This window comes from Pan paniscus, chromosome 14 (genome assembly GCF_029289425.2).
Source record: "Pan paniscus chromosome 14, NHGRI_mPanPan1-v2.0_pri, whole genome shotgun sequence".
Lineage (NCBI taxonomy): Eukaryota > Metazoa > Chordata > Mammalia > Primates > Hominidae > Pan > Pan paniscus.
The window spans coordinates 41758077-41902255 of record NC_073263.2 but is presented as its reverse complement, the minus strand read 5'-3'; the positions used below and the strand labels follow the sequence as shown (position 1 = coordinate 41902255).

Sequence of the window (144179 nt, the reverse complement as noted above, 5' to 3'; positions counted from 1 at the left end):
ATACAGAGTACATTTATTCAGAGCCTACTCTCACAAAGATAGGCAAGATTTCTAACTAGAGATAAAACTCATATAACCATTGACACAATCCTAATCCATTAATAATTGCTTTTTTTCATATTGTGAAGAGATGAACCAACAGCATTAATAAGAAATAGTTATCTGGAGTATGAACTGTCCTATTAACTGAGTGACCCTGGGAAAGTCATATAATCTTTCTGGGCTTCAGTTGTATCATAAGTAAAATAAGATTGAACTAGGCCAGGTGCAGTGGCTCACACCTGTAATCCCATCACACAGGGAAGCTGAGGTGGGAGGATCGCTTGAGCCCAGCAGTTCGAGACAAGCCTGGATAAAACAGTGAGACTTTGTCTCTATAAAAATTTTTTTAAAAAATAGTTAGCTGGATGTGGTGATGCATACTTGTGGTCCAGCTACTTGGGAGGCTGGGGAGGGAGGATCACTTGAGCCCAGGAGGTCAAGGCTGCAGTGAGCCGTGATCATGCCACTGCATTCCAGCCTGAGCAACAGAGTGAGACCCTGTCTCAAAAATAAGAATAAAAAAAATTGAACTATATGCTTTCTAAGATTTCTCCCAACCCTGAAGTTCTGTGTCTATAACCGAGGGAACAATGGCTATTGGAAGATTTAACAGAGATATGAAGCATCGGGGGATATGTCTTATAATAGCAAAATAATTCTCTTTCATCATGGACAAGAACACAAATAAATATGACTGTGGTCATAACAGAAGCAGGATTTGAAAAGCTGCAAAGATACAGGAGCTGCAGAGCAGATTCCTAGAACACCATACCCAGGCAGAAAAAATCATCTCTCCAAAGATGCCAAACTATATTTTCTAAACAGTGTCTTACAGAATGGCAACTCTGCTGGGTACTAAAAGGCTTGAGAAATGAACAAAGTTAAATAAGTAATTTTGCTGCAAGAGGTCTCGGAGCCTTTTCTGCACTGTCCAACATAACTTTCTGCAATGATGGAAATGTTCTATGTATGTACTTTCCAATATGGCAGCCATGAGCCACATATGGCTATTAAGCATTCAAAATGTAGCTAGTGTAATGGAGAAATTGAATTTTTTATTTTATTAATTAGTTTGTAGTTAAATAGCCAGATGGGGCTAGTTTCTATATTTCAGAAAGCACAACTTATATCACACATACACATTTATAATGCTAGCTCTAAGAGGGGGCCAGCACATACAGCATTTACCAAACTTGTTGAGCCATAGAATTCTGCTTCCAAAGGACTGGAATTCTTTGCAAAACCATTTGGGAAACACTAGGCTATGAGCTATCTGCTAGGTGGTTGAAGCCCCAGGAGACCACTCTAGCTTTGACATTCTAACTAGCCAGCACCATCATGGGCATCAGTCCCCATCAAGTGATAAAGACTGGGTTGTTTTCTGTTCTCAACATGTGATAATATCATCTCACAATTCAATCACATCAAAATTTCCCAAGTCCCAACAGACACCCTTAGCAGAGGTAGCCCAGTGCAGGTACAGTCAACAGGAATCAAGCAATGTTAAACAACTGGCTGTCCCTTTCCACCAAACGTAAAACAATGATAATCTAGTGCAACTGGGCTTTTAAGTTCACCAGGCAATCTTGGATGCAATGATATATCATTATCTCAACAACCCAATGAGATAGGCAGCATTCCATTTTGTAGGTGATGAAAATGGTGCTTACACAGCTAGTGACTTAGTTGCTCAAGGTCACACAGTTACTGGGACTTAACCTCAATCTTTGAACTACACCTCCTCAGTCATTCTAACAAAACCATTTTGAACTGAATCTTTCCTTACAATGCCTAGGGCCCATAAAAATATTGAATTAATAAATTCTCAAAATACCAAAACATTATAGATCCCTGAGGAAAGTACTTTGTGTTATAAGCTTTGCTCACACATACCTTGAGAAGTATAATAAATGCAAGAAATGTGTAATGATAATGGAATATATAAGAGACTGACATGATTATTCATGAATATGTGTAATTCCTATTCTCCAAGAAATCCTCCACTGGACCTGTAATAATTATGTGCCTCTCAACTGAAAAATCCACATTGGTGTGTAAATAACCAGCTACAAACTTCATTTGCCCAATTATTTCTCCTTTCCTGGGTATGCAATCAATTTAGTGCTTCTGAATGCTATTTATTCAGCCTGCAATAGCACACACAACTCTCCATTTGTGCCTCAAATTCACGCTTGGTTCCTTGAGTGGCAGCTTGTGGGCCAAAGCCCTTGAACTAATTTGTCATCACATCAGATGAGTGCATTTGACTCTGACCTACACAATTGCAGAAATCAAGGTTACTCCATGGAATATTGTTTCTTGAACCATCATTTGGCCTTGTAGGAAATTAGGATTTGCAGCTATGACTCCATGTTCCAAATCCAAGCATTGCTGAAAGAAGACAATACAGGTCTTGAAACAGCATGTCAAAGAGGTGACCCTCTACAAATTACACAGGCATGGCTGACTATTAGCAGGGCTCACTGCACTCACTTTGGCTTTTAGATTAAAATATAATCACTTTCAGTCAAATATATAGCAGTCATTATTTTCTCTTCACTAAAATTATATACACTTAATATAAATAATAGACTTTATTATGTCATACTGTACTCTGAAAATAATTTATACTACAGTTTTCATTACAATGTGGCATACAAAATGCCATCTGCGGTCATCTCAGGGGTTCTGAGAAACCTAAAGAAAAGGAAAAGTGGGAGGTAAAATAGCAATGAAAGAAGAACAAAAGGTCAGCTGGAAGGAAGATACAAGGACATTTAAAGGCGAAGGCTGGGTTGTCAGGCAGCTTGAACAAAGTGATGAGACACATGGAGGGCCTGGAAAATCTGAGAGAGAGATGATTTAAGTAATCAGCACTCTCAAAGGCACAGTGGACAACACAGGAAAAGTTGTGGGGAACGAAAAGGTTGGTTAAGGGGGAAGTTGGAAACACATGAATGGGAAAGGGGAAACAAAACACCTCTGCACACAAATCCACACATCCAGCTAAGAAAGCTCAGGGGCTGGAGAGCTCTGGTACACCACCACCAGATCTTACCACCTGGGACTTTGTTAATATCTCACATTCCTGGTTCACAGGAATCTGTGTTTTTAACAGGCACCTCCAGGTGACTCTCATGATGGGCCAGTTTGGGAGGCAGTGCTAGTGAAGAATGGCACAGATGTGGGGCTGACAGCCTAAAGTTTGAAACCAGACCCATCCACTCACCAGCTCCGTGAACTTGGAAGACACTTGACTTTCTGAGCCTGGGTCTTCTTGTCCATAAAAGTAAGAATATGTTTTGCCCCATAACGATCCTCCAGGTTAGGTCTTATTATCAACATCCCCACTTTACAGATTAGGAAGCCAAAGTAAAGAGTGATGAAGTACTTCGCCCAAAGCCATGCTGCTGACAAGTGGCAAAGTTGGTATCAAAGCAGAAGACACCTGGCTCCAGGTGCTATGCTCTCAGTCAGACACTGTTCTGCCTCTCCTCCCAGAAAGGAACGCTCTACTGAGAAAGGCAGGAGAAAAGCTTTCCAGGCAAAGCGCTTTATGTTAATTCTTATTCACATCAGGTAACAACTGATGTCCCACTTATATAAGTTACTCTGTAAACTAGCAAGTTTACTCAAATTAATTTTTGAATCAAGCGTTTCTTCCCCAAGATTAATCATTTATAGGAATCAAGCCATGACTCCACCTGGGAGATGGCTCGAGCATATTAATGCTTCAACAAAAGTCACAGCTAATAATGGTACCACAAGTAGTAGAAATGAGTATTCAATCAGGCACCCTTAGTCTACGTGCCCAGACTTGAATCTGCCCTAATGGGATTCACTGATGCAAGACCATGTGCCTTGAGTGGATTCACCTCTACACTATTTTACACAGGCTTCTAATCTCCTCAACATATTCCTGAGCTGCAAATTTGCATTCTCTTTGAAATTGGGTCTTACTAGTTCATTTCTGAAGACACTGCAGCATATATCAAAATGAAGATCTAATCACCTGCTGTTCTGACAAAGAATATTTATTTTACCAGGATGTGTGAAATGATTCTTTCTCATTTGTCATCATGCTCTTCACTCCGGGCTGAAAGAAGATGCACATCATGCATCCTGAAAGATAGAACATGATGCCAGAAACTAATTCTGAATGTTCTGTCTTTCAAAATACATATGTATATATAAATATAAATTTTTAAAAATGTATGTATACTGCAGAAGACAGAGTCCATTGGACTCTGAACCAGAAGAATGACTTTTTCTTATTCCTTCCCACTGGCAGATATTCTGCCTTCTGGAGGTTTTACACCATTCCATGTAAAATATTTAAAGGTAGCTGCCATGTTCTGGAGTTCTGGTTAGTGAGCTTTCTGCCATAAGAGGTATTCAGACCAAGTCAGTTGATCATCTGGCAGAAAGGTGTAGTGCTTAAAATCAAACACCAGAAGCGGTATTTAAACTGGATCACCTTTACCTCCTAACCTTCAGCTTCTAGGACCATCCTGGCCTCTTCTGTCAGGCTTCAAAGGTTCAATTCTTCCATCATTACTCCTAGAACACTGTCTTCATATTTCATCAATCTAGTTGTCCCACCCTCATCTGGATATGCCCTCATTGATCAACATCCCTCTTAAAGGGTGCTCCTCAGAACTAAACAAATGTGATCTGACCAATGAAGAACATCCTAGGACTGCCACCTCTTTAATCAACAGTCACTTCTGTAATGTGCTCTGGAAGAGCACTTCCTGTTGTTAAAGCTATGCCTCACCAGTGGCTCTAATTGAGCTTGGGGTAACCTCAAGTGTACAAAGTTGTAGCAACTTGGACACAGATTTTGACAGGAGGCTGGGGAAGGAGGTCATCTGTGCAATGAGCCATCTGTTTAGAGAGACTATCACCATGGGGAAAAGCAGCCAGGAGATGGAAAGGGAGGTGAGAAACTTTCAGAGGTAAATTTCACTTTTTCAGTTTTGCCTCTGATTGGCCCTGGGATTCAGGACCATGGAGACAGTCAATCCAAAATCTCCAAAACAAAATTTATACCTGCCTTTAGTCTAAATTATACCAAGAAACATTCCCCCGACCCTTCTTCATCTCTACATCTCAAGATTTACTGTCTGAGCATACTTGAACTTTGGATAGTCAAATATTTCACTAAGGAAGTATTTTAGGGTTCAAAAATAGAATCAGAGAAAAGGATGCCCCAAAACACAAGAAAGTATCCCAAGATATAGCATAATGGGATGAAGTGATGGAAGCTTCCTCCAAGTTAGGAATCAACTGTGTCCTGCTTCACTGCAATGCAGTGACAAGATCCAATGTAGACTTCCACACATATACACACGCACACACACACACACACACACAAACCCTCATATTACATCTTTGAGCATTAGGGCAGACAAGGATCAGAGGCTCTTGCCTTTGCCCTAATGCTCAAAGATGCAATATCAACTAAATGACTCCCATATTAAGTTCAATCTGTCAACCAGGAATGATTGACCAACTAATTTTCTTGAAAATTATCCACAAAGGTTCTACACTGGTTCCTTCTTCAACTTCATCCTGATCACACCTTTATGTCATGCATGTCCACAGGGCCACATCACAAACAGGCACTCAAAATGTTTACAAAGGAATGCAAAATCCATCTCTGTTCACTCATTCAAAAGTACTCAGCATCTACTAAGTGCTTATCTAAAGAAGTATGAGAAGATTCTTTTCCTCCAAGAACTTACCCTGTAGTCACAAGATGCCTCTATACTAAATATTTCAATCCAGCACACTAGGCAACCACATGACCCCATGTCCAAAGGAGTTGTAAATGCATAATAAACTGGAGGAGTTTAAAGGAGGGGAAGGCTGAGGGATGACCAGCTACAACCTCCTGAAAACAAGGGAATCAGAGCTGCATGGCGTAGGCCCAATCTTACAACCAGGTTACAAGAGCCTGGAGGAGTCCAGCTGCCATTTCCACTGCCAGCCTGGAAGGCTGCAGGGAATCACAATCATTACAAGCCTGAAGAATTATGTCTTGAGTATTCCTGGCAACTCAATTACAGCATGCAAATTTTCCGCGGAGTTGACTTCTCGGCTTCAGAACCACGCACACGCTCCTTTGGGCTTTTTGCACGAGGAAAACATTGTTGGGAAAGGAGTCTGAGGATCAGCCACTGGGAAGTGCACTCAATAGCACTTTGGTTGAGATAATTGCTGCTTTTTTTTTTTAAATTGTAGGCTTTAGAGATGACCACAAGCAAAATTTGTGACAGACATGTGACACTGAGAAACTCTGCTGTGTATGGGTGAAATTTTTCACATCCCCCGCCCCAAAGGCTGGTTTATTGACCAACAAAGGGAAATTATCTAAAACCACTAGAATATGTTAGCCAAGTTTTCTCTTTTGTCACAATGCTTCTTTGCTAGGTACCAATATTTCTCCTTGTGTACAGTCATGTGGATTCCCATCCAGGCAAGCCTGTTCAACTATATTGCTTCGGGTGACGGCACAGCAGCCCAGCTGCATGGGTTTAGTGTTGCTCTGTGAGCACAGACATGCACATTTGCAGCAAGACTCCTCACCCACCATGGACTCAAGGGATTTCACAAGCCCTGTTCAGTGTCTGCAGAGCTGCCTTCCTATCCTCAGGGCCAGCTGTTCTTTGTCCTTTCTGCCTGCAGCAAGCTCTGTCTAGAAGAAAGCTTACAGCGTAACAGTGCACAGGACACAAGTGCATCAAGTGGAAAGAATCCCATGCCAGGGAAAATAAAAGAGCTTTCAGAGGCACGCTCCTTGCCTATGGCCATCAGGACCCTGGATATCAGTTAGCATAACAAGGCTATAGTCAGAAGAACTGAGCAGAGAGTTTAGAGACACTTAAGAGTCTCTAGCCCCCAACAGGGCTGTGGGAGCTTGCCAGCAGCTTGCACAGTCATTCCCTGAGGACACCTCCAACAGGTCCCAGGGCTCCTGAGGAGCTGACTTCCTAAACAGGCTTTCCTACCTGTAAAAGGAAGCATCCCTGCCTCCTGGCCTTCTTGATAATTTTTATTGTGAAGATGGCATTGCAAAAGAAGTATTAGACTGGGAATTATACTGAATTTGGCTCTGCCATTTCCTGGCTTGGGGACATCAGGGAAGCTCTTTGTGGATTAGTTCTGTCACCTAAAAATTATAATAATGCCTATCTCCTAGAGTCCCTAGAAAGATTCAATTAGACAGTGGAGGTGAAAATACCTAACAGAGGGTCTCGCACATGGTTTGCTCTACATGAAAGTTAATGAACACACGAACTACATTAACAAATCATTTCCAGGGTGCCTATTGCGTGTTAGACAGTGACATTTATAAAAATGAGCAAAGCATTTTTTTCCTTTGCTGAACTTGTAGACTAGTTAAGAAGATGGTATGAACACATGCAAGAGAACACATTAAAAAACTGACCAAGCATCCAGAATGGATATACATGACAAGTGCCAAGGGAATCTCAAAGAATAAAGGACAAGCGGAAGAAAGAAAGTCAAGGAAGGAGATATTTTAGCAGAACCACAGAGTTTGAGGAGGATTTTGATGAAACAAGAAAATATCCCAGATGGAGAAAGCCTTTCAGAATAGAGAGACATCCCAGACAGAGACAGGCTTTCAGGAAAATAATTGTCTGTCATGAATTTACATAATAAAAGTTGGTTTTCCAAGGGCCCAGCACAATTGCATTTAATAACTACTAAAACTCAAGACCAATCCCAGCATGTAGAGAAAGAACATCTACTGACCATCTCCTGCATGATGGCATCTTTGATTCAGTACAAGAGAAAGTATATCAATGGTGTTCCAATCTCAGAAAGAGAACAGAAGGCAAGAAAAAGAAAGCATGCAGGCAGATAGCCATCTGTGTGCGCTGGTTTCGGCTTCCTTCAAATGTGTAATTATGATTTCAAGAGCTGAGTTGGCCATTTTGGGAACTGATGGTCCAGGTCAAACAAGTAACCAACAAAGGAGGAAATCAACATACAGACAATATACCATGGTTTTTTGGTATGGTTTTCTCTTAAAGGAGATTTATGTTTGTCAACTAGAAACTAAGTACTCCCTCAATATGTTTTAATTTGGTAGGAAACATCAAATTCACAAGTCTTCAGCAAAGCCTAAAATGGTGCCAACCACCTCATCCCTAGAATAAAACATAAAACTGCATTATTTTCATTTCGTATGAAACACTCAAAGTTCAGGGCTGGAAAATTGTGTGTGGGCTGATGCCTGATGGTGTAGCCGGTTATTATGTGTGACTCACGATAAATTTCCAGAGCTACCACACCTTAAAGTTAAACTCACCCAAGCCAGACAGTAAACTATTAGCAAAGATATTTTGTAACCATAATTTCTAGTCTTTTAACTAGTTTTTTGTTAAACTTGCACATGGCCAATTTCATAAAAGTCATAGAGCTCTCTTTTCTGGCATCCATGTTTTCAAGTATTTATCCTTTCAGAAACAATACAAAATAAAAACAGGCCCCTAGGGTATTTTAAGGAATTTTTCAGCTGACCAACTTGGTCAACCAGCATAATCCTGGAGCACCGGCACACTCATGTCAGCTGGCCTCAGCTCCTCACCACAACTAGCACTCAGCAAAGGACGCCTGCGGTTGTGGCAGCGTCTGCCCCAGGTACCCAAAAGGAAGTCTCTTCATGGCAAGGCCACGCAGGAGATGGCACCACCCAGAAAGGGCTGATGACAAGACACAACAGTTCTGACAGAGGCTACAATATAGAGGAGGAGCTGCCAAGCTTTCTCCTGACACAAAACAAAGCAACTAGTAAAGCACTTGTATCTCAGGGAGAGTCCTCATACCTCAGTCCAAGTCCAGTTTCAGTCACCTGCAGTAACACACTTCACAGGAATCCACAATGAACTCACATCAGCCTGTGCCCAAGAACCTAGAGCTGGAAGCTCCTGTTTAACATAAACGTGGGTTCAAAGAACAAGTCTAGAGATCTCATTAGAGCACCTGAATCAACTGGCTTTTCTTTTCTTTTTTTTTCTTGTCTTAAAAAAAAAAAAATTCATAGGGATTGAGTCTCACTATGTTGACCAGGCTGGTCTTGAACTCCTGACCAGAAGTCATCCTCTGACCTTGGCCTCTCAAACTGCTGGGACTACAGGCATGAGCCCTTGCACCCAGCCTCTTTATTTTTAATTATTTTAATGACATACTAGGGGGTCAGTGATGTAGAGGGTACTTGTGGGCCATGGTGGTCAGTCCTTTGATTCTGATTTTTGAGCTCTGGTTTTCACATGGACGTATCCACTGTTCAGATGGAATAGATGAAATAAACAATTTATAATGTGGGCTTGTTGTCCATTTAGTCCTTCCTCTGACACCACAAGGGTCTCAAATTCGTTCCTAGAGTAATATCCCCCACCCTTTTTACATATCTAATTAATGGAGTGAATAATTATTTTGAGGGTCTCCAAAAACTCTCCCCATTTGGGAGCAGGGCTGGGGGTGGGGAGAGAAGACCTTGATCAGCCAGGGGCAACCAGAAGGCTTCCCATCGGTGCTGGCAAGCCAGCTGAACTGCATTGGGCAGGGCAGAGGCTGGCAACAGGAGACGGGGGAGGATGCTGACGTGCCGCAGACAGAGCACAGAGTTTTTCCTTGGTCAGGAACACAAGCTGTGCACACACCTCAGTCGTTAAGCTCTTAAAAAGGGGAACCTGATGCAATGAATTAAAGGGCATGGAGGAGCCAGAAAGGTGGGAGCAGAAGCCACATCTGTGCCCTGCTTGGCTTTGCCCTGGCCCTGAGCTGACAGGCAGCACGTAGGCGCTGAATCAATCTCCCACAGATGAGTTTTTGGATTAAAAGCCAGCGATGGCTGAGGGAATTGACTGTAGACTAGAGAAGACACACAGAGTGTACTGGCCTCACAGACAAAAGGTGTCTGTCTGCCTCCTACACAGCATGGGTGGGCCACGCTCCTCAGTGTTCTCTGTGTGCTCTTTTCTGTCTAGATGTCAATCGTGGCCAGGTCTGGTCAGGGCAGTGAGACTGCCTTGTGGTAAGAAATCCCACACTTTCTCAGCAGGTTTCCTCTGATCTCAGCCCTCTGGGTTCCACCTGGATCAGGGCCCAAGGTCCAGGATCTTTCTAGAAGCCCAACATTCCATGCCTCGCTTACCCGGCTTGAGGGCAGCTTCTGGTGAAGAAACCATCTTTACTTGCTTCTCTTTTGTTCTCCTACAAAACCACTTCCTCTCCCCATCCCGTCCACCTGGCAACCCCCACCCCAACACTGCCATGCTTCGCTCCTCAATGACAGTTTCAAGGTTCCTATTCCAATCCATATTCAGACTTAGGGGTTCCCTTGGAACACAACACATAGAAGAGAAGAGCAAGATTCTAATCAGCAATCAGTCCCCTCATTCAGCCTTGCCTTCTACTGATTTCTATGTCTTCTCCTCCTGCTGTTCCTCCTGCCCCACACAGTCTTACTGCACCTGCGTACCCTGAGTCAGAACCTCCACAGCTTTTTGGTGGAAAGAGGCAAGCTCAGAGGTTCTCTGTCCTATCTTCCTTCTCTTGAACTTCTGAAAGCCCACCTGTTCTACAGGAGCTCCCAGCTACACAGACCACGCACACTGTGCTGTTTTTCTACAGGATATGTTCTCCTGTTGTTTGTAGAATCTTGTGCCCAATTGTGCTTTCTGACTGCTAGGTTATTTTGTTCTCAAAGCAGGAAGGAAGTGTGATCTGATAAATAGAGCACTTGCCTGGAAATTGGGATACTTGCATTCTCAATTGGTCTCACTGTGGAAAAAGTATGTTGACTCTCTGGGTAAACTGATATCTCGGCAGGCTGGGGTGAATGAGCAGGAAACGTGGCAGGCATCCAGAAGGCACATCCTCAGTCGCTGGCCCTTCCTGTATTTAGGCACACAATAGTTGCAGTTCCTGGATGGCTCCTAGGATCAGTAGGTGCCCTACTTCATGGTCTTCTTCCTCCTCTCCTTTCCCCAGTCTTGACTATTTGGCTCCTCCAGCACTAGTTGATAAAAGAAACTCAAACCTTAGACACCCAAAAAGTCAATTATTGTCCAAAATCCTTCATAAACAGCTACGCTGAGAGTGCCTAAGGGCCAGGCATGCATCATAAGTAGCCTGGGCTTGAAATGAGTGAAGATGTACACAGAGCATGCTCTCAAGAATTCTGTTAAATGATTTCTCACTCCTAACTCCTACACATAAGGGTCAGGACACTTTCAGTCTTGAGTGACAGAAATTCAACTCAAATTAGCTTAAATCAAGAAAGAAATCCATGAGTTTATTCACTGGAATGCATTTGACCTCGGGCAAGGATGATGTAAGGTTTCAGACAATGTCATCATACATGTGCCTCTCTCTGCACCTGCTGGACAGGTGCTCTCCAAAAGGTGAGAAGGTGGTTGCCAGCATAGAATTCCAGTGGAATGAAAGTAGTTTCAAATAGTTCCAACAGAAAGGTCCTGGGAAGCCTCTGCTTGGGTCATGTGCCCATTTCTAAACCACTCCTGGGTCACGTGGCTTCCTCTGTGGCAGGGTGGGTCTGGCTCCAGTTGTGGAATACGTTCTCCACCAGACAGAAACATCCAGTTCCTAGAAGAATGGAAATAGATGCTGGACAGGCAAAACACCCAATGTCTCCCACACCACGCTGAGCCAGCAGTGAAACAGAACTGTAGAAACTCTCAGCAAACTGGGATGCCAAATGCATCCAGGGAACAGTCTTCCAAATCTCACAAGTTTCCAATAAAAGACAAAGAAAGAGCGGAGGCTGGATCTCTGGAACATAACAATGTGGCACTCTATTTCTTTCTATTACTGGATAAAGTGTTTCCAGTGTGGTAGAGCTAAGTAGCCACAGACTTTGCTGCAATCATCAAAATGTTTTTATGACTCATGAGATAAATGAGAAAAACACACGGAAGAGTCAAAGTTACACTGAAGTTAGATTGTAATCACACCCTTTACTTCTAACAACCCGCTGACAAAGTTTCCTGCTGAGAGCACATTACTGACTTATTTTCTCCATAGAGGGCATCTATCAATCCTAAAGCAGATTATCGCCTGGACAGATTATGTGAGACCTGCTTTTCACACAGGTTGGTGTCCTGTCAACAATCAATGCAGCTCCTGTCTCTACCACTGAGGCAGTCTGCTGAAGAGAACACTGACCCACTGGCCCAGGAATCCAAATTTGGGGATATTGAGTCTTCTGATGGGCCACAAATCAGCTTAAATGACAACACTTTCTTTAAACACCACACGAAAGGCTCAGAAGTGGATGAGGATGCTTTTCTGCACTAAAAGGATCAGTCCTCTCTCTAGTAGCGAGGACACTTTAACACCCTGATAGTCCTTCCAGGAAGTAGAGCTTTCTGAGATAGGCCTCCGAGTCACAGAAGAGGGCCTCAGACAGAGCTTTCCCTGACTTTGTGGTAACTGGGGTTTTCTCACCATCAGGCCTCTGTGCCTCCAATAGGCCCATGTCTCAGTAACAGCAAACCACCAAAATTCATCAAGCACCTGCTATGTGACAAGCATGGGAACACAAAGATTAATAGGGAGAGATATTCCCTGGCAAGATGGCATTTTGAGCTCAAGTTGTGGGCCCCCTCATCTCTACTCCAAACACAGCAATAATATGTAAAACATGTATTTCTGCAATAAAAATAAAATCACACTGAAAAATCAGATAAATACTTCCATGAAAAAGAAAGAGTAATAAATAGTGTTGAAACCATGGGCCTCTTGGTCTCTTGGTCAAGAAGGCATAGATGACCAAAGTCTGATTCTTTTGGGGTAACAGGGAGCAAAACCTTCCAGATATGGCAGAGGACCCAAGTCAGGATCACCACCTGAAGCCAGGCATGGTGCTGAGCTCCCCTGTTTGTAAAAGGAGGTGGAAAAGCTAAAACATTGGCCTTTCTATAGGCCAGTGGATGGGCAGGAAGCAGGCACAGCCCTGGAGCCCCGTCCTGGGGGAAGCCACCCACCAGCTGAGTGGCTACATGTAGGTATCCCCAGCACATGAGGTAAGAGCCCATCCACCAACATTCAACCTGGATCCAGAACAGAGTTCCTGGGAACCAGAGAGAGGCAATGTCAAAACCATTAACTGGGGAGGAAAATAACCCAGAGCTATGGGGAGAAGTGAGCTCCTCAGGAAGAGCATACAAACCTAAATTTGAAAGAAAATTTAACAGGAAGAAAGACAACAAGCTCAAAGACCAGCAACATTTACTCCCTCCAAATAGAAACACCTGAGCAATCTCAAAAGCATTTAAAAGAAGCATGCTTAAAACCCTCAGAGATAAAGGAAGTAATTAAATCTATGAGAAACAAACAAAAAAAAGCAGATATGAATAAACAATATATGGTTCTGAAAAGCAACCAAATACTAGTCCTGAAAACAGAATATACTGTCATTGAAATTGGAAGCTCACAGACTGCCCAGAAGATAGCACAGAAGATAAAAAGAAGACATGAAAAGGGTCATCAGAAGCCAAGAGGACAGACTGAGGGACTCCAACAGAAGACTCACAGTGGCCCCAAAATGAAAGAATAGAAGAATTGGTGTAGAAAAAAATATATAGAAGGAACTAACAGTTCATAATTTTCCAGTATTGAAAAAAAATCATAGATTTATAGTGAACACTGGGCACCAAATATATATATTCCTAACTAGATGCATTGTAATGAAACTGCAGAACATTGCTATAGAGAAAAAAATTTAAAATCTAACAGGGAAAAAGACAATCCACAAAAGAATAGCAATAAGACCAACAGCAGACTTCTCATCATTAACAACAAATATCAGAAGACAGAAGAGTGATGTGATCAAAGCTTAAGGAAAAATAAGTATTCTTTACCTATTTGAACTATCATTTAAGAAGAAGGTGAGGTAGATATTTTTAGACATATGAAGTCTAAGAACTTTTAACACCTACGGACACTCACTAAATGAAAAATAGTTCCTCAAGAGGAAAAAGGATCACAAAGAAGGAGTACAAATTTATTTTAAATGGTGAGCAAAGAAACTGGTAAATTATATTGATAATTTAACTACTATCAAAAATAACTCTTTTATTTTAAATTCTAGGTGACAAAAATAAGGAAGATAGAGGAATGAGAGTGACTGAATAATTTCAGATGTTATTAGAAAACTCATGTATGGTAAAGATATAACCTACCAAAAAGTTAAATGTATAGTTTCCAAAGCAATGGAGAGAAAAAAATGTTGGGAAGAAATTAAAATGTATGTATTTTTAAGATGTTAACAATAAGTCCAAATATGGTGATAATCACAATAAATATCAACATATTAAATTCATGTATTAGAAGACAATCTATCAGGTTGAATTTTTTTAAAAGCTCATGTATTTTAGAAAGTGCACGTTGTTGGCAAAGCAGTAGAGGGAGTCGAAGTAGATGTCAGGGTTTCCGCCACAGAGACTTGGCTCTGCCACACATAAGATGAGGAAGACCTTACCTAAGGCAGCTCTGGGATGGGGCTGGAGAGAAGAGGAGGGCCTGAAAGGACATACAGCAGGAAGAACTGATGGACATACCAGCCAACTGGATTGGGCTAAGTTCAAAGAGCCTCCTTACAAAGATAGCACAGTTTTATGCTGGGTAACATCTACAAATGGGTGGTGGTTAAAAGTGAAGATACTGGCCAGGCGAGGGCTCACGCCTGTAATCCCAATACTTTGGGAGGCCAAGGTGGGCAGATCACTTGAGGTCAGGAGTTTGAAATCATCCTGGCCAACATGGTGAAACTCCGTCTCTACTTAAAATACAAAAATTGACTAGGCATGGTGGTGCGTGCCTGTAGTCCCAGTTACTTGGGAGGCTGAGGCAGGAGAATCGCTTGAACCCAGGAGGTAGAGGTTGCAGTAAGCTTCAATCACGCCACTGCACTCCAGCCTGGTGACAGAGCGAGACTCCATCTCAAAAAAAAAGTAAAGATACTGATCAAATTGCCTACACAAACGGGAGAAGACTAAGGCCCAAAGCCTTGGCAACACCAGCTCTTAAAAGCCATACAGAGGAAGATTCAACCAAGAACCCCCAAAACATATAAGATCAAAAGAGAATTTTGTCATATCAGTCACTGATTTAAGGGGTAGAGGGTCACCAACATCAGTTAATTTTAGAGGTCAAGAACCAAGAAGCATATAGTGAGTTTGACAATATGGAGGTCACTGGGGAGCTTTGGCCTCATTGATTAATGAGTCTTGTGTCAGATTGAATCCCAGAAACCTGATCCCATCTACCCACAGATTTTCTCCAGATGACCTTGGTTATTAATTAGACAATTTAATGCCCATAATTAAACATCATCTTCTTGTAGCCAGGATTCTCCTTGACCACTCTTGAGGCTTCTTCAAAATTCTCATGATAGACATATACACAATGCAATATTATTCAGCCTTTTAAAATAAATAAAATCCTGTCATTTGTAACAACATGGATGGAGCTGGAGGTCATTATGCTAAATGAGACATAGAAAGAGAAATACTGAACAATTTTACTTACATGTGGAATTTAAAATAATCAAATTCATAGTAAGATGGTGGTTGCCAAGGGTTGGCAGAAGGGGGAATGGGGCGATGTTGGTCATGAAGTATAAAAACGGTAACTACAGGCCAGGCACAGTGGCTCACACCTGTAGTCCCAGTACTTTGGGAGGCTGAGGTGGGAGGATTGTTTGAAGCCAGGAGTTTGAGACTAGCCTGGGCAACAGAGCAAGACCCTATCTACACACACACACACACACACACACACACACACAAAATTAGCCAGTCAAGGTGGCACACACTTGTAGTCCCAGCTACTCAGGAGGCTGAGGTGGGAAAATTGCTTGAGCCCAGGAGTTCGAGGTTAGAGTGAGCAAGGATTGCACCACTGCATTCCAGCCTGGGCGACACAGCAAAAAAAAAAAAAAAAAAAAAAAGCATAACTTTGTAGAGGCAATATATATGTTAATTATGTGGAAAGCAGTGATTATTTCACAATGTATCCACATATCAAAACATCAAGTTGTATGCCTTAAATATATACAGCCTTCATATGTCAATGATATCTTAAAGCTGTTACCAAAAAATCAAGAGTTCCCAATTCCCATAATATCAACTTCAAAGCAGCTGGCTTCAAGAACAGATGTTTGAGCTCTGTTCCCTGATTTCTCTGCCCCTAGTTTCAGGATTTTCTCACTTTTTCTTTTAAGGAAGGGATGCACCTTCTTTTGTTTTGGAGGGGTAGAAGGAATCAGTCATCTTACGTTTATGTTCACAGTAGCCAATATTTACCAAGCACCTTCCATGTGCCAGGCACTGACCTAGGGATTTTCATATACTGTATTTAATTTTCCCCTTACAAGCTTGTGGTAAGGCAGGAACTGTTGTTCCATTTTACAGAAGAAGGAATCCTCAGACAAAAATTACAAACACTGCTTCTTTTCAGCTAAGAGTGAACAGAAACACTCCAGATGCCATCACTCCAGGGTCCAAGTTCTACTGTAGCCACACTGAACGTAAATAACATGCCATGGGTCCAATAACATGAGCTGAATTGTGGAATTATGAATAATTTTTTAAACATTTTGGGTAGAGTGTGTGAATGGAACTGCCTCAAGAAAGTAGACTTGGGGAGGGAGGCAAAGAGTAAGCAGGGAAGGAGGGGAGAAAGGGAGAAAAGGCAAGAAGAGATTGTGGGAGTAGTGGGGAAGACTAGTGGCACCAGGGACTTGGGCCAGAATGCGCAGCCACCACAGGAAATACTCAACCCAAACAGCCTCCCCGCCAGGAAGAGCAGACAGCTTACACCTGGCTTCAATAAAGAGCCCATCCTGCAAACCCTGCCTTGGTCTTGCAATGGTCATGAAATATTGGGTTTTTTAAAACCCAAAAGGCAACTTGCCTGGTGCTCTGCCACTTCAATCTCTGCATTGTTTTTGGAAGCAATGAATTTATTTATGTTCTGCTCATTAAAACGCTGTTTGGAAAAAAAAAAAAGACTGCTATTTATGATGCCCAAATTGAAAGATCCTTTTCCAAAGAAGAGAATGCAGGTGGAGAAGCTCATTGATAATTAATTGCTCCTTACTACCAAACACATTAATTTTTCAGCGAACCTTCAGGTTAGACAAACTAAAAAACATGTTCCTTGACACCCCCTTTGCTTTCTGCTGACACAGGCATGTGAGAATAATGCTTTAATGGTCTTTCTACAGTCTCCTTTATTGCACCTGCATCATCAACACCATTTCAATGTTCTCCATGTCATTGCCTGGACTTGGACAAAAGCTATTGTCAGTCTGGTCGCTTATGGTTTCTTTAAGTTGATGATTAAGCCAGCAAAATTCTGTTTGAAATTGCATCTAATTTAAGGTTTCAAGATCCAACCGTGTATTTCCACTTGTCTGTGGTCCCAGTATTCTACTTGTCTTAAAGCCTCCCCAAATCAGTAGTTATGAGCTCCTAACTGCCCCACTCAGCAGCCTAAGGACATTGGTGAAGTACTTTCTCCATGTAAGATCACAATTTCTGAAACCATTTCCTCTCCTCACTCTCCTTGACCTCTCTTCAGCATTTGGCTCTATTAGTCACACCCTCCTTGAATCTCACTCACTCTCTCTCTCTGAATGTGTGTGTGTGTGTGTGTGTTAAGGGCAAAGATTCTGGCATCAACAAACCTGAATATGAATTGCAGTCTAACACTTTGCAACTGCAAGACATTGAGGAAATTGCTTGAAAACTCTTGAGTGTCTGTTCCCACATATGTAAAAAATGAATGATAATCCCTTCTTTGTACGAGTTGTAGTGAAGACTGAGTTAGCTGCTTATAAAGTGTTTAATAGATACACAGTCTCCATGAGTGGACAATAGACTGATCTGATCCTCTCTGCTTCACATTTTCATCTCTTTTAAATATTAACATTGTCCAAGATTCAGTCTTAACTTGCTGCAGTCTTCAGCCATCAGCCAATGTACTTCTCTCTCTACTCTTTGCATATGTCTCTCTGTAACCTTCCCCGCATCCCAGACCTCACTTGGAAGCCAGCAGACTAGCCTAGCAGTCTCACACTCACCATATAATCCTTGGAGACATGGCTTCATCCCTAGGTCTTTGTTTCCATGTCTATAAAACAAGACGCTGAGTTGGTGAATGAACAATAGAGCATGATTCCCCATTGCTCCTTCCTACATAAGTGAAGTAATTTTTCCCATCTGTTTCCCAATCTTTCCTTTATCTCTTTGGTAAACTTTGTATGTGTGTCCCTCCAATCTCATGTTGAAATATGATCCCCAATGTTGGAGGTGGGGGCCTAGTAAGAGGTGTTTGGGTTATCAGGGTGGATCCCTCATGGCTTGGTGCTGTCCTCTAGATAGTGAATGAGTTCTCACAAGATCTGTTTGTTTAAAATCTCTCTCTCTTGCACCTGCTCTCGCCATGTGATGCCTGCTCCCCCTTTGCCTTCCACCATGATTGTAAGGTTCCCAAGGCCTTCACCTGATGCGGATGCTGGAGCAATGCTGCAGAACCATGAGCTAATTTCTTTATAAAATGAGTGAACTCCCATTCACAATTGCTTCAAAGAGAATAAAATACCTAGGAATCCAACTTACAAGGGATGTGAAGGACCTCTTCAAGGAGAACTACAAACCACTGCTCAAGGAAATAAAAGAGGATACAAACAAACGGAAGAACATTCCATGCTCATGGGTAGGAAGAATCAATATCGTGAAAATGGCCATACTGCCCAAGGTAATTTACAGATTCAATGCCATCCCCATCAAGCTACCAATGCCTTTCTTCACAGAATTGGAAAAAACTACTTTAAAGTTCATATGGAACCAAAAAAGAGCCCGCATCGCCAAGTCAATCCTAAGCCAAAAGAACAAAGCTGGAGGCATCACACTATCTGACTTCAAACTATACTACAAGTCTACAGTAACCAAAACAGCATGGTACTGGTACCAAAACAGAGATATAGACCAATGGAACAGAACAGAGCCCTCAGAAATAACGCCACATATCTACAACTATCTGATCTTTGACAAACCTGAGAAAAACAAGCAATGGGGAAAGGATTCCCTATTTAATAAATGGTGCTGGGAAAACTGGCTAGCCATATGTAGAAAGTTGAAACTGGATCCCTTCCTTACACCTTGTACAAAAATCAATTCAAGATGGATTAAAGACTTAAATGTTAGACCTAAAACCATAAAAACCCTAGAAGAAAACCTAGGCATTACCATTCAGGACATAGGCATGGGCAAGGACTTCATGTCTAAAACACCAAAAGCAATGGCAACAAAAGCCAAAATTGACAAATGGGATCTAATTAAACTAAAGAGCTTCTGCACAGCAAAAGAAACTACCATCAGAGTGAACAGGCAACCTACAAAATGGGAGAAAATTTTCACAACCTACTCATCTGACAAAGGGCTAATATCCAGACTCTACAATGAACCCAAACAAATTTACAAGAGAAAAACAAACAACCCCATCAAGAAGTGGGCGAAGGACATGAACAAACACTTCTCAAAAGAAGACATTTATGCAGCCAAAAGACACATGAAAAAATGCTCATCATCACTGGCCATCAGAGAAATGCAAATCAAAACCACAATGAGATACCATCTCACACCAGTTAGAATGGCGGTCATTAAAAAGTCAGGAAACAACAGGTGCTGGAGAGGATGTGGAGAAATAGGAACACTTTTACACTGTTGGTGGGACCGTAAACTAGTTCAACCATTGTGGAAGTCAGTGTGGCGATTCCTCAGGGATCTAGAACTAGAAATACCATTTGACCCAGCCATCCCGTTACTGGGTATATACCCAAAGGAGTATAAATCATGCTGCTATAAAGACACATGCACACGTATGTTTATTGAGGCATTATTCACAATAGCAAAGACTTGGAACCAACCCAAATGTCCAACAACGATAGACTGGATTAAGAAAATGTGGCACATATACACCATGGAATACTATGCAGCCATAAAAAATGATGAGTTCATGTCCTTTGTAGGGACATGGATGAAATTGGAAATCATCATTCTCAGTAAACTATCACAAGAACAAAAAACCAAACACCGCATATTCTCACTCATAGGTGGGAACTGAACAATGAGATCACATGGACACAGGAAGGGGAACGTCACACTCTGGGGACTGTTGTGGGGTGGGGGGAGGGGGGAGGGATAGCAGTGGGAGATATACCTAATGCTAGAGGACGAGTTAGTGGGTACAGCACACCAGCATGGCACATGTATACGTATGTAACTAACCTGCACAATGTGCACATGTACCCTAAAACTTAAAGTATAATAATAAAAAAAATAATTAAATAAATAAATAAATAAAATAAAATAAAATAAAATAAAATTACCCAGCCTCAGTTATTTCTTTACAAGTAATGCAAAAACGGCCTAATACATCATACCTTCTTCTTCCCATCTTCCTCTCCCTCATCTCTGAGGCCTGGAATAGAATTTGCATAGTTTACCAGGTTGCAATAGTCGAGGTTGGGATATAATAGTATAAGATTCTGTCTCTTAGCTCTCATCACCCAGCACGGCTGTGGCTTTGGAGATATGGAGTAACTTGGATGCTTCTGATAGGAAACTTTCTTAAGAAATTTAGTTCAGCTTAGTGAAGGGCATAAAATTCATGAAGATACTAAGGTGTTTCCTCCCACCTTAAGCTAAGCTACATATGGTAATAAATCATTTTCATGAGAGAACAGCTTTGTGCAGCCATTCCGGAAAGCAATCTGGCACTACTTAAGCAAATTGACTACTTAGTTTACACTGTATGACTTACCAATTCCACTGCAGGTGTGTGAGTCCATGAGGGAAGCTGTATGAGAATGGTCATCATGGCAGAGACTTGGTGTCCACTGGCTGAGTAGATAGGTGAAAGGGGTTACACGCACCATGAAGACTCTTCAACAAGTAGAAGCTAAGAACCAGATGTACGCACATCATTATGAATAGATCTTTAAAACACAGTACTGAGTTTCTGAAAAGGAAATAAACAGAATACAATATTTAGCACAATAATATTTACATAATTAACAATACCTGCCCATGTAATTGACCACCATTGGAGAAAGCAAGGGAATCAACTTATTAGTTTTTAAAACTGGTAAGTAAAAGGGAAGAATCAAGCATTTATTCTGATTCCTTTCTAAAATATACCATGGATAGTCAAACAATACAAGGAGAAGTTTTTTCTTATAGAAATATTCCAGCTAGTAAACAAACAAGAAATCCCAGAATTACAATATCATCAGTTTGCAAACTCAACTGTGGCAAATAGACTCTAAGACAGCCTGCAATTATCCCTGATACTTACACCATTGTGCAATCCCCTCCCCTTGAGTGTGGATGGGACCTGTGATTTACTTCCAACCAACACAATATGTAAAAGCTATGGGTGTCACTTCCATGATTATGTTACATACAATTGTAGCCTCTCTCTTGCTAGCAGACTTTCTCTATGGATCTCTGTACTGCTGAAGTTGATGAACTAAGCTGCTATATGGGGAGGCTCACAGGGCAAGCAACTAACTTTGGCCTCTGACCAACAGCCAGCAAGGAAATGAGGCCCTTAGTTAGACAACCCCCAAAGAATGAAATCCTGCCAACAGCCACATAAACTTGAAAGGGGATCCTACATTAGTCAAGCCTCAGGTGACACCCCAGCCCTGGTCAACACCTTGTTTGCAGACTTCTGAGACATCTGGAAGCAGAGGAATCAGCTGATTCATGCCTGGATTTTGATCCACAAACACTGAGATAATTAATATGTTTTGCTATAAACCACTAAGTTTGCATCAATAGTGTTACACAGCAATAGATAAGTAATACAAAAATAAACAGTCCTAGGCTTTGATCATCAGTGGCTGCTAATGTCACATAAAAAAGAGACAACCACATGTTATGCACATCCTGACGAAAGAACACAAGACAAACCATGAAACAGTCTTGTTAAAAAAATTAAATACAGATGTGATGAGATCCCTAGATTCAGCTACCAACTCAAAGAAACTACAAAAGAACGGAGGAACTCGTTAAACTACACCACAGGGACGCAATCAGCAAGATCTACACTTTGTTAAATTCTACGGGACAAAACACCTGAGTTTCTCAACAAACAAACTGTAGGGGGAAAAAAAAACAGATTCGGTAAGAAACCTACTAATTAAAAGAGACTTATAGAAATATAAACCAATCACTATGTTTAATCACTATGTTTGGGCCTTATTTAAATCCGGATTCATATAAACAAACTGTGGAAAAAATAACAGTCATTAGAAGATTGGAAATTTGAGGATTAGCTTTTTGATATTAAGAAAACATTGTTCTTTTAAAGCTGTTGATGAGGATTTTGTGGTTGTGTTATTCTGCAGAAAAACACACTCAAATACTTATGGGAGAAATGATCTGATGTGTGGAAGGCAGGCAGTGCATGGGATGTAGATGAAGTAGGACTGGCCATGGCCTGATGGTAGTTAAGGATGAATGATGGGCACACGGGATTTATTATATTCTTCTATGTCTTTTTGGATATGTTCAAAATTCCCCTCCACAATAAAAAGTTTTTAAAATAACACACAAACAAGAAAACAACAAACACTTTGAAAGAACACTCACAAACAAAAAAGCACAAACATTAGACAAGCTGCATATAAGGGGGGAGAATAACAACAGTGCAGAATGGGGATTAGAAAAATGAATGACTAAGCAAATGAATACATAAACTAAGTGAGAGCCCCAGTGAACTAATGATGACGGTGATTATACACAGAAGAGTATGATTAACTCAACCCGCTACTCACTCAGGTCCAAAAGAAAAAAAGTTTCTCGGGGCTTTGTTAGAAGCTCCCCAGCCTGCCCCTTGTCTGAAGCCTGATGCTAGGACCGTACTTCTCTAAACTTCATCCAATTCCCGGAGGCCACATGCTAATCTAGATGTGCATCACCTGTCCTTCAACGGTCTCCCTTCCTCTCTTAGCTCCGTTCTCTCCCCGCAATACTCCCTGGCCCCCACCCCCCACTGATTTACAATTTTCGTGAAATACAACCTTGTCACTGTTCTGCTCAAGATCCAACAACCGTTTCCCAGTAACCTACAAGATACAACACAGTTAAAATCTGTTTTCCAATATTCAAGACCTTCAACAACTGGCCTGCCACTCCTTTCCTACTTCCGCCACTTCTCAACATGAACTCAGCACCCTACCCAACTTCCAGCACCCCACACTCCTGTTCCCCAGCTCAGCCACAGCCAGCCAACCCAATTACACCCTCCTTAGCATGTGCAGTGGTTCTCCCATGATTGCTCCTAATCTTGCCTATAACAGGGACACACCCCTCTTAGCTCTGCCCCAAGAGGAGGGGTTGCTAATCTGATTGGGCTGCATCACCAATGCACCAGCGAGTGTGTCCAGGAGTTTGTTCCTTCCGGTGGGTTCCCGGTCTCACTGGCTTCAAGAATGAAGCCGCGCACCTTTGCGGTGAGTGTTACAGCTCTTAAAAGTGGCAGGAACCCAAAGAGTGAGCAGCAGCAAGATTTATTGTGAAAAGCAAAAGAACAAAGCGTGGAAACGGACCCAAGCAAATTTCTGCTGCTGACTAAGGTGGCCAGCTTTTATTCCCTTATTTGTTCCCTCCCATGTCCTGCTGATTGGTCCATTTTACAGTGTGCTGATTGGTCCATTTTACAGGGTGCTGATTGGTCCATTTTACAAACCTCTAGCTAGCTATAGAGTGCTGAGTGGTGCGTTTTTACAGAGCACTGATTGGTGCATTTTACAAACTTCTAGCTAGCTACAGACCGTCCATTGGTGCATTTTTACAGAGCACTGATTGGAGCATTTTACAAACCTCTAGGAAGCTACAGAGTGCTGATTGGTGCATTTTACAATCCTAGCTACAGAGTGCTGAAGTGGTGCATTTTACAATCCTCTTGTAAGACAGAAAAGTTCTCCAAGTTCCACTGGACCCAGGAAGTCCTGCTGGCTTCACCTCTCACGAGGGGGCGTGGTCCGCAGCCCCACGCTGGGGTGAGGTTATCTGGCACTGTGGACTCCAGTTGGCTGAGGCCATAAGCAGAATGGAGCTGTTTCTCTAGGGCAGCTGAATCAACTCGCTCTCTTTCTAGGGACCTTGTTCATCTCTCATCCCTGAGACAGAATGAGTAAACTGAGGTAGGACTGTCTGGCTCTGAGCTGGCCCAGTCGTCTTGCTCTCTGCCCCCTCCCCTCTGTGCACCCTGCGCTCACGGGCAGGTGAGTAGGAGGAAGTAGCAGCTTCCCTAAAGCTGTGAGCCAGCTGAGAGCCTCAGCCTCCGCTGAGCAGAGAACCCCCGCCGGTTCTCAGGGCGATTTAAGATGACACGAAGTTTGGTTAAAACCTAAACAGTACTCAAGTGAAAATCGTAAAGAGTGGAAAATGCCCTTAAAAATGTCTTAAACTGTTCCTAGAATACTGCCTGGAATAAAAGGCTATACGTATACAATTCTGTGTCTGTTCTCCCAATTCTTTGTTGGTCATTGTTTCTCTATGACTTTCAATTAATTCTTCAGTTGATTCCTCCACTCTTCCACCAGCCTCGGCCAGGCCTCCTGAACAAAGTGCTTCTCTTCTCTGAGGGAGGCTGGAAAATCATTAAAATCGTTTACAAGACGGAAGAAGAGAAACCAGGGCTGGCAGTGAGTGGGACAAGGGAACCTCTGGGGTTATGATGAAGTTCTGTTTCTTGACCTTGGCTGTGGTTAATACAGGTGTGCTCACTGTGTCATAATTCATCAAGCTGAACACTGGTGACTGTGCGCTTTTCTGTATGATCATAATACTTCAATTTTTTAAGGTTTATTTTAAACACATAATTCTTCCCCTAAACTTTCCAGCAAGGCTGGACTGTTTGAGGCTTAATGGTCCAGGACCCATGATATCTGCCCTAAGCCCTCTCTGTTTGTTTTCTTTTACCCAGTAGTTGAATTCCAGTAAGTTAATTGAGGGTAGGATGAAAGTAAATTATAAAGTAGCTCCATTACTAACTTGCTGTGACTTTTGCAGTTACCATGTTGTACAACAGATCTCTTAAGCATATTCCTTCTTTTAGTTTTAGAAAAATTTAAATATTTTTCTTAGTGTGACAGCTCTTACATAATACTCTAAAATGAATTTCTGTGCTGCTTTTTATCTTTCTACCGTTGGCTACCAAGTTATAACCCGAGAGTACTGTTCTGAGCTACAGTGCATCTTCCCCAAATTTATATGTTGAAGTCCTAACCAGCCAGTACCTCAGAATGTGATTGCATTTGGAGATAGGGTATTTAAAAAGGTCATTGCATTAAAACGAGGGCACATAGAGTGGGCCCTAATCCAAAATAACTGGTCTCCTTATAAGAAGAAGAGATAAGGACACAGACAAAGACAGAAGGAAGACCATGTGAAATCACAGAGAGAAGACAGCCACCTACAAGCTAAGGAGGGAGGCCTCAGCAAAAAACAACTCAGCTGACACCTTGATCTTGGACGTACAGCCTCCAGAATTGAAAGAAAATAAATTTCTGTTATTTAAGCCAACTTTATTATGGCAGCCCTAGCCAACCAATATAAGTATCAATCTCCATTGCAAGTGAAGTATTGCTGTAATAAATAACACACAATTTCATTGTGTATGTACCATCTCCAAGTAAACTGGAAACTTTTTGATGTTCGTGAATGTGACTTTTATTCCTTGGACCATCTCATAAAAAAAGCACCATTTATATACATAATAGATGCTCAGTAAATATTTAAAACCCATTTCTTAAACTGCAGGATATATGAAGACCTCTTTGTCTTCCTCTATTTCAGGGTTTCAGCCTTATTGACATTTTGGACTGAATAGTTCTTTGTTGTAGAGGACTGTCCTGCATGTTGTAAGACATTTAGCAGCTTCCTGGGACCTCCCACTAGACGCCGGTAGTACAAACCCCCTTCCCATTGTCGTGAAAACCAAAAATGTCTCCAGACATTGTCAAACCTCCCCTGAGATTCAAGCCACTCCTGGTGGAGAACTGATCTATTGTAGCCATTTCTTTTTCTCCTCTTCTTAGATATTCTGTTTCAAGTATTATACAAATCTGGAGATTCCTTAGAGATATGTATTATGAATCCTGAGCATCATCAGGGTAACAAGAAATAAGGCCAAATTTATTGGGGGAGGGTGGCTGGTGCGCCTCTGATTATGATTTGGTAGGGCTATTTTGTCAAATCTGGCCTGTAGAAAGAAGTCTCTATAGTAGGACAAGACCAAAGAAAAGACTAAAAATGTCAAGACGGTGGTTTCTGCTGAGTCAGAAGCCCAGGCCTCTCTTCCCAAGATTTCACCTCCTGGACACTGGTCACTAGCTAGGATCAACACAGGCAAGGAGTTATTTCTATCTCCAGTAGGATTGACTATTTTAAATGATTTGCGGATTCAGCCATTTCATAGCAAACAAATCCCACATCACAAAAACCACCAGGGAAATTGCCACTAATGAGTATGCTTGTTAACGACCTTAGTAAAGAAGGCAAGAAGGCAGTGGCTGAAACGGCTGGGCCCCAGAACTGTGGTCTCCCCTCTGAAGCTGGCCTCACACCCTGAGGCTGAGGTTAGTGTGAGAAGACAGTGTGACCTCTCACTTCCTACCCACCTCCCTCCTGGAGAACCATCTCAGGACCTCAGGATTGGCCTCTGGATCTCACCAACTAGTGCCCGTGACTTTCATGGGTGTAAAAATAAAATTATGGTGGTGAAGCTCATGGGGTCATCCCATCTACTAAGAATCTGAAAGACTGATGGGTCATGCTTTGTGGCCCAAAACCACAATCTAGTCTGATGGTTCCATTGCCTCTGCCATCTGATATGATATCACACGGAGGGAAGAGGCAGAGCCTAGGAATAAGGCAGCCTGGAGCCAGATTATGGAGGGCTCCATGCCAAAAATAATAAATATAGATTATTTCTGGACTCATAAACTTCCCATGCCAAGAAGTCATTTTCTCTGATGTTTGTGGGGGAAGCATGGACATGGTATTGAAGACACCAGTGATTTAGTTCAATCACAGGAAACTCTTATAATCCCTGTGCTACTAGAATTCCCAGCAATACGTTTATGTAAGTAACTATAACATGAGATAATAAAAAGCTACCTAGAGAGAAGAAGAAGGAGCCCAATACTCTTCAAGTCTCTTTAGAAGCGAAGGAAGCACTTTTCTGATGCAAAGCTTCGTAGCAGATATAGTAACACTTTCCGTTTCCACTTTCTGAATTACTCATCTCACTATTTACCATCCCAGAGGTACCAAGGGTAACAGTGAGACAAAAATGTACCCCCACTGGGACTAAAAAGGAAGTCTGGGTTGTATTTCACACCTGCTCCCTCTCCTTCAGCTCTGCATTGGGTGACAGATGCAAAACTCCTTCGGATTTGACTAAAGGTAACCCACACTCCTGGAGTTTGAGTGAATACCCACAAGCCACAGGCTAAATATGTCAGAGGGAGTTTTATAGGGGTTCCCACAGCTTCCCCATTTCCTTCCAGCTAAGTAACATGGTGCCCAGGGTTCTTTTGGTGCAGTGCAGCTTGGAGATTTGATATACGCAAAGGGGTGCATCTGTTTCCAGAAGGGCATAGTTAGCTGCCATTGGCCATCATGCTCGACACAAACTACTCTGCGTTCACATCATCACAATTTACATTATCTTCTATATCATTTTCTGTGACACATTAAATTCCCCATGCAAAAGCCATTTTCCTATCTCTTTCCTTTGCTAGAAAAAGAAGTCAATAATGACCACATTGCTTAGTGCTTACAATAGTTTTATTGCTTTTGTACTAGGTTATGATAGACACTGCACAGACATTTTAATTCCATTTAACAAAAATAAAACAGAAATACAACTTTCAAAGTGAAATTGAGTACTGGCTAGGCACAGTGACTCACGTGTGTAATCCCAACACTTTGGGAGGTCAAGAGCAGGGAGTTCAAAAGCGGCTTGGGCAACATATTAAGACCCAATTTCTACAAAAATAGAAAATTAGCTTGGCATGGTGGCATGCACCTACAGTCCTAGCTACTCAGGAGACTAAGGCAGGGGTATTCATTGAGCACAGATGTTCGAGGCTGCAGTGAGCAAGGATGGACGTACTGTATTCCAGCCTGGGCAACAGAGCTAGACCCTGTCTCAAGAAAGAAAGACAAAGGGGGTAGGGGGAGGAAGGAAGGAGGGGAAGGAAGGAAAAAAGGAAGGAGGGAAGGAAGGGAGGGAGGGAGGGAACCAAGTACCAGTGCTGAGGACATGTAATATACTAAAAGAGCCTATAATGTGAATTTGAACTTTGTCTGCTACCTTGAAAAAGAGTAATAGAGAAGTCTTTTTTTTTTTTTTTTTTAACATATGCTGTGTCTCACAAGCCCTTCATCCAATGGGAAAACAGCAAGTGTGGAAAATTTAGAACACGTCTAGTATTAGGGCATAGCCCAAGTTGCTGTAGCAAAGTTACACAAAACACAGTGCCTCAAGCAGAATGGAAGCATATTTCCTTTTAACAGAGGAGCACATAGGTTGTGGGTAAGGCAAGGCCAAGAAGCTGACTCTGCTCCTTGAGGTCCTCCAGGGACCCAGGATCATCTTCTTTTTTTAAAAAAATTAAATCTAATTTCTATAGAGCCAAATACACTTTTCCAAGTGTTTCCACTTGTTGCCCTAGCAACATTCCCTAGAATGTTGCTCTCATCTGCAGCACCTCCTCTTTATTCTGCCCCAAAGGAAGGGTAAAAGAGAGTACAGAGCAATCAGTTTCTTTTTAAACGGTATTAGCAAGAAGTTGCAACTCACATCCCATTGGCCAGAATTAAATCACATATCTAGCTTTAGTTACCCCAGGAAAAGGAGTTTGTGTGCCCAATTAGAACTTGGAAGATTATAATACAAAAAGGATAAAGGGGGAAATGAATACGATTACTGTATGCCACAACATCAAAATCTTTACAAAGCTTGGGGATTGGATTCTTTTCTAATATCTTTCAACAAATGAGAATATAGTACTGGAATGCAATTTGCAAACAATCAACACAGCAAAAGTTTCATGCAATGATAGTCACTTCTGGCATCTTTGTTGTTAATTTTTGTCTATTACTTCCTTCCACTTTTTTGCAAAGATTGGAATCAATTAAAAGCATGAAATTGTCTGTCAAATCTGAGAGACTGATGCCAGATAGTATCTTTGTTATTTCCCTTTAGCACAATCCAAAATTTATTTTCAATGACTCTGGCAATCATAAAATGAAGAAGTCTGTGAAGCAAGAACACTTCAGCCCAAAGCATTTCTGCAGTGTTTGGCAAGGGTCTACAGTTCAAGGTTATCTGGTGACCACATCAAATACCTTGTGCTGTTTTTGAACCATATATTTCCTATACTATAAGCTATGACTCTGATCTGATCTTAATTTCCCATGACAATTACAAAAATGCAAGAAGGACATAGTTCTGTAGAATGACAATATTCCTTTAGGTAGTCATTGCTTTTGATGAAAGCATGACTAATTGTTGGCAGAAAAAAAAACTCTGATTGAGTGAAGGAAAATAAAAGATGCTATCAGTGTGTTAATGAAGAGATTTTTATGGTGTGCCTACAAATATATGATGATGTCAGTTCCAAATTATCAAAACAGCAGTTGATACAATGTTTTATCTGTTTAGAAAATGTCAGTGCCTTAGAGCAATAATTGCTATAATCCATTGTCATGATGTATTGTACTGATGGCATAGCAGAAGTAGATATTCTTCCAGCCTCAGTAGTGATAATAATAGTAACAACAACATCAATAATAGTAGTAGTTACATTTTCCTTAATTCTACTCTTTATTGGACACTATGCAAATTACTTTTTATGCAAACTTTCTTATAATTTTCACAATAATATTGCAAGGTAAATAAAATAGGCATCACTCTCAGGAAGCCTCAGTGAACAGGTTGACTAAGCTCATCTGGTAGTTGTGGCAGTGGTGATAATGAAGGTACATGAAGTGCATTCTCTGTTCCAGACCATGTACTAAGCACAGTGAAGCTGGGATTCAGAGCCATGGCATCTTTGCCGTGGTGCCTCATAGACACAGGCAGAAGCCAGGTTTGTCACAAGCCACAGGATTCATCCTGCTGTAGGCAGCCACTCAAGTTGCCTCAGAAAGCATAAGTTCTGAGCATGCCAACAAGACTTGAAGTGATGTGACATTCTAAAATTAATCCAATCTATGGGATGGTTAATACCCATTCCATCACATGAAACACCTACTTCATCCTACAATGTATTACATCTGGTCTAAGGGGGATGGATGATGGCCAGACTATATAGCAAAGAAGTGCTGGAATGGAATTTGGGGCTATCAACAGCTGTGCTTTAAGTCAAATTCTCCAAATTTGTCTGAAGCAGATAAATACAATGGTGATCAGAATACCATACTCGACTGCTATAGTTTGAACATGTCCCCTCCAAAATTTAAAATATTAGAAGGTGGGGCCTTTAAGAAGTGATTAGGCCATGAGAGCACCTCTCTCAAGAATGGGATCAGGCACCCTTACAAAACAACTTGACAAAGGGAGTTTGTTCCTCTTTGCCTTCCGCCTTCCTCCTTCCTCCATGTGAGGACACAGTGCTCCTCCCTCTGAAGGATGCAGTTTTCAAGGAGCTACCTTGGAAGCAGACAGCAGCCCTCATCAGATGCCTGAACCTGCAGTCAACTTGATCTTGAAACTCTAACCTCCAGAACTGTGAGAAGTAAACTTCTATTCTATATAAATTACCCAGTCTCAGTTATTTTCTTATAGCAGCACAAAATGGACTAAGACACCTCAAATACTTTAAAGTGGGGGAAAAAAATTAAAGGAAGCATGAACCAAGTGCCACGGGAAGAGATTCCATGTCATTTTATAATTCTTTCCAGTACCTAGCCCAGTGCCTTTCCAATTGTCAGTGCTCAATAAATAATTGTGATTGTATTTTAAGGGGGAAAAACTGAATTAACTATGCAGGTCACTTTATCTGTTTTCTGAATTTTAAATAATTGGGTTTATGACTAGTAAATTGAACAGGGAGATTTTGGTTAGCTGATTACATTGAGGTGATGCTACCTTGCATGATTAAATGGCAGATTTCTACGTTTTGATTTTCTTCCATTAAATAGATAGAAATAAGGACCCTCTTGTTGACAAAGTGGTTTTTTTTTTTTTTGCAAGCACCTGCATCCACTCATCTAAAATGTAAACTTCCATTTGTAAAACATGTTTTAATAGCTTTTAGAAAGTCATGACAAATGGCTGGAGGAAGGCATAATGAAAGTCAAAAATTGTTATTAACTACTTTGGATATAAGTGAGTTTAAAATAAACTTCCTGAGTTTTATTAATGTCATTATTACTATTAGCAGTTGTATTAATATTTACTTGAATCTAATATCTTTAATAAAAAAAATTTTAAACCCAGAGAAGTTTTTAGTGTTGCAATGGCTATTAGAATTTTGTCTTCTTTCCACAGAAGCTCACAGTGACAAGCTCAACCAAATAATAGAGATTCTGACAGTTTCTAACTCTAAACCTGTATGTCTCAGCATGTGTCTGTCATCATACTTGCCTGGCCACCCACTCGAGGGGACACGGGGTAGGTTCTGTCTGTCTTAGGATTCGTTGTATTTAACCCACTTTACCACAGCCCCTGTAAATTCCCACAAGTTTTTCTAAAAAGAATAATCACCTTAATTTGTAAATTCCTTAAGGGGAAGGATTTTGTATCCTTTTTTCCTTAGTGACTATGAAGTTTCTTCTCTAGGTTTGATGAGTGATCATTAACTTTGATGAAAAGAAAGAGGGACCAAAGTGAACCTGTCAGTCATCACATCAGTTGATAAGCAAACTGAAGATGATTTAAAGTGATAAATCCTGAGGTAAATAGGTAGATGCTTCACATTTTCAGTCACACACAGTTTCCAAGTCACATCTAGAATTGGCGAGCAACGCCTATATATGCAGGGTCCATTGTTGCCAAAAAAGCCACAACCACAGTGATGAAGCTTATAAACTTGATGAAGACATTCACATCAATTCTGTTTATATTTATTGAGTGCATACTAGGCCCAGCACTATTATGGGCACTGTGAGAAATATTAAAAACTCAGCCAGGCGCAGTGACTCATGACTGTAATCCCAGCACTTTGGGAGGCCAAGGCTGGCGGATCACTGAGGTCAGGAGTTCAAGACCACCCTGGCCAACATGGTGAAACCCTATGTCTACTAAAAATACAAAAGATTAGCTGTTGTGGTGGTGTGTGCCTGTAGTCCCAGCTACTCAGGAGGCTGAGGCAGAAGAATCGCTTGAACCCAGGAGTCGGAGGTTGCAGTGAGCCAAGATCCCACCACTGCACTCCAGCCTGAGTGACAGAGTGAGACTTCACCTCAAAAAAAAAAAAATTCAATGAGACTCTATAAAGAAGACATTACTAACAATTCAAGAGAGTCAGCCCAAAAGATAACGGTGTCTGTGGACTTGTTTCTTGTGGTTTCCCAACTTTCTAGTCTTAGGACCCTTTTAAACTCTTAAAAGCTACTGAGAACTCCAAAGATCTCTATTTATGTGGTTACATCTATCAATATTTAGCGGTTAGAAATTAAAACTAAAAGATTCTTTAATATGTAGTAACTTATTTTAAAATAAGAATAAGCCAGGGGTGGTGGCTCACACCTGCAATCCCAGCACTTTGGGAGGCCGAGGCAAGTGGATCACTTGAGGTCAGGAGTTCGAGACCAGCCTGGTCAACATGGTGAAACGCCATGTGTACTAAAAACACACAAAAAATTAGCCGGGTATGATCTCAGCTACTCAGGAGGCTGAGGCAGGAGGATCACTTGCACCCAGGAGGTGGAGGTTGCAGTGAGCCAAGATGGCACCACTGCACTCCAACCTGGGCAACAGAGCAAGATTCCATCTCAAAAAAATAAAACAAAATAAGAATGAACCCATTGCCTGTTAACATAAATAACATATTCTTATAAAAAAAGAACTATATCTTTTAAAACAAAAAAAAATAGTGAGACTGATGTGGAAGCTCAATAAGTTACTCTCATGGAAGTAGAGGATAGAACAGGGGGATCGAGAGGCTGGGGAGGAAGGAGGGAGAGGAGATGACAGATTGGTTAGTGGATACAGGATTACAGCTGGATAGGAGAAATGAGCTCTAGTGTTCTTTAGCGCTGTAAGGTGACTAGTTAACAATAATTTGTTCTATGTGTTCAAATAGCTAGAATGTTTCAGCACAAAGAAATGATCAATGTTTGAGGTGATGGATATGCTAATTACTTTGATTTGATCATTACACATGGCATAAAGGTATTGAAATATCACACTGTACCCCACAGAGATGTACAATTAGTATATGTCAATTAAAAATTAAAAAGAGATTAACATCAACTAATAATAAAATGGAACAATCATAAACAGAAAAAACAACATATCATAGGGAGAAGGATTGGGAGGAGGGAGGTGCATATGGTCATGAAAGGACAACAGGAGGGACCTTTGTAGAGAAGGAACTTCTCAATATCTTTACTGTGGCAGAAGAAACATGAAACCACACATGCATTAAAATTGCACAAAACTAAATATACACATGCATACAAAAAGATAGAGTCACTCTCTCCCCAGGCTAGAATGCAGTGGTGCAATCATAGCTCACTACAGCCTTGAACTCCTGGGCTCAACTGATCTTCCTGCCACAGCTTCCTGAATAGCTGGAATTACAGGCATGAGCCGCAGTGCTCAACACACTGTATTATTTTCTACAATTTTCTGCAAATCTACATGTATCACAAATTTAAATTTTTAATTTAAAAAATCAGTGAGAAAACTGGCATTGTTTTATATTTTTGCAAATTTCCTTAATATCTGGCTTACTAGAGGACAGCTGGACTCTCAAATCCACTTGTGCATTCAATCTGTTACAAGGTATGCTTTTGGTTGAAGTATATGAAGAAAATTCAGCCTCACACAGATATGCAATTGAAAGGAGGGTAAGCAGTATAATAGCCATTTCAGATCATCGGGATATTCTTCTCTGATAGTGCACCAAACCTGAACAAGTGGTAGTTTCTTAAAGATGGGCTGCAACGTGGAATCTAAAACCATTACATTAAAATCCATTAGTCTTCCTTACATTTTGAATTTTGTTTGTGTATTAGCCCATTTTCATGCTGCTGATAAAGACAGACCCAAGACTGGGCAATTTACAAAAGAAAGAGGTTTATTGAACTTACAGTTCCACGTGGCTGAGGAGGCCTCACAATCATGGTGGAAGGTGAAAGGCGTGTTTCACATGGTGGCAGACAAGAGAAGAAAGCTTATGCAGCGAAACTCCCATTTTTAAAACCATCAGATCTCATGAGACTCATTTACTATCACAAGAACAGTGCATTAAAGACCCGCCCCCACACATAATTCAATCACCTCCCACTGGGTTCCTCCCACGACACATGAGAATTGTGGGAGTTACAATTCAAGATGAGATTTGGGTGAGGTCACAGCCAAACCATGTCACTTTGCAACATCATGCATTGGTCTTTGGGAAAATATCAGCAGATCTTTGAAACAGTGACACTTCTAGTATAAATATCAAAACATTACATCCATTCATATGACCACTGTTCTCATTAGAAAAGCCTTTAAGTATTGCAAAGCTGCCAAGCTCATGGTGGCATATGCAAGTATCCCAAAATTCTAATTTTCACTTAAGAGCTCAAATTTTATCGTTGGCTATAAATACTGTCATTTGTTTTCCTTGTGATGTCAGACTCAGATTTCTCATTTTTTACAAAATGCCTGCCAAATATACAAGTCTGAATAGCCACAGCCTGTCTATCAGTTGGCCTTTCAAACAAATATGGTGTTCCATGGAAAAGCAGATAGTTGAGCTCACAGTTCAAACAATCATGAAAGCGGCTTTCCTCAGGATCCTGCATTTATTCATCTAAAATGTAAGTTTCTGCTTGTAAAACATGTTTTAATAGCTGTGAGAAAGTCATGACGGATGAGTTGAAGCAAGACGATACTCACAAATTATATTGCCACTGTCTGGTGGGGAAAAATACAATGATCATTAGTACAGTTTAGTGCCACTGCCTCAACTGGTCCTAAGGCACCAAAAATTGCATCCAATATTGGCAGTCCAACTCCTTGCACACCTGCTCTCTCACAGCTTCTTTCTCAGTCTAGGCCAGCATCACCATGGTAGATGCCTTCCTATGCACCTGGAAGCTCTCAGACAGCAAGAATTTTGATGACTACATGAAGTTAATCGGTGCAAGTTTTGCTATCAGGCAGGTGGCTAGCATGACAAAGCCTACCACAATCATCAAAAAGAATGGGGACATTATCACCTTAAAAACACAGAGCATGTTCAAGAACACAGAGATCAGCTTTAAGCTGGGGATGGGGTTCGATGAGACAACAGCAGATGACAAAAAAGGTCAAGTCCATTGTGACACTGGATGGAAGCAAACTTGTTCACCTGCAGAAGTGTAACGGGCAAGAGAGGACACTTGTGCCAGAGCTAAGTGATGGGAAACTCATCCTGACACTCACCCAGGGCACTGCGGTTTACACTCGCACTTATGAGAAAGAGGTATCGTCTGCCTGCGCTGTCACTGACTGTTCCTCTGTTACCCTTTGACTCAGCACCACATTGCCTCATTTATTTCCCCTGCATTTTGTATAAATCCACCTTGTTGAAGAATTCTTCTGAGGTCACGTGCCTCAGAAGACTTCAGATCCAGTTCTAGTTCCTGTTGTGTATGCGGTTTGCTTTTTAATGGCATTCAAAGTGTGCTCTGAGGTCAACAAAGCAGATCCAAGGCCAAAAAAAGAAAAATTGTCCAATATCAGTGCAAAGTCAACCTCGTGAAATGGGCAAATTGTGTCTTTGAATTATTATGAAAACAGCAAAAACTCTTTTCAGGTATAACTGAAAAGGTTTCAGGACCCCACTTTGAAAACTGCTGAGGCAGAAGAACCTACCACGCTAATTTAAGGATTTAATTTAATCATAATTTAAGGATTTAGGGTTCTTAGTGTCCCTTGACTTCATTAGCAGCACCAGTGACTATTAACTCAAGTATAGAATAATGTATTTAACATCATCTGATTATAGATTAATGCTTCTGTACCATTAAAATCACAGTAGTTTGTAATTGGCCACCACAGATATTGTTAGGTACCAGAATAAAATAAAAACCCCATTACCAATTCTCTTTTATTCTTAAAGGCAAAGCATTTTCTGGCCTTCTTCTTCTAAATTACCCCTGATGGATGGCTAGCAGGACAAGTTAGCTTTTCAGATTTCAGCAAGCTCTGCAGTGGTGATCAAAGAAAGAGAAGAGGCTTAAATGTCCCCAACCCCACTTAATAAGGTCAGAAAGACCGGAGCCCCAGCAGTCAGGATTCTTAAAGCCTTTTATCAAGTATGCTTCTGTGCTTGCCTTAGACTAATTTAAAAGCAAGAGTGTCAGAAAGTGAATCAGCAATTTACAGAAAAAAATGCCAGAAAGCGATTCTAACTTGGTTTTTAGCCCTATAGCCTTTTTCCTTATATTGTAAATATACCCAGTACAATAAGGGCTCTTAGGCATAGTGTATGGGGGAAAAAAGTGCATTCTACTGCTAAATGTTTTATTGCATAGGAACAAAAGAGCTTGAGTATTTTCATTATAAAAACAAACATCTGACAAAAAATATATATATAGGCTAAGAGGTTGATATGGTAGGTTGTGAAAGGGGCCAAGATCTCTTCAGGGTAAAGGAGTTCATTCAGCTTGGTGCTTATTCATCCCAGTCTGCATCTTCCTGCACCTTGTTACATCTATAGAAAAGCAACATCGCATCATAAAAGAGTGAGCTCCTTTAAAAAAAATGCACCTCCTTTTTAAAAACAGTTTATGATTTAAGCAGATAGCTTAGAGAGTTTCCACATACCCCCCCCACACACACACACCCATGCAGTTTCTCCTCCTATTATTACATCTTGCACTAATGTGGTACAGTTGTTACAATCAATGATTCAATATTGATGTATTATATTAACTAAAGTTCACGGTTTACATTAAGATTTACTCCTTATGTCATACAGTTCCATGGGTTTTGATAAATGCAGAATGTCATGTATCTACTCCTATAATATTGTATAAAACAGTTTCACCACTCTCAAATCCCCTGTGTTTCACCTGTATTCATCCTTCTTCTCCCCACCCTCCCAACCCCTGGCAACCACTAATCTTTTTACTGTCTCTTTAGTGTCTTGATGTGATGGATTACATTAACTATATTTCAAATGTTAAACCAACCTCACATGCCTGGAATAAATTCCACTTGGTTGTGGCATATTCTAATTTTTATATATTGTTGGATTCAATTTGCTAATATCTTTTGAGGATTTTTTATCTATTATCTATTTTCATGAGAGATATTGATCTATAGTTTCCTTTCTCATTGTGTCTTTATCTGGTTTTGGTATTAGGGTGATTCTGCACTCAAGAATAAGCCAGAAAGTGCTCCATTTGCTTCTATTATCTACAAGAGATTATAGAAAATTGCTATTGTTTCTTTGGTAAATGTTTGGTAGATGTACCAGGAAAACCATCCAGGGCTGGTGTTTTTTTTTTTTTTTTGGAAGGTTATTAGTTATTGACTTAATTTCTGTAATAGATATATGCCTATTCACAATATCTATTTCCCTTTGTGTGAGTTTCCCATATATTCCATATATTTCCCCTTGTACTGTGTGTCTTTCAAGAAATTGGTCCATTATATTTAAGTGTCAAATTTGGGGGGGTGAGGCAAAGAATTATCTATAATATTCCTTTGTCACCATTTGAATGTCCATGGGATAAGTAGTAATGACACTTTTTTCATTTTTGATATAAGGAATTTGTATCTCCTCTCTTTTTCTTCATTTGTCTGGCTAGCAGTTTTATCAACTTTATTGACTTTTTCAAGAAACCACACAATTTCCCTGTGACAAATGTACCAAACCAATAAAAGATGTTGATCATAGTGCAAACTAGGTAAGGATATATGGGAAACTCTGTACTAACAAGTTCTCTGTAAATCTAAAACTATTCTGAAGTAAAAGGATTGTTTAAATAAATAAAAATAGATACAAGCAAAATTCATATATGTGATGTATACAGTTCATAAGACACATGTAAAACATATCGACATTGACAAGAAAGTTTGAAATTGAGGTATACTTATACTTCAGGAAAAGGCATGGGTAGAAATACAAATATCAGTAGCATAAACAAGATATTGATACCACATACATCAAACCAAATAATATACCTTATTTTCACAGTCCAGTGAGATACTTATTAATTTTCTGACCACAATACAATAAAACTAGAAACTGACAACAAAATAAAATTTAAAAAGTATCTTCCTGGAAATAAAAATTTGATCTATAAATAATTCCTTCATCAAAAGGAAAGTAAAACTTGAATTATACATTCTTTAAGAATTAATGGCAGTAGGAATACTCCATAGAAAACTCAAAAAATATAGCCAGTGTCACTTTCAATAGAAAATCCATTACTTTTAACATTGTTATCACATAAGAAAAATTTCAATTAAATCAAAAAAGCATTCAACTTAAGAAGCTAAAAAAACAAAATTAAAAAGGAGTAAATAATAATCAGAAATAAATTATTTAGAAAAAAATGAAAGCATCAGAATGTATAAGATGTACCATTGAATAGATGTTAAAATAAACTAACCTGTGAGAATAGAAAGCACAACTGCATAATATTGGGAATTTTTTAAAGAGTTTATAACCCTACATAGAGATCAGATTTTTTCATAAAGGAATACTGTGTAAAAAACTTATGACTATAATAATTGTAGGAAATTAAAATTAACAGAATTTGCTCAAGAAGAGATAGAAAAACTATTTTTTAATTGAAAACACAGGTAAAGATTTACACCCTGAAAGTGGATAAGGCCTGATTAATTTTATAGAAAAGTTACAACAAACATTCAAGACATAGATAATCTCTGTGATATTTATGGGTTTTAGACAAAGAAAAAATCTGAAACATTCCCATTTTTTTAAGACTTACATAGCTCTGATCCCAAAACTCGATCATGACAACAAACAGAAATAACTGCCTTATAATTGTGTTCCTGAATATTTATCCAAGAGAAAAATTTAATATTGGCAAATATTTTAGTAGCCAAAAATAAAAAAGCAAATATTCATGTATTATTCATACAATAAAGAGATAATGCATATAATTATGAGTTTTATTTTAAGAATGCCAAGATTGTTCAAACTGAGAAAATCATTTATAAAAGTTACCATGTAAATTGGTCAAGAGAAAAAAAAATTAGCATCTCTGTAAATTCCAAAAATGCTTTTGATAAATATTCCTACTGATCAAAATATTCAGTAAAATAGGAATGGATGGATACCTCCTTATCATGATACTTATTTCTCTCTCTCTCTCTCTCTCTCTCTGTGTGTGTGTGTGTGTGTGTGTGTGTGTGTCTGTGTGTGCATCTATGTGCCTGTAATCAAGAGTCAAACATGCTTCAAATTAATCAAGAACCAGAAAGTTTTCCTCAATCACCATTTACATTTAACATTGAACAATCTAATCAATGCAATTGCACAGAAGGCCACAATGAGTCTATATTGGAAAGAAAGTAGGAGAATTATATTTACAGCTGAAATAATCAGAGCTTAGTAAAGTGGAAGCTTACTAAACCGATATGTGGAAAATCAATTGCTTTCCTATAGACAAATAACAGTTAAAAATTTTAGTACAAGCTGCACATGCCTGTGTCCAATAGCAACAAAATCATGAAATAGCTATTTGGGAAGAGCCAGTTAGCTCCTAGATGCCTTCAGCTGCCCTCCCTCAGGGAGTCAGCAACTCTGGCTCAGCAGAAAGCTCTAAGCCCCTACAGGCAACTTCCCAAGTAATTAGTGGGTGGGCACCAATCACTTCTCACACTAGCAAAGCTGTGATTTCACTTGCAAAACCTAGGTCCTGCTAACTTGATTTCGACTCTGCCCCTTCCAACTCCTCTACAAGCACAGAAGGCAGTAGAAATACCAGGGTTCCTCTCCTGGAGTTAAAACCCCAGTGCATCCTGTTCTTGAGTGAATGATGCCATGCCTCCTGCTGGCCCTGAGTCTGAAGCCTTCCTCACAGATCTGCATCAGCCTGTCCTGTGTGTCATTTTTTCCACCCTTTGTGAACCAGTTAGAATTTGATCAGGGAAGCAGAACTACTGCAAATATTAAGGAATAAGACATTTATTATCTGAATTGCGCCTTAGAAAATTGTGAGAGAAACTAGGAAAGTGGAGCTCTGAAAGGGATCAGAGAAAAGTCACTCCCTATCCCTGAGGTGGGTACATGAGTCAGAGCTTGCAGGATGTGAGGCACACGCAGCTGCTGCAGAGGAACCCAAAGGGGGACTGGTGTGGAAGTCCATGGAAGGCTGGTGCCTCCTCATGGTTGTCACTGTGTGAGCTTCAGGGAAGTATCTGTGGGTGCACCTGGAGTCACTGCCAATGGGGTGAACTGGAGGCACCTGGAGTCACTGCTTGTCAGTGGGGTCAGCAGAGGAAAGAGAAGGAAGATATGGCATTGGGAGAAACAAGGACAAACTGAAACCCATCAGGACCTCTGCATCTGTCCTTCACCACCTCTGACTGACAACTGCTGATTCATTTTTGACTCCCAAAGTCCATGCAAGTTTCTCTTGTAGCCAACCCTAACCTGGGTCAACAGGGGAAAAACCTCTGGAAAAAGTGGTTCCTGAGTAGCTGTCATTACATGGTACAAAACATTACACTTTGCTGAATAACTAAAAATAAACTTCATCAGCAATGCATGGGACTCTATGGAAAAAACATATAAAACATAAAACATTACTGATAGACATAAAAACAATATGAATAAACAAGAAAGGTATTGATCGATAAAAAAATTAATATTATGGAGATCTCCGCTCTCCTAATTAATCTGTAAATTTGGTATGATCCAAAAGTCAATCAGAAATGCTTCTGAAAGATTGCTGGCAGAAAAACATGAAAAAATATCCGTCTTAGAAACAAGAAAAATTGGAGGTGGGGTCAGCAATAGGAAACTTGCCCATCATATATTTAAAATACATAACAATAATAATTTTATAAATGAGTCACTAGTGCAGGAATAGGTCAAATGATAAACTGAATAGAAACAATAAACAATCTCATAATAGGTTCAAACATGTAGAAAATAAAGATCAATTTTAATATCAATGGGGAAAATATGACACATTTAATAAAAGATGTTGTTGGAAAATTAGGTAGATATTTGGAGGGGGGCGAGAAATACAAAAAGATCCATACCCCTTTCTCTGTATTAAAATAAATTCCAGATATCTCAAAGATTTGAAGACTTGAAAAATAAAATTAAGTAAGTACCATAAAATGATATGGTAGAATATTTCCATAGCTGAGGGAATAAAAGTAAGTATCTCTTTCTCTATCTCTCTCTCTCTCTCTTTCTCTCCCTCCCTCTCTCTCTCTCTCTCACACACACACACACACACACCACCACCACCACCAAACCAGAAATTAAGACTGATAAATTTAAGTTTAAATCATCACCACATCATTAGAAAGAATTGAAAAAAAATTAACCTAGAGGAAAATATTTGCAGTATATACAAAAGACAAGGAATTTATAACCCTTATTAGGGTGTGAGGCACAGGCATTCATGTTATCACTTGTGGAAGTATAATTTATATAATATGTATCAAAGCATACATTTATATAATATGTATCAAAATGTTAAATGACCCAATAAACTAACTTTTTAGAAACTTACCTAAAGTGATTATCACCCAAATGGAAAAGAATATGCCCAAGGATATTCATTACAGCATTGCTTCCCATAGCCAATCAAAGGAGACTCTTTAAATAATAACGGGGCCATTAACGATAATGACGAAAACCTTTATCATTTGACCATAGAAATCTGTTAAGATATATGGTTGAGAAAAATGCAAGTTGCATAATCCCATTTATATAAAATTATATGCACATATTTTAAATAAATAAATGCACAGAAAGATGTCTGGAAGGACGTTTATCAATTTGTTAAGAGTCATTACTCCTAAAGGTTTGGATATCAAGTTCCCCTCTATCCTGAATTAAATTTTTACCTTAAGCATGTATAACGTAAAAATATTTAAGCTTGGAACTTTTTTAAAAAAAAAGGCATTTCTTTAACCTCCACAATCGTCCATCTCCAGGACTGCCTCCTCAGTCTCTTGGAGACTCCTCTTGCCAACACACTCAAACTTGTTTCCCTCTAGAGGCACAGGATACTTCTCCCTTCAACTCCTTCTTGGATGAGGCCTTTGTTAGGATCACTTATGAAAGTGTGATTCTGGCCGGGCGCGGTGACTCACGTCTGTAATCCCAGCACTTTGGGAGGCTGAGGCGGGCGGATCACGAGGTCAGCCTAGCCAACATAGTGAAACCCCGTCTCTACTAAAAATACAAAAATTAGCTGGGTGTGGTGGCATGTGCCTGTAGTCCTAGCTATTCAGGAGGCTGAAGCGGGAGAATTGCTTGAACCCGGGAGGTAGAGGTTGCATTGAGCCGAAACCACACAATTTGCACTCCAGCCTGGGTGACAGAGTAAGACTCTGTCTCGAAAAAAAAAAAAAAAAAAAAGGATTCTACTCCTAACATATGTTAATTGGAGACAAAATTTAAGTACAGAAAATCACCAGAAATACTAATAAGAATTGCCTGAATTCAGTGGCTTAACTCCTTATTGCCATGTTTCCACTTCCCATTCCCCATCATTTCTTGCCATTTTTTTTTTAATATTATGTCATTTGAGGAATATATCCAGGAAGTCATGGCGTGCAGTTCAGCAGCCCCTTTCTGGAAAGCTCTGGCTTTTGTTTATGCAGCAGGAGCCTCTGAACAGCTGCCTTGTCAGACAGGCCAGTGGAGGGAAAATCTACAGAAATAAATTAGTTGTTACATACTCTAACTTCCTTTTTTCAGAGCTCTATCTCGGGTCTAGATCTCATCTTATATGTAGGAGGTGATGCCTACAGTCAAAGTGCTTCATTAAGGGCACACTCGTTCTACTCGTACAATAGCCATCTTCTATTTGGAGGCTGCAACAACCGACCACTTATAGGTTTCTTTCCATTCCTGTAACCATTTGCATTAAGAAGGATGAGATGGAACTGAGGGAGAAGTATTAATCAGGATTAGCTACTTCCCCGGAAATTAAATAATAATTCCTTAGATAATCTAAATGTCCGAGGCAAGGATAATTTGCTATCCTTGAAAGGAAGAAAGAAAGGTAAGGGAAAAGGTGAAATAGCAGTAGGGAGCAAAATATTTGGAGTGTTTTCTGTGTGCTAGATGTTTTACTGGTGCATTCAGCCACTCAGAAATACATATACATTTGGGAGGCTGAGATGGACGGATCACTTAAGGTTAGGAGTTCGAGACCAGCCTGGCCAACATGGTGAAACCCTGTCCCTACTAAAAATACAAAAATTAGCCGGCATGGTGGCTTGCATCTGTAGTCTCAGCTACTCAGGAGGCTGAGGTAGGAGAATCACTTGAACCCGGGAAGCAGAGGTTGCAGTGAGCTGAGATCATGCCACTGCACTCCACCCTGGGTGACAGAGCAAGACTCCATCTCAAAAAAAAAAAAAGAAGAAGAAAAATACATATACAACCCTCTTGTGCTACCAATTTTGTTACCCTTGTTTCAAAGAGGAGAAATATGAGGCTTCCAGAGTTAAACAAACAAAAAAACACAGGCTAAGGTCACGCAGCTAGGGATGGCCTAGAAGTTTCCCAAAAACTGGAGAAAATCAAAATGCACACCTATCCCCAGTCATTTCATGAAATTTAATACTAATGAAATCAACTGACTTGTACAGATAAATTTGAGTGAAAGGGCCACTGAGAGAAACTATCTAGTTCTTTGATTTTTGATGGGGCTGGACCACAGCTCTGCAGTGCAGTTGAATTCAATTCAACATATCACTTATTGCCTGCTTCTATGTATGAGGCAATGTGCTTTATAATCTTGGAAAGAATAAAACTGAACACAGTTCATTAAAATATACATCAACATATTATGATGAACTAAATTACCACAATTGAGGGCACCTGGAAATACTATTTCTGAAGTCTACTGTTTGTGAAGAATTTAAGCCTACTTATCAGGCTAGAGAAAAAAAAAAAAAAGTCCTCTTGGCTTATCTCACTCTGAAGAGAGTACCAGCCTTCCATGGTTTTGTGCTTGCATTCCCACACTCATGTGCTAATCTATGTATGTTTTCCTGATTCACTGACTTACACATTCTACTAAACGGCTCTGTTCCCCTCTTCCCACGTGATAGATTTGCGCTCTAGTCAACACTAACCAACCCAAGGCAGCTAGGACAGGAGCGATGTCATTGATCATAACCAGAGGAGGAGCAGGCCTGACAGAAGGGAATGTATTGGATTGTATAATAATCACAGCTCATTACAACGGCGGCAGCAGGCTGTAGTGGGCCCAGCGCCGACACGAGTCCTGATTTTGGCACAAGTGATCACGTGACTTTAGAGAAACCACTGCAATTTTCCTTCATTTATAAATAAGGAAAAACAGAGATCTGAAGAGTCAAGATGTCTAAGACTGCATTCAGCACTAACATGAAAGCTGATAAAATCATGTAATTTTTTAAAACCACTACTTAACATGAATATATATTATATTTATTCAGTGTTTCATTTACCAAGCAATATATTTGGAAAAATACAAAAGCTTTTCCAACAAATCTTCCAGAGGCTGCCCAGCTTCTCCTCCATATTTCTGCATCTTATCTAGCTGGAGCTATTTTCACTCCGTATCAGTCTGCTGGTGCTCATCTTTGGACAAAAATCAGATGGGCTACTGACTTTTATTGCGCTAAGACCTTCTGATAAAGCAGGAAGTTACCGGCCTAAAATTACCCCCATCTTATCTTCCAATTTTCTTCCCACATTGATTATAATTTTTAATTCAGCTCCTCAACCTTTTACTAAATGCCAGCCCATGAGCCAGGCAAGGTGCTAGGCCTTAGAATTCAAAGAATTGACAACCCAGTTTCTGCTCTGAACACTTTTGGTAACAGCAAACAATAGTTCATATGTATTGAATAGTTACCAGGCATTGTTCTAAGGGATTTACATGTATTACTAACTTAATCCTCACCACATTTAAGACATTAGTGTTATTATTCTCATTTTATAGATAATGTGAAAAAAACTAGAGATGACTCAGCAGCCAGGTAGCAGAGCCAGAATTCAAATTCAAGCAGTCTTGCTCCAGAATCCTTGCTCTTCACCACTGTTGAAAGAAACCAACACATAGAAAAGCAATTCCATGTCAGAGGACTTTCTACTCCACAAACTCCTGAACCTAATCCCTAGCAATAAGGTCCAGGGATCATTAAATGTTAAAAGCTGCACACAGACGATGTTGATGCTTAGGTCTAGTTGAAAAGCACCATCATACAAAGACTATGACAGATGTGAGATTCGAGGCGGCACCCAGAATGGTTCAGTAAGGAGAGGTGGGAAAGGCTTGCCAGAGGAATGAACATGAGCTGACTGCTGGTGAGTGAATAGGAATCTGCTGGGAGAACCAGAAGAAGAAGCACAAAGTGAGGCAGGTGTATAAAGGGACGGAGGCATACGATGTTAAAAGATTTCACGGGAGCTGAGTGAGGGCAGAAAGGTGATAGGATCCAGATCACAGGAGGCTTGGAGAGCCCCGGTAAAAGAGTTGACTTTATCCTATTAGCAAAGAGGATTTTAAGCAAGAACCAGTTAGGATCTGATTTGTATTTTTAGAAAAATAATTTCATTATTTACCCATAAGTCATTCAGAAGCATGTTGTTTAATTCCCATGTAATTGCATGGTTTTGAGTGATTTTCTTATTCTTGACTCCTATTTTTATTGTGCTGTGGTCTCAGAGTGTGTTTGGTATAATTTCAGTTCTATTGCATTTGCTGAGAATTGTTTTATGTACGATTATCCGCATAGTTATTCAACATCCAAAGGCTGCTCAAGCATGATCATCTGATGGCTTCAGAGTTCCCAGCAGTACTAGCAGAAGCCATGTGGCATCTTGAGACTTAGTATCAGAACTTCCACAAAGAAACCTGATCAAAGACAGTCATAAGGTGAAATATAAAAAATTGGAAAGTAGACCCCACCTCTTCATAAGAGGAATTGCAAAGTGCTGTGGCCATGTAGGAGATCTATCTTGGGAGAGGATAGGAGGAATAACTGAGTTTCAGTATTCCATGCTACACTCAGATTGTCCTTTCAATCTTTTCTATATCTTTTTATCCCCAGTCCCCACTTCTATTTCTATCACCCTATGCCTAGGCAACCACTCTGACTTGTTCATCATGCCTCTTTTTGTTTGTATAAGTTCCTGCAAAAGGTATATTGGTGTTTTGTGTGCATGTGCTTTTGACTTATGTAAAATGTATTTTGTGAATATCTCACCTATTTCTTACTTTATCTAGGTTTATACCTTTAAAATCTCTTCTTAATGCTATGATCCATTTAATGTTATTCTTGCATTTATCAATATACTCCTATGAGATCATGATGGGTTTATAAAAACATTGTTGGATTTAGTTAGCTAATGTTTTATTTAAGGATTATGCATCTACATCCAACAGTGAAATAGGCCTATATTATTTTATAGTTGTAAAACATAGTCTATACTATGTTCTACGTACTCATCCTTTGGTCTTTATGGTGACTTCCTTTATGGCTTAATAAATAGTCTATTTTCATTGTCTTTGATGTTCTCATATTTCACTGTAATCTATCTAGGTGTGGGGTTCTCATTGTCTTTCTAGGGGTCTTTTAATATGTTTTTGCATCTGTAATTGCATCTGTTAGTCTCCATTATTTCTCCAAATATTTCTTCTTTTCTTTTTTTTTGTATTTTTCTTTCTGGGACTCCTATTAGATGAATAATAGATATTTCCACTAATTCTATCTGTGTCCCTAGCTTTGGCTTTTCTTCTCAATTTCCTATCTCTTGACCCTTTCCTGCAAACTTCTAGGAGAGTCCCTCAATCTGATATCCTTTCCTTTTCTTTCTTTGTTTTTCTTCTTTTTTTTTTTTTTTTTTTTTTGAGACAGAGTTTTACTCGGTCACTTAGGTTGGAGAGCACTAGTATGAACATGACTCACTGCAGGCTCACCCTCCTGGGCTCAAGCGATCCTCCCAACTCAGCCTCTCCAGTTGCTGGGACCACAGGCTCACACCAGCACACCTAATTTTTTAACATTTTTGTAGAGACAAGGTCTCACTATGTTGACCAGGATGGTCTCTAACTCCTGAGCTCAAGAGATCCTGCCACCTTGGCCTCCCAAAATGCTAGGATTACAGGCATAAGCCACCATGCCTGGCCTCAATCTGATATTCTAACTCACAAGCTTACTTTCAGCTGTATTCTTCTGAGTATTAATCACTTCACCACACTATTTATTTCTAAATTTCTCATACATATTTCCATTTTGTTCTTTTTTGCTTCTCAACTTGTTTCATATCACTAATATTGTCCCTTATCCCTCTGGGTATATTAATCATGCTCTAATGTTCAGTGACTGTTTTGAATGCTAAAGCTGTCCAATTTATTGTTTTTAAGGTAGTTATTATCTGGAAGCTCATTTTCCCTAGGAGTATTAGTTCCTGTTTTCTGGAAATGTGTTTTGGGGAAGAACCAAAAGCTAGACCCTGGTCTGTGTCACTGCAGGTGATTTTAAGGAAGAGGGGGATGAGCCCCAAGGTGGGGATCCCAAGGCACCATGAAGCATTGTTGGCTACTCCCAGCAGCTGCATCCTCACCAAGGAACTACTCCAGCCAGAGTGGTTCATTTAAGTCCTAGAGAGGCACAAAGCTGGAAGGCCACAGTACCCCTCGTCCTAAGAGCCAGAAGAAGGCTGCAAGTCAGCAGATCCATCTGTACCTGTTTCCTCCATTCCTCAGTTCAGCATGACTTTTGTACCATCCTGAAGTTGCCCCAGAGCACTGGTACCAGGTGTGCCACTGTACGGCATCCTATTGCTACTGTAACAAATTAACCACAAACTTTGTGGCTTAAAACATTTATTCTCTTATGGGTCTGGAGGTCAGAAATCCAAAATCAGTCTCACTGGGCTCAAGTCAAGGTGTTGGCAGGGCCAGTTCCTTCTGGAGGCTCCAGAGGAGAATCCATTTGCTTGCCTTTTTCGGCTACTAGTGGCCACCTATATTCTTTGGCTTGTGGCCTCTTCCTCCATATTCATCACTCCCACCTAGGCAGCTGTGGCCACATCACCTTCCCCTCTGACTCACTCCTCTTATAAGAACTGCTATGATTACCTCAGGCCCACTCAGATCATCCAAGATAATCTCCCCATCTCAAGATCCTTAGAAAGATGACGTTTTCAGGAAGTGAACATATCTGGGAGCCATTATTCAGCCTATCACAGCCACCCAGGCTCATGTAGGCTGAGGAAACTTCGAGTATACAGACATGTCAGATGCACCTACTATGTGCAGAGTATTGGGCTGCGGGAGAGGAGTGGATGTTAGGAAGTACAAACGCAGCCTGTGAATATAAATGAGACTGTAGCTTCACCTATAAAGAGATGTATAGTACAGAAGCTGTACAAACGACAGACATGGAGATGAAGAGGATGTGGGGTGAATATAAAATTAACCAGATTCACAGTTGTCATGTTCCAACTCTACCCTGCAGCATGGCTGTGCTGAGACGACCTTCCATTGCTGGAGCATAGGCGCTCTCTTGGGCTTGATATGGGGGTGTTCCTCTTGAACCACCAATCTCCGTTCTTAGGCAGGTTCTGTGCTAGGCACTTGGGACTCAGAATTGGTGGAGGTGGTGTAAAGATGGATAAATCCCAGCCTATCCTTAGAGAGGTCAGCCTAGTGGGAGAGTCAGACACACAATGAGTGGTGCAGGATGACCCCATGTGCTACAGCGGGGTACTCACCAAGGCCAAGACACCTGACTCCCCACCAGGCCAATACCAGTGAGAGCTTCACCAGTCCCCAGGTGAGGACAGAGACAAGGGCAGCCCTAGCTCAGAGGACCACAACTGCAGAAGGGCTTGAAGGAGCATGAGACATCCTGGAAGCAGCCAGCATTTGGCAGCTTTAATGCCTCTCTCCTCCTGAGCTCTTAGGAACAGATGCCATCAAAGTCCTCCCCTTCCCTCCCCCTCAAACCTTCCTTCTTTCTCTCCTTTCTTCTTCCCCATTTCCCCAGTGGAGGGATGAGGAAGGAGACCTTACAGGCCATTACAGTACCATGTTCCCCCCCTCAACTTAAGTCTTTACCTGGCAACAAACTGAATGACAAGGGCTTGGTGAGAGAGAGGGGAAAATCAGCTGCAGTGATGGCAGCCCTCCAGAGGCCTCCTGATCACTGTTTCATCTCCGGAAACTTTTATCTCACACTCTTACAGCACCTGCCTTCAAAGGCCTAAAAGCCTCACAGATACTCTCCCACCCCTTGAACGTAGGCAGGGCTCAGCTCTCAGATCTTCACTTCACAGATAAGAAAGGGAAGCCAGCAGGATCTCAGCACTCCTGTGCAGGTCTCTCGGAGAGCTGCAGAGTGCTCAGGCTCAGAAACACCCCTGTCTCTGGACACTGGATCCTTGGGGAAGATAGAGCACACAAAGCCACAGCTCTGTCATTACAGGACAGACTCTGAAAATAATGATTCTCCAAATTGCCTTGGTCCATGACCTTTTTTACACCCTCATCCTGTTGCTAGAAGGGAAAAAAGACTAAAAAAGCACCATCTCCTTGAGTCTTCCTCCATAGTATTTATTTCCACTGCCTCACAGAGGAGAATGCATTAAAATTACCACAGCAATGGAAAATGAGAAACGACTATTGTTTGATACAAATTGGACCAGATATCTTAGACCATTACTAGTGTGTCTCCTTCATAAACACTGAGTCAGGAAATCCACAAAGACCAAACTGACATCATAGTTCCTTTCTGGCTAATAATGACTCCTTAACTAGACAGAAGTGAACAGCACCCAACTGTGGTGCTAAGCCTCTGTATGCATTTCTCCCTAGGAGGAAATTGGGAGACTGCCCACGTGGGCTCTGCCCACAGAGCCTCAGCCCTGCGATTGCTACTACATGTACTGCAGAAGGTTGGAGCAAACATCTGCTGCTTCCTGCACTGATCTTATGAGCAGTACTCACTGCAGAGGTTGTGCTGATGCTGAGAAGGCTGCCCTCGGTCTGTGCATGCATGTAGTGCATCAGACGACCAGGTTTCAGGGTCTACGTGGATTACCATAAACAATGCAGTCAAGTTAGAGCAGTGGCAGTAGGTTGGCTTTGATTCAAGCCCAGTTCAGAAGCACAGATAGAAAGGAGAGGCCTCTGGCAAATCAGTCTCCCAAGGTGGACTGACTGGTGGCATTCAGAAAACCATCATCACCAAGTCATTACGGTAATTGTATTCACAATTTCCATGGCTTGCTTGAATGAATTATGTTTGCTCCATGAATAACACAGAATACACTGCCATGTTTTCACCCCAGATGTGTAATTAAATCATCCTGTTCTCTCAGTCGTGTACTTCCTATGCTTAAAAACAAAAAGATGGTTGTACTTTATAAGATCAGCTTGGGGCTTTCCAAGGAGTCTATAATTTTAAAGCATTTAATCCTTACAAATTCGCAGTATCCAAGGAAATCCCTGAACCAGATAATGTGAGAATCTCTACGAACACCGATGCTCTTGGAAGCATATTTTCCAAATATAAAAGAACAAATTCAATGATGTTCAGTTTATCAGTCTTTAATAAATTTAAAAATAAAGGATTTGAATGAAAACTAATCCGTACTTTCTGTGAGGGCCCAGGAACCATTCCTAGCTTCTTCAATTCCCTTGCATCTCTTAACATAACTTAACACAACAGGTGCAAAGTAAATGTTGCTGCTATGCATTAATTCATTCATTCAAAAATATTTTTTGAGTGCTTATTATAAGCCAGGCACTTTTAGGCACTAGATATATAACAGGGAGCAAAACAGACAAAAAAAAATCCCCACCTTATAGGTTTTATATTTTAAAACTTTCCAAGTCATCATCAGCAGGACAAAGATAAAAAGCAATAAAGTCACTGAGATTCCTGAATAGACTTTTCTCAAAAGAAGACATAAAGACATACAAATGGCCAACAGGTATATGAAAAAATGCTCAATATTACTAATCATAAGGGAAATGCAAATCAAAACCACAATGAGCTATCACCTTGCATCTGTTGGAATGGCTAGTATTCAAAAGACAAAAGATAACAGATGCTGGCGAGAATGTGGAGAAAAGAGAATCCTTACACACTGTTGGTGGGAGTGTAAATTAGGACAGCCACTATGAAAAACAATGTGGAGATTCCTTAAAAAACTGAAAATAGAACTACCATATTATCCAGCAATCCCCTTTCTGGGTATATTTCCAAAGGAAATAAAATCATCATGTCAAAGAGTTGTCTATACTCCCACGTTCACTGCAGCATTATTCACAATAGCCAAGACATGCAATCAACCTTCATCAATGAATACATAGATAAAGAAAACATGCTATATACAAAAGTCTAAAAGCATAGACCTGAGTTCTGAAAGAAGCTTAGAAGCCTTGGGGAAGGGGGATATTTTTACTTTTCACTTTATTTCCTCCTATGTTGTTTGGGTATTTTTTTTTCAATGAGCATATTTTACTATTGTAATAAAAAATATATTTTAAATGTATATACCTCAAAAAAAAAAGGAAATGTACTATATATACACAACAGAATACTATTCAGTTTTAAGAAAGAAGGAAATCCTGTCATTCACAACAATATGGCTGAACCTAGAGGACATTATGTTAAGTGAAATAAGCCAGGTACAGGAAGACAAATACTATGTGAGTGCACTTACATGTGAAATCTAAAAAGGTTGAACTCATAGAAGTAGAGAGTAGAATGCTAGTTACCAGAGACTGGAGAGGTTGGGGGTAGGGGTAGATGGTGGTCAAAGGATACAACATATAAGCAGACAGGAGGGATAAGTTCAATAGTCTATTGTACAACAAGGATATTATAGTTAATAACAATGTATTGTATTTTTGAAAATTGCTGAGTAGATTTTAAGTATTTTCATCACAAAATTAAGTACGTGAGATAATGATTATATTAATTACCTGGATTGAGTCATTCCACAATGTATACATATTTCAAAACATCATGTTATGGCCGGGCGCAGTGGCTCACACCTGTAATCTCAACACTTTGGGAGGGCAAGGTGGGCGGATCACCTGCGGTCAGGAGTTCAAGACCAGCCTGGCCAACATGGTGAAACCCCATCTTTACTAAAAATACAAAAAAATTAGCCAGACGTGGTGGCAGGTGCCTGTAATAATAACAGCTACTTGAGAGGGTGAGGCAGGAGAACAGCTTGAAGCTGGAAGGCAGAGGTTGCAGTGAGCTGAGATTGCACCACTGCTCCCCAGCCTGGGCAATAAAAACAAGACTCCGTCAAAAAAAAAAAAAAAATCTGTGTTCACAATAAATATATACAATTTTTATTTGTCAATTAAAAATAAATAATAATGGAGAAAAAGTCACTGAGATCACAGACCCTGTGCCTTCTTTGTCACCACAACTGAACCCTAGGAATGGGAGGGTGGGGAGGATGGATGAAATGCAACTTAACAGGAGGCAATTGATTTTCTGGGGCCTGGATTTATTGCAGCAATTAACAGGGCTGCTGTAAAATAGGTTGTTTATCCTACTGCCTAATCAAGAATCTCTAAATAATTTCTTTTTCTCTTCCTAGTGCAAATGTAAATTTTTAAAAATCTTATTTCAAATAATGCACAGTAGCTTTGCTAGTTGTATGAATAAAATTCAACTGGTCCAGTGAAAAAGCCAAACTCAAAATATGTAAGAAAAAAGGGGGATCTTATTTGCTCCCATGATTGGGACAGCAAAGAGGTCAGGCTAGCCTCAGGCACACTGGATCCTGGAATTTCAAAAGCCGTCTTCGGGATGTCAGCTCTTTCTCCCGGTCTTCCAGACTCACCTTACTCTGCGTGCTCCATTCCCGGCAAGCTCACTCCATGTAGTGGCTAAAGGGGCTCCTACAACTCCGGGTCTTGTGATCCTTTACCCTTGTGATCTTGGGTAAATCTGGCCTCAGGGACACCAGCAACTCCCAGAATGTAATCAGGGCAGTGTCTCTCTCTATACCCATGCCTGCCAGTCTCAGTCTTCTCTCTGCGTGTCAGCCTTACTCTCTCTGCTGTGGCGCACATCCCCTATGCAGAGGGAGAAGGGAGCACCAGGTCACAGAGGGTTCCAGTCTTTCTAATCCCCAGCTCAGCAAGTCTTGGGGAGAGAGTGGTAGCCCGCCATCCCAGCGGTCATATCAAATCTCTGGAGAGGACCCTGATTGGTCCGGCTCAGGACTAGACCATCAGGCCAATTACTGTGGCCCTAAGGATAGGATATCATGATTGGCCGAACCTGGATCATGCATCCATTACTGAAGCTGCGGCAAGGGAGGGCCCACCAAATGCAAATGCATTGCTCTGCCTTAGACCCAATGGATTTACATGACTCTTTTTTAAATCACCCAAATTTCTTACAGCTTCACCCCAGTTGCCCTAGTTAAAGTGCAGCTTTCGAGTGCTCAGCAGTCCCCTGTGGCCAATGGCTACCTTATTGGGTGGTATTGTTCTAGACCCTTGGTCAGGGCTCTGCTCTTTTACTCTGGGGAGTGCAAAGCATTTGCTCAAACATGAAGTCATTTTACTAGTTTCCGCTGGGGGCTATAACAAATTACCACAAACTTTGTGGGTTAAAACAACAGAAACCTGCTCTCTTACTGGAGGCCAGAAGTCCAAAATGGGTTTCACCGGGCAGAAAGCAAGATATAGGCAGGGCCACATCCACTCAGCAGCTCCTGAGGAAAATCTGTTTCTTTACCTTTTCCAGCTTCTAGAGAACATTCCTTGCCCATGGCCCCTTCCTCCATCTTCAAAGCCAATGTCATGGCATCCTCAAATCTCTCTGTTTCCATTGTCACATTGCCTTCTGCCTTCTGAGTCAGACGTCCCTCTGCTTCCCTCTTATAAGGATGCTTGTGATTACACTCAGGGCCTACCCAGATAATCCAGCACAGTCTCCCCATTTCAGGAGAGTCCCTTGATCCTTATCTGCAAAATCCCTGATATCATTTAAGGTAACATTCATAGGTCTCAGAGATTAGGACCTGGATATCTTTGGGGACCATAATTCAGCCTACCACAGAGGCGTTGGGGTGGAATGAGCATTCCAAACAGAGGGAACAGCCTGTTATGGCTCAACTGCCGGTTGGAGAAGGCACCCCCCAGAGCTGCAAGGCTACTGAGACTGAAGCATAGAGAGCTCAGAGGGGTGGATGAGATGGGGCCAGAGGACTGAGTGAGAACCCGAGCACTCAGCCAATGCCATGTGAGAGATTTGGGTCTTTTCCTGAAGAGAAATGCAAATCTATTGGGAAGGGGAAAAGGGATGCATTTGCATTTTTAAAAGGTCACTCTGCAGAGTGAAAAAGAAACAGAAGGAGGAGAGTCATTGAGGATAGAGGAAGACCAGATTAGGCTGCTAATGCAGGCATCTCAGTGAGAGGTTGTGGTGGCTTGAACTACAGTGGTGGCAGTGGAAATAGAAGGAGACAGATATGAGAACTCATTATTGGTAGCACTGACAGGGGTTGGTAATGAATTTGCTTCTGGAGAAAAGTGAAGGAGAAAGCAGTCCAAAGGATAGCTCCTGGGTTCTGGCTTACATAAATGATGGGGCATTCAGAAAAACTGGAAGAAAACCAGAAGGGGGCATTGGAAAGAGGATGGACAGCATGAATTTAATTGGACCTCAATTTTCAGTGCCCTAGAGACATTCAAGTGGAGATGTCTAGCAGGCATACTAGTCTGGAGCTCAGGGATATGACTTAGGAATCATCAGTACAGAGGTAGTCACCAAAGCCCTTGCCTCAGATGTTGATGCTTGGGAGGGAGAAGGAATGAACAGAGCAGGGAGTCTAGGGCCGAGCTTTAAGAAACATCAATTCTTAATGGCTTTGAAAGAAGAATCTTCAAAAGAGACTGAAAAAGAGTAGCCACAAACAGAAGGATGTGACACAAAAGCCAAGAGAAAAATGTGTTTCAAGGAGGAAGTGGCCAATAGGATCAAACAGTGGGAACAGATTAAATCGCATAAGGGCTAAAAACTACACATTGGGTACAAATGTAGCATCTAAGTATTGTTTTTTACAACTTCCTCACTACCACCAAGCACATACACTGCACCCTGTACATATTATGAATTCATGAAGTGCTGACATATCAATCTAGCAATATACACTGCATAATAGGAGGCAGTGCGGTGTAGTCAGAAAAGCATAAGCTTTGAATGCCAGCCCATCCACTTGTTAACTGGCATGCCTTGAACAAGTCATCTAATACTCTCTGGGACTTGATTTCCTCATCAGTAAAATGGGGATGGTAATAATAGGTTTAGTATGGGTTCAAGAAATTGTGACAATTAGTGACTCTATTCTTCAAGGTGATTTTGGCAAACTGCAGGTTAAATGAGCTGTCCAAGGGCCCATCAGGTGCCAAACCAGTGTCTCTTGACTGCCAGTCCAGTGCTCTGATAAGGAAAAAATCTCTCTCGGGATCTCAGAGTTGTTGCTTTTTATCTCTACTGTTCTAATTCTATTGTTCAACAGTCATTCTTGGATACCTGTGATGTGAGAGATCCTGGGTGTGGGACTGGAGATGGGAAGAGGAGTGAGATACAGTTCCTGCCTTCTAGCAGGTCTTGGTCCCATAAAGGAACAGAAAATATAAACAGATAATTATAATATCAAGTCATAAACTCTCGGGTGGAGTCTTCAAGGGCAAACCACAGTGGGAACCCAGTGGAAGGAATGATGAACCCCAGAGCATGGGGGAGGGAAAAGAGAGAAAGTCTTGGTAAGTGAGAACAATACCTCCTGATTTAAGCTATAGCTAGGAACGTGTGATTGCTTTTCTTTTCCTTCCATTAGAATCAAGAACTTCAGATCCAGAAACGACTTTCTAAAATTTTCGCACTCCTATATCAAAGATGGTGGAATTGAAGACCAGAGAGGTGAGGTATTTCCTAAGGTCAAGAGTTGGCAAAAAATCCAGGAGTCCCAGCCTCCAGTCTATGGCTCATTAAGCTCAGCTGTGTCTCAGTGAGGACCGTAGTCATCCAGTACAGAGGGCTCAACTGACTGCTCAGCTGGGCTGGCCCATCAACTCAGGCAAGAATCACCTGCCCTGATGTCAAAGGCATCAACACCTGGGAGGGATCACTTGAATCACAAGAATCAGAGCCTCAAGAAGTTGTTTGGCATTCACTGGCAGATTGTAAGAAATGTATTTCTATGAGAGATAAAATGTATTTCTATGGTTTTCTTTCCTTCAGTAGCTTATGTATCTGGTTTTAGGAATATGGGGACAAATGGTAGGGTAGGGGAAGGCTAACAGAACCTTCATTAAGACTGGGGATAAAAACAAATTGGCAATAAGGAGAAAAGGATGACATTCTCCTTATAGATCAAAGTAGAAATCATTGTGACAAAATCTCCACATTAAAAAAAAAAGTCCAGCCACTGTGGAGAGCAGTTGGGAGACTTCTCAAAGAACCAGGAGTTGAGCTACCATTTGACCCAGCAATCTCATTACTGGGTATGTACCCGAATGAAAATAAATTGTTCTGCTGAAAGATACATGTACCAATATCTTCATCATAGTGCTAGTCACAATAGCAACGACATGGAATCAATCAAGGTGCCCATCAACTGCAGAATGGATAAAGAAAATGTAGTACCTGTATACTATAGAATACTAAGCAGCCATAAAAAAGAATGAAATCGTGTCCTTTGCAGCAACATGGCTGCAGCTGGAGGCCATTATCCTAAGCAAACTAACACAGAAACAAAACAAAATACCGCATGTTCTCCCTAATAAGTGTGAGCTAAATATTAGGTACTCATGGACATAACGATGGGAACAGTAGGTACTGGAGACTATTAGATGAGGGGAGAGGGAGAAGGGCAAGGGCTGAAAAGCTACCTTTGGGGTATATGCTCACTAGCTGGGTAATGGATTCATTTGTTCTTCAAATCTCAGCATGATGCAATATGTCCATGCAACAAACCTGTCCATGTTCCCCCTAATTCTAAAATAAAAGTTGAAAAAAATGGAAATTCAAGGCCCATAATTTCAAGAATATTCAATACAATAAATTTACAAAATAGGTTAGTAAAATGAGACATTAACCTCGTAATTCAAAGCCATTTAAGGAATGACAGAGGGCTAGGGAGGGAAATCTGACTCAAAAAAACCAAAATGAAATGTATCATTGTTACAAGTAGATTAATAGATTGCTGTCGAGTAAATCTCTTGGAAGTTAAATTTTAAAATGAGGTTGATCAGGAATGTCATATACCACACACCATTTGTTTGTGAGCAGACATCTGCAACAAAACCTGATGATACTTAAGGAGTTTGTTTCCTGAAAGTTAAACATGTTATCTGCTTTGTAAACCCTGTCTTTATAGATGGTTAAAGTATAAGCTTCTATCAGCTCCTTTCCTAACTGCAAATTCCATGTAGACTCCAAATGAATTTATCTGGAAAGTCCCTTGAATTCTTTGGAATGGAATTAGACCTGTGGGTCATTTTTCCAAGTCATGCCACGGCCACTTTCAATATTTTATAGTGACACTTTCTTAAACAACTTGAACAAGGAGGGACTAGTATAATCAAAGATAGCTAACCAAATAATCAGCAAACCGATTTGTCTGAAGATAGCATTTTTAAAAGTAACTATACTTTTAAGAAAAAGAAATGCGGTAAAGGCCTCATTTATCCAGCATTGTTAAGCAATGAGGTTGTCCATACACGTGCATTGTCCAGATAGCAGCTGATTTACCCTTTAAACGACAACACTTCAAAATTATCTTGATGGAGATTAAGATGTACTACATGCGTCCTTGCTAGCTTACTTGAGCCAATATGTTTTTGCTAAGCCTTTCTTGCAATGACTCAAGATCCCCAAATATTAATATCTATCGTGTTAGCTGTAGTATTATCCAAGAGTTGCCTGGAGTCCCTAGGATTTTAGCTGTAGACCCCACTATCGGGGTTTCTTGATTCTTATATGTCCCTTTCCCCTTTTGTCCCTTTTTCTTAAAATTGTCCACAGGTCTTCCTCCAGCAGTCATTTCTCTCTTTTAATTTGATACTCTTAAAAGTGTCTTCTTCCTTTTTATTTTCAATTATGAAAACAACACATGCCCATTCCCTAAGACTGGAAAAATATGGAAAATTTAAGAATATTCACCTACTCATACACAGATATTCCACCTTTGTCTTTTTTTAACTCATGAATTTGTTTTAAAATATACTGAGAAAGCAATATCTGCAGTCATAAATAGTGATGTGTATTCTGCTTTTTGTGCTTAAGGTGGTAAACATTTTTTTCTTCAAAAGAAACATCTAAAGGGCAATGTAGCATTCCTACAGAGGAATTTTCTTCACTTAAATAGTTCTCCCTATAACTCGCATGTAAGTAACCTCTGATTTTTCGATACCACCTTGAAGCAGCATACACATCTCAAAGTAAATCCATTTCATAAAGCATGAGGGAAAAATGTAGACTGCATTGATTTTATGGAAAGACAGGGAAGAATTTACTTCATAATTTACAATTGAATAATATCCATCGAAATAAAAATGTACTAAAAGGATCATTGCAACATTGTAAGACAAAGGCTAGAAGCATCTTAATAGCCCATTTATAAGGGACTGGTTTTATATATCTATGAAATGAGATACTATGTTGCCATTTAAAAGAATTATATAGATCTATATTGCAGATATGAAATAATCACTATGATACATTAAGATAGGAAAATACAAGGTGTGAAACTATACATATACATGTACACATGTATATGTGTGCAGATATATATATACACACACACAGATTGACACACACACACATTTCAGATTCAGAGACAGGAAGGCATACACATACATACACCCTAGAAACTCAAAGTGATTCTGGAAGGATACACAAGAAACCGAACAGTGACTGCCTCAGCCTGGGGAGGCCTTGGGAGGCTTCGGGTGGGAGTTTCATTTATGATTCACCCTTGGCTATTAATAGAGGGCTGTAACTGTGATTGTCACATCCCCATGTGCACGTATCACCCTCTTTCAACACCAACATGAATTCATTTAATTTTTAAAAGAATAATAACAATAGTAAACCCTTATTGTTTACTCCATGCGAGGCAGTGAGAGCTTGTAACATGTATTCCACTTCATCCTCACAGATTATTTTCTGTGAAGGATACATACAAATATTATCTCCATTCTATGGATAAAGAAACTAAAAAACAGGCAAGTTAAGTAACTTGCCCAAATTGCACTTCTGGGAAGCAACAGAGCTGAGATTTAAACCTAGGTGGATTGGCCCCAGAGTTTGTTTTTAAAGCTCCAAAACATACAAGCTACAAGCACAAAACAAAAACAAAAGGCATGAAGCCATTTACAAAGGCAAAATTGACTTTAAAAATGAAAGAATTATTGATTTTAGGAAGGAAAAAAATCCACACAGGTACTAGGATACTATTTTTCTCTCACATCATCTTTAAAGCTTAAAATTGAAAGCAACAGTATAGTGGCAAGTGACAGCTATACTGGAAAAAGAATTATGCTGGGTATTTTTAATGTATATAGACAAAGTAGTTTTTATATAGTTAACACTGTAATAACTGGAAAAACACTCCTCTACTGCAGAAGCCTCCAACAGCATCACCCCAAGGTCCCTTCCCATTTCTATTTCCACACCTCGCCACGGGTGCCACAGCTCTCCCATGGAACTACTCAAGGGACCCTGAGGTCCGGCCCTGACATGTCCCACTCCTGTGCTCTGTTGTGCTAGAACTGTTCTTTCCACCATGCATTCCTGCCAATCACAGTCCTAGATGTCCTTCGAGGTCATGACCAAATTCCACCTTCCACAAGAACACTCTCCTGGTCATCTATGTCAAAGCTCTTCTCTCCCTCCTCTGGTGCTTCCTTAACAGTCCACTCAATAGAAAGGTAAACACAAATAAAGAATGCAAAGAAAATGAAGATTATGAAAATGCCTATCTACCTCTCCCTCGAAATGTAGGTCCCAGGGGAACAAGAACACTATCTTTCCATTATTTGCCCCACCACCCTCACACTGTCTGGCACAATATTTGAATAACTGTTCAAAAAAGATTGCAAGAAATGGAATACAGGGAATGGTGTGAGTTCTTAAGAAACCTGGGGCAGATGGAAGAGCAGGAAGTGCAAGCAGCCACTGCTCTGCTCTGGGACGTGAGGCATCTTTGCTCGCTCCAAGCTGTGAGATGAAGATGCCTCTCACACAAGAAGCAGGAGTTTGCTGCCAAAGGAAGCAGGTGTTTTGAAAGAAACAAAAACTGTTGGGTAACATATTTCCTTCCATAGTGGGACCTGCGAGAGGCCACCAACCTCCAAAACTCAATGGACCTGGGAGCTCCCAGGGCTACTAGAGAATTGCTAATGGCAAAAGATGAGCTTGTATTTACCTTATCCTCCCAACCCTCACCCCTGGTCTGTGTTGTGCGTGTGTTTAGGGTGGGAAGGTTTGGCATATTATACATCGAAGTTTTATATTAGCAAGAGGTTTTCTTTGTTTTGTTTCATTTTATTTTGTTGGAGAGGGTTTGATCTTGTGGGCTGTGGCTCTGAAGAACATTAAGGATCCAGGGTTAACACAGTTGATCCACATGTCAACAGGAAGAGAAACTGTCCTTGCTGAATTAAATGGAACCCCTGAACGAGAGAGAAAAGGAAAGCAGGAGAAAGACCAAAAGGGGAGTCTGGGCACCTGTGCCAGGTAGGTGTCCTGCCCAGAGGAAACACTAGAGGATTCCCCTCTCCCAGAAAAAATGCCTGCACCACACTCTGGCCTCTGGGTGTGTTCCAATTGGCATAAGGAAGAAGAGACCTTTTGCTGATGGACCAAGCCAGCCCATGGGCCTTTGCAGCGATTACAGGGTAGGACCCAAGAGCCAGTTTGCAACATTTGAATGCTCAAAGAAGACAGGCTTCCCCCAAAACTGGAATATGCTTTCATCATTGGGTAGCACTCTAGATGCTCTCTGACAGTTTGGAAAGAAGAAATGGGTGAGGGGTTAGGGTGGAATCTCACTGAGACCTTCCAAAGGAAGAAAATGAAGGAGGTGACTGCAAGGTCAAAGCTGGGTGGCTTGAAGCCCAGAGGAGCATCCTTGGGGAAGGCAGAGGAAAGTACCCCTCAGTGTGAGGCAGCCCTGGAGAGGAAGTGGCCAGGGAAAACACAGCAGTGTAGCCAGAGAGAGGACCCAGGGGTGACAAGCAGGGAGGCAGACCCTGGGCAGAAACCCTGGGTCACCATCCTACAAGGCCACCAGCTCCGCCTAGTGCTTTGTTCATATCTGCGAAGATACACAAAGCTCTTTCTTCCTTGTGTCTCCATCCATTTTATGCTAGGTCTCTTGTAAGTCAGTTGCTTGGTTCTATTTACCTAGCTTTTCCAGTCAAATTATCAATCTATACCTTTAGGAGCTTTATGAATATGAAGAAGAAAAAAAATGCCTTGAGTGGAAACTCAAAAGGGTTACTTGGAAGTCTTCCCACTGAGATATCCTTAAGAAACATAGATAATCAACACAAATTGCTGGAATTACTCTACCAGAGTTGTTGGAGTTGTTTAGCATACACTTGTGTTAGATTATATCAGATGTGTTCCTTTTTGTCTTTAGGAATGAAATGACAAATTCTTCCCAGGTGGCAGCAAGAAAATTAAAAGCACAGCCCATCTGCACTCTTGCCTCAAATGGAAAAAAAAGACAAAAAAATCCCATTTCAAATGAATCTCTGCCATAAACTTAAGCACAGCAACAGATGTGAAAAAGTCCTGTGAGACAAAACACAACACACTCAATCCCCAATAAAAATAATCAATACTGGCTAAAGTGCTAAAAAACACAAGTGCTTCCAGAATGCTTCAGGGTATGCCAAGAATCCTACCTGGAGGACAGCTGCTGTTGACAATGCAGCCTGCCAGTGGAAGATTACCTGGAGGAAGTTCTTACATTTCGTCTGCAGAACCGTAGGAGAATATGTGAGGACGGCAGGAGGAATGGTACGGCCTGGGGTAGAGAGGAGGAAAAACAGTCAAAATGGACACATGGGAGTATACATCATAATCACTGACAAATGATTCCTGGCGTGCATGAGACCAGAAACTCAGCAGGGTTTTTTGGGGTTTTCTGTTTTTGTCTTATTTTGTTTTGTTTCCTTTGTGAGACAGTGTCTTGCTCAGTCGCCCAGGCTGGAGTGCAGTGGCACGATCTCGGCTCATTGCAACCTCCGTCTCCCAGGTTCAAGCGATTCTCCTGCCTCGGCCTCCCGAGTAGCTGAGATTACAGGTGCCCATCACCACACCCGGCTAATTTTTGTACTTTTAGTAGAGACAGGGTTTCACCATGTTGGCCAGGCTGGTCTCAAACTCCTGGCCTCAAGTTATCTGCCTGCCTTGGCCTTCCGGAGTGCTGGGATTATAGGCATGAGCCACCACACCCAGCCACATTCACCAGTTTTTAAATGTCCTAATGCCAAGGATTATATGTAATTTGCTGGTATTACTTAATAGAAACACCACCAGATGTATTCTGGAAAGGTGAACTGATGTTCCACGATGGTAGAGAAGCCAAGGCAAATGTAGAAGCCAAGGAAGAGCCAAGAAAAGCAAAAGCCAGTTGCCTTCATGCTGGGATGGTTTTGTGCATCGTGACTGTATTGTCATCATCACCATAGAGTATTCAACAAGGATCTGAAATGGGTCCTAAATGCATCTCCATGATTTGTTGTGTCAACATAGCACACACACCCTGCTACAGCTGACTCTAAATCAAATCCAGTTACAAAAGGTAGATGGTAGTTATCAAGGTGGGTTAAATGAATTTTTACCCATGTGCAAGTCTGCATGGATGCACATACAGAGACACGCTCAGTACCCTATGCCAACCAGAGTTCCATCCCTACAGCACAGGCTCACCCAAACCCTGGCCTCCCCCTCAATGACCTCATCCCCACTCCAGAGCCAGCCCTCGGTGTTACTGCCCATGGGTGTTTCTGACTCTTCCTCTCTCAGAAGTCACCAGAAAATCCTAAGAAGTGGTTGATATGGCTTAAGATCCTCTTTGATAGGGGCTGGGCTAACTCAACAATTGTTATCCACACCCAGTGAGGTGCCTGTGGCCCAAAAGCCTTGTGGTTTCCAGGAAAATGTTTCATAGATGATTCTCCTCAATTTTTAGTCTCTTTTAAAAAAAAATCACTACTTTTTTAAATTGACAAAAAGCATATGTGTCTATGGTGTACAACCTGATGTTTTAAAATGTATATACATGTGGATGGCTAGATCAAACTAATTAACTTATGCATCACCTCACGTACTTCTCATTATGATTTTTGTGATGAGAACACCTAAAATCTGCTCTTTCAACAATTTTCAAGTGTACAATACATTGTTATTAACTATAGCTACCATGTTATACAATAGATCTCTTGAACTTCTTAGTCTCTTGATTGGATTTAAATAACTGCCTCTCTGTACGTGCCTGGGCTATAGATGTTACCAAATAAACAGAGAGATTTTGAAGATACGTACACATTCTTTAGTGTGATTTTTCTTTTTACAGCTTTGTTCCACATCCAACAATAAGCGGGACATTTAAAATTTCTGGTCTTGATGGCCGAAAATGATAAATCTTGTTTTTTTTCAGTATGATAGAGCTGGTCAAAAATGTTAATTCCTGGAGCATCTTGTAGTGGCAGAAAGTGCCGGAAGGGCTCCCAAAAACATCACAAGAAAGGGGATACATCAAAGAGACATGGGATCCCACTGAAAGAGTTCCCAATGGACAAAGCTGGAACAATCTGATTAACAAAGTACACTGGAGTATAACTTGATATTCATGAGTCTATACTGACATAAATAAATGAACGTATAAATAAACAAGTGGGGGAGAATAGACAAATCTCTAGACAGAGGAATTCCATCATGTATGTAGCTACTCCCCCTCAGGGAGGTGGAGTACAACTCCCACTCCTTAAGTGCGGGCTATCCACAGTGACTCCCTTCCAAAGAGTAAAGTATGAAAAGGTGGAAAAAAAAATCACTTTACAGTAGAAAAACCTGTCAAGACTACCTCAGCCAGGTCATCAAGGTGAACATCAACCGTGAGTTGCGTTGAGGGTACCACTGATGCAACATGATGAGAAGGGCACTTTGCCTTTGTGATCTTTCTTCCAGAAACCCATAACCTCAGTTAAAACATGAGAAAAACATCAAACAATTCAACTAAGGAACATTCTACAAAATACTCTCCAGGACCCTTCAAAACTATCAAAGGTCACTGAAAACAAGGAAAGTCTGAGAAACTGTCTCAGCCAAGAGGAGCCTATGGAGACGTAACAATTAAATGTAACGTGGCATCCTGGATGGAATCTTGCAGAAAAAGGACATCAGGTCATAGAGTATTGACTTTGCTTAATCATGAGATTGTGACAAATGCACCTAATGTACATTCATACGTTCAGATTTGCAAAAAAATTTTAAAACTAGTACAAAGCATTCCCATATACCTCACACCCAGCTTTCCTTATTAATATCTTACATTAAGATACAGATAATGTACATTCATAATGTGGTACTGAAGTATAACTTGGTATTCATGAGTCCATACTGACATAAAAAAATGATCAAATAAATAAACGAGTGGGGGAGATGTACATTATCTGCATCCTAATGTAAGATGTTATTTGTACATTACAAAGTACATTACCTGTATCCTTCATTAGGATTTACATTGTACATTACATTATGATACAGATAATGTATATTGTACAAATGTACATTGTATATTACTTACATTGCACATTTGTACAAATGTATATTATATGTATCCTAATGTAAGATATTAATAAGGAAAACTGGGTATGAGGTATATGGGAACTCTTTGTACTATTTTTACAACTTTTTTGCAAATCTGAAACTATTCCAAAATTTAAAGTTTATTTAAAGAAATTTGGATTCCTGAGTGCCCCATCCCCAGAGGCTGTGCTTCAGTATCTCTGATCTAAGACTCGTCAGCTGGTAGGGGAGTAAGCTAACCAGGTGATTCTGTTGCAGGTTGCATCTACAGTCTTCTAAAAATCTACAATCCAGGATCTATTTGTTTAAATACAAAAGCAACTGGCCATTGAAATGTCTACCTCCTCTACGCTTGAGTGCCAGCAGCTCCAGAGACAAAAATGACTGCCTCCTACTTGCCTGACCCAAGGGTACCATTCCCAGTGCTGGACTACTCCAGAAATGTTGTCATATTATGCCATGGCCGGTCACCAAAGGCCACATTTCCACAGGTTTTGACAACCCCCAAGTACAATCACATTCACAAAAATAAGCTTTTAAAGCAGTGATGATGTAACAAACAGTCCTGTGGCCTCCAGCTCCGTGAACTAGTGAAGTAAAGAAAATGAAAAGAGAATAAAAGGTAGTGCTTCCAGCAGCCCTCAAACTGAACAGATTAGTGCAGGGAAAAAAGCTACTCATTCACCAGGAAGAGCACGGGCGGGAGGAACCATGCACATCTTCAAGGCTCAATCCAACTGTGCTTGGTTGTGCATGGTCTAATGGAACTCTCCAAAACCCTCCGATATTTATATATGGTCAATTAAAGCATCATAATTTTAGCTAAGGAGATGGTCTTCAATATTAAATAGGAGACTTGTGGAATTATTTAAATAGTTTGGTTGGAGAAGGTAAACCTATATGGCCATTATAAATCTTAACCATATCATTAGAATAGGTTGCTGTCAACTAGTATAGAACAGTTGGATTGTGTCTGTCTTATTTTCTCCATGGGTATTTAATCCTTCGATCCCTTCATTTAGGCGACCTGATTTTTGGCAGGCGTGTTATTCATTTCCTGTGAATATGACATTTTCATAGTGAAAAGATGATCAGTTACTCCCAGATAATATCATTTGTCTTAATTTGCAGACTTTCCTGAAGCATCAGGAAAAACATAACAGATGGGGGGTGTGTGTGTCTGTGTGTGTGTGTGTGTGCGTGTGTGTGTGTGTGTGTGTATTTTCACATGGGCCACCCATACCGGGGGCCAGACAAATGAGTTCAGCCTGTGTACCAGGCAACAGTCTCCACCAACAATGTTTTCATCACTAATTCTTTCTTGCTCCCAGGATCAAATTGTAACACTCTCTGTTTTTAACCAAAATACAATGAATTCTCAGCCTAACCAACCTCAGAGGGAGACTTACTGTAATTTCCGACAGGCTAGCACTCTTTCAGAGAGCTCATGAGCAGGTTTGCTTTTGGAAAACAGCCTAGGGTTGGAGATTTTTGGTCTGAAGTAAGGAAACGTAGAAAAAAATTCATTGAAGAAATTTAGCCCAAATCCCTGTTGCCAACCTCAAATGATTAGTTTCCATATAGAAAACAAAAATAAAGATGAGGACAAGATAAAGTTTATTCCTCAGACTGCTCTACTACATGAATCATCCAAACCCAGTAACCAGGATATTTCCGTCCGCAATACCTCAAAACAGACTCAAATGGCATTGAAATAAATTGTGTTTCCCCATTTTTAATGGCACAAAGTTCATTTGAGTTAAGCAAATGACATCATGTGGGGGGAAAACTGTAACCTTTAGTTACCTGTAACCATAGCAGACACTCTGAAATATGATATTTGAACTTATAATACCTGTTAAACCACAACAGATTCTGCAAATGTCAGTGTCAGGCTGTTAGGGAAGCAACTGATCAGAATCCCAAATCCTGTCCCAGAATCCCAAGCCAGGATAATTTGTTATGGAAGCAAATTATTCCTGATATTTTAAAAATAATTCTAAGTAGAGTCACTAATTAATCCTCACCACGTAGCGCTCAGTCCTGATAAATGTAAACTCTTGGCTCTTAGCAGGCATGATGAAGGGGACTGCAGGGAAGCTAACTTGTTCATGGAGCAAATCAGAGGAGAACGCGCATTTCAAATGGAAAGTTCATCTCCTAATTCTGAGCTCAAGTCATTTTTCTCTGCATTGCTGAGAAATTGGCACCGAGATAAGAAAGAGGCCAAACTGAAATCATTACATGAATGCTTCTTGGTATTTGGGCTCTGATACCCAAGGCTGCCTTTTGGTTTGTAATTCTTTTTGAGATCTTTCTTTCCTGGAAATGGTAAATGCCCGTGTCCATGAGGTGTAAGGTGGGGCAACAAATACTGGTCAAACGGGAAAAGACCCAGTTGTTGCATCCTGTTTTCTGTTAGACCACAGTTTCAAGTTCCTTCAGGGCAATTGTTTCAACACTAATTTTCCACCCTTTGGTGCCTTGTCAAAGAACTTTCTAGGGTCAGCAACATCAAATGGATGCTCTGCAAACAATTTCTGAGTATGTGCCAGGCCCTGAGGATATAAAGACCCATACAACACCTTCTCTTATGGTCCAGTACAGGAAGATGTAAGAAAGCCTGACCTCTCCTCCTGGAATTCTATGCCTGGACTTTTTCATCACTCACCACTTGGTTGGAGACCTGTCTACTGTTGAAATGACCACCTCCTATCTTTAGGGGTTCTCTAGAACAGCCCTGTCCAATAGAAGTATAACGTGGACCACAAATGATTTAAATTTTCTAGTAGTCGCATTAAAAACAAAAGTTCAAAAAATATGTGAAATAAATGTTAATAGTATATTTCACTTAAACCAGCATATCCAAAGTAATGTCATTTCAACATGTAATAGACATGAATAAATTATTAAATTAGGAGATATTTTCCTTTTCACACTCAATCTTTGTGAAATCGACATCTATTCTACACTTCGGCTCACCTCAGCACTCATTTCAAGGGCTCCAGTAGCCACATGTGACCAGCAGCTACCAAACTGAAGGGCACAACTCTAGACCCTAGCCTGGCTTCTTTTCTTTTACACTGCAGAGCTCAAAGCCTCTGTTCAAATAAGAAGGTAATGTATTGCTATTGCTGCTGTAACAAATTCCACAAACTTAGTGCCTTACCATACACATTTTATTATCATACAGTTCTGGAGTTCCGTCTGACATAGGTCTCACTGGGCTAAAATAAAAGTCTCATCAGGACTATCTTTCCTTCTGGAGGCTCTGAGGAAGAATCTATGTCCTGCCTTTTCCAGCTTCTAGAAGCCACCTGTACTCATTGGTCCTTGACCCCCTTCCTCCCTCTTCAAAGCCGTCAAGGATGCATCTCAGACGCTCCCTCTGATCGTGTTGTCCTCTGACCATAGCTGGGAAATCTTTGCTCAGTTTAAGGAGATTAGATCGGATCCACCTGAATAATCCATGATAATCTCCCCATCTCAAGATCCCTCCTTTTATCCCATCTGCAAAGTCCCTTTTGCCATGTAAAGTAACACATTCACAGTTTCCAGGGATAGGGACCTGGACATATTTGGGAGATCATGAGTATGCCTACTACAAGTTTGGTTTTGTTTTCATTACAAAGACAAAAGAATAAATATTTGAACTTGAGGACTTGGAGAATCTATCAGGTTACACTGGAAAAACATTGATTGCCTTTTTCCCTCAAGTTCATTCAGAAAGAACAAAAACTTCTTCCCTTGGATAAGAAAGACACAATCACTTTCATAAGTTCCACCCATATCCCAGGATACGAATTTTTTCCTCCCACATGACACTGACTCTTCATTAAAAATATTTTAATGTCTTCTAGATGCCAGACATATACCAATCCTAAAAAATAACCACAGCCAAATAGCAAGAGGAAGATTATGGCATAAGGCGATGGTCCTTTTCAAAGGTAAGAGGGTTTTTAAAAAATTACTATTGTTTTATTTTGAAATATTTTTTCATGTTGGATGCACACTAAGAGCATGACATCTTTCCCCAGAAATGTTACTAATGAGAAGAAATAACCTAGGAAGAACCCAAATAAGCAATAGCAATTTTTAAAACCTTTTATTTGTCAGAAAAATATCAGAGTCATTAACACATGGAGCCAGAGATCAAAATAGAAACATAAGGCCAATACATTTGAGACTTTCTTAGGGACATAATTTTTAAAGACTTAAAGATTGTGAAGTAAGTATGTTTATTTACATATATCAATGCATCTTTTGATGCTAGCTTATTACTTGCAAGTGTCCTGCCAATAATGCATATTGTCTGTCACCTGGCTTATGGCTTTAGCCCCTTTTGGAGGATAATCATAAAACCAAAAACTGTTGGGGCGGGAAGGAACCGCAGACAATGCAGTCCAGTCCACTCATTGTGCAGATTCAAAAATAGGCCACTGGGGAGGCCAAGTGACTTGCTCAAAGTCTTACAAGTAACTAGTGGCTCAGCCAAAGCCAGACCCTAGACTACAAACTGTCAGAACAATGCTTTTGACCTGTTGGGAAGGGGTGAAATTCTCCCTAGCCACTCATTCATCCATCCATCCATCCATCCATTCAACCAGCATTTGCTGAGTGCCCACCACATGCAAACGCTGTTCCAGGGCTGGAGATGCAGCAGAGAACAAAACTGGGGGCCTTCTGACCTTGGGGGTGAAGAGATAACAAATACATACTTATGCCAGGTGCTGAAAGGGCTAAGAAGGAACATAAAGCAACATAAGGGGCTCACTAGTGATGGAAGGTTGCTGCTGTTCACAGGTGGTCAGGGAATACCATATGGATAAGGTGACATTTGAGTAGAGAGTAAATTTGGAGTAAAATTTAGAGTATGTTTAGAATAGAAGCGAATTCTAAACAGCATGGATATCATGAAATGTTAATAGAAAATTCCAAAAAGGATAGTGAGGATGTATATGAAGGGGAGGCCAGTGGGAATCAGTGAAATAAGGAAGCAGGTGGCTTAAACAGAGAAGGGACGCTGGTGGTGGCAGTCTGCAGTCTGCTCACCTGAGCCTCCATGCACCTAAGCAGGTGTGACCTCAGAGGAACCCCCTGGAACTCACCTCTGCTGTCTGCCTGGCACAGGTCCAGGTGGCGCCTATGAAGACAGGCCCCATGACCACAGGGGAGCAGTTCTGGCCTGAATCTGAGGAGGGAACCTGGGCAGAAAAGGATTTCCTTTTCAGTAACCAAAGAACTAAGAAAACCCTCCCGATTCCGAGTGGGGATGGAGGTGGATGAGCCAGCAAGAAAGGACCTCAAAGGTCAGGCCAGATTAGAAGCCAGGCTATTTGAAACAAGGAAGGCAAGCGACTGAGAAACAGTTCAAATCGTCAAGCTAATTGTGCCCAAGGAAGCTTTTCACAAAGTGTAATTCAGGCTTTTTTAAACCATAGACTGTGCTGCTGTACCACCTTGAGGCTCCAAGTAACACTGCAGCTTTAAGAAAGCAGAGTTGGTCATCAATGCCGCTGGACTTCTGTGGTCTCTGCCCAAAGCCTCCTTCTCACTGTGATAAAATTCTATGTACCCCTGGATTGGTGGCAAGCACCGCCCTGTAGTGAACCCCACGGGAGAGACTGCAGGGCTGTTTTCGGGAGAGTAGCGAACTCAATGGCTGCCACTCAGCCCTGTGACGCTAAGACCAGCCCAGCCTGGCTGGGAGGTGCATGGGCACCACTGTCTAGGGCAAACTGCCAAGATGGCCATCTTAGCCTACCCCGAGCTCCAGCATCTCAGATCCTGTCCCTTCACGCTCAATCACAAGGCAGCTTCTGAGGCCATCAGACGTCCCTACTCATGGCTGAGGACCACAGTGGCCATTCAGCAACTTTGCCTTCCTCTGCATACCCTGGCCAATGGTGTCCTTCCCTGTGCCGGTATTTGCTCCGGCTAGAAACTCTGGCTCAAAGCCCCCTCCTCCATCTCTTCCCTCATCCCACCCCTGCACTCTCCTCCTCCAATCCAGTCCCTTGGCAGGACAGCAGGCACTTCCTAGTTACAGACTCGGGGTTGGGATTTGGATAGCCAAGCCTCTGTGTCAGGAGACGGGGCGGGGGGTCCAGACGTGGGAATAGGGACTGGCGGAGTGGGGTGCAAGACCAAGGCAGAGATAAGACAGGCAACTGCAGCAGCTTCTCTCTGCCTTCCTCGGTGGAGAGCAGTCTTCCCCTCACCCTAACCCACCCCAATTTTAAGAGGCAAAAAAGAAAACCCAAGTAATGTGTGCTTTTCAGGAGGCAATTCGGGACACAGAAAAGTTTTCTGGCTTTTTTTTCTTCTTTTTAATAAACTACTTTCATTTGTGCCTAAACATATTAACCTGCATACTATTTCTTTTTTTTTTTTTTGAGACAGAGTCTTGCTCTGTTGCTCAGGCTGGAGTGCAGTGGCATGATCTCGGCTCACTGCAACCTCTGCCTCCCAGGTTCAAGTGATTCTCTTGCCTCTCAGCCTCCCGAGTAGCTGGAACTACAGGCATGCGCCACCAAGCCCAGATAGTTTTTGTATTTTTTTTTAGTAGAGATGAGGTTTTGCCATGTTGACCAGGCTGGTCTTGAACTCCTGGCCTCAAGTGATCCACCCACCTCGGCCTCCCAAAGTGCTGGGATTATAGGTGAACCACCACACCTAGCCTAAACATTATTTCTCTTCAAAGTTTTCTCTCTTGTTTTTGCAAAAATTCCAGAAGCCACCTTGTTAATACACCCACAACCTCTTTGATCAAATCTTGTTGAATAATATATTTTAAATTAATTTTCCACCATGAAATACAATATACATTTAAAATAGTATATAGAGGATGTGTGCAATCTGAAGAAAGATCATAAATTAAAAATCCAGGGGCATAGAATTCATAAACAGAATATTACTAGTACCTTAGAAGCCTGTGTCACATCCTCCTCTCTCCCCCCACCTTTAAAGGTCGCTGTCACTATCAGGAAATCACTATCCTGAATTTTATATACAATTTATTTCTACTCTTTTACCATAGAATTTTAGCTTGTTTTTTGAATAGTCCAGAAAAATAGACAAATACATGTATAGCCCTCCCTAAGAAATTTAATATGTATTCTGTTTTTGCTTGGAAATTGTTAGGTTTTTTTGAATCTGTGGATTATCATCTTTCATTTCCGGGAATTTTCCAGCCATCGTCTTTTCAAATATTAATTCTGCCCCGATTCCCTCCTTCTTCTCCTTCTATACTTTTTAGGCATGAGTTAAATCTCCTTTCCCTCAAGGTCACTTAAACTTTTTTCATATATCGCATTTTTGTCTTTCTGTGCCGCATTCTGGATAAGGTTTTCTAATTCACTAATTCTCTCTCAGCTATGTCTAATCTGCTGGTAAACTCAGTTGTTGAGTGTTTTATTTCAATTATCTTAGTTTTGATTTTTGAAAGTTTGGGCCAGGTGCAGTGGCTCACGCCTATAATCTCAGCACTTTGGGAGGTCAAGGCAGGCAGATCACTTGAGGTCAGGAGTTCGAGACCAGCCTGACCAACATGGTGAAACCCCGTGTCTACTAAAAATATAAAAATTAGCCGGGCATGGTGGTGGGCACCTGTAATCCCAGCTACTCGGGATGCTGAGGCAGGAGAATCACTTGAACCCAGGAGGCGGAGGTTGCAGTGACACAAGATTAGGCCATTGCATTCCAGCCTGGACGACAAGAGGGAAACTCCATCTCAAAAAAAAAAAAAAAAAAAAAAAAAAGATTATTTTTTAAATCAGTATACTTTCAGCAAGTAGATGACCCTCCATGATGTGGGTGGGCCTCATTCAATCAGTTGAAGGCTTTAAGGAAAACAGACTGAGGTCCTGCAAGGAAGATGAAATTCTGCCTCCAGACTCTCTTCAGACTCAAGCTGCAACATCAGCTCTTCTCTGGGTCTCCAACTTTCCTGCCTGCCCTGCGAATTTTGAACTTGCCAGCCTTTGCAATTGCATGAGCTAATTCCTTAAATAAGTCAATCTCTCCCTCTCTCTCTCTCTCTCTATATATATATCTATAAGTCTATAGACAAAGATACACACACACACACACAAATATCCTATTGTTTCTGTTTCTCTGGAGAACCTAATACATGCAGCTTCTCTCTCCCATGCCGCATCAGTCAATCAAACCTGAAGCTCAAGTTCACTGGGCTCAGCAAATGCCTTCAAAGCCAAAGTTGGTTTTACTGCCTGCTTACAGTTGCACATTTCTACCTTCATTGGGTTTTTGGCCTGCATAAATCATGCCTTCATGCCAGCCCAACAATGCTTTTAGGAATTTTTTTATATTTTATCCAAAATGTTTAATTGTTTCCCATGGGTGGGTTGGTCAGAGTGGCTCATTCTGCCATATGAGTACAGATGAAGTCAGTAAATGAGCTGTTTTATTGTGCTTTTCCTTAACTTACCTTGCAAACCATTTCATCATGAAATGTGGCTCATCCCTTGGTGACCTCTTTCATCTGGGCATTGCTGAGTCATCTTCTTTTTGCAATACTCAACTTACTGCATCAAATAAATAATAATAGTAATGATTATAACTATATAAATCTGATTCAAAATCACCAAGAAGCAAGGTAAATACTTCCTTGCTAAAGTTATCTGATGGCTATGGAGTGTGGGGTTACATTGCATCACATTACGAACATCTTTTAACATTTCACTTTCTCTCCCATCCCCCCTGGATGGAGGACTGTTTGCTCCCCAACACCTGCCATCTCTCCTTCCTCTCATGTTATCACCCCGCTTTCTCTTGTCTCTTGGAGAGAGGAGGCGAGATGGAGAGGAAGAGGTAGATAATACTCAGAGATCACTGGAAGGTGTTACACCTGAATGGCCAGCATAATGTAGGTAGGATACCTGGAATCGGTGCTGGGGCAAGATGAGCTTGATTTTAGACATACTGGACTCTAAAGACAGAGGGCAATGGGAAAAGACCACCCAATAACTGAAAAAAGGGACCAAGAGCTTGAAAAGGGCATTTGTTCTTTCGGTAATTTTTTCTTCAGATCATGTTTTGTGAGACATGGAAACCATGCATGAAATGGCCTCTATTGCTGTCAGCTCTGACAGGCAGCAAAAGAATGAAGGCAAAGAAAGAAGAAAACCATATAGTTAAGCTGAGATAATAAAAACTTGTGCCTGGTTTCTGGAAGGCATCCAGAGATCCTTTTTACATGTTGTCCTTCTCAAAATTTATCTACTTAAAATCCTTACTTTGTAAAGATTGTCAGCTGTATCAATCTGAAGCTCAAAGCAATACCACATAAGAAGACAAAGAGAATCCGACTATGTAACAGTCAGAACAAAGAGCCCCAACCAAGATATTTCCAGCCTTGACAATGGCCAGATTCATCATTGCCAAACTTGAAAAGGCCAAAGGTCAGTTTTGGGGGTTTTAAAATGTTTTTGACAAATATTTATGAAATAAGGGAAATTTCACTTGTTTAAAATATGTATGTGGGAGTAAAAAACGGGAAAGAAATATACTACTATATCAATAATTGTTATCTCTATGTGATATGGTTTGGCTGTGTCCCCACCTAAATCTCATCTTGAATTCTAGTTCCCATAATCCCCACGTGTCATGGGAGGGACCTGGGGGGAGGTCATTGAATCATGGGGGTGGTTACCCTCATGCTGTTCTCGTGATAGTGAGTTGTCACGAGATCTGATGGTTTTGTAAGGGGCTTTTCCTCCACTTCGCTCTGCACTTCTCCTTGATGCCACCATGAGAAGAAGGACATGTTTGCTTCCCCTCCCACCAAGATTTTAAGTTTCCTGAGGCCTCCCCAGCCATGCTGAACTGTGAGTCAATTAAACCTCTTTCCTTTATAAATTACCCAGTCTCAGGTATGTCTTTATTAGCAGTGTTAGAACAGACTAATACACTATGTGTTATTACAAGTGATTTTGTCATCTTTTTATATTTCTGTTTCTAAATATGGTGATAGATTGTAGTGCAATGGACAGAACCTGGGCATTGGAGCCTGCCAGACCTGGGCATTCATTACCACTATGCTCATTGGGTAAGAAACTTAACCCCTCTGAGCCTCAGCTTCTCACATGAAAAACAGAAATAATGATGACAGGGTTGATACTGGATTCAATGATAGGAAATGCTTGCCATAGAGAGTAAACAGGAATTATTATATGAACCTGCATTACATTTTAGGTGCTCACTCTTTCTCTTTCATTTTCTATTTTAATTCTTATTTTAAACAGTGCTATTTCCTTATACGCTCAATTTCCTTCTTACAAAAGTAATATATCCTTCAGTAGTTTTTTTCAGCACAGCTCATTGTAAACTCTTTCAATCTATTAGAAATTACTTTAAATTTACATTCACTCTTGAAAAACAGTTTTGAAGGATATGAAATTCTAGACTGACTTTTTTAAAATCAGCACTTTGAAGACATTATTTCCTTTTGGCTTCTATCATCATCTTTGAGTACACTACTATGAATCAATTTTGTTTTGCAGGTAACCCATTTGTTCTCTCTGGTTGTCCTCAAGATGATCAGTTTTGCAGATTTTTTTTAGATGTGTGTGCATGTGCATACACATGCATGATGTGAAATATATACACAGAATTGCTTAGAATCTATCTGGGCAGTTTAACCACAATCCAAAGTCAAGAAAACAGAATATTGTTGGCACCATGGGAGGCTCCTGTACCTCCTTCTCCCCTAGAAGTAACCACTATCCTTACTAAATGATTTGGTCATTTCCTGTTTTTTGAAACTTTCAGATTTGTATCCAACTACAAGTTACAAAAGCCAATCTAAGTTTTGAAAGGTCCTGTATAGCACAGTGCTGATGGAACAGAAACTGGTAACAGTGGTTATCTCTGGGGGTGGTGGGGGTACTTGGTGGCTAGAGAGTGGTGAGAGGGATACTTGTCACTATACATTCTTATACCTTTTGGAATTTAATACCATATGCATATATAACCCTTTCAAGAAGATAAATTAAAATGTAAAAGAAAATTAAAAGGATATTAACAGTTAATCACATGGAGCTAAGCAAAAAAAAATAATAATAATAAAAGTCCTTCATGTAAATTAAAATATTAGAAGTAATTAAGTTGGATAAAATATGAAACATCTGGAGGCCCGGTGGCTCACACCTGTAATCCCAGCACTTTGGGAGGCCAAGGTGCGTGGATCACCTGAGGTCAGGAGTTTGAGACCAGAATGGCCAAGATGGTGAAACCCCGTCTCTACTAAAAATACAAAAAATTAGCCAGGCGTGGTGGCGGGCACCTGTAATCCCAACTACTCCGGGGGCTGAGGCAGGAGAATTGCTTGAACCTGGGACGCAGAGGCTGCAGTGAATGTAGATTGCACCACTGCACTCCAGCCTGGGCGACAAGAGTGAAACTCCGTCTCAGAAAAAAAAGAAACACCTTCTTGAAAGCATTTAAACAGCTAGTAAGATATTGAGGATGCAATGGGTCAAATATCTAGCAAAAGCAAAGAACCCCAAGAAGTAAACCACTGAGCATTCAAAGCCACTCTTTCATCCTAAGAATATTTGTCAAACCTGAAGGAAAAAAGACTGTGATACAGGATAGTATTTTGGCAGACTCACAAGGCCAGAAAGGCAAAAGTCAGTTCTCCCCACCCCCTCCAACAAAGAGATTCTTATAAACCATCCCCTCTCTACTTGTAACCCCAAAGGGCTGCTACACCTTCCAGACACAGGCCCTGACCTGGACATGCAGCACATCAAGCCACCAGAGGGATCCAAAACCCTCAAAGCTTGAATTTAAATCAAGGTGCTCCAAGACTAGCTGTGCCCCCAGGCACCTGCCAGAAGAAAATGAAAATCCCCCAAGATACCATCATCCTGGGCCTTTGCTCTGGGATTTTAAATCAAGTTCTTTTGACCCCAGAGCCCAGGTTCTTAACAACTTCACTAAACGACTGTGGAAAAAATTAAGTAGTGTGTGGGAAAGGACGTGTTGGAACACAAAGGTCACCTAATCCAAAGTTATAAGCTGTTTGGATTTCTTATCAAAACTTGCAGGAGTGATCAGCCAGCACTGCGGAAACCTCTCCAAGGGCCAGAAATGTTCCTTTTCATTAAGGGGGTCTCGCCCATATTGCAAAGCTCCAATTTTTAGAGCACAAGCTGAAATCCACTGCTAATTTCTCCTCATGGGACCTCATCCCCTCCACTAGGGCCACAGGTTTTAATCTGTCTCCACTAAAAGCACTTCATATATTTAAAGGCAGTTTTGAGGTTACTCCTACATCTCTCCTTCTTTAGGCCAAACAGCCTTTTTGTCTTTCACTGAACTCATTTAATACATTTTTAGCTCCTTGGCCTCATTAGACAGTCATGGATGTGTATGGTTCCATGTATCTCTGTCCTTTGTAAAATGGTATCGGGAACTAAACACAATACTCTAGGCATGGTCTGGAAAGCACAGTGTCAAGTGAAGACGATCATCCGCCATGCCTTGGACTTAAAACCAGTGACTTGTGGTGTAACAAACTACAAACACTTTCTTGGACCACCTGGCTGACAGCCAGCTAGATGTGTGTTTCTCAGGATGTGTCACTTCTCTTCATGCTCCAGCCAAACTGGTCTTTGGTTTTCCAAAGAAGTCCTATACTCCCGGGCATTTGTGCATGGTTTTTCTCTAGTGGAAACCTCTTCTCCCCACCTGCCCTTCTCACCTCCACCCTCCAACTCCCCTTGTCTGGTTGGTTCCTACTCAGCTCAAACCTAGCTTAAGCCTCAGAACGGCTTTAGGGAAGCTTTGACTAGATTCCCGTCTTTAGCTTCCGACACCTTTGAACAACAGTAATTAAATATTTACCTCACTTCATTATAAGGTTGATGAGAAAATAATGATTTCATTATATGGCATTTTGCTTAAAGTTGCAGTTTCTAAGATCCTCTCAATGATGTAAGCGAGGACTTCACTGTATACAGTCACTCATTTAATGACTCTCTGCTTCACTAAACAGGAAGCTCCATAAAGGCACGGACTATTTTCATCTCCTACCACTCTGTACTTATGCAAGACCTAGTATTTACCCCACCTTATTAGAGCACTTAGCCATTTGGGTCTATGAAGGCCTAATTGGATCTGTCTTCCCACATACTATGTCTCGCCAGCTCTGTATCACTGCAGACTTTGTCACTCAACCAAGGGCCCCCTCCTTCTGGAAGCCATGGCTTCTCAGGGTTCAAGGACAGTGAAGTCCACTGGGTTTCAGATTAAGCAGCTTAATTAACCTCCCAGCGTTTGTCACAAGCCATCTAAAGTTGACTCAAAGATTTATAGGTTGGAAACGCTATTGTAACATCACGATCTCCTGGAATCCACCTTCACCTGCCACAGCCACCCACATCCCGTTATAAACAGAAAAGAGGTTAAGAGGTTAATTGTAGATTATTAGTGGTTCTGGTGGCCTTTTTTTTTTCTGATAGCCTTGTGACTCCTCAAAAGTCCATAGCATTTTAAGCTCTTATAGGATTTAAGCTCTTATAGGATTCCTTAGCATCAGTTCCCATATATTTAGAAGTCCCGGGTTCATATAATTTACTAAGTAACAGGGAAATAACTAAGTTTATATCAATATAAACTTAGCCATAAAAATATAGTATTTGAAGGAAAATATTCAAGTCCTAGTTATAAAATGGCAGTATGTAAACACAGAACCTCCCCACCTTTGGAGGAGAATGTCAAATCTGTGGCTGGTCAAAGGACAAAGGGAAGAAATAGACTCAAAAGTCTCTTATCCGCTCTCCCAGTTCATTTCAACTGTTTGAATATTATCCCTCAGTATAATTACTATGTAATAACTCTAATGCTTTTTGACATCCTTGAGGAGCTTACTCCAACAAAATCTTCACTCCACGGCTGGATAAAAAGGCCATACATGAAATGGCCTATGACACTGATATGATCAGGATGTGTCCTCACCCAGATCTCATGTTGAATTGTAATCCTCAGTGTTGAAGGTAGGGCCTGGTAGGAGTTGATTGGATCATAGGGACAGTTTCTCATGAATGGTTTAGTATCATCCTCTTGGTATTGTCCTCACAATAGTGAGTTCTCACAAGATCTGATCATTTAAAAGTGTGTAGCACCTCCCCCATCCTTCTCTCTTGCTCCTGCTCCCACCATGTGATGTGCCTGCTCCCCCTTTGCCTTCTACCATGACTGGAAGCTTCCTGAGGCCTCCCCAGAAGCAGATGCTACCATGCTTCTGCAGAGCCTGCAGAACTGTGAGCCAATTAAACTTCTTTTCTTATACTCAGTCTCAGGTATTTATAGCAATGCAAGAACTAATATAGACACATAGCACTGACCTCCAGGTAGACAATGATCTATTAACCACAAGCCTTTGGGAACACATTTCTCAAAACGTTAGGAAGCCACAGTTATTCATTCCTTCTCTCCATATAAAAATGCCTCAATAAAATCTAGATACTGTATCTCTCATCCTCTAATATGTCAAAATAACCCTACTGAAAATAAAGTGTAAATCTGATAGACTCTGCTCTTGGTAAACCTATGCTGGCTCTCCCTTCTCCACATACTTAAAAAAAAATAAAACTATGCTTTTAACAATTACTATTTGTTTTCTACTCAGGAGCAATAAACTCAGCAAGTTTATAATTTCTAGAATGTTCCTCCCCTCTTTGAGCAACCCTGGAGAATGAAAGAGTCACTAGAATGTTGTTCAGATTTTCTAAGCACATTATCTTATCTGCTTTAAGTCAGTGGGTGCATCTCAACTGTCTACAAGGCCCCAGCAGGCAACAGAAATGAGGGAATTGGAGTAAGTCATGCCAGAGGCAAAAAGAGAACTTACTGTGGGATCAAAGGGGCAATCACTATTCAGCTCCTGCTAAATTGTTGCCATATAAGAGCCCAGTCACTGCTTCAGAGCTTTCAATTGTTTCAAGAAGATGAAAATACAAAACTTATTTAAATGTGAAATCTTTTTTAAGTTTGGTAACTATTTTTAAAAGATTCTACACCAGACCAAAACATACAGACGGGCAGAATTCAGTACACAGAAGTCTGGTTTTAATCCCGTGCTTTAACAAATTCATTTAGGTGTCTGTTTAAAAGGGGGTAGGGGTGCAGAGGGATGAGTTAAAGTCAAAATTGGGGCTTCAACCCCCTCTTGAAACTGTTTTTCACTCTCTCCAGTCTAAAGTATTACCCTCCTTGACCAAAAGTTAAAATGAGAGGTGACTATAAAATTACAAAGGATAGAGAAAAAAGTGCAAAATATACTCTTTATTGTTCTTGCTGTAAACTCAATGACGCAAAAACACTGATTTTTACTCTTTGTATTATAGGAACAACAGTACATTCATCCTTAGATAAATGACCTCTCCATCTCACACTTTAAAAAATCTGAGGTAATTCAAGCCCTGTCCCTCACCTTCCTCTCTGTCCTAGCTAAGATACAAATCACATATGATCCCTCTGTGTAAAACTGTCAAATGTCCTTTGCCACATTTCCCATTCTTTTTGAGCCATACTTCCTTTTTGGCATTATAATCTATGGAATCTTGCTTACTTCTTCTCAGCACTTTTGGTTTGCTTAGTAACTGGGGTGCACTTACAACCAAACCTTCTCATTGTTTGCTATTATTTCCTAGCATTTTAAAACATGAAAAAAATTTTAAACCAATTTCCTAATTTCTGGGCTTAAATTACATTAAGATAGGGCACAGTAAAACTATTTGTATGATATTACAGTTATGTACATATAATTATGCATTTGTCCAAACCTACAAATGCACAAGAGTGAACTCTAATGTCAACTATGGATTCTGGATGATAATGGTGTGTGTGTCAACGCAGGACCACAGATTGTAACAAATGTCCCACTCTGTTGTGGGGTGTTGACACTGAAGGAGGCTGGGGAAAGAGGGTATACGGGAGCTCTGTATTTTCTGCTCAATTTTGCTGTGCATCTAAAAGTGCTCTAAAAATGGTCTACTTAAAAGGAAAAAAAAATTCTTAAGACAAAGTCAGATCCATTAGTAATTAAAAAAAAAACCCAGCAACTTTTAAGTTATCTTGTGTACATGGTTTAACAGAGGTATGGTCTTACTATGGAAAGAATGTTCAAACCAGGCCAGAAGAATTTCATAGCCATGTTCATATTCAAGGCAACCATAATATTCTACTTTGCAAAAACAGGTTGGGCAACCAGCCTTTTAAGTCACTATGTCTGCATTTGGGGTATCTATAAGTAGGTAGAATCTAGTGTCCAATTGGAAATATTTCTAACTTCTCTTGTTCTCAAAACCATGATCTAGCACTTCAGTCCTCTTATGTGGTCTTCTGTCATAGCAGTCCCACTCAGTACAGAGCAGTTAATGAGATATTACAGAATGAAAACCAAGACCAGGTATTTCTTAAATTTATTGAAGAACTCTTAGCTGGGAGAAGAAAGATCACAGGCTTAAACAATTGTAAGATAAAAGAACAATTAATTGCAAATAATTACAAAAGTAATTTCTGAAATTTTTTGAGCCACTGCTGAAACAAAATTTTAGTGCATCTCAAAGTTCGTATTTTGTTAAGTGAACATATTAAATTACTGAAAAGCAAAAAAGAGTTACTGTTACACAGTACAAGATCTTAATATAGTAACTGAGCACAGCCAAATAAACAGCTATAATTATTCCAAGCTGCTTTTGCTATGTATCTGGTATATTAAACAAGAAAGTGGATTACTTTTAACACTGCACAAGTAACCAAAGGTAGCAAATCCAGCAATATTAAAACCGGATATTAAATAGTATTCAAACATTACAACAAAAACAAAATAAGAACCTCTAGAACTAGAACTCTACCCTATGAAAGGAATGTACACAGATGGTTAAAAAAAAAAACAATAAATAAATAAAGTGACAAGAGTGACTAATTCTGTATCCACATCTTCAGAGCAGGAATACAGTAAATGAGTAAATGCTTAGAGGAGTTTTGCTGAAAATGAGAAAAAATGCATCTCACTTTAGTATAATTTTTCTAAATTCTCACTGAAGCTCTAATTCTCTTGTGCTGGTGACAGGTGGACAGGGTTTTTAAATGCAAAGTATTCTCCCTACACCCTGAGTATGGATGCATCAGTTGTTTAAAATTCTGTGGAAAGTTTCCTTAGAAAAACATAAAATTTAAAGTGATATACTGATGGGAAATTGAATATATTAATTGTGGAAGAATATCAGCTAACTAATTAAGTAGACATTTAAATCTGGACTCTGTTGAAGAATCAAGGTTAAACTCTGCATTATGTGCACTAATGTCAGCCATCTAATATCAAAGTCAGATAAGTAAACTATCTTTCACTTTATACATAGTGCATTTAGTAAATAAATTCTCTTACCAGCAACATAAAGCCCTTGTTGGAGCAAAATTAAAGTATTAAGAATTGAATTAACTTACAACAAATATCTGAAGGGTAAGTGGAACATTTTTCAAAGTATAAAGATGTTATCACATATATTCACTATGAATCCTCTTAAAGGTTTTATAACACCATTAAATTATATCAAATATCCAACAGATATTGTCATTTTCTTCTGTGATTTATAAAGGAAACATTCCTTTTGTATAAATCAGAAGTATCTTAAAAATCAACCTTAACACCAAAATATACATGTAATTTTAACTTGGTTTAGGAAAACATGAAAGAACTGTCACATTTCGGTGTGAACAAGGTTCTGAAAACCCCCTATCGGAGGTCTCATTCACTTTTTTCCACATATCACTTGAAGGTTTTGAAACTGGTAAAAACAGAATTCAGCTCGATGTACATCAAAACTTTAACAGTTCTGAAAAAGACATATTTCGTAAGGGCCAAAATGTACAGCACAGCAATATTACAATGTTACAGTATAAATATGTCAAGCCAATTTGTAATAAAATAAGACAGTTGTCTTCAAAAGAGCTGTTTGACTATAGAGCAACCAAATAGATCTAGAACATCTTTGGAAAAACCACAAAGTGCCTTTACAGAAAGTTAAGTTTAGACTACACTTAATTAAAAGATAATGCTCTAAACTCAAAATTATTTTCTCTATATGAGGAATTTTGACACTTGTTTTCACACCTGCCAATATTCAATATTTTTAACTCACACTTCTTTTCACACATCTGCCAATATTTAATATTTTATTCTATGCCCCTGCACTGAATTGATGTAAGTGTGAAGTTCCACTATTATTATTACCACACATGCTAATACCTAATAACTGGTCTGTCATTATGTAGTGGTTAAATAAGCAAATGCTGAACTCAGCACAGCTCTAGCAAAATGCAAAGGAAATAAGAAAAGCCTCACCTCAGAATGATTACACCATAAACAGAAATAAACATTTTCAAACACAAAGTTTCACAAAATAATATATCATCACTTTAAAAGAAATTCAGAACTCTATTTTGCTGTTGATCAAACTTGTGCATACACTCAAGTTACTAAACACAATTTGATAGTTAGATACTTGTAAAAATGCATTCTAAACTTAATAATCAATTAATTCATAATTAACAAGAGCAAACATTCCTAGTCCTAACATTTAAAAAAACCCAGTCCAGTGCTGCCACATCTCAAGTTCTGAAAAGCTAAAGGCAGAAACAATTCTGGTTATACAATTCCTGCATTTCTCCACCTTAAAAAATACTTGAAGAAACTTTAGGAAACTTTATATTAAGGCTTGCTGTATTTCTGTATCTTAAATTGAGAAAAATCAAAACCTACAATGTAACCTCGAATTATTTAAATAGCTTTTGGCATTTTTCTTGAAAAGCAAATTTGAATCTTTCACTATAAAATATTTCTATACCACAATTACTAATTCACATTAATGTGTAAGTGCCCTCATTTCCTATTCCCTGGCAGGCGCTATGTCTTCTTTCTATGTTTTGTGCAGCTTTCAGAACAGTCAGTGCTCAGAAAAAATGAAAACGTAATGGAGCAAAATCAAAGTCCCCAAAAAAAGTGATTTATCCTAGATTACAAAATCCAGTAGTGGAAGAACCAACATTTACACACCCAAATACACACACACCCACACATACGCAGGACACAGCGAGAGATGAGACAGAGTGGGGGGTGGGGGAGGTGAGAGACAGTGGGAGGAGGGGGAGGGGGAAGAGAGTGGGAGGAGGGGAGAGAGAGTTGCAGGGAGGGAAGAGAGAGACAAAAGCAAGACACAACCTTGGTCCTCTATTCATGTCAACTTGCAGTTTCTGGACACAAACTAGTAGGAAATGTAGAGCCCAGAAAGATCATGTCAGAGAACTTGACGAGACAGTGTAGATATAGTTTATCTGGGTGGGGCGGGGTGGGGGGAAATCCCAATTTTTCTAAAACAAACAAACAAAAAAAACACCATATTCTTGGTAGTTTCAAAAATCCAACAATAAAAACTACTGGCTTCTCTAAATGCATTTCCATATTAACATTAATTTTTAAAATTTCAACATGTTTTACAATTTAAGTTTTCACTTGTAAGATAAGTTGGGAACCCAAAATTGTCAAAAAAAATTTTAATTGTCAATAAAAATTCTTACTGCACAATCTTTATAGGCGTTTTATTTTAAAGCACCTTTTTAAATTTTAACAGTGGGTTTCTAAAAAGAAAACAGTAAAATAAAAGAGGGAACAAACTGGCAAGGTTAAAGTACTCCCTTACACACACACACACACACACACACACACACACACACACACCTTTCATGCCAGAAATGACTGGCAGCATTGGCAAATAATGTCAATGAAAGGATGGGGGAAACTATCACTTATAGTGTTTATAGAAACCTAAAATACTAATGTTTCTGCTAAGAAATTAAATAGTTTGGGGAAATCAAAAAGCTACCAATAGCTGATCTATGAAATATGAAAATGAAACTGATTTTTAAAAACAGGAAAGAAAGGCCAAAAATCTACTAGAAATTTTTAAAAATCAGCCTCAATTTTATTTTCTGATGTCAGACTAGTTATTAATTAGATACCATTTGTTTGCAAAGGAGCAAAATTATAACTCTATCACTGGAACCTATTCTCAGCCACTTCAGTGCAGTTTCTAGCAGCACTATTTGGATACAAAAAGAATGTGGTCAGACAATGCCCCTGAAAACCCCCTGGTTAGACCTTCCTTCAAATACATGTTCTTAGGGTCTTAACACACTACACACGTGTATAGAAGAATAAATGAAGGTAGTATTTTGACAGATTACAAAAGTATGAACTATATACACCGAGTGATAACACAAAGCGCTCAGAAAGCTATATTTACTTGCCTCCCAACTGACTTACGATGTTAATATTCACTATTCAAATTTTATCCTAAACATCTTTATTGGCTTGTTCCCCTCCCCAAACAAATACTAAAATATACTGGTTTGGGGTTTGCTCTATGCATTTTCCAAGAGCCAATCAAACAGCGACTTGCATCTCTCCTCACTGGAAGCTTTTTCCATCACTTCATAGTATTGAAGCACAGCCTGCAGGAGGTCTCCCACTTTCCATCCTTTCTCTTGTAATTGTTTTGAAAGCTAAGAAAGAAAGATGTGTCAAACATTAACCAAAAACAATTTTATAACAAAGCTTTTATTTTTATTTTCAATATTAGCTGAAACTTAAGAATCCTGCTGTTTACAATTAAATACCGTTTCCTAGTTATAACAAGGTCTTCCCCTCTAAACCGCTACCCCTTTACCCAAATTAAACATTTTCCCTTCTTCCCCTTTATAAACACATCTCCTTCAGAGAATGACACTTTGGGATCGCTGGAGACAGAGCTCCACAAACCTCACCAAGCAAATAGTCTGCGTGGACATGCAGAGGCTGACTTTCTACAGGAAATTCTTCACCTAACTAAATACAACTGCCACACCCTCAATTAGGACATAAAATAATAAAGACAACGTCAAACTCAATAAAAGGATGTGGATTTTCCTTCCACAACATATAGTGTGGCATTTTTCTGGAATACGCACTCTAGCCTCAATGGAAACATGGCTTTCTAAGTTAAAGAATGTTAATGTTTCAACAACAAAACAACAAATAAATAAATAAATAAATAAATACAGGTTTAAATAAATCCTGTTGTCACCACTCACGACATGCCTTTGTTCATTTCTTTTTCTACTAAGTTCTGTAAAAGCTCTTAAGTTTTGAAAGATCTGTAAGTTAAATTCTGAAAAACTACTTTAATTTTGTGTAACATATATATGCTTAACCTTTTTAAAAACAGCTTTATTGAGATAAAACTCACATAACATACAATTCACCCAAAGTGTCCTAGTCAATGGTTTTTAGTATGTTCTCCAAGTTGAATGCAACCAACACCACAATTCGAATATTTCTACCACTCCAAAAGGAAAGTTCTGATAAAGAAAATTATGGAACAAAAACCTTAAGACTGTAAACTGAAAATCTTGACTAATAAGGTACTTGGCACATAGTAAGCATCTTGTTTAAACTTTTATCGGCTTTTAATTATGACAGCTGCTCATACAAATGAAACTGGATTATCAGAGAAACAGATATATTAATCATTAGGTACAATTACGAATCAATTAAATACAGAGAATAATTCAATTTTTTCATAGGAACACACATAATGCTTATTAATAGCATCTACCTTTGAGAGCTTAGTGTTATGCCAGGCATTAGACCAAGCATTTTTTTTAACATTATATTTAATCCTCATAAACCCCTGTAAGGTAGATTCTATATTCATTTGCATAGTGCAGTTAGGGGCAATGAGACAGACTGGTGAACCTGCCTCTGGTTATACTGCTAGAAAGTGGCAGAGCTGATGTCTGAACCCAAACTGTTGGACACTACAGCCTAAGAATTTAACCATCACCAGGCATCTTGTTAGACCAACCACATGACAAGAACATCATATACTGTTAAATGTATCCTCACACTCTGTAAGGTAGGTACTTACTAGCATAAACTCCTTATTTGCAGAGTCATGAAAATAAAGTTCTGCAACTTCAGCCTCAGAGGCAATGAGCCATTGAAGAATAATCCTTAGCTGGGGGTCTACCGTGCATGGCTCCATGTCAATATTCGTAATTAGCAGTGTCTTTCCATCTTGCCCCAAACCTAATATTTAAATGTAAACAATATAAAGTAAAACTCATCAATTTAACTCTCAATACTCTGGTTGTCAAGTAGATACAAATATTTTCTGGTTCTTAGGATTCTAATGAATGGTGAAAAAAATATCCATCTTTTTCTAACCACACCATAACCTCAACTAAAACTTCTAAAGGGCAAAATAATGTAAAACAAAGGAATAACTTTGATCATTTATTGATTGCAAAAATATAAAACACCATTTTAACATACTGAATTCAAGTTCTATAAATGCCATAATTTGATATAAATTATGACCAGTGGGTTAGAGAGAAAATAAAACTATAAAGCTATCATTACAATAAAAATAAAAATGAGGCTGGGCATGGTGGCTCAGGCCTGTAATCCCAGCACTCTGGGAGGCCGACGTGGGCAGATCGCTTGAGGCCAAGAGTTCGAGACCAGCCTGCCCAACATGGTGAAACCCCAGCACTATTAAAAATACAAAATCCGGCCAGGCGTGGTGGCACATGCCTGTAGTCCCAGCTACTCAGGAGGCTGTGGCACAAGAATCGCTGGAACCCAGGAGGCAGGGGTTGCAGTGATCTGAGATTGCACCACCCAGCCTGGGCAACAGAGCAAGACTCTGTCCCAAAAAACAAAACCCCACAAAAAAACAGAAATCTCAAATAAAGAAGAGCAGCAACATTTGTGCAGCACATATTCCATCCTAAGTATTGTTCTAAGCTCTTTATATGTACAAACTCCTTTAATCCTCACAACCACTCTATGAGGTAGAAACTATTATTGTCTCCATTCTACAGGTGAGAGATCTGAGGCAAAGAGAGCCCCAGAGTCTTCCAGTGGGGAAGTGGCTGAGCCAGGACATTTACACAGGCAGTCTGGCTCCATGCTCTTAATCTCTCATTCTTCAGACAAAAGTGGGGGGAAATGCCATATGCAACCACTTACACCCAAAAGCCAGACCAGGGAATTTTCTGGTATACTTCTAGTCTCAAGATTATCTCAAATTTATTTTCTTTTTTTTATGATAATTATGTTTTCATCACAAAGAGGGAGCCATCTCTGTTGATGGAAATAATGACTTATGGGCCAATATCATGCGTTTAACATTCCTGCTGCTTAATGATACCTGAGCAATAAGGAGTGCTGAGACCAGGACCCCTCCACCCCTTAACACACACCACAAGAGGTGAGCACCAGGGCATGCTGGCAGACATCATGCCAATATGTACCAGTAATGGAAGGTTGTTGACAGATGTCTCTGATTCTCTGCTACAGCTTGCAGGCCATTCTAGACCACTATTAATTATTTTTAGGAGTTGTGTTGGTCCCTAATTTTTAATTAAAAAGATTTGGTCCACATTACTCTCTAAAAATAAATGTATTGTCTTTTCCCTCCCCTCTCTCCAACACTCTCAATCAAAAATAGGTTTGGCATACCATGGTACAAGGCATGGTCTCTGGGCCTTTCTGCAATCCTGAGGAGTTCAGAGGGCTAGAAGCTAATCACCCCACTGCTTCTTTGCACTGCTGGTGTTTTCTCAGTTCAGGACTCCTGGTTGCCTGGCCTACAAGAACCTCCAAACGGATCTCTCTTTAAAGAAGTCTCTAACCGTTAGTGAAAAGGGGAGGGACTGACATCCTGCAACTACAAAATTATTTTTTTAAAAAAATAAGTTTGTTGCCTTGGGATTTCCATAATTTTGAATCTTTCTATAAATCCAGACCAATCTAGCTCCTAATTTACCAATCTCTAACAAATTTAAAGTTGGCTGTAACTTTCTATATAATGAGAAATACCTATAATCTCAAAAACTCAGTAATGACATATCAACATCTAATTAATCTCCTGATTTCTACCAACTACAAAAGAAATCCTTAACAGCCTGGTTAGTGCCAAAAGTAATCTTTTTCAAGACAAATTTCATATTTACATTAACTTGTATCTTCTTTTTTCTTAATCATTCCTCAGTAAAGCTAGTTAAACAATCGCTAGTTCATTAGAGAATACGTAACCACATGCATTTATACGATGTATAGCCTTTAGAATAACTGTTCACAGATGTTACTTGAGAAAAGGCATAACTTTTATAAACAAAGTCAACACTTTTTTAGTGAACAAGAATGAAACAAATATTGCAGTGGGGAATATCAATATCAAATATCAATAACACTAAAAATATTGCCCCATCTCGACTTTATATCTGATGAGAAAAACTGACTTCTAGAAGCCTTATATAAAGAATGTCTACTTACAGAGGCATTAAAACTAAAAAATAATAATCTTAAGTCTGAAGATTACAGCTTAAAAACTGGGATGTGACTTCCCTAAACAAGGTGTTAAACTAACTGAAAATTCAGGTGTCATAAAGTAAATTTCGAGAAATTCTTTTTAGCTATTTTCTGTTTGCCTGCTTCTAGAGAAGCAATTTTTAAAACATCACTAGTTCAAAAACAAATATCTCAAAGAGTACAAATACTTTTATAAGTGCACTTTATAGAAGACATTATTGGTATTTTCAAAATTAAGAAAAAAATTAGACTTTCAGAAAAAAATTCAACAACCACCTGAATATAATGAAAACTCAGCTTCAAAGTAAAGTTTCTAAATTCACTCAGATGAATAAACTCAGATACTCTAACATGAATTAAGGATTACAAACTATGGTCCAAAACTCTGTGGCCAATGATATCTAGTATTGACATACTTGGAACTATGTTCATTAAGGAAGGATCTGAGTATTTTCTTCAAATATGTGTATGCGTGAGTGAAGCACTGGAACTGGGGGAAGCAAGAAGAATTAATTTAGAAATATCTTTTAGAAAACAAGGTAAGTAAAAATATTACTTACTGACTCACGTAAGTTTGACATGAAACCCTGGCTCTACAAGTTACCAGTTTGGAAGGAAAATATTATGAAAATAATATGCCATAGTTATAATAAATTATCTTATAACATGAGTAAGAATTTTAGCTTTTGTATTTTGAAAATAATTATGTAGAGAGACTGTAATTAATGTCTCTCAAATAGTCAAATAATTCTCATAAAGTATTCCTTTTTTTTTTTTTTTTTTTTTTTAAGTCAGAGTCTCTGGCTCTGTTACCCAGGCTGGAGTGCAGTGGCATGATCTCGGCTCACTGCAACCTCTGCCTCCCAGGTTCAAGTGAATCCTGCACCTCAGCCTCTCAAATAGCTGGGACTACAGGTGCCCGCCACCACGCCCAGCTAATTTTTGCATTTTCAGTAGAGATGGGGTTTCACCATGTTGGCCAGGCTGGTCTCAAATTCCTGGCCTCATGTGATCCACCCACCTCAGCCACCCAAAATGCTGGGATTATAGGCGTAAGCCACCGTGCCTGCCCAGTATTTCTTTATACCAATGACAATTTCATTAGTGTAGCAATCAAATAAAACTACTCAACAAAGGATCTAAAAGTGGACAAACAAAATTAGCTCAAGAATACCCTGATTTATAGTGTTTTACACTGATAACCTAGAGCCTATCTGATGAAAATGCATAAAGACTCTTCTAGGAAACCTTATACAAAAGACATGCCAACACTTTGAAAAACAAATCAAATTACCTTCTACTTCGTCCTCATGCTCTTCATCTTTATCATCTGGTCCATCACTTATGAATAAAATAGTAGAAGCAGTTACAAAAAAAATTTAATTAATAATGGTATCAAAACAAATTCTTAAAAATGTGGTAATGAATGAATGTTACAATATGACATATGACATTTAGAAAGGGGAGAAATGACAATTAAAAAAGGAAGCTTTGCTTCTCACATCATTTCATGTTAAAATCTGAATTGCAAATGATCCCTAAAGTTATCAAAACCAAGAAATCCTACCTTACCATGATATATAGTGCCATGTAATTTCATAATATTCAATTTAAAATCATTTAAAGTTGAAATAGTCTACTAATTTAATGTAGCATTTGAATATTACAAAATGCCAGGAATAATTTGTTAATGGTTTAGCTGATGCAATTTATATATATTTTTAATACAGTAAAAACACTTTTTACCTATACTTTTCTTATATATAAAATAAAATCACATACAAAAATAAAACATAACAAAAAAACCCAACAGAAATCCTGTAGGAAGCAAGCTCTTTTGAATGAAATAATTGGTGGAACGAAAAATAGCAAGCAGAGCAACACATGCATAACAGTGACACATTTTGCAATTAGATGTCAGTCATATCTTAGCACAGTTGAAGTTTTTCATTAGATGTGAATTCATCAAGCAGAATCATGTCAAAATATAGGAGAAAAGCAGGTTGATACATACTGGCACTGTAACCCACATTCTTTGAAGAATATGATATCATGCATTAGTGGTGACAGACTCATCAGTTTTTAAGTTTCTAGACTGGACCAACCTGTCTGATGTTGGAAAGGATAAATTGTCCTCATACAAATCTCCTTCTAAACCAAGACTGCTCCAGCTACTGCTGTTACCATTACTGCCAGAGGAAGAAAAGAACAGAGCTGAACTAGAAAATGAATAGTAGAAAAGACCTTTGTTTCCTTGGAACAGCTTCTGTCCTTGATAACTGCAGATGTTCTGAAGCTGCCACAGTGAAAGGGAACATCCAGAGAGGAGACTGACCATCACTCCTATGCTAAAAGGTGCCTGACAAGTTCAGAGATTCGGGAGTTTTTTCTTTCTTCTCAATAGATCATGAAAATTATCTAAACTTATATTTTACAGATTAACAGAATGACTTTTAGGACAGCAAATGAATGCATGAAGTAATAAGTTTCACAGGAAAATTAATGTCTTAGGACCAATCTTGAACTATAATTTGTGAAATGCCAATACCTTTCTATTTGGATAAAGTTAAAAAAAACAGGTTAACATTCTCTCAGATCTTTAGATAGTGCAAAACAGTGACAGGTATGGGTGAGGGGATGTTGGGGGGAGATGGGATGGAAGACTCTATAAAGACATAGTCCCAAACAGACCTTTTCTAACTATTTGGGCAAAACATGTTCTCAGATTTTAAAATACTATTATGTCAATTATCTTCATTTCATATATTATGTATAATTCAGTAGATGGCAAATAACAAACATTTTCTTCAGAATACAGCTAGAATAGCCAAGGCTTAATCAAGCATTACACTTGTCTAGTTGGCCAGTCACAAATGCCACATACAGATAATGTCTTACACTACCTAATCAACTGAAGAAGAAAGCAACTACTTTCTAAAACTGCAGCAAAGCAATTTTTTAAAAAAGCAACCATGTTCAGAAATAAAATTAAATTCAAATTTTCAGATTAAAACCCTCAGCATGCAATTTAAAAATTCTAATCATTTCTAATTATTAAACATTAGTAAGCACATTAGTTTGCAGTGATAAGCAGCTATTTTTTCCCAATATTAGGCTAGGCAATTATAAAAAGTAATATTTATACAAACCAAAATTTGGGTTCTAAAAAAATAAACATAAAATCATTTTATATACATCAGTAAATGTTGGTATGGTTACCAAAAAAAGGTGATTACTTCAAGTTCTAAAAAACTTCCAAGCAATCTCAAATAATTTGCATAGTTATATTCACTCTAACATGATCAAACTGTCACAAATCATCATGTATTAGAGAGTAAAAGTTAAAACTGAGCAGGGTCTTTTTAACGTATGTTCAAACAAATATAGCTCTATTATAAAACTGTTAAAACCCATGTAGTTCATTGTCAGATAAACTAAAAATAAGAAAATATACAAATAAAGAATGGACAGACAGCTGTGAGCAAAGGAGAAAAAGAAAATTAATCATCTCAAACACTCTATTTACTTCTATTAATAGAATGATTATAACAAAAAATATAAAATTTTTCTACCCATCACACAGATTCTTCCACTTAATAAAATCCATCACCTACCTATTACATAAACATTAAAAAAAAAAACAGCTAAATGAAGTAAAGACTAAAAATTCAAATTCCCTCTAACCTTATCACCCCTCCCTCTTTGTGCCTCCAAATGGGTATTTGAAGTCATTCTTCATAAAATGCCACTTCTAACTAGGTGACTGTATACATTTTTCATCTAACCAGGACACTTTTTTAAAGACCTCACCGTTAATAATTACAACAGAACAGCAGAAATCAGCCAAACTATCCTAAGTGGGAAGTATGATCACCCTGTATTAACCCAACATTTAAAAAACTTAATTTCTTTACTTAAGAGTTTTCCTACTTCACTCTTGAAACACTACCCTGCTTCCATCACTTTCTTTTATGTCTTTTCATATTTCCTATGTCTAGCACAGGAGTACTCCAACCAGTGGTATAAGTACTACAGTGGTCCAGTACTGCAATGCTTTATTGCAGCTTTTAGCCATATCAAGACTGGTCTTGATTGTGATACATCTCACAAAAATTATCTGAAACATTCTGCAAATCTGGCCCCATCCCTTAACCTAATCTAATTCATAATTCCTAAGAGAATAACAAACTACCTAAATATTTAAGACAGTCACAGACAGAGACCAGTTCTTTTCTGATCAAATAATTATATAATCCTCCTAAACACTTTTGAAAATCTGAAATTAGTGTGTTTTTTAGTTGTTGCCCTCCACTGAACTTCCTGCTTATAATGAAACTGGCAAGGTGTTTTCAAATTGTCAAAGTCTTTTTTTTTTTTTTTTTTTGACAGAGTCTGTCTCTGTTGCCCAGGATGGAGTACAGTGGCACAATCTCAGCTCACTGCAATCTCCGCCTCCCAGGTTCAAGCAATTCTCCTGCCTCAGCCTCCCAAGTAGCTGGGATTACAGGTGCCTGCCACCACGCCTGGCTAATTTTTGTATTTTTGGTAGAGACGGGGTTTCACCATGTTGCCCAGGCTGGTCTTGAACTCCTGACCTCAAGTGATCCACCCCCCACCCCCATTGGCTTCCCAGAGTTCTGGGATTACAGGCGTGAATCACCGCGCCCAGCCCAAATCGCCGAAGTCTTTATCTCCTACCTTGATCTCTGTAGCAGAAAAGAACAGTATAGATATCAATTGTCATCAACAGATGCAACATATCTTGTAAATCAATATATTTTCAAGTGAGGTCTCTGAATCACCTGCACTGAAATCATCTGCGATGCTTATCAAGCATGCAGATTCTCAGGACCCTTCACTGACTTCATAAATCTTCATCTCTGGAGGTGAGACCCTGGACACTGTATATGCAACGAGCACACCACCAATCCTGGATGAGCCCCGCTTTTTCTCTGTGCCAGAACCTTAATGCCACGCAGCATTACATTAAGTCACATTACAACTTTGGTCAATGGAAACACAGGTCTTTTTCTGACAAAATGCCATCAAGCCAGGTTTGCTCCCCACTTAAGTTCAAATATTAATCATTAATTTTCTGAGCCTAAATGCATTTATCCATGTTAAACATAATTATTTTAACCTCAGCCTGATTTGGTCTTTTTAACCTTTGTTCTGTTAATGAGATTTTTTCAGCCTGTGTTGAATCATCCACAAATGAGTATTCCACATCATTAATAAATAATGCTAAGGAGGACAGAACCAAGGACAGAAACCGGTAAGACGACTCCTTTTTCTCATCAAATTAGATACTATTCAGCACAGAGTTGTTCAACTGACTACAAGTCCTCTTAATGCTTAAAGCCTCTACCCACACCTCAATCTCCCATTTTAACACCAGGATTTCCTAGGCAACACTGTCAACCCCACTGAAATCCTAGAAGCCTGTGTTTCTCAAAATGAGAGAAGAAACTAAATGTTAGTATCCTTTTCTAGATAAAGTTATAGAAAAGGGCCAAATCATGATTTGTGACATTGCCCCCACTTGCTTCTACCAGTTTTAAACACTGTCTTTTTGAACCTAGATTTTAAGAAATATTGGTGGTTTATATAGCACCATAATAAACTATGACAAAATATACTTTACAAAAATATTAATATTTCCAGGTTAATCCAAGCATCAAACAAAACTCTCCGAGATGAAGTGTTCTATCAGGTGAAAAGCCATTTCCTTTCCTTATGCTACCTCATTCCCTTTTCCAAGAGTTGCCTTCCCTCCCACACCTAGTTTGCCATTTCCAGGGGCTAAGTTCAACTGATGGTTCACAGGTCCTTTCCACACATGCCTGAAACCAGCAATATGCTAAGAACCCTTTCCTCCCTCAAGACTCTGCTACAAATGGTATCTATTATTTCCAGTTATCAGTTAATGTGGATAAAGAGTTTATAGAATTTTATAGGTTAGTCAGAAATGCCTTTAGGTAGAGGTTAAGACTATAAGAAACAACTGTCTCAAAATTAATAAAATATTTCAAACACCACTGTTATGAACAAAGTTAACTAAGAAAAGTTATATATGAGGTAAGTGCCTTGTGCTATACAAAATCACATTTTTATAATGGCTTTGACTTACGTATTTTCAATCATTCAAGCATAAGTCTTCCAGGTCATTTTGTTCCTAACAGCAGGACAAGCAGGGACCCTCGCCCCACCAAAAAGATACTATTTTAACTAATGTCAGGAAAAGTACAGGGCTACTTTGATGCCTTTTACAGATACCTGTCCTTTTTCTTGTTCTTTAAAGAAAAAAAAGGACCCTTTTTAAAGTGAAAAAAAAAAATTCTCCTCAGAAGTTCATAAAAAGTTTGGGAGAAGCTTAAAAGGCATAAAATTAAATGTATGCAGTATTTTTCAAATCAACTATTGGCACACCCCAATAAAATTAGCTGGGCTACTTACTGTATTAAGTAAGTGTTAAAAACAATTAGAAATACATTGTGAATAATAAAATACATTTTGAAAGTAATAGCATATTTTCAAATTTAGAATTTTTAAATAATAATGTAAATTTATAGCTCACTTCTAAGATCTGAGGACCTAAACTACACAATTATACGCAAAAGTGTAGTTACCTTTCACTTAGATGATGAAAACTGCTGCTTTCATCTTGGTGTTCATCTTCAAAACTTAAATTGGACCAGCTACCAGTGCTGTCATCACCAATACTGAGGTTCATCTGCTGGCTACCGACAGACTCGGTTGACTGAAAGTCTTCTATTTCTTTTGAACTAAAAAGAAGAAAAAAAGAAAAAAAATCAAATTGAAAGCATCCCAGATTCCGAACTTACAAGACTATCAATTTGATGACAAAGATGATAAAAACAAGAAATGGTATTCGGAATCAGACCAGTGGCTCATGTAATCCTTTATTTGAGTCTGCCAACAAACAGACTGTAGGATAGCGTATTAATTTCAAAGTTAACTGAGGTACCCACCAACAGCCATAACTTACTTTGTTAATCTACAATGGATCTATCCCTAGGGCATTATTTCTCTAAATTCTACTTAAAGCAGTTCATTTTTCAACTGAGATACCATGGGGCAGTACAAGTTCCTAAGTTATCATCTGCTTTGTAAAACAGTACTTTTATTTATGTTAAAGGAGTCTCTTTCTGGCTTTAAGAACAAAAAAGTCGTTCAAGAAATTCTAGTATTGTCGATCAAGCCTGTATTCAAACTAACCAAATCTCTTCAAGATTTTGAACATAGATCATAACCCCTTTCATTTTTCTCAATAAGAGGCATTTATACTTTTATTCCATCATCACAAGAAAGTCCATTCACTGCTCAACTATTTTAATTGTCCCACTACATTTTATGTTCAACAAAGTAGTTCAAAGTGATGTTTTCATAAAAAGAAAAAATGTCAGTCTTCTGATCAAAACCTTCCAATGGCTTCCCACCAAGCCGAAGAGCCCAAATCCTTAAAACATACTGCCTGTCCCCTCTTATAACATCCATCTGAACTCCTACTGTTCTCCCTGGCCCACTCCTCCTATGTTCTCCCTGGCCCACTCCTCCCACTTCAGCAACACAAGCCTCTCTGTTGTTTCCCAAACATGCACAGTCCCACCCCTAGGCCTGGAAATCTGTTCTCGGTGACTCCCACATGACTTATTCTCATTTCACCTTTGGTTTTTGGCTCAAGTATCACTTTGCCAGTATTGTTTCCCCTGCTACCTATCCAAAACTGTAAACCAGCCCTAATGGCCACCGCCACTGTCACCACCAGCACTCTCTAACTCCCTAACTCCCTACCTTGCTTTATTTTTCCCCCAAAGCACTTATCACTATGTGACATACTATATATTTTACTTACCTATTGTCTTATTCCACTATAACATAAGCTCCAAGAGAATGCAGATTTTTGCCTGTTTTACTTACTTCCGTATCCCTAGTGCTATCCTGAGAATAGCCCCTGAATTGCCCCCCATTTTTTCAGCTATTCTAATTTTGTAAGATACAGAATGATACTGAGCATTCCAAGCATAGGCACATTATAGTTCTGAACCATTGATAGATTACTACTTTGTTTTTTTGAATACTTTTCCTAATATGTGCCACATTCTCATGGTTTTTGGCTGAAATGACCCAAAGGATGAGGTCCAGAGAAGAGTTTATAATGACTGTGAGGTTATTTTGGCTCGGAATGATAGCTCAGAATATAATCGTTTTGTTGGCTAAAAATGCACTATCAGCCAGGCACGGTGGCTCATGCTTGCAATCTCAGCACTTTGGGAGGCTAGGGCAGGAGGATTGCTTGAGCTCAGGAATTCAAGATCAGCCTGAGCAACATAGTGAGATCTCATCTCTACAAACAAACAACAACAAACAAAAATGAATAAAAATGTACTATCACATAATTTCCCAATTGCATTCATATGCCACCTCTCTGTTCATTATAGTTTGTGAAATATTTATGGTCATGTTCATGAATCAAACAAAAAGGGACATCAGGTGAAATAATACCTTAAAGAATAATCCATCTGAATGAATCTCCTTTCAAGCTTGAAAGACAAATTTAACTTTAGAAATAAAAAATGTTAAACGTAAACTCTACACACTAGAGTCAGCTTTCCTTAGTCAGTATTTACAGAACCCTAGCACAATTATTAAGAAGAGAAGCAGGAAAAGAATTACTCCAGCCTTAATAAAAAGCTGAAATTGGACAGCACTGGCTTACAGGAAGAACTTTAGGGGCTATCTACTCACCCAACTCTAAGAAGGAAAAGTGGAAATTACTGAGAAAATCAATAACAAAGGCATTTGCTAGCCCCTGAGAGTGATGTCTTAAAAACTTTAGAGGACAGTCTCTTTTCTTCCCATGAGGGTGGGAGGAAAGGGGGACGGATGGGTCCGTAGGGCAGACAGGACTGAACTGAGGAGGAGTAAAAAGTAAAATAGCCTGAAGCAACCTGTATGAGGAAAATTATTTCAATTGTAAAAAGGCCTAATTTATTACCTATTCATGAGAATATTTATTAACCATTTATTATGTTTATTATCATACTAGGAACTGGTATGTAGTGAAAAAGAAAATGTGGATCTAGGACAGAGGTTCGCAATTGTTTTCTATAAGAGGTCATGATATGGTTTGGCTCTATGTCCCTACCCAAATCTCATCTCAAATTGTAACCCCCAGGGAGGGACCTGGTGGGAGGTGATTGGATCATGAGGGCGGCTTCCTCCATGCTGTTCTCATGACAGTGAGGGAGTTCTCATGAGAGCTGATGGTTTTAAAAGTGTCTGGCAGCTCCCCCTTCTCTCTCTCTCCTGCTGCCTTGTGAAGAAAACACTTGCTTCCCCTTTGCCTTGTGCCATGACTGTAAGTCTCCTGAGGCTTTCCCAGCCATGCAGAACTGTGAGTCAATTAAACCTCCTTTGTTTATAAATTACTCAGTCTCAGGTGGTATCTTTATAGCAGTGTGAAAATGAACTAATACAGGCCAAACAGGAAGTACATAGGCACTGCTGGTCATACAGCCTCTGTCCCAACTACTCAACTCTGCCATTATAGCACAAAGGCAGCCACAGAAATGTGTAATTGAATGAGCATGGTTGTGTCCCAATAAAACTTTATTTATAAATACTGAAATTTGAATTTCATATAATTTCCACATCACAAAATATCATTTGATTTTTTTCAACCATTAAAAAAAAACATGAAATCTGTTCTTAGCCTGCAGTCCATACAAAAACAACCAGTAGGCCACATTGGCCCACAGACTGTAGTTTGCCAACCCCTGGTCTAGGAGAAAGAAGGCTGCCTGATTAGGGCAAATAGAGACCTCTCCTAGTTCACCAGAAACCTACATCATCTCTCATCTCAAGTAGACGCTATGGAGCAATTGGATTCAAGAATCCTGGCCAAGCTATATCTCCCTATTTTAAGATGGATAAGAAAAGAGGCAGACCATGTCATGGCTTTAACAGAAGCTACTCAAAAATCTGGAATATCATGTGACTCAATTAAATTCCACCTCAACTTAAAGCATTTTCTCTTTCAAGCAGGACTTACAAATATCATCCTATCAACTAATAACACAAGTTGGTCCTGATATCTTCTCAGGGACAAAGAAGGTTTAAAGTGAAAAACTGTAACTAAGTTGTTATTAAAGAATCACTGAGCATGGCTGGTTGCGGTGGCTCACGCCTGTGATCCCAGCACTTTGGGAAGCTGAGGTGGGCAGATCACCTGAGGTCAGGAGTTCGAGACCAGCCTGGCCAACTTGGTGAAACCCTGTCTCTACTAAAAATACAAAAATTAGCTGGGCGTGGTGGTGGGTGCCTGTAATCCCAGCTACTAGGGAGGCTGAGGCACAGGAATCGCTTGAACCCGGGAGGCAAAGGTTGCAGTGAGCTGAGATTGTGCCACTGCACTCCAGCCTGGACAACAGTGCGAGACTCCATCTCAAAAAAAAAAAAAAAAAAAAAAAAAGAATCACTGAGCACAAGAGATAGCTACTGAAAAACAGGACACTGTAGGACTACCAGAAAGAACTGTCCTCTTAGATTGTGAACCAATCAAGAGAAATGGTGTAAGTATGTAAAGAATTTTCACTTTCTTCTTCAGAGTAGTTTAACCATGGTCTTTATAAGAAAACTTACCCTTGTGAATGAAGAAAGGTGTACAAAAATTTAATCTCAGAATAGTAAATTAATATAGTAATATTCTACATTTACTATAGAATAGTCCCCCCTTATCCATGGGGGATATGATCTAAGACACCCAGTGGATGTCTGAAACTGCAGATAGCATCAAGCCCTGTACATACCAGGTTTGTGGACCTGATAACTGAGATACCTTCTAAGTGACTAACAGGTGAACAGCACATGTAGTATGGATAAACTGGATAAAGGGGTAATTCACATCCTGAGTGAGATGGTGTGAGACTTCATCATGCTACTCAGAACATGCAACTTAAAACTTACGAATCGCTTATTTCTGGAATTTTCCATTTAACATTTTCAGATTGAGGAAAGCAAAATTGAGAATAAGGGGGGACTACTATATAAAATTCCCTAGCTATTTATTTAATTCAACTTTACCTACTTCATAGCTCTATGAACTTGGATAAGGTGATTATTTTCTCCAACCCTCATTTTCCAGCTCTGTAAATGGATAACACCTTCCCTCAAAAGGGATCAGGAGACCAAAATATATTAAAGTCATGTGTAGGATATGAAACAATACATAAATGCAACAGGGAAAACTTTTGTTTATGTAGGGTTAAAAATAATCATTCCTTTATGAACAGGACCTAAGACATATAGGATCACATTTATCTTTTTCATTTATCATTAACCACCAAAAGAAACGTGAAACTTACCTGCTAACAGCATGCCCAACATTTGTGACAGCTGCTGTCATGATTTCTGTGGCAAGGCTTTCAGCAAAGCTGGCACCCTCCTGTCCGATCCCACTGTCGGCTGCCAGGCTGGTACTGCTCAGCTCTCGCTCAGCTTTTTCAATGGCTTCAGCAACTATCTTCTCAGCAAGCACTGCCTTCTTATCAAGATTAACATGAATCTGAGGGACACTGAGATGAAAAATCCTAGATTTCTGATAGCGGCTGCTAAATTTTGGATTAGAAGCTGGCTTACTACTGGCAAGAGAACCCTGTCTGAAAAAGTGCTGAGATGAATTTCCAGTGCAATTGTGGAGTTCTTTAAGGTCACAGTATCTGCAAGCTTGACCTGTAAGAGGTGACAACTTTTCTGCATAAGTGACCCTGTCTGCTGATTTTGTGGTCTCAGACACTCGGAACACTGTAGATCCTAGAGTTAGCTCTAGAGTGTCATCCACTACTTTTTTGGCATACTGTTCTACAGCTTGAACAACATTGTCTCCACAACCATATCCATTTAAACTGCCAGTGCTGTGGTAAAACCTGTGATTTTGTGAGGAAGGCTGAAGAGACTTAGGTGTAACGTGACACTCATTATCTTCTTCACATCCAGATTTTTCAAACAAGCAAGAATCTGTTAAGGATTTTGGTAGGCCAACTAGAGAGGCTGTCAGCTCTTCCTTAGCATCTTTTGTTATGCTGTGAACGAGAGAGGTTGAAAAACTATACAGTTCGGAGACCTCATTTCTATATGGATCCAGGGTCCTTTCACAAGTTTGATTTTTACAAAAGTAACCTTCATTTCTTTTACTTTGTCTCTTTTTGTCTGCTTCTTGGTGGTGCTCTTTGTTTGAAAACATTAACAGTTCCCTGTTTGTTTTCACTTGTGTACTTGGCACAGGGAACATTCTTGAGTTGCACTGCACTTTGGTTGTCTTAGCTGCTTCCTGTAATCCTGATTTAACAGATCGGTAGGCAAGCCTATTGGCATACTGATCCATTATCAACTCACTATTACCACCTTCCTGTTTTAGTATCTGAATAATGTGACCTGCATATTCATCTGTCACACTTTCACAGCTGGGATACTTATACATCAGACCTGACATACAAGAACTTGATGGTAATGAAAGAATAAACGGATCCACTTCTCTTGGGTGCACTACAGCCTCTATATCCAACTTCTCTTCTACTTTATAATCTTGGTCACCATCAACATAACAACTGTTCTTCTTTTGCTTGAAAAGCATACAATTTCGGACTTTTGCTATTTTCTCAGCTTCTGTAATGACTTCTGCTGCCAGACCACCTGCAAAATTGCATAATGTTTTCAAATTTTCGTCTGAGGGGTTTAAAAAAGTAGGCGACACACTTCTTTGACTTTGCACATTTAAGCAAGGGTTTTTAACCTTGGGTTCTTGAATTATTTTATTATCTAAATGGGAAGCTGCCATTTCAGTTGCAAGAGAAAGGATGTGTGTAGCTAATGCTTCTGCAAACTGAACCTTCTTCCCTGAGTGCTCCGACTTCACATCCACTTCTGGGAGCTCTCCACTTTCACTACTCTCAACTTCTTCAGAAAGAGATCGCATGAGTTTCAACATGAACTCTTCTTTTTCTATAGTATTTTGTTCATTCTCAGACAAACTACCAACAGATGAGTTGTGTGGAGTAGAAGGTGGTGTAGCAGGTGCAAACTCTTTGGCTAATTCTCCCTTGAGCTTTTTAGTTAACTTCTTGATATCCCATTCAGAACTAGCCTGGGATGGTACTAGAGGAGTTGATGGAGGAGTATCAGGTATTACATTTCTGTCTCTGACTTTCTGTTTATCTTCCACATGCAAACCATCTACACAGGTAAGTGCTGTAGATGAGAAAGTATGTGAATGAGGAAAGGGGTTTTCCTGTCCAAAAGACAAGGCCTCAAGCGATGTATTATTCAAGTTATGCTTTTTCAGTGGTTGATCCTTAGCAGATTCCTTCAAGTCAGATTTCTGACCTGTCACAGCTGGACAAGATGGCAGTGTCTCTAGGGAGGATCCATGAACCATAGAAACTTTACATTCTGGAACACAATCCTTTGCAGCTGAAAGTGAGCAGTGAGTTAAGTGATTCTGAGAGTCAGGAAATTTGGGAGACTTTTCTGGTGTCAACTGTGATTCTTCTCCAGAAACAGGCAAGCTTTCCTTGTATACTGCATTTTTATCTATATTTAGGATCACTGATTTGCTCTTATCTATGGAATGTTTAATAATAGATTTAGATAACCGGTCAGCAAACATGTCCTTATTGCTACTAGCTTCACTGCATTGCAGCACTGCCTGATCACAGTGGGAAAATGGAGGGGTTTTCTCCTTTAAAGATTTAGTTAAATAATCTGTATGTTCATCAACCATTTTTGTAACTTCCAATGATGTCATTGACTCTAAAGTTTCATTTACTATCGTATGCACCACTGCTGCAGAAAAGTTGCTAATAATTGCAGGATCATTTGGTAATTTTGAGGAACTCTGCATTTCAATATCGTCATTAGTTGGTTTAAAATCATTCTGATTACCTGGATTGTGTTCTGAAGGTAAACAAATATTTCTGAGACAAGCTGCTTTTTCTTCTCTGTTTTTTGTGACAATATGCACTTGGGCAGAATCACCATTTGAATTACTATCATCAGATGACAGATGAGCCTCGGCCTGACATGCAGTAGATGAAATATGATATGGGAGAAGGGCACTTCCTGCCAAGGGCACCGGTATAGAAGTAACAATTCCAGAAGTACAAAACAAGGCCTGCTGCACTGTGTATTCCTTTTTATATTCCTGCACTGGTTTTGTCACCATAATTGCTTGATTGTGAAAAGAAGGGGAAAATGTGACAGCCTGTGTCGATGGCACTACACTTTCTGCACTCACATACTTGATATTATCCGTAGAGACACTAACTGCTGCCTTTGTTGTAAAGGTCACATCAACTTGTGATAGCTCAATGAACGCTTCCTGTATTACAGATTCAGACAAATCTTTTGCATACGACTTCACTACTTTGTCTTCAAAGTCAAACGACCCACACTGTGGAGATGCAGGCGTTTGAGGATATGAAAACTGACACACCTCCATGATGCCTTCAAAAACAAGCTCTTCAGCAAGATCTGCAGCAAACCTAGCAACTGTGTTTGTGAATATCTGCTTCTTTACATACTGTAAATCTTTTAAGGCATTTGATAAAGCTTCACTCACCAAAAAGTTAGCCAGGCCACTAATGGCACGTTCTTTTAGTGAAAATGCACGCTGCCTTCTCAGCTCATCAAATGCCATCTGCAAAACAGATGATGTCAATTTGATGGCTAAGTGGCACAAAGCATTGGTACATGAAGAGACTCCTTTCTGTAAGTCTTTAAATGCACTGCCAAAACTTTTTTCCACAAGATCTGCTGCAAATTTTTGAATGCTATCTTTAATCATTAAGGATTTATTTTTAGATTTATTTTTTTGATCAAGGTTTCCATGCTTAAAAGTTACAGTTTTATTTTCTCCATGTTTAATACTGTTAATATTTGATAGGGTATTAGTATGGTGGGTACGAAGAACTGAGCCTAGTACTTCACATGAAATGCTTTTTGCATAGTCTTCATAGGTGTAATAAACAGAATCATCATTTTCATGAATCCTATCTCCACCAGTATCTGTTTGGCAAAAACATTCAGCTGGAGTACAGCCTCCAAGAGGACTAAAAGCAGAGGATCGAATAGGACTAAATAAACCACTATCTTCCCTTGATGCCTTCACTGGGCGAGGAGAATCCGGAGCATCACACAGGTTACCATATGGAGATTCTGGTTTACGAGGAGTTGGCTTTCTAACATTAGCTGGGAGAGCTGGACGATCAAACTTGAATTTTTGAGGATTCATACATGACTTTCCATGTTTGTGCCCTTTCCTCTGCGATGACTTCCCTATGACGGGATCTTTGTTAAACAGGCAAGTCTCTAAAGTTTGTTCTAGTTCATCAAACTGATCAAAACTATCAAAAAATTCACTTACTTCTGAGTCTGAATCCTCTATATCATCTTTCATCACAGGAATTTTAGGCAGCTCAAGTTTTGCTTTTAAGCTTTTTTGATATCCCTCTTCATCCAAGAAAATAACAGGACTTGGACTTGAACATTCTGATTCAGATGAGTAGGCAGGAGAAGACGAAAAAAATGTTTTCTGTAAATCACTATCTTTATCTGAAGCATTAGATGACCTATAGAAACTCCTTTGGGTCCAAGGCTCTGAAATTGATGTTGTGACTGAAGTTTTCACAGAAGGTAGTTCTTTATGTCCCAGGACATTCACTGAGGAAGTTGAGGGTTTAGCCAATGACTTCTGCTGTCCAGAGCTAATGAGAATCTTTAAATCATGGGTTTCTAAATGATGACCAGTAACCGTCTGGGAAGCAGCATCACACTGGCTCCTTAGCACAGTAATGTTCATTCCTATAGGAAAAGAATGAAATGGTGAAATTATTTTTGAACAAAACTTTTTGGAAATTAACTTAAATCCATGGAATAAACTGACTTTAAACATATAATATTTATGTGTATCTTCTAAACTATGTTTAACAGAAAGATTCACCCAAGTAACATTTGAAAGTAAATATACTGTTTATAAAATAATTTCAGTTTACTCTATGTCTAAGGATACCTGGTCTATGGGATGTTTTGCATGCTGTCACACATGTTAGAAAAATTACCGTGGAGACTCTGCCAGCTAACTCTTCCAAAATTGGAACCTAGGAATGTTCCAGACACTTAATGATGTAACCAGTGCGTGAATAGCACCAACTAAATATGAAAACCTGAAATAAGCAAAACTGAAAACCAGATTACAATGAACTTAAAAATCATAAGGAATTTCCTCAGGTAATCAGAAAAAAAGTTAAAAGGTTTAAATTGAATCAAATCTCAACATAAATTTCAACTGAACAAGCCTGCCTTAAAATTTTCAAAACTGAAAAATTTTAATTCCCTATTTTAGGAAAAAGTCTAATGAAAAACAAACCATCATTGTATGGCTTTGAAGTCTCTTCCTCTTCTAAGTGCTCAAAAGCAGTGACAAAGTCATCCTCTATGGATGACACAGACTGGTTAGTATCATCATCATCTTCATCAGTGGTCTCAAGTTGGTGCTTCTGATGCAAGAATGTGTCCAAGGTGTACCTTATACCAGTAGCATATTTACTTAGGAGACTAAAGATAAAATCAATCCTAAGTCTTGGTGATGTAGGTGACACTCTCATGACACAAAGCATTCCAGAAGGATGACTCTTGGGAAAGATAGAAGATAATAAAAACAATTTTAATTTCAAATACAAAACAACATGAAGTAAAGCCAAGATATAAGACAATCTCAGAGAAAAAAACAAACAAGAAATTCATGCATCCTGAGAAGCTCCTTGGTTTTGTAATGTTTACTTCTTTATTCTTTCTCTACATTTTTCACTTTCCAGTCCTTTTTTCTCCCATCTTCTTTTATCCAGGTATTCAAATTCTACCTAGTCTCCTGAAATGTTATGAAACTTACTATCCATTCCTTTGAGCAATTATGTTTTCCTGTATTACTGTACAGCCCTATGATTTTCCTTAATCATTCACCTATCTCACTAACTATTATAAATTGTTTGGGGGCAGCAACCAAGTTCTATTTTCTTTTATTTTTAATCCCATTTTCCCGTAGTTTCAAGTATGATGCCATCTTCCTTCCTATCACAATTGTTAAAAGTCTACTCCTTTTACTTAAATTTCCCTAGCATTACAACTTACAATGTTTATAGCTTTAAAAATACAAGTAACCAGATTTTCCCCCTCATACTACTTTTTTCAAGTAAATACTGATGAAATTATTTATTCAAAAAACTAGAAATCAAATATAATAGCTTATCACCTCTTATATCCTAGCAAATAAAGCAAAGTAAATACGAATAAAGAACATAATTAAGGAAATGAAGCAAGCAGTTCTAGTTCTATTGGCAGACCTTATAAAGAACAACATAGCAGTTTTTTTAAAACTAAAATAATCCAAATTTTAAATTTTCTGGTTCAATTGTATATGTCTTATCTCTTAGAATGCAAAGCATTTTCTCTGATGCATTATCAACAAAATCATACTTGGTAAAGAACTAAATGCTGAATATTATAAAACTAACCACCTATAAGAAATGGTAACATTTTTATTTATAAAGAACACATCAGATGTCCACTTTACATGGAATTTTTTTAAGCCAGAAAATGAACTGAAGTACATTCTCTAAAACATATAGCGTAACATTTATATAAATTTGAAATTGGCCATAATAGGGAAAAGTCACTGTAGCTTATACAAAGGTATAAGTAGTTCAAGAAATCCAGAAATAATAAATTTTCAGAAAAAATTAACATGTACTTGCATACCATCTACGGAACTTCACAGTTAAAAAATATAATTTATAAGATATGACCAAAATTATTATATCCTTTAGGGATGTCAATGCTTCATGAGTTATATTTCTTATGAATCATATTTCCTTGAGATACCATTTAAAAAAAACAAATGTCATCCAAGCATTTAAAAGTTTAATCATCTTTATCAAATATAGTAAAATTTGCCCTAAAAATCTCATTAGAAATTATCTACAAAAGTTACCTGATTTAGAGGATCACTGCTTATACCTGATGGTTTATTTATATTCTTCATACAAATAATTTCATTTTCATTTAGACTGCAGAAGTGGAGTGAATTCAGAATATCTGGAAGTTCCAAAGAAACTGCAGCTAAATCCTGATTTAAAATAACAATAAGTAACACTGTAGAGTAACACTTTTGTTAAGGTTCCTATAATGTGGACCCTATCCAAAAATTTTAAGGTCTACTGGCTAGGGAATTTCCTGGTTCATAATAGTTAACATATACAGTTTATTATTCACAGATAATTTTTCAAAAATTCAAAAATAAAATATACTAAAATTATTAAATACTGGCTATCCCCGTAGCCTTTAAAATGTACTGATATCAAGCTATAAAAAAATTTTACAGGGTACCTAACACATCCATGACAATTAAGCATTTAATAGTTTTTAGCAATGTCAACATATAGGTCTTACTTAACTTTATGAAATTTTTTTCATACAAAATTTTTTGCTAGAGAATGTACATCCTAAAAACTTTTTTTTTTTAACTCTGTACAATATAATCCGTTTTTCTATCTTTCCTCTCCAAGGTATTGTATTAGACTTTAACTGATAATTTTAATGAAGATTAAAGGAAAAGAAAATCGCTTTTATTTCTTCTTCTTGTTTGCCCTTTATACACAAATATTTTACCCAGCTAAAGAATTATTAAAGTCTTTAACCCTTTGTAGAGTACTTTCCTTTATAAACATGGTTTTATCAGTAACTCTTAAAGGAGAAGAAGAACATTAAAGAAATATCTTGGAATACTTCCCTTTCCAGCTATGTATGTTCTCAAGAATATATCCTCTCTTGTTCCTTCTGTCCAAATTATTTCCTTCAAGCAAGGCCACAATCAAAATATACAGCAGAGTTTTTGTCCATAATCACCTGATATGCATTATTCAGAAAGACCTAAAAATGTTATTTCCTCCTCTATGAGGAGACACTTTACTGCCACAAAAGGAAATATGTAGGAATCACAAATTTTTAAGAAGCAGCACGAGGGAAAAAGAAAAGTATGCCTATCATATGTACAGGAACTTCAACCACTGTTTATGTAATTGTGAAGCTTTCCTTTGCTGATCCCAATCTCAAACATCAGTCCCTCTGTCAATAACTGCCTAAATCAAACAGGCTAAATTTTTGCATTGGCTAATTGTTAATTTTTACAAATCTTACCTTTTAAATTTAACTCAATCTTAACTAAAAACATAAGAATTTTTACTGTTAAGGTCAAAATTATTAAAGCCATCAAAATAAACAAACAAGTCATACATTCTATATTATACACAGAATGGAGAAAAAGTCAGTCTGCGGTTTGCAACCTTCTCAGATAAATGACTTTTGTGGTCAAACCTAAAGCTGATTTCCATGACAAGAATACTCAGTAAAAATGTTCAGTAAAAATGCTAAAATTCACCATACCTGTATATGAGCAGCATCTGTCTCTTCATTAAAACCCAGAAATGTGACCTGAATAAAGAACAAATAAACCTCCATTAATTTGAATTTTTAAATCTTTCAGGCTGGTGACAGAGCTGACAAACAGGAAAAAACAGACAAAGCATTAAAATGCTGTCTGCCTTGAAAAGGATTTTTTTCAAAGATGACCCAAAAATATTTTTCACCAAAGATTGGGCTCCAAAACGCAGTTCTTAAACCTCATCCATTCTCCCTCACTAGCAAGTTCAATCAATTCTAACCCCAAAACATATTTCAAATACATCCACTTCTCTCCATTCCCCAGCCACCCTTCTCACCTACACTAGTACAATCCTCTCCCACCTGGTCCTATTACCATGCCACCTCCCTATTCAAACTCCTCCATGCTTCCCATGGCAAAATCCTAAGTGAGGTTACCTAATGCTTTCAACCTTCTACCATTTTCACTTACACACGAGCCCCCTTTCTGGGTCTGGAACACGCCCTGTACATTCCTGCCTAAGGACTTCACAGTTGCGCCCTCAATCTGGATCTCTCTTCCTTGGATGGTTACATGCCTGGCTTCTCATTCTTCAAGTTTCGATGCAAGTGTCACCTCCTCAGAGAGGCCTTCCCCCTGGGTAGACTCCTGAGGCTACTTCTTCATTGACTCTGTGATACCACCATTTATTTCCTTCAATATCCTTATGTAGAGATTACTCTGCAGAACTTTATATAAACAGACTTTCTAAAGAATACCTAATGCACGAAGAACTGTCACATTATTAAGTAAAAAGGACAAGTCATAGAAAAATGACTTACAGCCTGCATACAATTTCAACCTTATTTTTAAAAACATATGCATGGAAAATAATACTGGAAGGCAATACACCAAACTATAAGCAGTGATTAACTCTGGATGATGGAGCTATTTTTTTCCCACTCTTTTCCCCTCTGCATTTTTTCCCTAAGTCATAAGATCAATGATAGTCATTTTCTTTGTTCTACTTTGAGTATTTCTTATTTTTCTACAAAGAATATATACTGGCCAGGTGCAGTGGCTCATGTCTGTAATCCCAGCACTTTGGGAGGCTGAGGTGGATGGATCACTTGAGGCCAGTTCAAGACCAGCCTGGCCAACATGGTGAAACCTTGTCTCTACTAAAAATACAAAAAATTAGCCAGGCATGGTGGTGCATGCCTATAGTCCCAGCTACTCGGGAGGCTAAGACAGGAGAATCACTTGAACCCTGGAGGTGGGGGTTGCAATGAGCTGAAATCACGCCACTGCACTCCAGCCTGGGCAGCAGGGCAAGACTATGTCTCAAAAAAAAAGAAAAGAAAAAAAAATATATATACTACTTTTATAACCTGAAAAAGTGTTACTTTTTACATTTATATTCTCTATGTATTTGGCATCATAGTAAGACACTTTTTCCATTTGAAGACAGTGTAGTAAACTGTCCACTAAGCAACCACTGTGGCTAAAAAATATGCAATACTTAAATGACGGCAATATTAATAATCGATTCTCAAGAATGTGGGGACAATAGTATAGTCAGAATATAGCAACACTGAATATATTTTCGATCTATTTCTGATGATTCAGAAGCAAGTCAGAATCTTATATTACTCTGAGATCTTTATTCTGATTAATTATGGCTATTACTTCATGTAAGTGTTACATACAGTTAACTTCTAGGCATCTAGGTGAATTGCTAACCTCTAGGAGCCTGTCTCCTTATCTGTAAAACTTAAAGCAATACAACTTCCCTCTCATAGTTGTGAGGTTAACTGGATAATGTAGAGGAAAGTGCCTAGCACATTACAGGCACTCAATAACAGATAGGCAAATAACTAATTTCCTTCCTTTATTTGAAAAGATACTCAGAGATTTGCACACCCTAAAATGGAATAGAAATTCCAACTATTCTTTCAAGTTTGCTTTACTGAATACAAGAGAGAAAATAAGCTGGCATAGGGTTTTGAAGGTGCCGGGGGAGTTTTATATTTCCCATTGGTCAAGAAAGGCCTCACCAAGGAATGTGGGCTTGGAAAAGCACTGCGACCTATCCGAGCTGGAAAACCACTGGAGGACAGGACACAGGACATCATTTCATAGAAGATGAGCATATGTATTAGGCCTGTTATGTTCTGCCACTGTTTATTTGGAAACAACCAAGTAAATTAAGAGTGGCTTGGTTTTGCTAAAGTAAAATGAAAAAGGTTAGCAAAGAAAATAATAGTGAAATTAAGCTGACACAAAAAGAGGATGAGGCAGCAGAACACTACAGGCCTAAAACATATGCTCATCTTCCTGTGAAATGACGTCAAATAGAGAATTTCTCAAGGAATATTAAGAAAATCATCCACCCGAAAGAGAATACATACAGTCCCCAACTTATGATGGTTGGACTTTTGACTTTTTAACTTTACAATGGATTTATGAGGTCTTAAATGCATTTTCAACTTAGAATATTTTTGATGAAAAATGGATCTATCAGGATGTAACTCGATCATAAGTCCAGGAGCATCTATCTATAACCACGATTTTATTAGAACGCTTATTTCAAAATAAAACGTTTTAACTTCAAATATTCATCAGTTGTGAGCTGCAATGACCTAATACATCTCGTATTTGGTAACAAATGTGATGATGAAGTATGGATATATTATAGAAAAGGATCTTACTCTTTTTATAATAATAAATTCAAACAAAGATTTGAAACACTGGATGTAGCAGAGAAATAGGTGAGCAAGGTATATTATCTTATCCTCAAGTAATAGAGTAAGTATCTTAATTTCAGAGATAAATTTATCACTACTTTTTCATTTTTAATCAAAGCACTGAATTTAAACAGTCAAGAAAATAACCCAAAAAATCAACATAAGAATCATGCATTTGTTCTATGTTTCAGAGTAGAAAAATTCATATTAAAGTATCAGTTGCTGAATATAGTAGGCATCATCTAATGTAATGCTATATATCCAATTAGTACTCTGCATAAAATAAATGTGCTCATTTGTTTGAGTTCATTGTCAATTAAGAAAATTATTTTAGCCAGTATTTAAAACAGGTACTTCTTTTTTTTTCCCCTCTCCCGCCCACAAAACAGGTACTTCTGATACATGTAACAACAAATAGAGATTTTAGGCATTTTAAAAATAGATCATAGAGTCCTACAAAGATGTATGAAAATATGCTGTGCATTATTAGGAAAGGGTTTAGAAAGTAGTATGTTAAACCTCAGTTAAATTGGCATGCTCATCCTGCTGTAAACAGTCCTCTGCTGTTACACTGCATAGTTCCTTCTGACTCTGCAATAAAGACTTTACAGACTGGAACACATCTTCACTGAAGCTCTGCAGGGGAAAGAAAGCAAAGATATTTTAAATTTATTTAATTCTAAGACAAGGGTAAGAGATCCTGGAGATGTTTTAGATAGTCACTCATTCTCTAACTAATATTCACTGGCACCTTTTGATACTGAATGCGGAACTCAATTCCACTGAGAAGAAAAGCTCCATTCAGCTGAAAAGGTTTAGGCAGAGTTTCACATGCCCAAAATACATACTACTGGAGCCTGGGCATTCAACTCACTAGAAGATCACGTGAGATCTCATACCAGGTTCACTTACTCTTACCTTACACTAAAACTTAACAAACTGCATATCTGATTTCCAAGTCACTGGCGTAGAATAGAAGCAACAATTTATATGATTGAATGAGATGATGTGGGAGCTATGGTAAGGTGCACAACAGTGATTACTCCCTTAACAACAGTGATTACTCCCTTAACAACAGTGATTACTCCATTAACAAAGTTGGAGACAGAAAAATAAGATAATAATCCAAAATAAGGTTTTCCATGGATCTTAAGGAAGCTGTCTGATGAAAATGAGAGGGGATTCCAAATTTCAGGGTGAGATGTTTGTCACAAGTACAAGGAAAAAGTTACATAAAGAAAATAATGAGTATTATAGTCAGGCATAAATAGAACACTTATTTCCTTCTACCTTATGCCCCCTTCCACTGACTTGTCAATCTGCTCTTCAATCAGAAATGTCCTTACTTCCCAGTCTTCCCATGTAGAAATCCTACCCATCCCAAGACCTGTGAAGATTTTTCCATTCCTTAGTCCTAATAAATGTCTCTCAAAGTTCCTGCTGTATGTTGTGCACTAAGATCATTTAATCCACACCAAAACATATTATAATTATTGGCTGGGCACAGTGGCTCACGTGTGTAATCCCAGCACTTTGGGAGGCTGAGGCGGGTGGATCACTTGAGGTCAGGAGTTCGAGACCAGCCTGGCCAACATAGCGAAAGCCCGTCTTTACTAAAAATACACGAATTAGTCTGGCATGGTGCCACGTGCCTGTAATCCCAGCTGCTCGGAAGGCTGAGGCAGAAGAATTGCTTGAACCTGGGAGGTGGGGGTTGCAGTTAGCTGAGATTGCGCCACTGCACTCCAGCCTGGGCGACAGAGTGAGATTCCGTCTCGAAAACAAAAAACATATAATTACTATAATCAGATTCTTTCCTACCCATTAAAACAAATTATGGAAGTCACAGACTGTGTTTCACTCACTTTGTTTCCCCATATTTCAGAACCTCACACTAGATTAACTCAAACAGCTGCAATCTTAATAAATTAAAATAAATGGAAATCTTTAGTCTAAGAGGTACAAATATAAACTCAAAGAATTTATGATAAAAAGCTGTACTGTTACATTTGAATCTGACCTGTCATTACAAATTCGTAATTCTTTGAATACATGTACTATCTTTTTTCCACTGAAAAGTCTTAGAAACAATGACCTTCAGTGGCAATGAGCATACTCAGCACCCAGCTTTTGGTCTCTAAATATCTATCACCAATAAAAAGAACTAGATTTCCCTGGGGAAATGGCTGGTTCCAGGTCTGAGGCTGAGAATGTATGAAGCGAGCCTGGAACATCTAACTGTGCCAGAATGCAAGGAAATGCTCAAAGACTAATAGGGTAATTTCAAAAAACACAGAAGCCAGCTTGAAAGAATTCCCACTGGCCAAATATGGGACAATGTGGAATCAAGAAGAATGAAAATGGTAATGAATTATGACTACTGGATTAAAAAAAATCTGTGAGTCCATTAAAAGAGACAAAGTCAGAGGAGCTCCTTTACCTAAAAATGCTGGCTAGTATGGACAGAATGACAAAGTTAGAAAACCCCATTTGTAAACTCCCAATGCAATTACTGATTTAGGAAAGGATTATCCATGTATCCTAAATCTACTGGGTTAAAAGCTGGGGAAAAGGACACTCATACTGTCTCAGAGGATCACCTTATAGTTTATTAAGTGTATTAATCATAAAGAGATTATGTGCATTTATATTGGAGATATATGGTGGTTATTACCTTAACCACCTAGTCAAGCCTAACATCAACAATACGGACTTCAGATCTGATAGACCGGAATGAACACAACATCACCTTTCAGGTGTCGTGTTGAATCTAATTACAGGGAAAAACAAATGAACCCAAATATAAAAATATTCGACAACACAACTGGCCTAGACTCTTCAGAAGATTTGCTGCATGAGAAAAGAATTTAGACTATTGGAATGGTCTAGAATGGGGAAGACCAAAGAGATACAATCCCCAAATACAGTGTGTGAACCTTGACCAAATACAGTGTGGATCCTAGAAGAGAAGCAAGGAAAAAGTTACAAGGATACTTGAGACACAGGGAAATCTGTTTGGAATGCATGCTAGATGATGTTACTGAATTAATGATTTTCAAAGAGGTGGTAATGATACTGACATACTTAAAGGTATGATGCTAACCGAGGGTGAATCTGAGTGAAGACTATATGAGGTGCTCATTGTACTAGGTTTTTTTCTCAACTTTTCTGTGGGCTTGAAAATATTCAATATTTTAAACAATTTTGTTTTCCTTAATAAACGGGGATTTTCACACTAATTTAGAAACAGGAAATCAAAACAGGAAAAAATATGTGAAATCTGAACGTGAACTGTCAATATAAACTCATGACACGGTAAGTGCAAAGACAACTCCTAGTATCCAGATCTTGGGTTTTAAATACTATTCAGGGTTCTTTAAAAAAAAAAAAATAGCCAATTTCAGGTCTGAGGAAGGTAAAGTAGGTGAAATTGGGTCATCCTGTACCAAAAGGATACAACCAGAAAGTGAAAAAGCAATCAAAGTTATGAGCCTGAGACAAAAGGATATAGGCACCTACTTGGAGGGGCTCTCAGGTATCAATTTTGGAACAATTTGAGCAACTTACATAGATGAATGAATTAATGACTGTAAAGAAATAAAAGGTTATAAAATATAGAACTGCAAAAATCCATGAGTCCAGAGCATTACAAATAAATTAGTGAATTAATGTGGGGAAATAAACTCACTTGCTACCACTGGTGTTAACTATGATGCCCTGTCATTAATCTGAAAACTGGTAATTAAAGGGCATTTGCCCTGCCTCTATAGGAGATACTATATAGTTCATCAAAGGTGAATGAGGGAAGCTTTTCTTTAATACCAGCAAATAAATGTGAAAGGAATGGTAGAATTAGGAAAATCACCATTTTGCAACTCCCATGAAATAATGAATTCAGGAAAGGGTAAGCAAGGGATGCCAAAAACATTAGCTCAATGGTTGTTGGGGGAAAAAAAGGATATTTGCACACAGCCAAGTATCATCACAGATTATGTGCTAACCAAAAAACAGAAAATGTACTTTTACAATGGAAATGCTAGCAGGGTTATCACCTTAGTCAACTGATCAATCATAGCATCACTGATCATGGGAAAACCTGAAATTCTGTCCTCACATCACCCTATAAAGTATTCTTGCCATAAATGCTTAACCTGATCCAATTAAACCTTTAAATATAACTTCTACTTTATGTGAAATATACAAGGGAGAGGATCAAATTAAATAGCAATATGAGAAAACAACCAGAGAAATCCAGATGTGAAACATGGTACAAGAAAATAAAACTAGCCTGGCCTATTCAAGATGTCAGAATTGAATATAATGAAGAAAAGGAAAAATTCTTTCAAACCAAAAGAAATGCTAAGTCCTAACTGCCAAAGGCAACAGAGACTAAGAGGCAAGACTGGATCCAAACAGGGGCAGAGTGAACTATAAAAGATATTTTGGGGGTAATACAGAAAATCTGAGTATGGCTGAGTATTAGATATATGGGAATTTATTTTTCTTGGATGTGTTCGTGGTATTAGTGTTATGTGGGAAGATGTTGTTATTCCTGGGAGAAGCATGCTGAAGTGTTCAGGGTGAAGAAACATTATGATCATAACTTGCAAATGGTACTGCCTGAAAGTAAATACACACATACACAGACACAAAGCAAACAAGACAAATTATTAACTACTGTTGAATATGGGTGGTAGGTACGTGGGTTTGTGTGTGTATTATGCTTTTAACTTTTCTATATGTTTGAAATTTTTCATAATAAAATGTTAGAAAAAATTACTGGGGTAGAAACTATAGCTATTTTTAATTTTGCAACATTAATTCCCAATAAATATTTAATGTATCTCTATATTTAATGCAAATTAAAGTGAAATCTAAAGAATTCAAGTATATCTTTCAATTTCCACAGTAGCCAATAGGGAAGTGTCTGACATTAAGATGCACCAAGATGTAGAAGGTGGTGTATGTGTGTGCATAACTGTTTATATAAACAGTATGTAATATCTGGATTCACATACTTTTATCTAAAAGGGATTCCAATAATTCAAGTTGAATTCAAATTAAATCTTTACTGAGTGCCTAATATGGACAATACATTGAATAACAAAAGACACTAACCTGGTAATAATAGTATGAAATTTCAGCTGCTGTCTAATCCCTGAATCTCTGGCAATGTATGGGGTAAAATATTCAAGTCAGGTAGCATCATTCTTGAAGACCATGGTTATCAGTTTGCTATTATATTTTGTATATATTATTAGTTATTAGTTTAAAGCCAGCAGTATAATCAATTTAAAGCTATGGGTCTAGTTGCTAATCTGAAAAAGTATAATAAATACACTATAGTTTACAAAGAGTAGAAACAGAAAATAGTTTTTATTGTACTTTTTTCAAATTAAAAAGTGGACCTATTAAATTTAAAGGTAATTTACCTCAAAACATATGGAGCATATTACTTTAAAATGTAATTGGCCAGACGCAGTGGCTCACACCTGTAATCCCAGCACTTTGGGAGGCCGAGGCAGGCAGATCACGAGGTCAGGAGATCGCGATCATCCTGGCTAACACGGTGAAACCCCGTCTCTACTAAAAATACAAAAAAATTAGCCAGGTGTGGTGGCGGGCACCTGTAGTCCCAGCTACTCGGGAGGCTGAGGCAGGAGAATGGCATGAACCCAGGAGTCAGAGCTTGCAGTAAGCCAAGACCACGCCACTGCACTCCAGCCTGGGCAACAGAGCGAGACTGTGTCCCAAAAAAAAAAAAGTAATTAACATACTGTTTAAGGATAAGTTTACTTTCTATTTTGCAGGCATCCTGTAGATTTAGAAGCCATCCACTTAGACTTAGCAGTCAAACCTATACATCTTTTAGCTCTCTACATAAATGAATGGCAGGCCCAGAAGCTCATAGGAACACTGATAATTAGAATTTGGAAAGATTAGCAAAGGAGACAAGAGTTACCATAAAAGAGAAGGAAACCAAGAAAAACACTATAATGAAACAAATATTGTCTTAACGTGTAAGGATTGGTCAATGGTGTCATATAATGCAGAAGATGAAGTCCAGAAAAAGAAATAACAAAGACTGTTAATTATCTTCCAGGCTCCATTCTTCCCTTCTTTGTTCATGGGTAGTGCCTCCAAAGTTTTAGCAAAGACAAAAATGTCAAGAAATGGAAGGTTAACCAAATTGTTTTAAGAAAGGAAGTGAGGAGGTTCCTCCTTAGACTAGAAGGAAGAAAGGATTAAGAATCATATTTTGTTTGCTTGTTACTGATTACCCAACATCTAACATATGGTCTGGCTTATAAGAACTCAAGTGTGTATTTGCTGAATGAAGGAATGAATGAATGGTAAAGCTAAAGGTATATAAGAAAGCTTACACCTAACAGCCTATATTGCAAAAAAGCAGATGGATATCTATGTGTAGAGAAAAAATGGGGAGAAAGCACTGTGATCTTTAGGAAATAAAATCACTGTAATCATGATTTTGTATCACTATTTTCATACATGCCAATCTTTGCAGTAGTTCAATGTTACTAATTCAAATAATAAGATTCATTTAAACAAAACATCATAGCTGTAGGACTTAAAAAAAATCAACATTTTAATTAAAACTTTCACTAAAAGAAACCTAATAGAGTGAACTTACTTTTCTGACAGATGCTTTAGTCTTCATGTGATTGTTTCTGAAAGTCGCCATAACTATTTTTTGTTGTATATAATCAATGAAGAGTTAATCCACAAAACACCTAAAGAAAACATATTAAAAGAAAACAACTTATTTATTGATCTTAACAATTCAGGCAAGCATTTTGTGCTAAATTAATTTATTTTAACTCAGTCATTAAAAGAAAAATAAAAATGAAAACAAAAATAATCTGAGCACCCCCCCAATTTACTTGCAATCCAGCAAGAATATTTGAAAAATATATGAATATTGGTACCTTAATGAGATAGAAAATTATTATAAAAATCTTATATTTTGGTTCAAAATTATAAAATAGTTTACACCCTTACCTATTCAATCTCACTGCCCTTTTTTATTGCAAAGTGTCAAAGAGAAAGATTTGAAAAACAAGTTTTTTAAAAAACATTTTAAAAATAGAAGCTTAAGTAGAGAATATTACAAAAAGAATTCCAACTTCCCTGCCTCCCAAGACACTCTCTTATCTCTATGGCAACAGTGAATGCTCTTGACATTCTTATTTCTTGGGCAGAAGGGTTTGATAATAGACGAATGAGAAATCTGCACATATCAAATTAGATACATTCTTTATATAGGAAGCTTAAGAGCATACCATTGACAAAATTTCAGAAGACATCCAAGTCAAATGATTACCAGTACTTAACACACACAACACCTGCCAGGTGAAACACTCAAAACTAAGTCTCAACTTTTTAAAGATGCTTTAACATCTTTGAGAACTTAAATCCACTCCAGGCATTAACCACTCGGTATCTGCATTTGACCACAGTATCTTGTCCATTCATTTAAAATCTACTTGTGCTAGATGCTATGGATACAAGAGAAACAAGATAGATATGGCCCTCCTGCATTCAAAGCCTTCAAAGGAAAAAGTTTCATCACAATAAAGAGTAGAAGTGGGGAACTAAATACTTTTTTTAAAAAGTCAAATAAATATTTAAGAAATTCTTAGTTTCAAGTATTTTCAGAAAATCAATCTGGTCTTATCAAGAACTGCCTAGTTGAAGTCAGGCACAGTGGTGCATGCCTGCAGTCTCAGCTACTCGAGAGGCTGATGTGGGAGGACTGCTTGAGCCCAGGAGTTCAAAGCCAGTCTAGACAATATTGTAAGACCCAGTTTCTGAAAAAAACAAAAAGACAAAAAATGCATTGCTTAGCTGAGGTTTCCAAGACATTTGGTTAATATAAATTTATACTATGAGGAGATTTATACGCAAAAACAAACTTCAATCTAGCCCCCCACCGTCAGAACTTTTAAAAAACTAAATTTTAGTGAAGTTCAAATTGTATATTCTTTTGCTATGCAGATAAGACTATAGCGTGAGTGCACAAACACACACACTTCTTTAGAGATTTCTACATTTTAATTTTTAGACAAAGAAGTATGATTGTATTCTATTCTGAACTAAGATAAGCCCTAGTGGTCTCTATAACAATAAAATCTGATTAATTACTGAAATTGAAGCAGCATCATGAGAAAGGCTCAGCCTAACACAAGGAGTTCCCAACAGCACAAGGTAAAGGGTGATACCCCAGAATCCAGAAGAGGATCATGCGTCTCCCTGTGCTGCCTCTTATTAGCTTTGTTTCCTCTGGGTAAACTGCAATGTCTCTGGAACTTTTTCCTCAATGTATATGATACCGTATTTACCAGAGAAGTTTACTGTGAGACTCAAATGAAAAATAATTTATGGGAGGTACTTTGAAAACTATAAAACACAGGCAAAAGAAGACTTAAATATTTACCTAAGGACCAAAATGATCAAGTGGACCAAAAATTATCAAAACAAGGTTTAAGTATAAAAATGTATAGTGGCCAAAGCAAAAAGATAATCCTTTTATTTGTCCCAGGCCACTTCACTCTCCTTTCTTCTCCACAGTGTTCTCCTCAACTGCCAGAAAGCCTCAGAGGCAAGTGGGCTTTTCTCAAATGTAACATAAAACATAGAAGCCAACATAAGGGTTCCAAGAAACCAGAGACTGTCAAAGAAGGCTCCTAAGTAAAGTGGCACCTGCAGGGCAGTTTTGTAATGCGTGTCAAAACCCTGGAAATACTTCTTTGACTCAGCATTTCTGCTTTTGGGAATGCATCAAAGCAAATAATGATCCTAGAGCATCTAGTTTATTAACAAGGGCTCATAATGCACCAAGTGTTCTGTTTTGCTAAGAGGTTTATGTAAACATCTCATGTTGTCCTTAAGACTACAGAATAGGACCCCGGTTTGACGATGAGAAAAACTGAGGCAAGAGGAAGCTTAGCAATTTGCCCAGGCCCACAGAGTAAATAAATGGCACAGGTGGGATTCAAGTCCAAATTTTCTAACTCCAGCACTGGGGCTCCTCACCACTCCTCTACAGTGCATAAAGGTTTTATAGTCTGGTTCATTACAACTCACAATAGAAATACGAAGCAATCTAGATGCCAGAAACAAGAGAGTAATTAAATGATCTTAGGTTCATTCCCACAATGACGCCATGGCAGCCATTAAAAACAATACTGCAGGACAAAGGAATGGCACGCCTTACATCACTTTCTCTGAGTCTGCTCCTAACCTTGCCTAAAAGGGAAGTAGGGAAAAGAGATAGGAAACAACAATTACCTTTGCAGCTGCTGACTAAAGTCAACTGAGCAAAGATAAACATTAACTCCCAGGAGACTTCACCATCAAATAAATGGGACCAACTATCCAAATGAGCTGCTCACCCTCAGGTGCAACAAGCACCTAAGGTAGAAGAAACAGTTTCAAAGTTGGGCAGGGAGAGGTGGGAGTGCTCTGAAACAACATCCGGGATTTGACAGGGCTGGCTACCCCAGTTCACTTTACCCACAATTTTCCTGAATAGCAGATCCAGATAAAACACCCTTATTCAAGATTGAATAATAAAGCAAATGGAATTCAGTATGGGATCTGCGAAGGAACACTGGAAAACAAACAACATACAATATACACAAAAAGAAAAAATCCAGACAAATATAATCATGCCCCTGCGACTCACATTATCTCAGAATTCAAATCATTGTTTGAAATTAATGAAAGAGAAACAGTTTAATTCTATATTTACACTCTGTTTCACTCATGGAAGAAAAACAACTTACTGCCTTACTCCACCACTTTTTCATTTAAACATAAATAAAATACTGTCTCAGGAAGAAAGAAATCTATTAGAGAATATCTGTGCAACATAAAAGTGAATCCAATATGAGATGATATGACATACTTTTGTAAAGCAAAGAAAAAAATCATCTTTGGAAATGATGCAAAGATTGATGGGGGAAGAAAGGATAACAGCTACTAGAGCAGGATTTCTTTAGCATCTTATATAATTAGAGAGCACATCGTTTTTGACAGATTTCACAAGAAGAACAAAAATACAGTATATTCACCTAAAATACATTTGTATTATGATAAACTTTTCATTTAGTGCTTTACTGCTTTGTGCCCTATTCTGGATGAAGAAACAAGAGTCCTAAGCAAAGAATAACTAAGTGCGTTATCTATAGTCAAAGAAATTAAAGTGAACCTACATGGCTTGGAAAAAAGCAGATGAGAGACAAGAAAGAGGCAGACAAGGCAAACAACTACGAAGTGAGCCACTATAGCTCAGGAAACACACAGAAAACTATCACTAAACAAATGAAATCCCCTTAGAAATAACAAAAAAGCAAAACAGACATTGCTAAAAACAATGGAAAACCAAGAAGATTTTAAGAAAAATCACAGAATGCAAAAGTAAACAAATGAAAGCAATTACAGAAACAATTATAAAGAATACAGAGAACAGAGATATAGGGCACTTTAAATAAATACACATATCCTTTAGTCCTGCTATTTCACTTCTTAAAATTTATCCTACATATATACTTGCACAAAATTCACAAAGATATGTGAAAGACTATTCACTGAAATAAAATGAAAAAACTGAAAATAATCTAGAAGTTCATCAATTCAAATAAATTCACATGATTATTACTCAGCTATTGGAAATAATGAGTTAGAGTGATCTATACTGGCGTGAAAGAGCAAGTTGCAGAATGGTGTAAATAGGATGCTCTCACTTGTAATTTAAAAAAAAAGACTGGCCTAGCACAGTGGCTCCCAGCACTTTGGGAGGCCAAGGCAGGAAGATCACTTGAGGCCAGGAGTTCAAGACCAGCCTGGGCAACATGGCAAAACCCAGACTCTACTAAAAATACAAAAATTAGCTGGGTGTGGTGGTATATGCCTGTAATCCCGGCCACTCGGGAGGCTGAGGCACAAGAATTGCTTGAACCCAAGAGACGGAGGTTGCAGTGAGCCAAGATTGTACCACTGCACTCCAACCTGGGCCACAGAGTCTCAAAAAAAAAAAAAAGAAAGAAAGAAAAAATTATATACAGACACAACTCTGACACACATATGTAAATATTTGTGCATCCACAGGAAATGACTTGAAGGAGGTACACTAAACTGATGCCAGTGGTCACCCATGACAAGTGGGACTTTTAAATTTTATAAAATGTCATCTATCTACAATATGAGAAGATGGTAGATCATTAAGTAAAATAAGACAGGTTCTGGCATATTAGCATTATCCCATTTTGTGAAAAATCTGTATAACTACATGTGTGTATCTATATATGTAATACAAAAGAAGACATACACTAGATGAGTACAGACATTGGTTTCATCTGGGTAGATACAATCATAGGTGTTTCATTTTGTGTCTATGTATGTTGAGTTTTGTACTTTTCTGAATGAACATAAATTCTTTTATAATTAAAAAATATATATTCTCCAAGTCTTTCCTTATCTCCTCTGACCTAAGAAATGTTCAAGTTGACATCACCTATTACTTGACCTTTTTTGTATCAGGAGAATTAACCATGCCAGTCTGTGAAGCGCCTGTTAACAATATTGCCATATCTTGACTCTCTTCCTACTGCACTAGTTCTCAAACCTCAGTACCTGTACACATCAGCTTATTTCTAACACACACAACTCCCCCACCAGAAGATCCAAATTCAACAGGTCTACATGGAACATAGGAATCTGTACTTTTAACAAGTGCCACATGTAATTTCTGGTTGAGAAAAACTTGTCTCTCTGTATGTAAGTTTCCTTTCCTAAATTATTTCATAACTTGTTACTCAAATACTAATATTTCTTAGTCTTCATCCTTATCCTCTTGTCTCATTTTATTTAGTTTTTCAAGGACATTTTATCCTTACCTCTGGTTTTAACTATGCAAATAACTCCCTAATTTATTCTTCAGTTCTGTATATCTAATTTCCTATTAGACACTTCCAACTAAATATCCCAGTTACTCCAAAATTTGTATGTTCAAAAGGTAAATAAAACTTTCTCCCTAAACGATCTCCTCCTGTATTCTCTATCTCAGTAAGAGCCATTAAACCAAACCCAACCAGTAGGCCAAGCTGGAAACTAGTCTTCCCCTCAATTCCTACAGACTACCTCGTCTAGTAAATTGCCTGACCTGTCATTCTCCTAAACTTCTCTCAAATCTACCCTCTCTCTTCCATCAGCTGAACTGCTACTTACTATTCACGCACCAGTTCAAAAACTTCCCTCCCTAAAATAGGCTTGGCTCATATCTCTCCTTTATCCCTCCTTGCCCAAATAGTAACCACCTCCTTTGTGCTCTCTAAGTGGTTTATAATTTAATCCTCTGGTGCCACTGTTTGCATACTTCCCTCCTGTTGTAAGTTCCCTGAGGACAAGTGTTTTATGTATTTTTACATAGTAGGCATTCAAACATCTGCTGAACTAATAAATAAAAAGTAACATATTTAAAGAACAAAGTTCAAAGCATGATGTAGGCTGAAAAACATAAAACAGAATAAAGAGCAAAGTATGCCTTCAAATATTTAAATGAGTATGTCTACATTTAATGAGTTTGTGAAAATACATTTGTGTTTCCAATAATTTCTACTTTACAGTATCTGAGATCACATTTAGAGTAAACACTCCAAATACACATTTTGACCAAATGCCAAATGGCCAAGTGTTAAAAATTAATATTCTGTTGAATATAACTACAAGAAAACAGGACAGAATATATATGAAACATTGGTTTTAAACATCAGACAACAGGCAACACGGGATTGTGATCCCTGAGAGAAGGGAAACACTGGCTGCCAGCTACTTCCAGGTCACAATACAGGGACAGGAAAGCCAAGCAGTCTGGTGGTTTCACTGAGTTTTAAACACAGATCAGTTTGGAGAGACCAAGATGGCTAGAATTTACAGGGTATTAAGCTGGAGGGAGAGCTGAAAGTAAGTGAGAGCCCTAGAGATAAACCATAATATATTCCACCAGAACAGAAAAACCTTGTAATGTATCAGGTAATGATAGACTCCTCAGAAGAAGCAGCAGCCTTAGTAGAAGCAGCCTTAGTAGAGACAATAATTCAGCACTACGTTAAAAACTGTTCTGGACCCACACTAATAAATTCTAAAAGCAAGCCCTGAAACAATCCAACAGATTCCAAGTAACTGTGCACCCCAACTAAATCCAACACACTTCAGTAATATAATAAATCAAGCAAGCAACAGTATAAACTCAATGGCTGGCATACAATAAAAATTACCAAGCATGCAAAGGAAGAGAAAAATATGAACCATAACCAGGAGAAAAAAAGGCAATAAATGAAGACCTAGAAATGACAGTGATGATGGCAGGAACAGAAAAGGATTGTAAAACTATAGTACAAATATGTTCCATATACTCAAGAAGTGAGAGGAAAATATCACCATAAGGAGAGAAGGAGAAGATACAAAAGACACCAAAATTGAACTTTTAGAGATGAAAATTAAATATACTGAAACAAAAACCATACTGGATACAATTAACAGATTAAACTAGAGAAGAAAAGCTCAGTGAACTTGTAGACAATGTAATAGAAACTATCCAAAATGAAACATGGAGAGACAAAACTTAAAAACAAACCTAGAGTGTAAGTGACTTTTTAAGCACCATAAAAGGTGAATAACTGGAGTTCCACGAAGAGACAGATAGGGAGTAAGCGAGTGAGTGAGTGAGAGAGAGAGAAAGAAAGAGAGAGAGAGAGAGAGTGTGTGTGTGTGTGTGTGTGCACGTGCGTGCACTGGGGAAGTGGGTGCAGAAGAAAAAAATATTTGAAGACAAAATAGCAGAGAACTTCCCAAATTTGATGAAAACCGTAAACTGACAGTACCAAGGAAGCTCAGCAAACCCTAAGAATAAACATAAAGAAAGCCAAGGCAAATCATAACCAAATGGCTGAAAACCAGTGATACAGAAAAAATATTAATTGACCAGAAAAAAAGTACACATTATATACAGAGGAACCAAGGACAACAGACTTCACATCTATATGAACCGGAAAACAAGACAATGGAGCACTATCTTCAAAGTACTAAGAAGAAAAAAAAAAAAAAAAAAGCATCAACCCAGATATACTCAATGAAAATGTATTTCAAAAATTAAGGCAAAATAAATTTATTCACATGAATAAGGGCCGTGAAAATTCACCACCAGTTGACCACCACTAGAGTAACTATGGAAAGAAATTCTTCAGGCAAAGTAAAACAATACCAGATGGAAATCTGAATCTTACACGAAGGAATAAAGAACATCTGAAATGGTAAATATGAGGGTAACAGAAGTTATTCTTCATTTTTCAATCCCTTTTAAACAGTTAAAATATAACTGCTTAAAAATAGTAATTAATTAGAGGGTTTAAGACAGACATATTGATAAAATGTATGACAAAATAGGATAAAAAATGTGGCAGGGGAGATGGAGACAAAAAAAGACTGTCATAGATTTCTACATTAAACATGAAGTGATGTTATTTGAAGAAAACCTGTAATAAGTTATCTTGTAAACCCTAACACAAACACTAGAAAAATAAAACAGAATAATACCTAATAGGTGAACAGCAGAATAAAGGTGATGTTATCCCCCTTTTTGCAAATAAGGAAGCTAAGTTCCTTTCTTGGGTACAGACCTGTTATTTGACTTACAAAATCTAAAACTACTACAGCTATCAGATACTATTTTGTTTTTCAAAACAACAGTCAATCGTATAAAATGATTTTAGTATGTCTTAATATCTATTAAGATATTTGCTTCTTTATAGTTTCTGCCTTTTTCCTTTTTAATCCTCAACCTCATTCCTGCATTCACAATATATATGTTCTTACCGCTACAGAGTTTCTCAATCTCAGCATTACTAACATTTTGGGTCAGATAAGTCTTTGCTGTAGGAGGCTGTGTATGCGTGGTAGGACACTTAGCAGCTTCCTTGGCCTCTACCCACTAGATGCCAGTAGCACTCACTCAGTTGCAGTAACCAAAACTGTCTCCAAATATTACCAAACATTTCCTTGGGGAGCAAAATCACCACTTACCCTATTTTAGCACTTTAGACTACAGTGCCTTATGTAACAGTTAAATGTCTACATGTCTATGCCCTGCACTGGACTGTAAGTACTACCAACGTTCAACACATATATTCACCAAGCGTCTAAGTAACAGTGATTGGGATACAACAGTGAATTTCATTCCATCGCCATGCCTTACTCATCTCTGCATTCCCCAAAGGCCTTACTCATAATAAGCAACTATAGATTTACTGAAGTGAACGAGCTGTACGGTGAAGAGAAATTTCATCAATGACGTGAATGCAGACAGGCATTTGGTGGCAAAAGCAACATCACCAAATAGAAAATAGGGCCACTTACCTAACGACTTTTTACAAAATTAATCCAAGAATATTTGTTCTGTCACTTTTGTTTTCCCAGTCACAGAGAAAAATTATTGATTTTTCAACTGCATTCCAGATTGAGATCTACTTATAAGGTATGTTTGAGCCCAACTAGCCACTGGTATTGAAAGGAATAACATGGGTCTAGTTGACAAAGTACTAAGTGTGAATGGCTATTGACTTCAAAACTACTTACTCAGCAACAATAAACACAACTTTTAAACATGCAACGGTCCATTGTTAGAAGTTAATTAGAATAATCAGATGAAGGCAGGAGGATAAAACAGTTAACATTTTCATAATAAAAAACTCGTTAGACCTACATTTGAATACAGTTTTAAGAAATCACTGTAAAGGATATATGCCCTCAAATGATTATCTTAGTTTCACTATTGAGTGTGCAGCTGTAATATATTTGACTTTCAAAAATATTTTCAACAACTGATTTATAATAAAACTTTGTATACGTGTATGGCAATATTATAAGGATGATATGCTATAATTAAAATGCTATGTAATTGAATACCTACAAAAAAATGCAACAACAAAAAACTAAAATCTTGAGATTGTGCTTTCAGCATGAATATGCTCCCTAGAAAATGGAGTAACATTCTTAATCTTGTACGTAGCCCTATCCACAAGACTATTTCTAACAGAAAATATGTTCAGAATTTTAACCCAGGAACACATTTCTTTTTATCAGTGACATCTATGACGCCATGACTCTAAGAGTATATTGCTGAAAAGGCATTTAAGTAGCTCTTACAGATATAAGGATCTATCCTAAGCTGCCAGTAGCCGAAATAAGTCAACAGATCTGCTTTGCAGATGGGCCAGTCATAGGAAGCACCCAAAAGCCCACACAGAACCTATTAACTAACAGGGTACATTACAGCATAAAAAAAGAAGAATGTGAAAAATAACTTTAAGGTTTCAAGCCTGGGATGCTGAAAGAAAATTTTTTTCTTTGCAAATCAGAAGGTAAATCAGAAGGCTTTGCAAATTAGAAGGTAACTGGAAGACAGTATTTTATATCAACATAGGAATATCCAAGAGGCTAGGTACAGTGGGCGCATACCTGTAATCCCAGCACATTGGGAGGCCAAGGCAGGTGGACGGCTTGAGCCCAGGAGTTTGAGACCAGCCTGGCCAACACGGTGAAACCCCACCTCTAAAAAAATATAAAAATTAGCTAGGCGTGGTAGCACACACCTGTGGTTCCAGCTACTCGGGAAGCTGAGAAGGGAGAATCGCTTGAGCCCTGGGAGGAGGAGGTTGCAGTGAGCCAAGATTGCGCCACTGCACCCTAGCCTGGGCGACAGAGCAAGACCATGTCTCAAAACATATAAATTATGTAAATAATAATACCCAAAAAAAGAACTAAAAATTAAGAGATTTACTTGGGGTCAGAGCTGGAGATGTTACTCTAAGAATAATCCACATATAGAGAAAGAACAGAAATTCAAGAGAGCATCTATGGAGCCAACCATGATAAAGGGTTCCAGGACCGGCATAAAAGGAACCACAAATAAATGGCAGTCAGAAAGGTAGGTGAGGTAGAGAGTTAGAAGAATTTAGTGTCACTGAAGTCAAGAAATGGTTTTAAGCATGAGTGGTCAGCACTGGACTTCTAGACTTCTTGAGGGCAGAAATTCCTTCCTCTCTGAACACGACCAGAAGCCTGTATCACAGTACCTGCCACACGGTATGCTCTCAACAAATACTAATACCGTACCCTTGCATTGTGCCTGCCATATGCCAGACACTGTTTAATTGCTTTACATACATGAATTCATAATTCTCACCACAGAAGGTGCTATTATGCCCATTCTACGCATAGGAAAACTGAGTCATCAAGCATTTCAGTAATTTGCCTGAACTCCCACACCCAGGAGAATCTGTCCTGTAAAGAGACTACTGGTTAGATCTGGTTAGAACATTACCAAGCTGAGAGCAAGTTCAATGCAATGCCAGAGGAAGAACTCAAATTGCAGGATGTTAAAGCACACCTGAGGTATCCATCACTTCCTCCCTGTCCACTCTCCTTTTGTTAAATATGTTGGCATGGCCAGTTTAAAAGGAGCAGCCCTGCAAACTGTGAGACAAATCTAAGTCTCTTCCTCTTCCATTTTTCCCATTCCCATCTTTCCTCACTCTCCAGCTAACTGTGCTAGAAGCAGAAACCTGACCAATTGGATTCTCTCTCTAGAAACATAACTGAGACTTGGAGATGTTTGCTGAGAACCATGTTGCATAGTCAGTGAGTCTGATGTTGGCATCATGGCAAACCAAAGTCTCATGCAAATCAAAGTTTTGGGGAAGTGGAAACCAAGAGCTTTAAAGAGAAGGCCAATCTGAAAGAAACTGGAACAGACCTGCGTGAGTAGCAGAGACATAAGACCATGTGCTTCCAGAGAAAAACTGGAAGAGTAACTGCCTGAAGACTTTCTGGTTCCCAAAACGCTGAATTGGAATCATGCAACGGACTTCAGCAGCACTGTATGACAAATGCTTTTTTCTTAAGTAGGCTAATTAAATTGGCTTTTTCTTCCTTGCAATCAAAGAATCCTCAAACCATTACGGGAGGTAAAAATAAAAACACTGAGTAAGCAGCTACTATGTGCTTCGCACTAACTTTTTGAGGTGGGTATGAAGAAAATGAGGCTCATTTAATTAATAGACCTGACTCCCAAACCGAAACTCTTTACAATATACCTCATTTTCAGTCAAGTAACATCCTCTCTGTTCCAGGCCTCTACCCCATTTATTTCCCAAGAAACATTCTCAGATTATTCTAAAAATGATAACTTTTCTCCTTTTACCATGTCCAGTCTCTAATCTACAAATTTCAAATGCCTTTACTCCAGAAGTTTTTTGTTGTTGTTTTTTGAGGCAGAGTCTCGCTCAGTCACCCAGGGTGGAGTGCAGTGGCACCATCTCGGCTCACTGCAATCTCCCATCTCTCAGGCTCAAGCGATTCTTGTGCCTCAGCCTCTCGACTAGATGGGATTACAGGCATGTGCCATAACGCGTGGCTAATTTTTTATTTTTTGGTAAAGACAGGGTTTTTCCATGTTGGCCAGGCTGGTCTTGAACTCCTGGTCTCGAACTCCTGGTCTCAAGTGATCCACCCGCCTCAGCCTCCTAAAGTCCTGGGATTACAAGTGTAAGGCACCAAGCCTGGCCCAGAAGTATTTTTTTAATAAACTTTTATATGTAAGGATGACTGGGAGAATCCAGACACTTGGATCTTTCCAGGCTGTTTTTAAACTGATAAAGCATTTTTCTTTCTCTTCCCCATATTACCAGCTCATTGACCCTTAACTCATGCCCAGGCTTAACTTAAAGCTTTTCTCGACCTGTCCTCACCCTTCAATCCTTCCAGGTAGTTGATTAATAAAATGCAGACCACAAGACAGGAAAAAAAAAAACAAAATCAGTTACCCTATCCAAAGTTACTTCAATTACTTTTGAAAAACCAAACACCACACACCCTACAAGTTTGAAACCCTTGCCAAAAGGTTATGAAGACCAGCCAAAAAATTTATTTTTCTATTTCTGAAAATTAGTTTGCTAAGATGGAGTAAGAAGGAATTTTTTCTAATCAACACTGGTCTCCTCTGCCCATTCACAGAGATATTTTCTAAGTCTTTCACATTTTTGTCACGTATAGACAGAATTCCTCTACCTATTTACAACTGGCATTTTCTCTTAAAACGGCCTTTAATATATTGTCCAGATTGGTTTGAGTTCCTTTTCCAGACAGTAAGTTCCTAAAATTAAAAAATAAAAAAATTAAAAGTACCGTATTCTTTCCAGCCTCTAAAGGCAAAAGAGGACTTCTTCAGCTTCTAGACTTATCCCTGGAGTTCAGGGGGCTAGAGAAGGCTAGAGAATTTCTCACTATGGTTCCATGTCTTAGGCAACTTCCCATATCCTCAACAACTGCAAAATATCACTGGCCTAGGAGTCCACTGCTAGGCCCTTATCAATATTGTCGATACTGCAGTTACGTGGGTACATACACTAGTCTCTAGCTCAGCTTGGGAACCCACTTCTTCCCTGATTTCCTTACATTCTTTGACCTTTCATAAGTTACTGTTACAGCTACAATAGTGACATTCACTGTCCACCCCTGGGTCAGTTTTGTCAGGAGGAACAACGACAAGAAAAAATGAATAATCAGGGTACCGTTTGAAAAAGTAAATGCGTTTTTCAAAAAAAAAAAAATCATTCAATTGCATTATTTTAACTGACACCAATCATGCCAGGCACTGGGCTGCCATCCTAAAATCATGACATTAAAAAAAATATATCTGTGCATTACTGGTACCCCATTTTTTCTTAATACTCCATATTTTGAGTATTTTCAGACATAACGAAATAACAATCGACATGACATTTCGAAAACAGTGGGAAGCAGCTAAGCAAAACGAGCATTTTGCAAGCGATTGAAAAGCTGAAAAGAAAACAGGAATTAATTCCAGTTTGTACTAAAGCTATTAGGTATGTGTCTCAGCAGTCTTTCTCACCATGAAACTCCTTAACATCTAAAGCTAAACCACATCCAACTTAATGTGGTTTTAGAAGACAGAGAAAGCAGAGAAAAAAAATGAAAGCTGGTAATATGGGGAACAGAAAAAATGTTAGCTTTTACTGTCATTGTCACTTTTTAATACTTCGGTTACATCTACATATTTTTTATAAAGCAGCTTAGATGCCTGGATTAACAGCAGTATACTCAATCCATTCGGGGTACTTTATGGCCAGCCTTAAGCCATTAACAGCCTAGGAGAGTATTTGACAGCAAATCCAAATATCAGTACTCTGAGGAGCCGCTTGACGCCTTCCGTTTCTGTCACAAGATCTGAGCAGCGCCAGCTTCCAAGGCTCCGGGGGTCTGACAGTGAAGGATGCTGTTCGGGAACAAAGTGCAACGTCCTCCCAACCGCTGCAAATGTTCCTGTGCGCACACCACGCACCCGGGGGGCCGTCTCTGAAGACCACCCCGGGGATGGAAACAGCCTGTCATTAAAAGGGGCGGCAGCTCCACCGCCACACTTGGGACCCCAGGAAGACGCGTCTCGAGACCCAGCACCTCCCTCTACTCTGGGCCCGGTGCCGTGAGTTTCCTCCCTCGGCCGCGCTCCTCCCGCCCTCCTCCCTCCGCCATGCGAAGGCGCAGCTGTCGGGCGGCCCCGAAGCCAGAAGGGGGACCAGCGGCAGGCGGAGGGGCTGGGGCGCCGGAGCCGGGCCGCTCCATCCATGCCGGCCTCACACCCGCCGCCACCCCATCTAAACGCAGCCTCCGCGGCGAGCACGTCGGCGCCCGGCTCACCTGGGGGCCGCAGCCTCCGCAGCTCACAGACATGTCACCGGCCTCAACGACCCGTGAGCGAGCCGGGCAAGCAAGCTGCCCCCTCCCGCGCTGACCCCCAGCCCTCCCCCCTCCCAGCCCCGCGGCCCGCCCCCGCCCTGCCCACCCCTCGGCTGCCGCCGCCGCCGCCGCCGCCGCAGCTCCGGCCCGCAACACCGCCTACTCTCCACGCCTCCCACTCTCTCTCGCGAGAGGGCAGCGCGCCTCTCGCGAGAAAAATTCCGCGGCCGAGCCCGCGCAAAAGTGGGTGGGCGTTTAAAAAGGGAAAGAAGGAACAGGAAAAAAAGCCTTCCCACGTGCTCCAATGCAGCCCGCGGAGCAGCCCGCGGGGCAGCCCCGCTGGTCACATGACTTAAAGGGGGCCTCTCCATTGGCCGGGACCCACTCAGCCTTGGGAGCTTTAAATTCGAGGGCGACCTACGAACCTGCGGCGGACGTCTTGCGCGCTTCCTGGTCCGTTGCCTTGGAAACGGCTTAACCCTTTCCTCTGGCAAGTCCCCAGGCCTTGGCTTGCTCCGCAGATTTGGTTTCAGGCTCTGCCTCTTTTCCCTCGACCCTTTAGTCTTAACAGCCTGGGGCCAGCTGGGCTCCTTCTTCGCCACAAGGCTAGTTTTGCTTTCTTCCGAAGCCCGGGGCCCTTCCCAAAGTGGCAGCCCCACCAGAACCGAAGGCCCAAGGAAGGCTCATCCTTTCTGATGGCTCCGCCCCTTCTCCCAGCATCTCCAGGGAGGACCACTCACAGCGCACCGGGCAACCAGCCCTATCCCAGCCAAGAAGTAGCTTCCAGGGTTCTCAGGGCCCTAGTGCTCACCCTGATGTCTTTACGTGGTATGGAAATCGGAAAGTAAAGCTTTGGTCACTGGGAAGCCTAGCCAGAGATGAAAAGCTGTTATGGTGATTATTTTCACCTAAAATCGGAAGGGCCAGTCTAGTCAAATTGCCCTGTCTCCTAAAGGGCATCTGTTCCTCAAGAGTGGAAACACCTGGCAATAAGAAAGACATTTTTGAGTGTATCCTCGTTATGAGTTAAGTTTTGCCCTGTTCAGAGGAGAGGGTCACGGAAGAAAGGGTGCATTCGTTTGTTCATTTCTTCATTCAACAAACACTACTCTAGGCTGTTGATTGAACAATGATGAAGACAAGTAGTGTAGATTCTAGGGAACTTATCTGAGGGTGAAAAGAAAAAAAAAATCTGTTGGTTTTAAGCTGTATGCAAAGAAGTTACAATAAGTGACGTGATGGTGACTGAGTGGCTAGTAAAGGGGATGCCCTTTTAAGGAGGAGATATTTTAGCAGCGATTTGAATAACAGATGCAAAAATCAGAGCGTAGAGCATTCCAGGAAAAGGATAACACTAATTCAAAGGCCCTAAGTAAGGATCTATTCTAGTGCATTTGAGGGAAGAAGAAATGAGAAAGTAAACTTTCTTGAGCCTGGAGATGGAAACTGTAAGAGTTAAAGAAAGAAACACAAAAAGCAGCTTAACAGAGACAGGTTTATTTTGGAGAATAAACCTGAGAGGGGCTTCTGGCCGATTTCGGTCAGGAGTGTTCTCTCTTACAGACTAAAGGTATTTAGTGGTTTAGGGAGGGAGAGCATATTGTAGGCTTGGAATGTTTCTGGGTGGAGGAGAGTTTTATTGTCAGGGGTGTAATGTCTCTGGTTGGAGGGGAGGCATATTTCTGATCAGAGGGGGGTTTATCTCAGGGTTGGAAAGTTTCTGGTCAGAAGTGTTATTTGTGGTTTATGGTCATGCTGACATTAGCCATTAGGCTGATGTTTCTGGGGCTAGATTTAGGCGGTTTTTAATCAAGGGGAACTTAAAATGGCAGTGCTTGTCCAAGATGGTGATGCTCTTGCTCTGTCAGAAACTAGCATGGGCCAGATCCTGTAAGGCTTTGTTAGCCAAGAAAGGAATTGAAAGTTTATTCTAAACGCAATATAAGGTATTACAGAGTTTTTAATAGGGGAGAGACACCCAGAGTTTACTTTTTTTAAAAAAAAAGTCTCGTCCTTGAAAAGAATGGGTCTTAAAGAGGCCAAAGCAGAAGTAAGGGAGATTAGGAGATTTATAGGCCAGGTGAGAGACAGTCATGAAATTTAATTTAATTTCCTATGATCTCAACATTTCTAAAATCCATTAGGTCAGAGTCCTGATGCTGTTTCTGCCTTTGTTGAAACACGTGGATTTCTCCTAATTACTAGGAAAAATAAAATGGAGGATTTTCTTTTGTTACCTGGGGGAAAACAAATGGCTGAAAAGGAAGGGCCCATCTTTAATTTTTTTCCCTCCATTATGCTACACTGACAACCACCTCTTCTGTCTATTCTTAAAGTCAATTCTGGGAACAGAAAATTAAATTCTACGCAGATACTTATTCTTTAGTGTAAGATTTGAAAAGATAGAGGTTGAAAGCTCGGAAATCAAGAGGATGTTTCACCAAAAGAAACGAATCAGGAGACGAGTTCCAACTCGAAGCTCTGTCATTAGTGATACAACCAAATCAAGGTTCCTTATCACCACTGAGTCTCAGCTTCCTCATACATAAAACAAAGCAATGTAACTAGCCTACACCTAAAGTAGTTAAGCCTGAATTACACTTTAACATGCACATACCAGTAGGACGGAAGCTGGAAAGGGAAATGAAATGATTTTTTATGAAAACCTAACAGAGTCAGCGGCTCAACCCAAATGAAATTAGACACACACACACCAGCTGAATAACTCTGAAAGCGGTTGATACGGATACCAGGAATGCTTCCCTAAGAAACCTTGGCCTTCTCAGAGTGTGAAAACGGAAACACTGCCACCTGCTCAACCTCGAATTCCGTTTCTCTTAAGCTATTTTGAACCTGTGTAGTATTAAATAATGATTCATGTGTTCCTAATCAGAGTTTAAGAACTAGATAGCAAATACATTTTTTAAAAGGTCTGAGGCAATATCCTAAAGTTAAGCTAACACCTTAATTTTAATGAAAGCAAGATTTCAAGATACATAGGGCTACTTTTTAAAAGGAAAAACGCCAAAAAGAGAAAAAGTACTATTTTAACAAAGTAGGACCATTCTTTTAAAATGTTAATTGAGTACTTTTTGAGTGTTTACAGCCCTCATAATGATTAACTGAAACAGCTGCTTGGTACTACTAATTTAGATGAACTCTGGGCCCAACTCTCCCAATCGAACATGTATTAACAGAGCCCGAAATAAATCCTCCCAACTCACCTTAGCAAGACAGTCATTGTGGTGTCTTGTGCTAGCTACAATTATTTGCAGTACATTAATACAAAGTGAGAAAAAATTAGGATTGAGATCCAGTTCTGCTGTGTCCCCAGTTCCTGGATTCTTTTTAAAACTGTGTTTTTTAACAGTTTTACTGAGATGTAATCCATTTACCATACAATTCAGTGCTTCTGGTAGATTTACAGTTGTGCAACTGTCATCAAAATCTAATTTTAGAAGTTTTGTTCCTCCCTAAAAGAAACTCACATACTCAGTAGCAGCCAATCAACTTTATGTCTATGAAGACTTGCCTATTCTGAAGCTGGAAACCATCATTCTAAGCAAACTATCACAAGGACAGAAAACCAAACACCGCATGTTCTCACTCATAGATGGGAGCTGAACAATGAGAACACATGGACACAGGACACAAGGCGGGGAACATCGCACACCGGGGCCTGTCGGGGGCTGGGGGGCTGGGGGAGGGATAGCATTAGGAGAAATACCTAATGTAAATGACAAGTTGATGGGTGCAGCAAACCAACATGGCACATGTATACCTATGTAACAAACCTGCACGTTGTGCACATGTACCTTAGAACTTAAAGTATAATAAAAATAAAATAAAAAAGACTTGCCTATTCTGGACAGTTCATATAAATGGAGTCATACAATACATTGTCTCTTGTGTCTCACTTCGTTCATTTAGCATGTGTTAAAGGATCATCCATGTTGAAGCATGTATCAGTACTTCATTTATTTTTTATTGCCGAATAACAGTTCCATTCTATGTATATAGAACAGTTTTATTGGCCAACTTATCAGTTGACAGACAATTCAGTTGTTTCTACTTTTTGGCTATTATGAATAATACTGCTTTGAATATTCCTATACAAATTTTGTGTGGATGTTGCTGATTCTTTTTAATACTCTAAAAAATAGAAGACGTTCTATTTATCCCATTTACAGAGTTCATATTTCTCCTCCTAGCACCGTTCCTTTGCTTCCAGGATTTGTCTTTTTTGCCTGCTGGTTGAAGTATGTGCACTCTATCTCCAGAGGGCTGCCATTTCTACTGCATCTGACCATGCCATTCCCCTGCTTACAATCCTTCAGTGGCTTCTCATGGTTTTCCTCATAATCTGCTTTTCTCCTTTGCTTTCATATCATTCTCCCTTTCAGACTGTCCCCTTTTCAGTTCCTCAAAATAGGACCAGACCCTGCCTGCCTCATCACCTTCCACAGGCTGTTTCTTCAGGATCCAATATTCTTTCTCTGTCCATCCCTGTTAACAGCTGAATGCCCAAGAATCCTTCACCTTTCAATTCTACTGTCACTTCCTCAGGAACTTTCGTCCTAACTCCCCAGACTAAGTAAATCCCCTTTATTTAGGACTCCCTACTTTTTCTTCAACGCATTTATCAACTTATAACAATTTTTATTTGTGTTGTTACCTGGTTAATGTCTGTCTCCCTCCTCCACTAAACTGTAAGATCCATGAGCAAGGGCTGTTTCTGTTTTTGCTTAGGAGTTCCTAAGGCACATAGTAGGTACCCAATAACTATTCAAAAAAAGAGAAGCGGGGAAAGAGGGTGTCTTACCAGACTATTCTTTATTCTCTTTAAGTTGTATTGTCAGGAGTTCTCAGTAAAGTCCTGATAAATGTTATAAGCCAAATCTGTGCTATGTTAATGGAAATGAATGTCAAGGCATGTCCCATGCTTGGGATGGTGCAGCAGGGAGAAAACAGGTGTCCCCTGCTCATACTCCTCACAGAAACGGGGTGGGGAGAGGAGAGACCAGTGGTGTACAAAGGAGCCAGGGCAGCAGGGTGGCAAGTCAGGGAACACAGCCTGTGTCCAAGGCCACCCAAGAGGGTGCCTGGGAACCCCTGTGTGTCTCCTAGGGACATTTTAGTGGGCTAATTTCCAGCAATCAAATTGGTGATGTCTCCTCCACTGTAATTTTGTAAGTTAATGGAAATATTTCTTTCATTTTTAGACATACTGTAATAGAAACAAGACATTTGGGTTATAGGCACATGAAAGAATTATGACCCAGCAAGGTTGAATGATTTATTCTGGATCACATGGGGCACTAAATGGAATAGTTCAGACTAAAATTAGCTAGTTCGGTCTGGTCCTACCTTTCAACAAAACTAAGCCTAATACACAAAGCTAGCCTCTCAGCTTAATACCCTTGGTGACCTTCTGACTACAAAGGCAGGCATAATCTTTCCCCAGGAGCTTTGGAGCTTTACAGTAGCAGCCTCTGACAGCCAAGAGCAGATTCCGTGTCGCTTCCTGTTTGAAAACTTGAGTCTCCCTTTGGCCCACTTGCTGAATTCCTGCCTGAGTGATATTTCCTGCCTGAGTGATGGTCCCAGCTGGTGGCTCACTTGTAAAAGTGAGATGTCAAGTCCTTCTTTTCTACATTGTTCAGTTTTAGGACTTTGTTTTTTATGATTATGAATTAATACACACATTATATAGAACATTAGAAAATACAAGAAAAAATAATGGAGCAGACCAGTTATTTGGTGGTTGCTTTACTTGTATTATTTAACTTATTATTATTTTGTGTTTGTTTGGAGACAGAGTCTCTGTCACCCAAACTGTAGTGCAGTGATCATAGCTCAGTGTAGTCTTGAGCTCCTAGGCTCAAGTGATCCTCCCCATTTACCTCCGGTGTAGCTAGGACTACAGGTGCGCACTACTGCATCTGGCTATTTTTTAAAATTTTTTGTAGATACAGAGTCTTGCTATGTTGCCCAGGCTGGTCTTGAACTCCTGGGCTCAAGCCTCCCAAAGAGCTGGGATTATAGGCGTGAGACACTGCATCCAGCCAAATTTATTAATACTTAATAAACCAATGTATTAAAAAACATTCTGAAAGGGGAAAAATGTGGAAATTACAGTTTCATCAGCCGTTTAAATATGTAAAGGTGCTTTTTAAGTTCAAGAAGTGAAATACCTCTTTCATGCCTTTGGTTTGAATGCATATATATTATATCACAGTCTACTATATACTTTATAATGTACATACTGTCAACCTTAATGAGATTCAGAAAATATGATTCAGTATGGAGTTTATTTGAGCATAAAGCTTGAGGATGACAACTTGGGAACAATTCCAGATGAATGGGTTAGTATTCCAAAGTGGAGAAGTTAAGGTTTCACTTATATAGTCTCAGAGAGAGAAATTTTAGCAGGATTATCACATTTTCCACAGGAGACCAGTGTATTACAGCAATTTGATTGGTTATAGATTGCTACATTCCAAGGAAGATGACTTTATTACTCTGTGAGGAGGAGTAGTGATCTGAGAGGGTCTTATATCTGGTGCCTTTTGATCTTACTAATTATTTACAGAAAAAAAAGAGCAGAAGTTGCAACTGCATGCCATGTGACTCAGGCTGCAGAGCCATGTTCCTCTCAAGGCACAGAATAACGTAAAGTTCCAACAGCTTTAAGTTTAAATGATTTAATTTCACAGCACTTACCTAATTCTTTTGTAGCAAGTGTCTTTATGAGGATAGAGACACATCTTAACCACTGTTAAAATTATACCTAGTGATATTTTAATACACAGTGGCACTCATTAAATGTTCAATGCTAAAATCATAGAATCCTAACTATACTAATTAGTAAATATAGTACAAATGATAATTCAGAAGTGCCAATCCAAATTAAACACTTCTTGAACAGCAAAATCAATCTGAGTCCTACTATATATTTTACTCAAATATAATGATTCTTCTGATTTAAATCATAGCTAATTACTGAATTATAATACTTCTAATATGTAAAACATAGATGTACCTTCTTTTAAGAAAATGTAATATATACTTGTCCAAAGTTCAAAAACAAGTAATTATGCCTAAATGTAACTAGTTGATAAGATAAAAGAGTTTATTTAAATATCATTGCTCTGCTGATTTTACATGACTGGTTTATAGTTAAATTAGAAGTGCAAGGTATTATAAAAAGCTTATGTTACAGACATTACAAGTTCAAAGAAGCATGAATGGTATCAAGCATTTCAAAAGCATTTAGCATAAGTAAATAATAGTTTAATTTACCATATAAAATTTATACACAACTTTTAAAAAATGTCTTTTGCAAAAAGTGAGATAGACTTCCTCTTCATGTGAGCCAATAGCATACATGCTTACTGCTTTAAAAAAGATGTTAGATGACTTCCCCTGGATTATATATCTAAAGGACAAGGTCAGCTTTTGGAATATTGTCCTAACTTTATGATAAGATAAAACAGATCTTAGAACAAGTTATTTCTGGGTCTGTCATTCCTGTTGCTTAGCTGCTTTGCTTGAAAAATGAAACATTAATTCAAAGTGTCGATCAGAGCATCCTTTTCATTAGTTAGCTCACATGAAATTTAACAGAAATATCCTTACATGATTAGATCTTTAAAGGAGGTAATAGTCATGCATATGAAACATGAATATTATTAATACATGCCTACATATGGTACAGAAAGTCATTAAACACTGGGGTAAAAATCTAGGTTGAAAAGTGGTAGAACTTTTAAGACCCCCAAATGCCTCCTAGCCCAGGCTGTAGGAAATCCTTGCTCTATTTGCAATTTTAAGCCGCTAAACTACATTAGAGATATCCAGTCTGTCCCCTTACTAGATTTGATCCCAATTTATTTTGGATTGCCCGAAGTCATCTTGAACACACTTGTTCCCCTTCACCACAATGGAATATGTGAAATCAGCTAAGCTTCTGAAAGATAGACTAGGATTTCTTGATAGCCAATCTTCATGAACATCAAAGTAGCCAACCATTTCTGATTTATTGGTTTACTGGCCTGCAACCCTTTATGGTTAGTCCAATCTTCTTCATCGGAAGGATGCAGCTACCAAAACATGGCAAATGCAACTTTAGGCTACATGAATGCTAGTGTGATGCTCAAGACAAAAGAGGTGCTAGTCCTACTGTACTCTAACTAGTCAGTATGCACCTGCATTAGCCATAGTGAAATATGACCAGAGGTGAGGAGCCTAAGGGAATATCTCATATGTGAAATTTATCTTGTTGGTATTTAACCTGAAGAAGGGGAGACTCAGAGGGATATAGTAAACTGAGGTTGAAATGCTAATGTCTGAGAACTATCTGAGGCTTCCTCTGTCCTTCCAGAGGAAGAGGACAGATTTTTGTTCAATGTGAGGGAGAAAAATAATAATTACCATTATTTTTCAAATAGATGGGTTATCTTTATAAACAATGGGTGTCAAATTTCTTGGCACTTTTGTAATTTATTTAGAAAATTCCCTTTGTAGAGCCCAAATTTATAATTCATAAATTTATATTATAAATGTATAATTTGTCATATTCTGCTCTTTATCTCTAAACTGATTTTACCATTCTTCCTGTTTAAGTGTGTCCTTACTCACATTTGATTGTGCAGGTTACTATCCTTATCAGTTGGTGTAATAATCTTACAATGATTTTGTTATCTTCAAACAGTATGCCTATAAGCTGACTATAATGGGTATATTAAAATTCCTACAGAGCTCTAGCTTAATAGTATAATGGCCTGTACTTTTTCTATCCTTTTTAGATGGTCAGTAGCTATTCTGAAATTGCATATAAACTCCTGACGAAAGTAATATCTGCAGTAAAATAAGGTCTGATAAAATATCATACAAATTTTCATGTATGGTTTGAGGAAAAGGCATTTCTTTTCTGTGAAAGAGAAGCCAACATTTATAAGGTGCTACTTGGGTTTCAGTGTCAAACCCTATGGTCTTCGAAGTTTAATATTAGTCTATATTTTTGTAACTTTAAAAAAATTATTGTGAACACTTCTTCTTCATTTTACTCTTTATGTAATTCTAAGAATTCTCACCTAAGTTCCAGGAAGGAATAAAGTCCTCCACTGAAGTCCACTGAAATGTATACTATCCTATCTGTTTCTTGATCATTACTACCTTTCCACATCAGCCTCCACTGAAGTACCCACATTTCTGCCTGGTCTCTAGCCACATGGTCAGTGCAGCTGTCTGCTACAGCATCCCCTCATTAAGATATGACTGGATGATGCCATCCTACAAACAGAGAACCCTCTCTACAGAAATGATGCTTGATTCTTAGACACCATACAGAATCTATATTCCAGCCCCTTCTGCCAGAACATGGCAAATGCTTCCTCTCCTTGTTCTCAGTAATCTAATTTACCACCTCCATTGGGGACTGGGTTTTGTAATACTATAGTGTTTTCTCCTATGATCCAGCTTCTACTGGACCTTCTCATTTCTCACCCAGGAATGGCAATAATATATTAAGAGATCTAGCAAATCCTCTGCTTGCCCTCAGACAGAAGTGTCTTTCAAAAGACTTACATGTTATAGAAAATTGTCATGAATCCTGCCTTCTGTTTATTCATTCATTTTGGCAAACACAAGGTTCTACTTTCCTTGACTCATGACTTCTAACAACTCTAGGTCAAAAAATGGAAGTAGTGGAATACAATGATATACAAAATATACAGAAGAACAAACACCTACTGGGAAAAGCCAAAGGTTTTCTGTGATCCCTGCCAAACATTCAGTTCCCCTGGGCCACCTTGATAATGGATTTCCTCACTAAGCTCCCTTCCTCTCAGTAATATAATACCACTTTCAGAGCTGTTCCAAGAACCAGTGGCTCACTTCCACCTATGCCAGGGAACCCCCAGAGGAGTCACTTGGATAGTAATACTGGTCCACAAAGCCATGAACAAAATTGCTGTGGTCTGAGGACCCTTCTGTATTTCTATTTAGGGTGATTTTACATTCTATTTTGACTGGTACAATCACAGTTGCTGCCTGTTATTAGCACCTCTTTTATTTTTCAAAAATATCTCAGTTTAGAAAAGAATTTGGATACCCTGTTTATATCCTGCCTTAGGCAGAACCTCTTCTCTACCGGTCAGTCAAAATGGACCTGTCCTGGGATACGACCCCCAGACTACTAGCTGGACAGAAATAATCAGCCAACCCCTAAGGCTATAATATATTTTCAATGTGAAGTCCTAATTTGGGAAAAGGAATCAGACTGCAGGACCACAGGAAAGCAAAAAGAAAAAACAGGTAAGTTATAAGTCTGCCTTTCTTCATGGTCCAGGACACATAGCCCTCTTGCACATTTAACTCACAATCTTCCTGTGCCCAGCTATCACCAGACCCTTGGCTGATAGAAAAATGCAAATTAGCTCACTGAAACTTTAGTGTTATCAGTACTGCACAAAGCCCTCTTCACATAACAGAAGCACCATCCTATAAAATCTTCAGCAGGCCTTTGTCTCCTTGCAGTCAGCTCCTCTGTTGCTGACCTGCCCATTACTTCCTTGAAACATACTTTCATACTTTCTCTAATAAATCTGTCTTTCTTTACTTACAATTGTCTTGGTGTATTAGTCCATTTTCACACTGCTGATAAAGACATGCCCAAGACTGGGAAGAAAAAGAGGTTTAATGGACTTACAGCTCCACATGGCTGGGGAGGTCTCACAATCATGGTGGAAGGCAAGGAGGAGCAAGTCACATCTTACATGGATGGTGGCAGGCAAAGAGAGAGAATTTGTGCAGGGAAACTCCCATTTTTAAAACCATCAGATCTCGTGAGACTTATTATTATCATGAGAACAGCATGTGAAAGACCCACCCGCATGATTCAAACATCTCCCACTGAGTCCCTCCCATAACACGTGGGAATTATGGAAGCTACAAGATGAGATTTGGGTGAGGACACAGAGCCAACCCATATCACTTGGTAAATTCTTATTACCACTTACACAATGTTGGCCTCAGATAGTCACTATCTGCAACATTCAGTGCCACCCTTCCCACTACCAAGATAACTAACTGATCGTTTCTTCTTCCTGTCAGCTAACTTGCTTATTTAAATGTCATCCACTCTTATCTCGGAACACAAAATGTGCATTAACTACATTTTCTAACCAGGGTATTTCTTGGGCCTACTTGTGTTTGCAGCTATAGAATATGTTGAAGAATTCTAAGCCACCAAGAATAACTGACAAGTTTTCTG

General features: G+C 39.2%; 1 protein-coding gene and 1 pseudogene across 7 annotated transcripts; one reads left to right on the top strand and one right to left on the bottom strand.

The window, feature by feature from the left end:
* The first annotated feature begins 35418 nt into the window (after positions 1-35418).
* On the top strand, positions 35419-35863 carry LOC100994175 (fatty acid-binding protein, heart-like; annotated as a pseudogene).
* A 45956-nt stretch (positions 35864-81819) lies between these two features.
* On the bottom strand, positions 81820-136731 carry AKAP11 (A-kinase anchoring protein 11). 7 transcript variants are annotated; one of them, XM_008976821.4, is made up of 12 exons: positions 133330-136731; positions 118722-118821; positions 112589-112705; positions 109346-109393; positions 107895-108029; positions 106275-106539; positions 101218-105709; positions 96460-96615; positions 91936-92019; positions 91125-91171; positions 87381-87541; positions 81820-85977 (listed from the first exon to the last, which is right to left on the bottom strand). In XM_008976821.4, the coding sequence occupies exons 2-12, from the start codon at positions 118770-118772 to the stop codon at positions 85837-85839; spliced, it is 5697 nt and encodes a 1898-aa protein (XP_008975069.4). In that variant the 5' UTR covers positions 118773-118821; positions 133330-136731; the 3' UTR covers positions 81820-85836. The 7 variants fall into 7 exon arrangements, with proteins under 7 accessions (XP_008975069.4, XP_034792533.3, XP_034792532.3 ...); XM_034936642.3 differs by lacking the exon at positions 133330-136731 and adding an exon at positions 133011-133224; XM_034936641.3 differs by lacking the exon at positions 133330-136731 and adding an exon at positions 132866-133067.
* Between the last annotated feature and the right edge of the window lie 7448 nt (positions 136732-144179).

What these genes read in the sequence shown, in the direction of transcription:
- AKAP11 (XM_008976821.4), bottom strand. Translation starts at nt 118,772, where the DNA reads ATGGCGACTTTCAGAAACAATCACATGAAGACTAAAGCATCTGTCAGA. An exon ending in CTAAAGCATCTGTCAGAAAA is followed by an intron (nt 112,706 to 118,721) that starts GTAAGTTCACTC and finishes TTTCCCCTGCAG; the next exon opens with AGCTTCAGTGAAGATGTGTT. An exon ending in GCATGAGGACGAAGTAGAAG is followed by an intron (nt 87,542 to 91,124) that starts GTAATTTGATTT and finishes TTTAAATATTAG; the next exon opens with GTTTGGGGCAAGATGGAAAG.